Consider the following 144,179-nt stretch of genomic DNA (forward strand, 5'->3'; position numbering starts at 1 on the left):
CTTTTTTTTTTTATTTACATTTGTCATTTCTGGGCCTTTTTATAGTTTTGTTCATAGTTGGAGATCGTACGGTGACCAATAGTTGATAATTTCTACGCCATTTGTTTTTGTGTGAAGTGTGCTGTTTAATTGACAATCCTGGTATATACTTTCTTAAAAGTGATCTTCTGGTTTACCTTTTTTAAAATTGTTATTTGGATGGAGAGTTGTCTCATTGGCACTCACACCACATCTTCCTATATCTATTCTATAATTTCTGTATAGTTTTTTATACATTTTTACCCAGTTCAACTCATAGATAAAAATTTCTATAGATACTCGCATGTCTATCGTAAAAACTCGATATTTGCCCACAAGATAGATTTTTAGTCATTTTTTTTTAACGATATTCAAAAAGACTTAGTATTAATTTCACTGTAAATTATGTTAAAACAATTAATTGTCAATGAACAGATATACAATGTACTGTATATATATATGCTTGATGCACATGTGGTGAAGAAGCCGTTATGGTAAATTTTAATTGTGCAGTCCTTAGTGAGATTTATAGTTACCTTTACACGTGAACACAATATGTATACTCTTCGGTATCTTTATACATTCATCTAAAGTAGATAAAGAAGTGTTCCAAACGGATTCGCATCTTCGTTTTTTATTGCAGGATAATTTAACACTTTCTTCTATTTGCCTTCTGCAAGTATTATAAAGGTCTGGTGTTGAACAAACAAATGTCTCCTGTGTAATATTAACAGCTAGAACTAAAACTTGTCTGGTCGGAAGATTACATAAAACAGAAGACATATCAGAAGGGCACACGGTTTGATCAGGTCTGGAAACATTGACACGGTTTCCAACTGGAACTGTAAATAAAAAAGTTGTATTATTGGATTGCCAAATTAGTATAAGTGAGAGGTTTAGCTACATGTAGCTATAAAACCAGGTTTAATCAACAATTTTCAACATAAGAAAATGTATGTACGAAGTCACTACAGGATAATGAAAGTTGATATCCATTCGAGTGATTCGTTTAAGCTTTTGATTTTGCCTTTGCTTAGAGTCTGTCCGTTTTGGAATTTCCTGGGAGTTCGATATCTTTGTGACTTTACTATTTACAAACTTATTTTAAGAGATTATTTATAATGAAAAAAATACTTACTACAATTATATATCTGATAAAAGTCTTTTAATGAATATTATGTCTGAAAAGTGTGGCTTCTATTTGTAAATAACGATTAGTTTTTTCTACATTACCCAACTTGTTAAGCAACCGTTATTTGTTATACTATAAGTTGCTGTCTGATGTGGTATCGCATCTTTGGGATTGTTTTTATAAATTACGTTTGACTGTCCAATGTTGCATGTGTTAAAATCTTATACTTACGAACACAGTTATATTTAACATGCAACTTCCGAGTTCTTTCCAAATCAGCATATTTTGACGAGTTTATCATTTTGTCTGTTAACTGACACGAGTTTTGACCAATACAAGATAATATAGGTTCCTGGTTCAATGAATTGGTTTCTTCAGTAGTCTTTATCGGTACACCACAGCCATCGTCGTCTTCGTCAGAAAACTTAGTTATATTTATATCTTCTACTAATGTATCCCCCGGACATTGTAGTTTTACCGTTGAATTTTCGCATAACAGTTTTTCATATACGATTCCTGCAAAGACACAAAAACATCATCTTCTTTTGAAGGTTCTTAAATTTCTGCGAAATACAAAAGGTTAAATTTCATGCGAAATACAAAAGGTCATAGAAATTTAAAACCATCGTGAAAGAATTCATAAAAATGCCAGCTATGGTACTTCAGATACGCGTTTCATTTACACGAGTCTCATCAGTGACGCTCGAATCAAAATATGAAGTTGAAGATATGAAACACCGAAACTTCCAAAAAGTTTAGGTACAAACTTCTGATTATAATAAGTGAATATCATTTTTATCGAAGTGAGAACTATTTCTTTTTGTGGAAACTAAGTCTTTTTATAGTATTTGTTGTTGCTTTGGAGGAGGCTATTGTTGTAAGACTGAAACGTAAAAGAATGACTCTTTATTTAACGTCCAAAAGAGCACTTACAATGCCTTAAATGCATCTATTCAATTTCTCTCGCCGAGAATTGTTATATCATTAAAAGATAAGATTTTTTTTACTTTTTAATTTGTTAATCGGTTTCTGTATTAACACCATTCCAACGATTTCAGTTAAGAAATCGATGTATATAATAAGATGACCGATTAGGTTCTGTTGGTATAGGGGAAGTTCACGAACAATTAAGCCCTAATGACAAATAAGTGTTTGTGTGTTGATTTTTCTTTGTTAAAAAAAAACAATGTCGATATACCAAATTGTCGACTTCCTAACTAAAAGTCACTCACGTTGAGTTTCGGTTTAAGTTGAAATTTAACAAATTATTTTGTCAATGAAAATATGCACAACAAATTGCCTATTCAAAAGCAACTAAACCAAGTTTAACATAAGAGGCAAAATCAACTTTGCCTTTATAAATCTTACCGGCTTAACGCAGTCTATATCTTATAACAAAACTTCAAATCTACCGGGTACATAACAATGTTAACCATGAAGTAAAACCATGGTGCACAAAGTTCGTAAGGCGTCATGGGTATCGTAAAGTAGAACAGGTCTATTTAAACTAGCGGGTTAAATTGTATTCCGAAAAGGCTTGTGAATAAATAAGATTTTAAAAATTACCAGTGATAAAAGTTGTAGAATAAAGAAAAAAAATATCAAAAGAAAAATATATTTATTGCTAGTAAAACTGTCCATGTACAAAATGTATAATGAAACTTTATTTAAGGTGATAAGGAGTTTTGTAAGTGGAAATTTAAACTTTTAAACAACTGTTTAAGCCATATAGATTTACATAGGGACTTAGTACACAAACACACAAGTGAGAGGAGAGTGACATAACTGACCATTGGTCAATTTACTAAAATTCAAGATGGCATAGCAGAGTGATCCAAAAGATTTTTGATAAATGCACCTTCAATAAAGTAAAAAAAAAAAGAGATATGAAAAATGAAACAAAAAGGTATACTAATAAAACCGCCATTTTAATATTTCAATGCGGGAAGAAATATAGTGTTCAGTACCAAACATTTAAGTATGGGCATACAAATGGTTTTAAATCCTAATGTTAACTGGAGTATATGAATATGGTCATTATTTTTTCCCATTCCGACCGGCTATTAAACACTCAGTCTGGTCAAATAGGTGCGTCCGTTAGACTGAGCAGGATGGTATATGTATTTGCAGCTAAGTCCGATCAAAATGGGGATAATAAGTACATTGTCACATGTATCTAGATAATGCCACACTCTTCAAACGCCAAGACTTGCCACATGTAGAGAGAATACGTCACTCTCTAAACGTCAAGACTTGCCACATGTTGAGAGAATGCCACACTCTATAAATGTCAAGACTTGCCACAGGTAAAGAGAATGCCACACTCTCTAAACGTTAAGAACCTTAAAGTTTGCAGTATTTTTGTAGGGGTTCGTATGTGGCCTTAATTTTAAACCCATTTCTTTTCCGTTTGACAAAGAAGCGATCAAAAATACTCGAAAAATATTTAAACGGCAAACAGTTGCGGATCAAAAATTTTGTTAACCGGACCATATGACAACAAAGTTAGGAGTGGGACTTCTTTAATTGATATATATGCGTCATATAATTATTATGTAGATTCATTAGGCGGCTGGTCCCATTCCCCTTAATCCGATTTAGGTCAACGACAAAACATCTACAAATGCATTTGATTTTTTTATAAGTTTTAGTTACATATATTAGAAAGAACAGTGTACACGAAGTTAAGAGAGCGTCATTTTAATAGTAAGCTTTTAAAAGGGTTCGCATTATTATTTTTTATCCAGAAGGGAACTTATTATAAGTAATTAAAGTTACATGTAGGTAAATAATCAATTATGTACAATTCATATTATCATTTTGTCACATACATTTAAATATTTTTGAAGAAATCTAGTGAAGTATTTATTCTAAGTTGAGCAAGTAATTTGTGAAAATTAAAACAAACTATAACGCCGATGTTAAAAGAGCAATACATATAAGCATAACATATGTTTTCAATCTGAACATAATTAAATATAAATTATCTCATGAATGCATTCATCTCAATCATGCAAGAAAAGTGAAGTATTCTCACCTTCAGAATTATATCGACGGATAAATATTAATATCCCAACTATCAAAAGTATTACTCTACTACCATCCATTGTTGTTTCCGTAAAGGAAGTTGATTTATAAGTGTTAGGCCGGACGGTTCATAGTTCAAATAAGAGTAGATTATATCATTTTAAGTTTAAGATGACATTGTCACACTCTTTTTATATGAATACAAAACAAAAAGGATTGCTAAATACTATTTGATGGTTGGCGTAGGGAATACAATTATATGCAATACGTTTAAAATGAAATTCCTTTGAAAAAACTGAAGCACTAAAAATTAAAGAGACATTTCGATCACAGGCTCAAAAACTAAAAATTATCCAATCCTTTTCAAACTTTTAGAAAAAAATTCTAGTAGTATTTGAACGCACCCGCGACATTGCGTATACGTAACTTAAAATCTTTTTGTTTGAACCAGTCCTGATTTTCTTACTTCTGTGACAGAATTGCTCTCCTTAATTTGAAATCAGTCTGGAGAAAAAGCTCACTCACGCTTCGGTACAATACACATACAAAAACTGAATTCGATTTTTTACCATATCTATGGATACATATCAAATAAATTATAGGGGTATGCAGGTGGAAGAAAACAGACATGTTTTAATGGTGTGCTATGTTGTAACATTGATATAAAACAAGAATTCCAGTTATTGATGATAGAGAAGGTAACAGGAAAACTACATGTGACATTATATAAATAATACGTAGCATGAGTTCGAATCCCGACGAGGGAAGAACACAAAATTTGCGAAAGCAAATTTACAGATATAACATTGTTGGACTCCTGTTTAGACGAATTATATACATTGTATACAGAATGTACACAGCGTTGTATCACCCTCACTGCTGGTGATCCGAGGGATAAATCTGTTGTAGAAATGTCACTGGTTCAGACGTACTTATAAACTTGGCGGTATGAAATTTGTGATAACTGCATTGAGGGCAGTCAGCAAACCAAAAAAATCAAAAATGTCCTAACCTATCCATGCTGGTGTAATATTTCAAATTTGACAACGGTAGTGCAATTTGAACAGAAACTTCATATTTAAAAGCCTCCCAAACGAATAGCAGTTAAACAATGATTAGGAAAAAAAGTTTAAAATAATAAGGTAAAATAATTAATTGAACGTGGCTACGTACTTATACATCCATCCCAAAGGAACGGAGCCCTGTTATTTAAACTGGTATTTTTTTTTTAAATCTTCGAACTGTAAAGCCGGAGTTACTGGAAACAAGTGATGACAGGAAAATGAGTGACTTATTCTATTTTTTTTCAATTTATGCCCTCTGGGTAAATTGTCCTTAATTAACTTTCTTATCCAAAATCTTTCCCGATTTACTCTGTCGACCTTCGACCAACCCTCGTTGTGGTCTATGATTTTGATGGTAAGGTTCTTGAGATCAGCTCGGGCGTGCACAGGTGATCTCAAATGACGACTTTAAGGTAGGTCGGGCTTGCAAGTGTAGTCACTTCGATGACCATTCATGCGTTTGTTGAATGGCTGTTCTGTCACGCCACGTCGACATTGAAGGAGGTATTTAAAATAATAGACAATATAAAAAAGAAGATGTGGTATGATTGCCAATGAGACAACTATCCACAAAAGACCAAAATGACACAAACATTAACAACTATAGGTAACCGTACGGTCTTCAACAATGAGCAAAGCCCATACCGCATAGTCAGCACAATGTTCACTTATGACTGTCATAAGAGCATCATAGCTATGACTCTCTTAAGACAGCTTTGATTTACATCCTATGACATATCATATGCTAATCATAAGATGAATATCATAAAATATGTCCTAAAATATATCTTATGACATATCTTATGATACTTTCGAAAACCAGGCCCCATGTAATTTACAAAACATGGTTTCAATTGACAGTATTGATTCATCTCTATAAACTTACTCATTCTTTCCACAAGATTTAAAAGTAATTACTGTTTCTTTTTTAATAAATTGAAACTATTTTTCACAGTTATGTTTAAACCGTTTCCTATGGTAAATTTTCCTGGTGGTATGATTTAATTGTCTTCTTATGAAAGGATAATTCAAAATTGGTAGGGCGACAGATAGCAGATTGAAAATAACCTGACAACGCCATGGATAAATATGAAAAGGACAAACAGACGAATAATAGTAGAAAATACACAACATAGAAAACTAAAGATTAAGCAACACGAACCCCGAAACAAATTGGGGGAGGGGGGATTTCAGGTGCTCCAGAAGAGTAAGTATACATGTGTTTAAACGGTGACAGCTTTGATTTTAACAATGATACTACATCTTATCACTATATCATGTAAGTGTGTTTTTATTTTTGAATATTATATCACGCTTTAGTAATGAACTTAGTGGTATAGTTACAAAAGATATCTATGAAAATTAAATGAACCATAAAATTGCAACAGATTAAAATCAGTCGTTATTTTTGTATGGGATATATTTATAATTATTTGAAAATAATTTGCAATGTAAATGTGAATTGTATATATTCATTTTCAGTTTTTTGCAATATCATAATTATCCTCTGTTGTCGGACCAAAGGCATGGTCGTAAGTCTGATCGGTCATATTATTCTGTCTACTATGAGAAGCACTGTCATACACAGTATCTACAGCTCTACTATATATACCCTGCTGATGATCAGAGCAGTTATTTCCCCTTGAAACGTCATATTGGTTTTCATGAAATACATAATTGTCTTTTTCAGACTCGTTTATAGGTTTTGCCATTTCATAGTTATTTTGTTTAGAATCAAAATTGCTTAGTTCAAGATTTGATGAAATCCCAGAATTGCAGTTAGCGGACAGTGCTGTACTTTGATTCCCAAGGTTATCAGCAATGTCAGTGTTTTCGTGGTGACGAGCTATATGTTGTTTGTCATTTGGTTTTCTTCTGTAACAAAATAAAATGAAATGTATGATTTTTTTAACTAATCTTCCGACTTAATTTATTTCAACGCATTTGATGAATCCTTTTTTACACCACATGCTTTTTTGTGTTCATAAGAAGTAGTTTGATATCTTTAATAACATTGTGTGGTCTTGTTCTATTTTACATTGTACTTTTAAATGCCAACACTTAAATGTGTAAACCCTAATCTAACTTTCCTACCTTCATCTCTGTTTGTCCGATTTTCGAAGAAAAAAAATAATTTAAGTCAAAATTACTTAATTTGTTCCTGTACTAAATATGCTAGAATAATTTTTCCAATGGACGTTACGAAAACATAAATCCATGATAGATTCATTACTGGAAGTTCGTCCCATTATACATTGTTCAAACAGTAGGTTCTAATAAGTTCGTTTGAACTGTTACTTAACAGGACGTGTCCTTTTCTCGATTGTGAAAATTTAAAATTGAGAATGGAAATGGGGAATTTGAATTAATGTGAATTCCGGTTCCGATGGCGGTTGATACATACATAGCAGGAGAAGTTCATCCTGAGGTCAACCTGGTCTTGCGTTTTCTGTGGTGCAATGCATTTCCCCTACTAGTACATGTAGTTTAATCTAATTTGGCTTTGATAGGTTTTTTTTCTTAACAGTCTACGAGATTTTAACATCTGTGTACTACTGTCAGCTTTATTTGTGGATGAGGTTGTCAATACCTGAATATATTTCTTTTCTCTAATGCCATGCTGATTTGTAACGCTTACATTATTAGTATATAAAATATCTACCTTCTAACAAACCATTTAAATGCTACAACGACGCCAATAATGACAACTAGTCCCACTGTGACTCCGACAGCAACACCTACATAACAGGAAATTGAAAGAAAAAAATAATGTAATACTATATTATTTGAAATTAATACTTCTATCTCCTTATGTTTATCTACAGTATTTTTCGAGTGGCATGAAATCATGAACACAACATATATGGTAATATAATGATTTAATATACGATGACGTTTAAATTGTAACCAAATATACACTATAGCAATATTTACAACATTCCTTTCTATTCTAAGTTGTACAAAATGTTATTGGTAATATGGTATAGTTTGAAATAAACTAAACAGAAAAAAAATGTTCTTGCATACCTTCTACATCACTCTCAGTCTGCAATTGGGGTCCATTAGGAAATGCTAAAAAGACATATTAACAATCCATTAATTACTAACTGATATATATTTCTGATTTTCTTTCTTAATTCAATACAAGTCTTTGAAGATTAAAATTGTTAACCATGCATGGGAAATACATATTTAATAGAGTGTATATTTGTGTTTGAAAAAGTCAGGACTTCCCAAAGGATTTATGCCTTAAATGTAATAGCCTCTTTCAGAATACATGGATGTAAAATATACAATCGACATTTATCCAAAGGAACTTACTTTGACTAACATAAACAGCAGTAGCTGTCCTTTTCTAGATATAGACATTTCAATGCTAAAATTACTACAGAAGAGACGATTGTTATTTTCCCTTTTTAAGACGGCGATGTTCCTTTGGCCAGTTGACTTCTTTAGAAGTTATTGCCCTTTATAGTAAATTTTAACCATTTTTCATAAATTAATATTAGTTATCTTATCAAGATGCTTGATTTCTTGATTGAAAACGTATTTGTTACGTTCGGAGGACGTGTTTTTTAACAGACTGTCGGCCACCCAAAGGGAACAAACTGTGCCCCTCTACTTGTCAACTTGTTTCTTTATTATTATGAGGCTGACTTCATGCAGGAACTTCATAGGAAGAAAGATAAGAAGTTAGAAATATCCTTTAACTCTAATATCCGCTATAAAGATGACGTTCTTTCACTTAAACAATTCAAAATTTGGTGACTATGAGGAACGCATCTATCCCAACGAATTGGAGATAAAGGATACTACAGATACAGTTTTTATACGGGGTATTATATCTCCCAATTGATACGATATTCCCGTGCTTGCATTTCCTATCAGGATTTTCTTGATAGAGGGTTACTGCTCACAAGGAAGCTATTAAACCAAGTGTTCCAAATGGTGAAGTTGAAATCATCCCTTCGTAAATTTTACGGACGCCATCACGAGTTGGTTGACCGTTATGGAACAACCGTTTCACAAATGATATTTGATATGTTCCTTACATCGTAACTACAATCCCCTTCCCTTTCATGAATGTGACCTACCGAATTAGAATTTTTATCGGATTTGTAATCACATAAGCAACACGACGGGTGCCACATGTGGAGCAGGATATGCTTACCCTTCCGGAGCACCTGAGATCACCCCTAGTTTTTGGTGTGGTTCGTGTTGTTTATTTCTTTAGTTTTCTATGTTGTGTCATGTGTACTATTGTTTTTCTGTTTGTCTTTTTCATTTTTAGCCATGGCGTTGTCAGTGTGTTTTAGATTTATGAGTTTGACTGTCCCTTTGGTATCTTTCGTCACCCTTCTTTTACTAAAATCTTCCTCTCTGAAACTTATGGACCAATTAATCCAAACTTGGCCACAATCATCTTTTGGGTATCAAGTTTTAAAAATGTGTGGCGTGACCCGGTCAACCAACCAAGATTGCTGCCACGGCTAAAAATAGAACATAGGAGTAAAATGTAGTTTTTGGCTTATATCTCAAAAACCAAAGCATATAGAGCAAATCTGACATGGTGTAAACTTGTTTATCAGGTGAAGATCTATCTGCCTTGACTTTTTCAGATGGATCGGACAACCTGTTGTTAGGTTGCTGCCCCTTCATGGTTATTTTAAGGAAATTTTGCCGTTTTTTGTTATTATCCTGAATATTATTATAATATTATTATAGATAGAGATAAACTGTAAATAGCAATAATGTACAGCAAAGTAAAACCTAAGAATAAGTCAACATGACCAAAATGGTCAATTGACAGACATATTTTTTTGTTCTGATTTGTTCCGCGTTTTGAAAATAAAGCGATTTTTTCAAAGATTCTGAACTAGAATTTACATTAATTGTCTTTCACGATCCGTTACCAGAACTTTCGCGATCGTCTCTAAATACTTGACCGCCGTTGAATATTCTTTCACGATCATTTCTTTCGATAAACCGAATGACACCCGTGTTGGCGCTATCGTATAGTGTTTATTTTATCCCGTTCGTTATGCCTTGTGTGTAGTGATGTTATAGATTATAACGAACGTTATCAATTTTTCACTGGTATATTATTTAAAAAAAGTCATGGATTTCGTTACTACAAATTACTTAAAACTTTTACTAAATTGTTTCATAGATACAACGATTTGATTATTTGAATTTGTAGCAAACTTATTAACAACAGTATTCCACATCCTAAAGTTTACGGTAGTATTGTACTTAAAGCGCGTACATCACTGTGTGATCTGTGTAAACTCACCAAACCTTTGAATAAACTTATCAGTCCTGGTTATCTCACAAATGTTGTTATTAAATCGTAGAATATTGTTAACATTGGCACACATATTGATTTTTGTCATCAACGATGCAAACTAAAACATAACTTAATTTGTGTTTTTCTCTCTCTCAAATAATACACATCCGCGGTATTTTTTCTATATAGAGGTTAACTCTTAACTTTCATACAGCCTGTCGATACTTTAATTTTTGGCAATGCACAACTCATGTCTTCTCTGACTGTTCACTACGTTTAAATAATAAATCTTTTGGATTGAATTTAGTTGATTTTAGTCTCTGATGTGTGATAATTTTAGTATTTAATAATTATTTGATTTTGGATATTACCTTACTTTCAGTAACTTCGAGTACTCTGAAATCGTACTTTCAATTTCATTGTAATTGCACTTAAAATTGTAATGTGTTTTTTTTTGTTTTTTAATGTTTCTCTATTTTCAATTTATATATATATATATATATATCAGCTTTGATAAGCATTAAGAATGACTATAAATGTTCATTTGATATGTTTCTCGTACTCAGTCAGGGGCATTAATTAATCAAGTAACATTTGAAATTACCTTTTTAAGTAATGTTGAAAACGCAGCTATTCTAAATATTACTTATATTTTAAGTAATGTTTTTAATATATTTTTTTATAGGTGTCTAACTATACAGATTTTACTAGCTTAAACCAATTTTCGCAGTCATCTGGTTATTTTTCCCATGAAATATGACATCTAATCTTTCTGAAACACTAATTGCCTTTCTTGCGCACTTATCTTTGATATTGACGCTTTTGGGTCAAAGATTGGTCTCTTTGGACTATTAAAATATCATTTTCCTCAAAAATCTTGAAGGTAGACAGATATAAATAGGTAGAAACTTGTGAATTAATTTAGACTTGAAGTTTTTTTTAATTTGTAAACCAAAACAATTACATATGTTCCTTAGATAAGTGTTATTACTTATGCTTTCAAAGATGTATAAAATAACTTATTCAAGTAATATTTTTGTCATTATTTTTTCAGTAACCCTTAATCTCTATACTCCTCTTAAATCTAATAAAATCTTCATTTTATGATATAAAATGCTGTAAAAACTCATGAAAACTACATTTAGTCCATGCTTCTATTAAAATTTAAAATAACTCTATAGAGTTATTTGATAATTTAATAAAACAAAAAATACCCTATATAAGTAACATTTTTTTACTTGTTTAAGTAATGCCACTGACCGGTACTATGGACAACAAAATTATTTATTTCCTTTCTCTAACTTACACCAAAATTGTTTTCTTTTACCTGTGAACAATTTTCTATTCGGAGGCAAGGTTTTTTGTTCAACATTTCCATACTATTGCCTTTAATTATTCATCCCTTATTTTATCGATTTTGTATTACATTATGTCATAGATCAATATCATTCGTTCAGTGTATGTTCTTTTGTCCTAAGTCAAGAATCTGATGTTCAGTAGTTGTCGTTTTTTTATGTGGTTCATAAGTGTTTCTCGTTTCTCGTTTTTCATATAGATTAGACTATTGTTTTTCACGTTTAAATTGGTTTACAAGAGTCATTTTTGGGCCCTTTATAACGTACTGTTCGGTATGAGTCAAGGCTCCATATTTTCACTTATTATAGTTTTTCTTTAACAAATTGTGACTTTGATGGAGTGTTATCACATTGACACTCATACCACATCTTCTTATATATATGTCAATTAACTGCTTAAAGGTTGCACTTTGTATATATAGCTGTTTTTTAAACCACGCCTCTTTTTGGGAGATTAAGAATATTCATAGAAAATTAATTCTGTTTACGTACTGGTTCCCAGTTATGCTCTCTGTGTTCCATCTCATAAAGACATAACTTGGGAATGTTACCAGTATATATACATGTGCATATGGTTTACATTGAAAGCTGTGTTAACCATTCACTCGACGTAGGGGTAGTTAAGAGAATTTGTGGTAGTTTAAACTCTGAAAAGTTCAGGGCATATAAACGTTGAAAATATGCCACACAGCCCTATATATATATATATATTTTGACCTTTGAAAAAAAATTGAAATGCATATGAACTGTCAATTCTAGGATAAGACTTTTTTCAAAACGTTATAGTAAAAGTGGTACAGTTATAGCCGTAAAAGGAATTCCTATTGGAAATTGCATTGTCAATATTTACAGAAATGCAACCTAAAATTAAGTATTATATTTTCAGCAATGAATACTGGAACCCCGTAGACAAAATACAATTAACTAACGCATTACGTAAAATATGAAAAAAAATCGAAAAAAAAATGTACATTAATTAGGTCATGTAATCAAACAAGCACATACATTTACAAAAGAGGGACGAAAGATACCAAAGGGACAGTCAAACTCATAAATCTAAAACACACTGAAAACGCCATGGCTAAAAATTGAAAAAGACAAACAGAAAAAACAATAGTACACACGACACAACATAGAAAACTAAAGAATGAACAACACGAATCCCACCAAAAACTAGGGGTGATCTCAGGTGTTCCGGAAGGGTAAGCAGATCCTGCTCCACATGCGGCACCCGTCGTGTTGCTTATGTGGTTACAAATCCGATAAATAGTCTAATTCGGTAGGTCAAATTCATGAAAGGGAAGGGGATTGTTGTTACGACGTAAGGAACATATCCGATATCATTTGTGAAACGGTTGTTCCATAACGGTCAACCAACTCGTGATGGCGTCCGTAAAATTTACAACTGATAAGACATTTTATTCTAATAGTAACATGCGTAAGTGATGAAAACAATAAATCTAACGTGATAAATTGTACGATTCAGGTAGAACTTGTTTTATGATAGCAAAATTATATGCTAGTAATTACTTCATCATCTTCCGTTTAAGAATTTGCTATATTTACATAGTAGTGTTCATGTTCTGTAAGAGCATGGTTCTAGTATTTGGCTCTTAACTGTTTGGTTTCCTTCACATTTGAGTACAGCGTAAACAAAGCACATTAATCTGGAAACACGAGTGTTTTGAAGAATCCAATTTGGAATGTAGTGCGGAAACGATTTAATTGTTTAACGTTGTTTAGAAATGTTTTGTTTATATACTAGCAAAATCTGTTTGTAATAATATCTTAAAAAGTATATGCATTTTGTTTATATTGTAAATAAGTACAAAATCTGCTTATACACGGAAGGAAAACACAGATTCCTTTTATAAAGAATCTTAAAGAAAAATATCGAACAAAATATTTCAGAAGAAATTGGGTAGTAATATTAGAGCAGTATGATGCCAGTATCATATCATGTGAAATCATGCATGACACATTTTTTATGCAAAATTAATTTGTGCAAATAGTGATCAAAGGTACCGGTACACTAGTATTATAAATTTAATACGCCAGGCGCGCGTTTCGTCTACATAAAGACTCATCAGTGAACGTATGCAATTGATGAAAAGCCAATATTTTCTGTAATGGCGAAAGAAAATGTACTTGATAATTGATGTTAAGTAATATACAAATTACTAACATGATATAGACTTACCTTTGCAGGTAAATGATATATTAACAACTTTGGGTAATCTACTGCAGTCATCACAACCGTTAGAAAGTTGTTCACATATTTGTTTTCCATTGCAGGATGGATTTACCTTCATTTGCAAACATTCTGTGCAACATCTATTTAAGTTTTGTTTTTCGCAAATCGATGAATACTGCTTTAATTCTACATACTGAATTTTTATTCTTCTGTCATTGTTAGTACAATTGACGGACTTCATATTGAAAGGAGACAATGATATTATAGGCTTCCTAAAGTGGTTTTGAGTACTTATACCTGTACGAAAAAGAAAAGAAATGCATTTTTCAAGATTATAAATAAAGACAACAGTAGTATACCGATGTTCAAAACTCATAAATACATAGAAAAAAAACAAAAACAAATCCGGGTCACCAACCTAAACCGAGGGTAACGCATTAAATATAAGAGAATGACAACAGAACATTAAAATGTAACACACACAGAAACAAACTAAGTATTAGACAAAATCCGATGAGAATAACACATATAACATCAATACATGAATTTGGGATAGAAAAGTACCGTGATACGTCTTATAATAATGTGAATTCACACTCAAATATAAGAGGAAACAAACGACACAAAGGAAACACAACGTTTAAATGTAACACACATAGAAACGAACAATAATATAACAATGACCATATTCCTGACTTGGTACAGGACATTTTTTAAAGAAAAAATGGTGGGTTGAATCTGGTTATGTGGCATGCCTCCCTCTTTTATGGCCATGTTAAATGTAACATTAAAATCACAACATAACATTACAGGACTACATTACAAATAAATAGGAGAACACAATTGACAAAGAAACACACGAAAAGTAGCTAACAAACGGCACCAAGTTTAAAATTTAATACGCCAGAAGTGCGTTTTGTACGCACAAGACTTACTAGTGACGCCCAGATACAAAAGTTTGAAAGCCAAAACAAGAACAAAGTTGAACAGCATCAAGGACCAAAAGTTCAAAAAAGTTGTGCTAAAAACGGACAGGGTTTTCTGTTAGGTACCGGAAAATCCCTATTATTTAGAATAATTTATACTTTTGCAAACAGTAAATTTTAAAAAATTACTACATTGTATATATATAAAAGATATATATGATAAAACAGAAGTATTAACTAATTACAGAAAACAACCGGATACATTACATAAACCGACAAAATCCAACACAATCCAACAAAAAATAGACACACCCGAATAAGGCAAGGCCTCAACGCAAAGTGACGTCACATTTGAAACTGTAAAAAAGGACACAAAAATGACGTCACATTTGAATTAGTAAAAATATCAGTCAAAAATAAGATAGAATAAGGATTGAATTAATAGAATATTAGTACTAAATACTGATTGACCATTTAACAAAAATGAAAATTGCAATACTTATTTGTATCAAACAGAGGTAGCAATTAGAGAACTACATATATTCTATGTCCGGTTAACTCAGAATGAAACTGCAACCGTAATACATCGTACAAATTATATAAATCAGATGGAACGTGCATATCAAATATGTTTCTACCATTGATAACTTAAATCATTAAGATATCTTGATCGATTTAATACATATATAAAAAAGAAGACGTGGTATGATTGCCAAGTCAATATGTTATTATACAATATGTTTTATTACACAATTAAAAGGTATAAACCGATAAACATTTTCTTTCTTTTTTTAATGTATATCTTTACAACTATTTACGTTGGAATGTTAACTTGTCATGGGATTTACTCTTCAACATTTTTGTTTTTAATGATTCAGCTCCCTGTGCTGTTGAGGCATAAGTGACAGTCATCACTAGACCAAACACAGTCTTTTTGGTTGTTGTTTTTCGCCTGTGAAATATTCAAGCATAGGTTTAAAATTTTACTTACGGACACAGTCAAATGTTACAAATAGTTTCCATGTTGTGTCCAAAACTGATTGCGAAACATTAAACATTTCGTCCTTTAATACACATGAGTTGTTACCAATACAAGATTGGTAAGAAATTGAGTCCAGAATTAACACATTTCCTTTTTGAACGTTATCAGTGGTACTCCTTGCATCTTTTACACCATGAATTGTAATGTTAATATCGTCTATTGAGTTCCCGACAGAACAGTTGAGTTTTGTTTGACGATTTTCACATAACAAGTGTTCAAAGTATAACCCTTTAAATGAAACAAGATAATATATTTGAATTGTTTGCTTTGTTTTCACTACAAAAAAAGCAAGATGGTTATTTGTTATCCTATTAAGCTATATCCTAAAATTATGGTAGACTAAAACGTAGGACACAGTTAATATTTAGGTTCAAAGAAGTAAAGAAATTTAAATGCTTCATTTTTCAATTTTATGTTACTTATGCTGATTATGAAGATGATCTGAATATCTGAAAATCTATGCAATTTTAGTAAATTTTGTTTATGTTTATAAGCTGTCCAAAAAAAGAAAGAAGTAATTAAAAAATCATTGACGTTGGTTTTGTTGAAAAAAAATGAATTAATCTTCATTATATCTTTAACAAATGATGTCTACATATACTGACTTCAATTCAGGAATACAATAAACAAATAACTGTTACAAGTTTGCTTTGCTACATGGACATCTAAATGTAAGCATTCCGTACATAATACTTGATTTCAATCCCAATTAACAATGAATGTTGTAGTTTATACCTCCATTCGGATGTGTATTTGTAACATGCCTATTACCCGACGCGACCGTTTGAAAGGACCCGTGTTCGTCTTAAAAGCCTAGTATACAATGTCATGTTAAAGCATATATTGTCTGAGCCCTATTTAGGACAACGTCTTTTTCATAAATTATTTTTAAACTTCGTATTTGACTATGACATACTACATGTAACTGTTTTGCTTCGAGTGTAAGCGAAATGCACATCTAGCATACCAAATATATTAACCTAATATTTCTATGACAGCAACACTTGTCAAGCATGCCAAATCAAACAAGCCCTAGATGTTTGTTAATACGCGCCGCTATATATAAATTTACGTGTTTTTTTTTATTGACTAGAGAAGTGTTTAGTTTACTCTGAATCATACAATTTGCAAGTTTACACTGACCGGTTATGAACAAATAATATTTCCAATCTATTAAACTTTAGTTTGCTGTATCATTTATTTTCTCTATCACAATTAAAGGTTTTCCTTCAAGAATATGTCTGTCATATTTCTAAATATTCTTACATTTGCAAATTTATCTAATCAGAAAAGTAAAGAATCAAAGTCAACAAATGGCAGGTGTTACTATGCATTTTAGAAAAAAAATTAGGAGATTACCAAAAAGACAACTATTCACCAATGTGTAGGTGATGTGGATGTCAGCTATTATAGGCAAAGCGTAAGGCTTTAAATAACAAGTTTGCTTTGCATTGTTTTATCGGGGCCTTTTAAAGCTTATCATGCGATATGAGCTTTGCTCATTGTTGAAGGCCGTACGGTTACCTATAGTTGTTAATGGTTGTATCATTTTGGTCTTTTGTGGATAGTTTTCTCATTGGCAATCATACCACATCTTCTTTTTTATACAAATAAGAAAAACTTAAGACTAAGCAACACACACCCTACCAAAAAGCGTGGGTGATCTTAGGTGCTACGGAAGGGAACGCAGATCCTACGAAAACAAGTGAAATTTGCAAATTTTGTGTCAAGATGTCTTTAACATAGGTCACCTTTGTCATGTTTGTACATGAGAGATAAACTAAATATCTTTAAAAAAAAACATGACAAACAGGAAATTTTATTTTTGGCGAGACTTCTATATAAATTCATCTACGGGTTTCGTTTCGGGCCTAATCATCGACGAAATGGGAGGATAAAAAAATGTGACTTTGACAAATCAGACAAGTATATGCGGTCATATATGACAGAGACAGCACTAATTACAAAACTGAGTTCCGAAATCGTCTTAAAATGTCAAAAAGAAAGTGTCTCTTCACCACCATACTTTTTGATTCAAAAGCTTCTTGAATGATTTAAAATTGTTTTTCAATACTATGTAAACGCATATAATTCTCATATGAAAACCAAATTTTAGTTAATCTTAAACAATTAACTGAGAATTAATGTAAATTAAAAACAATTAATTTCTATTTATAAATAGCAATTTTCACGTGTGCAAATGCTTTAGAAAGTAGCCCATTTCAGCGTTGAGAGCAGGGCGAATTAAAATAATTCCACCAAGACGCTTTCAATCCATTAGAAACATGAAATAACAGAGAACCGTTTTAATGACTAAAGCTGATTAACTTAAAAATAGTCATTTAGACTCTAATTTCAACATATTATGTTTTGAGCTGATCGAAGTTTGAACTATGATCTGCAGAAAATATTATTCTACATTGTAGCTTGAGACTACGTAATATGTAGTTGTTAATTGTGTCGTTAGATTAGTTTTAGTTCGTGTATTGGATATTTGTATTGACATACTTCTATAAGACGATCTCGGTGAGAAATCTAATGAATGAGAACTAAAGAAAATTCCCTCCACTTACGACTGGGTCGAAAATTCAATATTAAAACTATGCCGGTGACGATATTAATAAAACGTTATTTCTAAAACCAAGTTTACATTTTAAAGGAACTATTCATTTAACTGTGTTATTAGAAACATATATGCAAAAACTTGAACTTTAATGGTCAGTATGGATCGCGATAGTTGGAATAGAAGCATGTCAAACTGAAATCTGAAATCTAAAAAACGCGTTTTTCTTAACCATATTTTGTCAAAATAATGTTATACAACATCTAAAGATCTTCATGTCATCAATTCTTTTTCAAAAGTCCGTAGCAGGGTATAATTATTTCCAAAACATAGTACATATTTTTCACATCTGCGTTTTTGACTACAACGGATGCTCTTGTCATCTGAACATTTGAAAAAGAAATGTTGTCTTTTCGTGAAAAAAACAACAATTCTGTGTGTGCAGGGTAGAACATTTCTTGAAATTATTAATTTAATTTCTATTTCACTTATATCTATTTTTATTATTTACGCAAACGTTTTCCCTGGATTTATAATTGACAGCATCCTTGATTGAAAAGATCTAGTTTTAAGTGTGTACAGGGTAGTTATATTGTGACACTATAATTCCCACTGATGTAAAATGAGATTAAAAATTTTAAATGGTTAGGTCAAGTATTTTAAACATAGAATTGTAATCGACCCACCCCCTCACCTAATTTTTTTTTTAACTTGAATCAATTATTCTCATGAATCGCAAATGTTTTCTTAAGAAACATCAAAACAGCCATTTAATATTTTGAAATGCTGTCCTCTGTTGTGATAGAATGGATAATTTAGATATTATTGAATTAATGGACACTTGATTTCAATAGAATCGTTTATTTAAAAGATCAATATGTCCCAGTCTTGTAATATTTTTTTTAAAGGTATTTAGTTTACTAGACCGTATAATTTTATCTATGCTGTCTCAAAATTGACAAGAAAAGAAATGTCTTCACTATTTAAACCAGGAAATGATAAGCTGCAATATTGAACCAATAGTTAAGGTAACTCTTTTGTGATTTTTTAATGTTCTTACAGATAATTGTCAAATCCTCTTTCCCTACACAGAAGATTGGATTCTATGACAACTCGTATTTGAATTTTTAAGGCTCTTTATTTCTCATTTGCATAGTAAATAACACAATTGATGTGTACGGAGAAGTAAAAAAAATATTGTCTGAGCATGATGTTAGTGATTTATTTTGATGTATTGAATATAACTCCTTTACCCGAAGATTTTTATCAGATGAATTACATATAAAAAAAATCAATTTCTTACCGTGTGATTTTTCTGCAAATGATAATAATACAAGAGACAATCTTAAAATGTTAAATGTAATATTCTTCATTTCAACAGCGTATATTGAACTCTTTCCTTTACAAGGAAGTGAATGGTTAGTTATTTACGACATATAATAATTATATCAGTAGTAAAGTTAGGACGATTATGAATAAATGTTAACTTCCCTCTCTTACTCCATCTCGGAAACTTTACTTGCTAAAACAAAGAGATTTTCCGATATTTTTCTTAGATAGAGATAAGTTTGTTATTATACATTTTACATTGGTGTCAAAAATAAAACTCGCAATTTCTGTTAATTATACCACTAAAGGACATTTCAAATAATTCTCAAATAATATTAAATATGTCAAAACTGTTATACCATTCTATACGATATGCATCAATATGAGTTTTTGCAAGCTTATAGTTTCCGAGAAAATCATAAGCTAATATTTCTATGTTTTCATGACATTGCATAAAAACGGTCTTATCTGTAATTCCTGTGCATAACATTTTGTATCGTTAAAAGTGCTAAATTTTTTTCTATGCTTAGGAATTTACACCTGTGGTCGATTCAACTTTATTTTAATAATTTATGAAATTGAGAATGGAAATGGGGAATGTGTCAAAGCGACAACAACCCAACCATAGAGCAGACAACAGCCGATGGCCACCAATTGGTCAATGTAGCGGGAATCTCCCGCACCCGGAGGCGTCCTTCAGCTGGCCTCTTAACAACTAGTTGACTTTGGTCTTCTTCCGACCGATAGTAAGCCTTTTCCAAAGTGTGGTGGCTGTGAAAGATGTGGAAGTAATCAGCCACGTCCATCAAAAGAACGTCACAAATGATATCGGATATGTTCCTTACGTCGTACCTACAATCCCCTTCCCTTTCATGAATGTGACCCACCGAATTAGACTATTTACCGGATTTGATATCACAGAAGCAACACAACGGGTGCCACATGTGGAGCAGGATCTGCTTACCCTTTCGGAGCACCTGATATCGACCCTAGTTTTTGGTGGGTTTTGTGTTGTTTATTCTTTGGTTTTCTATGTTGTGTCATGTGTACTATTGTTTGTCTTTTTTCATTTTTAGCCATGGCGTTGTCAGTTTGTTTTATATTTATGAGTTTGTCTGTCCCTTTGGTATCTTTCGTCCCTCTTTTACATTATCTGCCTTGTGTCAGGAAAGTACCACGCTCTGTGCATGTAAGGAACCGTTGCAACAACTATTAATTGGTTTATCTGCCTGCTTTTGCATATCAAAATTGCTGTCCATTTCTAATATGCCCTATTATTCCATATGCAGTTAAAAATACCCCCATCCTTTTTCTGGGCGATTTCTATGTTTTAGGATAGAGACACTGATTGGTTGATGCTATATGTTTAAAGCGGTGAACATTTCGGAGTGGTTACTTCAATAAATGTATTGACCATCTCATTTCCTAGAAAGATTAACTTTTTTATATATTTTATGAATCTATCTGTTAATGTAGAAATGAAAATTGGGAATGTGTCAAAAAGATAACAATCCGACCAAATGACAGAAACACAGATTCTTCTACACAGGGAGGAATCCCGAACCTGGATGTATACTAATACAGTGAAAATGGACGTAACACGTACCTCTAAAGCATATGTATGAACTTAAATTGAAAACGGAAACATACAAGAATAGTAAAGGCCAGAGGCTTCTGACTTTAGACAGTCGCAAACATATTCAGCGGAGTTTTTAAAGATTCTGAGATATCAATCCTCTCCTTTACCTCTAGCCAATATAGGTTAAAACACCAAAACGCACTGTAAAACTCAATTAAAAAAGTCCGAGTCCAATGTCATTTATAGGTTACAAAAGAAACGAGGCAAAATGAAATTGATACATAAATATTAACAGAAGACTGCCAGATCAACAGCTCAATTGAACATTTGAAAGATTACGTCTTCATAATATAAAAATCAAGCACAACCCCTCCTATAAGATGTTTAGTATCACACCATCATAAAACATATAAAAAGCACAGAAGCCGTATCATGTCAACAACTGGTTTTAGAATAAATGTGTTAATTTCCGATGCAAAGACTCTATGAGTGACTCAATATTAATACCAAAATGGCATCTTGAATGACATGAAAACAGAATGGTACCTATATCTGAATACATCTATTCAAACTTTGGTTAGCTTTTCAGAAGAATGCCGACATTTTTGTGCTTTGTACCTTATATTACCATAAAATATTATATGTGAAATACCTGAACGTATAAGATGTCTGCATGTTAAATTATGTTTTAGAGTGATGTCCGTATTACGATAATAAAAAGAAGTAAATATTTTGACTAGTTTGAGATATCTATCGAAGACCCTGGTGTAATTGTTTTTAGTAATATAGAGATTTATTTCCTTAAAATCAAATACGTTTTACAAATACGAAGGAATCGTTGTAGTAAGTTCCCTTCCCTTTCATAAATGTGACCCACCGAATTAGACTATTTACCGGATTTGTTATCTCATAAGCAACTCGACGGCTGCCACATATGGAGCAGGATCTGCTCACCCTCCGGAGCACCTAATATCACCCGTAGTTTTTAGTGGGGTTCGTGTTGTTTATTCTTAAGTTTTATATGTTGTGTCATGCGTGCTATTGTTTGTCTGTTTGTTCTTTTCATTTTTAGCCATGGCGTTTTCAGTTTATTGTCGATTTATGAGTTTGACTGTCCCTCTGGTATCTTTCGTTCCTCTTTGATATATGAAAACAACATACGATTGTGGCAAGGCATCATATAAAAATGGATCATTAACAATAAAATGTGCAATATCTGCTACGTCGTCTAATTGAGTTTGAAACAAGCAACAAACCAATGAAATAATTCCTCCATTATATCTTTCTAAATGGGTGTCATATTTTGAACAAATTCAAATTTTTATTGCTAATTGTTAAATTTTAGGAGCCAATTATACAGATGAACTTAAGTTTGTTTTTTAAATATTCAGTGTAAGAAACGTAGGGCGTAATCTGTTTTGCGATGTTTTCTGTCCTTGCTATTTATTTTTAATACATGTTATATGCGTACTTAATGGTTGCACAAACAATTTATCACTCGTGTGTTATTGAATTGTTTTGTTGAAGGCTGTACTTTAACCTAAAAATTTAAACAATTATATATTGTAACTAGGATGGGAAGTTGTTACATTTACCCTTATACCACACCTTATTTATATTGCATACCTTTTACCATGTATCATAATACTTAGTAGTTAAAAAATTGTCATGCGTGTTTAGTTCTAAGTGCCAAAATATAAATTAAGATTAACTTTTCCTTATTTTAACTGAAAAAAGCAAACCAAGTCAGCCAATTAATAGAATATACCTACCTGACTGCGTATGCAAACTGTTCTTGTCTTAAACAATCATAATTTTTAAAAAAATACTCCAAAAATCGTTGTCTTATGAAGTTTTACTCATGATTATTGTCATGTATAGTTTAACGAGTAAACTTTTTATTTTCAATTGTACGGGTGTTTTTTTATATGTTGTTTTCTCGTATACAGTGTATATTTTACATTGAGTCTAAAAAGCATTGTTTTGGTTTATATGTTATCCATATTTTGTGCAATTCCTAATAAATCACTATCAAAATTTGATATACTATTCACACCGACTGTTCCTTTGCTTTTTGTGTGTGAGTTTGTTTTTTTTTGTTTTTTTTTTTGGTTGTGTATGCAATGTTTTTGTGTCAAAGTAAATATCCCATATTCTTTGTTTTTTTCTATTATAGCATTCCAGTGTTCATTTCCTACTTTTTACGTTGTACTGTGTATTCTTTTGTTGTCTCAATGCATATTTCCCTTAATAAAGCTGCAGATAACAGAGCATTTGACACCATGCTTTATTACGTTTAATGTTTTCCAATATCTTTCATTAGTTTTCATTCTTTATTTGGGAATTAGATGTGTATAGTGTTGTGAAAGATGTCTCTATATGTGAATTGTCTATCATAACAATATAGAAGAACCATGATGTTCCTGTTGAACTTGTGTTTTCCTTCTCAGAGTTTACGTGTTTCTCTTGGTTTTAGTTTGTAATCTGGATTTTTTTTCGCTCAATTGATTGATGACATTTGAACACCGGTATACTACTGTTACCTTTTTTTAATGATCTTTTTTAATGAACTTCTTAAACCATGATTTTCACGCAAGGTCTAAATCACATATATAGTGAGTTATTGTGGGACAACGATTTTACTTAAAGATAATAAAAAGATGACACCTAATAAGGTTATACTACTAAATCATTTTCAAACATAGCTTATCAATAAGATTTGTAGATTGTTGATGTCTAATATTTTTGTAAACTATTTGTGTCATATATTTTAAGAGGTAATTATCTTTTCGCTTCTTTTTATATTTTGAAACAAATCTTAATTCTGTCTGTATGTCTTTTTTGTAATTCTGTCATTTTTCAATTGGATTTGCACATGGCGTCTTGCTGTATAAACCCGTCGATACTAGGTCAAATCTTACAACCAATGATATGATAGTGTATTGCGGTTTTACTTCAATATAACCTAATTTATATTTTCGAAGCCTAGGAATAACTGTGTGAAAATCCTCAAATACCATACATTGTATATATCAGTGTTTTGCAATATCATAATCATCCTCTGTTGTCGGACCAAAGGCATGGTCGTATGTCTCATCGCTCATATTATTCTGTCTGTTATGAGAAGCAATGTCGTACACAGTATCTACACCTCTACTATATATATGCCCTGCTGATAATCAGAGCCGTCATGTTTCCCTGAAACGTTATACTGGTCTTCATTAAATGCATAATTGTCTTTTTCCAATGTTGGTGTATTTTTATCATATTTAAAATCATCTATTGGTTTTGCCATTTCATAGTCATTGGCGTTTGAATGATGAACTGGAATATCTGTTCTGTTAGGTTCAAGAGCTGTAGAAAAATTGGCTGAATTATAGTATTGGTTGTCGGTGTCTTTGATACATCCGGTTTCTAAGATCGTGTCGCTTTTATTTGTTTCTTTTCGATCATTGATTCTCAATTCAAGATTTGTGGAATTCTCAGAAGTACAGTTAGCAGGAAGAGCTATGTTTTGATTTCCAACATAATCAGCGTTTTCGTAGTTGCTAGCTATATCATGTTTGTCATCTGTATTTTTTCTGCACAAATAGAAATATAGAAATTAATATATTTGATTTTCCGTCTGTATTAATTTTTTTCGCAACTAGCAAGTCGTTTTTACACAAGACGCGCTTTTTGGTACTTGATAATAAGTGTGATATCTCGATGACCATTTCTTTGATCACAAAGCTTGATCGAATTATTAATAACACCTGCTTTACCTCTTAGAATGTTTAACATATGTTTTACCTTTGATAATTGGAAAAACCTTTTCATCTCAGTCTTTCCAACGTTTAATCTTCGCAGAATATTATCTTGAGTTTTAACTTTATAATAATTATAATTTAATTTCGAATGTGAGGTGGCTTCTGATTGGCTGAAATTGTTTTGTTTATCAGCTAGCTCATAACAATTATTTCATGTGACCGTGCCGCCATTAACAATTTTTCATGATTTACCCAGGCTTTATATGGAATTTATAATTAGATTATAAGAAATTACTGTCTGTTCGAAATAACATAAAAAATGTGGTGCACTCTTTAAAATAAGCAGCTACGCGGGTTATATAGTGTGCACACCATTTGTAATGTTATTTCGTCATAGACAGAAAAAAACTACAGTAATTCCTTATATAGCACATACAACGATGAAGAATGTTTAGTATATTTGCTTGATTATCAAACAAACAATCTGGGAGGTAATACTCCTTTTATTTTTTGATTTGTGAATGTGTTGAATAGGATATAATAGTTTGCCACTCGACGTTATGCTACAAAAAAATCAATCTATTATATACTACCCACTGAAAAAAAGTACAAAATAAATCATGATAATCCATCAGTTTACAAGAAATAAGATTAAGACTAGACCAGATTTGAATAATGAAAAGCAGTGCATCAAAAAACAAATAAGCTTTCCCATAACGATCATCTTAACCAACTCTGCTCCATTTAGTTGTAAATGCTACAATGTGCTTGCCCATATGTTCTCCTCAAATATACCGTACATATTGTTAATGCTTAAAAATTTTACGTACATTGAAGATTAATAATATACAAGCATTAGCCTTTCAAAAAGGGCTAGTCGACTCTTAGCTGATGAAAATGGAAAGTGCTTTCGCTTTGTAGATTTATTCATTTACTAGAAAAGCCCCGTGCATCAATCAACAAATTTTACATGTTATGAACTAGTATATATCGTTTAAGGTGGTATGGGTGTCTTCCTCCATCTTGGATTGTAAAAAACAGAGAACCAAAGGTCCAGATTTTCTATCAAGTCAGCAACATTTGATGCAGGATTGCAGACCTTTAATGTGAATTTTCAATTAAAAGAACCAATTTATATAAGAATATAACTTATAAATATTAATATTATTGCAAATGTTGATATATTTTGGTTGTTTTTTTATTTATTTTTTAAATTGGCATTCTAAGGGGAGGTAACTATAAAACAGTGCATTTTCTGAAGGAATCTACATGAAATTTTTCTATTTTGTATTTTAGCCGGGAAAAACGTACGGTGACCCTATCTTTTCTTATGCTATTCTTAAAGCATTGTCTGAAAGCTATATTTTTCTGTAGTATTTAACAATTTCATCATTTTGTTTAGTTTCAAATCCCAAATGGTGTATTTTCCTGTATAATCCATACAAAATGTCTCATTTTGTCACGTCCTGTAGCTTGAGAAAATGCGCGGTGACCTATCATTTTTATTATATTTTTCAACATATATCAATAGATACTACGTTTTGGTAAAGTATGAACCAATTCTATCATTTTTATTTTAGACTCCCATACCACCTTAACGTTGTTGTTAAAGAAATTCCAGAAGATTCGACTATTTATAGATAAAAGTTACCTGTGTACCAATATCTTGAATATGCATGATTAATGACCAAACAAAATCAAATTGCTTAAAAAGAGGGCACAAATCCGATAATCTACGGGATTGAAGGACATTTACTCGGTTTGGATTGTCCTAACCAATCAATAAACTTTGATTATTCGCGTCTCATAATATCTTCCAATCTGGTAGCAAGAAAAATTCACGCACTAACTGTCCATCGTTCAATTCTTAATATCGACTCATAGGAGTCGATAATGACTTTACCTTCTTACAAAGACTAAATACAGCACCACGACTCCAACAATTACAATTAGTCCAACAATGACACCCACAGCAACACCTACATAATATGTAATAAAATGTTTATTATTAGATTTTCTTATTGTGATATAATATATTCTCTACAAAGTTATCTCTAGTTGCAAATGGCTTGCCTGTATAGGTGAAATATAGAAGGCAAGTCCAAACAGCTCCAATACGATTACGGTACAGATACATGGATATGAAAAATACAAAAGTACAAAACTTAAAGTCTTTTTGTTATTCTAAACTGATTAAACATATTCGTTTAACTCTGATTGTTAGTTGGTTTCTTTGGCAATATTAGTACACTTAGCTGTTCATTTATAAATTATAAAGATACAAATGCAAAGTAGCATATATTTGCTATTTCTGTAATACCGAATTCGCATGAAGCTCTTCACCTGTATCGGTTTTTATATATCACTGGCTCTCAAATATTTGGTTTTGAGTGTTCAAGGTGAAGGTAAATCCAGAAAACCGAATTGGGCGGATGAAAATTGCAAAGAATGATTTTCAGTTTTTTCCAAATCTCATTATATTTATTTTGACATAAATACTTACCTATGTTACCTTCTATACCACTTCCCTCTTGCAATGGCAGGACAGTAGACAATGCTGAAAAAAACATATTACAAGTCCGTAAATTAGTATTCAAAAATTAATAATGTACTCTTTTTTTTTCTACTTAAATATTGGTTCGATAAGAGTTTTGTCTCATATACGAATTCATGTCACGAAAGCATGAAATACCGATCTTTGGTTCTTTTTTCAGCGGTGTTTTGTGGGCTTCTTCGAAATTACGAATTAATCAAAACAAGTTTTTTTTATGTTATTTTTTTATTTTCCGTATTCTACTTTTAGAAGAACTTAAAGTGATTATAAAGTCTAGGGTTAAATTTTATGATTTTGAAATAATGTTTGAAGTTCTAAAATTAAAAAAATATATATTTCTTTCATTTTGGAATTTTAAAGATAATTTCGGAAGCTGGACAAACAAATTCTTACGCTTACACTATCGATAAAAAAAACTATTTCAAATTAAGTTTTTTTTCATTTTTAAGGAGCAATAACGCAATTGTATTTCTCCTTTTAGTCCTTGTTACTGTGTCATTTTTATACACATAAATATAGAAAAGCGCTTCGTACGCCATAAATTATTAAACGTGTTGTTTTCCATTTTTTACAAAAAAAAACTTTCAAAATGTTCCGCCTGAAAATTGTGGTTTCAGCTGGACTTTTGATGAATTTTTGAAGTAGTTTTGTCATAGAGTTTGTCTTTGCTTTCAAATTTTTGGCCTTTAGCGTTCTGGATGATAGTATATCCTAAAAATAACAGAAGACAGAAATACTTGCCAATTCTACCCTGTATACTGGTTTCATCTTGCAATGGAGTAGTAATTTCTGTGAAATAGATTAAAAGTTTTTGTGTTGTTATTCAAATTTGATATTTCTTTGATTTATTTCCAAATCAATATTGGTATCTGCCAATGATACAATGAAAGAATTAACAAAAATACCGAACGTCTGAGTAAATTTTGCTAGCAACCCAAACAGCTATAATAGGTGTATGTGACAGTAAAACTGCACTTTTTGACATATAGTTATTCAACTGTTTCGGTGTTTATACATCAGTTGCTTTCAAATATGTGGCGTCAGCGCTGCTCATAAATGTTAATCAAGTAAAGCGCGTGAACACATACGATTTATGTTTTGAAAAAAATCTATCACCGCCCCTTATTTGATATTGATCGAAATACTTGCCCATGTTACCATGTTCACTGGTTTCATCTTGCGATAGACGTTCAGTAGTAATTGCTGAAAAATAGATTAAAAGTTTTTGTGTTTTTATTCAAATTTAATATCCATTTGATTCATTTTACAAATCAATATAGGTATCTACATATTTTTATTTGATCTACGTCATTTAAGTTTGTTTTCTAGGTGTAACGATCGTAGCACTTTTATCGCTGCATTTCCTATTGTACGAATATTTGAAATTGATCAAAAGTTTCGGTACTCCCTCATTATTTTATGCTATCAAATGTTTTTTTAACACATGAAGGTAGTTGTTATAAAAAAAGAAGAATTGGTATGATTACAAATGAGACAACTCTCCACGAGAGATAGAATAAGTATACAGCTCTCTCATAAGCAAAAAAACCCAAACTGTGATTATATAAGGGCATAAACTACAGGCACGGGGACAAATTTACATGAATTCACACACCAGTAGTAACAAACACTGCAGTAAATATGAAAAAAAGAAGATTTGGTATTATTGCCAATTAGACAACTCTCCATAAGTGACAGAATTAGTATACAACTCTCTCACAAGCAAATAAACCTAAACTGTAAACATATTAGGGCATACACTACAGACACGGGGACACATTTTGCTGCTTCCACACAGCAAGAGTAACAAGCCATGTAGTAAATATAAAAAAAGAAGTTATGGTATGATTGCAACCGAAACTGTAAAAATATAAGTTCATACACTACAGGCACGGGAACACAATCTACTGAATCTACACAACAAGAGTAACAAAACCTGCAGTAAATATACCAAAAATAAGACGAGAGACAACTCTCTCCAAGTAGTTTTGCAATAGAAACAAATGTTTTGCATTATCAAATTAAAATTGACTTTCTATACATAACATAATATTATTTGGAATTAAACTTATAAACATCATTTATCTTTTAATTACCCACTGGGTCTATATCCCTGCTGATGGACTTATTGCCCAGGCCAGTAGCTGTTACAATTTTAAGGAATGAATTGCCTTAATGCAAAGATCTGATTTCTTCCTTAGTTTTAGCTACACCTTTTTTTTCTTTTTTGAGGTTATAGCTATTCGTGTTGTTAATAAGCTCTGGATTTTCAAATATTTTGGCCCTCAAGAATCACGGAAGAGACATTGATTGTCTAAATGTGCATCTAGTGCAGATAAAATGGTAACACTTATGTTATTATAAATGTATATTTGAAATGGTGAAAAATCATCAAAAGAAAGAATGAATAAAAATACAGAATGTGAAAGTGAAAAAGGACAGGTAAAATCAAACTGGAAAAATTAAACGTAAGACTATATCAACCAATTGAACAAATGTGAGACAACTGTAAAATTCCAGATTTGGTATACTGCATTTTCAGACAAGAAAGATTGGTTAAACTTAGTCTATGACTAGTTAAATCTAATTTATGTACGTTAGTAATTTACAGTTCAATTATATTTACAAAATTAGGCAAGCAACCAAACAGGTATGATAGGTTAATGTGGCAGTTTACATTTTATTATATACCATTTTGACGTTAAGATAAAAGATATAACTAAAATGTTAGATGCATTTATTAAACAGAAACCTTACACGTTATTTTTAATATAATTTTTGTTTTGTATTAGTTTTTATTTTTTTGTATTATTTTCCTTTGTTTTCACAGGCAATCAGACTGAGAGTTTTGATATTCAATTAAAAGGGGGAAATTAACAAAAACAAGGAAACAATGTAAAATATTATATAATGTCTCTTGAGTGATGCTAGAGGTTAAAATATGTGGAAAAAAAACTTATATTAAACATACATAGAATAAAGTGTTTATAAACTCAAAAGTAAACAAAAATAACACAAACAGAAATTTAACAGTATCTTACTTTAACATAAAATAGAGAATGGAAATGGGAAATATATAAAACCTCTGTATAAAACCCTGATAGTGATAAAAGTATTCCAACGTTATATATTTGTATGCACAGAAAGAACCATAAACTGTTCAAATGTGATAATAATCATAATACATATAATTCTAACTTACATAATCTTTTTTTCAAAACTTTAACGAGTACTATAAACAATAATGTTTCTTCAGTGATGTTCGAGGTTAAAAGATTTGAAACCCTAAAACTTTTTGAAGAATAGAAAAACTAGAATGCCGAACTGAACAAAAAGTGCAAAATTCAAATGTTAAGAAGAGAGGCTTTAACCAATGGAAACAATGATTTTACTAGGTTGCCAAACTGAATATGCGTATGAAAAGATATCTGGAAATATAAGAAAGAAAGAAAAATAGTGTGGGCAGTATTCTTTTAATTTACTTTCTATTCAGGTATGTTCATTGAAACAGCTGTACCAGTGAAGAAATCTGTTAACAGCACGTGCAATATTGTTTTTGAAAGCCAAACTATTTCTGCTATATAGATGTTCTATCAATAAGTAGTTCAAATGTTGGTGACTATATGATGAACGTTTCGATCCCATCGAACTAGAGATAAAGGATACAACAGATACAGTAAGGTCAGATACATATCTTAATTTACATCTATTAATTTACAATGAGGGTCTGTTATAAACAAACCCTTTACGTCAAAAAAGATAAACCTAGCTTCTCAATTAAACTTTCTAAGTTTACATAGCAACGTTCCATCATCCCCTGTTGACGGCGTATATGCATAACCGGGCGATAAGATATTCGGGGACTTGTTTTTTTATCATTTATTTGAAAAAGGGTTGCTGCTCTCAGAGAAACTATTAAACCGAGAGTTCCAAGTGGTGGAGTTGGAATTATGCCTCATGAATTTGTTGACCGTTACACGGAATATCTGTTTCCCAGATGATTATGGATATGTTCCAAATGCCCTAACCCGTATCCCGGTTCCATTTTCCTGAATGTTACAAACCTAAAAATACATTCTCTATTTTATTTTTTACAGAGTTTGTCTTTAGTGCCGTGTGGAGGTAGTAGAGTGCCTCCCCGTGCTTCAGGTTTATGCTCTTATAATATACTAGATTATGGAGTGTGTGTCCGAGCGAGAACTGCGCTAGTTCATTACTTTAGGAATATTTATCAAAAAGTAGTATTTCAATATTCAGCCCCATTCTACTATTTAGTCAGCCGTCAGTCCTACCATGATATACCCTATCTTTTTCGGGTAATTATTACTGATAGCGTGTGACATTTTTTTTTTTGAACAAATTTATAAATTTTACATAACTTAAATTATTATATGCTGATTCATATTCTGGACGCCAATCTTTGCTCCGTTATTATATAATTCACTAACAAAACAATTATGAAGCTTAGAAATGGAAAAATACTAAATACTAAACTTGTTCAAAGGGTATCTACACGTCTCAATCTTCAACATCGGTTATCTATAAATACTATCATCGCTAACATTTTTAACAATAAAAATCGTGGTTACCCTTCTATCGATAAGTGTCATGCCAAAAAATGACTTCCATGTCCCCGTCTTTCCACCAACAATACGGTAAGGTCCACGTTCAATGGTCGCACATTTTCTTTAAATTTTGAAACTGATATAACTTGAAAAACAAACAGTACAGCAATGTTTATTTACTCACATGAAACAAACCGGGGTGTGGTATTCAGTACGTAGGAGAAACTGGACGATATTTATCTAAACGCACTCAAGAACATCTGTATCGTTTTAAAAGACCCAATAAATTCAAAAGTATCATTTATCAACACCTTAAGAAGCACAACAATCCTTTTAAATGTTTAGCAGTTCAACCTTTAGAAGTAGTAAATAAGCAGCCTGGAGAATCGCATTCAAAGTTTGTACGATCACGGAAAATAATTGAATTAAATTGGATTAAAAAATTACAGACAGTTTACCCTCTCGGTCTAAATGATTATATCATGGGAATTGGTAATATATCTAGAACCAATTCCGTTAACATTTTGGATATAGTTTCTAAAACTGTTCGTAAAAACCGTTCTCACGGTCGTAGAACAAATCGCAAGCAAAGACAATTTTGGGCCAATCATACCATATTTCGGACCTAATTTCTATTTCAAAAAACAACGGCAGACATTATCTGTTAACAACCTCTGTTCGTTACCGGTTAATAAGTTAAATAAAATTTTGGAGGATTGCAACACAATTTCATATAGTAGTCCTAAGTATGAAATTGTTCAAATTATTATGGCATATTGTTATTCTAAATTATTTCCCAAAATTGATCGACCTGAAGATCATAAAAACATTTTATTAAAATTAAGTATGTCAATAAAGGCTTTGATTTTGTAAATATTGCCGGTACATTTAACGACCATTCTGTTAAAGAACAAATTCCTGGATATTTTGACAATACTGAGCTACCTTTTATTTGTATTATTTACAAGAAATCTACCCGGAAATTTGAGTTTAATTATAGTCAATTGTGTAAAGATGTTAATATCAGTGAAAATACACCTACTTCACGTAATTGCAGTAATTCCGAATATCTTTTAGACCCATTTCCCATGTTATAACAGGAGATCTTAACATCGTTCAAGACCGAGAGTTAAAATCATTCCTCAGTAAAGGACCTAAATATCGTCCCCGTCAATTATTAATTGGAATGAGTGTCGTAATATCATCCACAACTCATTCCATACTTACTGTATGAAATGGATAAAACGGGAAAAAGCTGACAAAAAATCTTTGGGCTATTTTTTAAATTCAGTAATGAAAATAGTTGATATACGTATTCAACATTTTAAAATACATTTTACTATTGACAATAACCACAATAAACCAAGTTCTCGTATCAAACATAAACTAAAAGAACTAGCGAAGGAATTTGTTTTTGTCCCGGCCGATAAAGCTGCTAATAATATCAGTATTGTTTGACGTAAATTTTACATTGAGGTTCTGAAAAAGGTAATCACTAATTCACCAACATTCCAACTGACTCCATTTTCAGAAAACGAAATCTGTAACAAACATAAAGTTTTAGCCACCGCTTTACAATCAGAGCCAAATATAATGAAAGTCCCAACTATGTATTGGCTTCCGAAGCTACACAAAACCCCTTACAAATATAGAATTATTTCGTCTTCAAGCCATTGTTCAACTACTAAATTGTCTATTCTTCTTACCAGCACACTTGGTACAATTAAAAACCTGATAATAAATTGTTCAAATAAGGCCTTCGAAAATAGTGGAATAAATTACTTTTGGAGTGTCAAGAACTCGTTGGAAGTACTTGATAAATTACAAGCTTATATTGGTGATTTTGAATCTGTTCAAAGTTTTGATTTTTCTACCCTGTGTACCACATTGCCGCACATTCTCATTAAGAAAAAATTCACACACCTAGTTTAATGGGCATTAAAAAAATCAGAATGTGAATATATATGTTCAAACTCTTTTAGGTCATTTTTTAGTAACAATAAACAAAAAAACTATGTTAATTGGACGAGCTTTGATACTATATATGCCCTTGAATTTTTACTAGATAACATTTTGGTTTGCTTTTGGGATTCCGTATATCGTCAGATTATCGGAATTCCAATGAGGACTAACTGTGCACCATTTATTGCGGACCTGTTTTTATATTGTTATTAGTTACAATTTATAACAAAAATAAGCAAAGACCCATCGAAACAACATCTGATAAACAAGTTTAATAATACTTTTAGATATTTGGATGATATTTCGGCTCTCAATAATGACGACTTTAATATGTATACTAAAGAAATTCATCTTGTTGAACATACTTTAAATAAAGCTAATGGTAACAATGACCACTGCCCTTTCCTCGATCTTGATATCTATATCACTAACGGAAAGCTTAATACTAAAATTTATGATAAAAGAGATGATTTTTCATTTCCTATCGTTAATTATTCATTTTAAGATCAAACTAACAAAACCTTTAAATAGACTTATTAAGAAGGGATATAATTACGATACTGTTGTCAAGTCATTAAAGATTGCATATTTTGGCGTTAATATTGAGTCACTGATAAGGTCTTTGCATCGGAATTAAACACATTGTTTCTAAAAACAGTTGTTGGCATGACACGGGTTATGTTCTTCTCATAGTTAACTGCTAGTAGTCTGTTGTTATTTATGTATTATTGTCATTTTGTTTATTTTCTTTAGTTATATCTTCTGACATCAGACTCAGACTTCTCTTGAACTGAATTTTAATGTACGTATTGTTATGCGTTTACTTTTCTACATTGATTAGAGGTATAGGGGGAGGGTTGAGATCTCACAAACTTGTTTAACCCCGCCGCATTTTTGCGCCTGTCCCAAGTCAGGAGCCTCTGGCCTTTGTTAGTATTGTTGTTTTAGTTTCTTGCGTACAATTTGGAAAATAGTATGGCGTTCATTATCACTAAACTAGTATATATTTGTGTAGGAGCCAGCTGAAGGACGCCACCGGGTGCGGGAATTTCCCGCTACATTGAGGACCTGTTGGTGACCTTCTGCTGTTGTTTTTTTCATTGGTCGGGTTGTTGTCTCTTTGACACATCCCCGTGTTTTTACTTTTAATGATGCTTTTGAAACTATGATGGATGCCATATTGAATCAGGATATGCTTATCTAACGGAGCACATGTGTTCAGTCCCTTTTTCTAGTTGGTGTTCGGGGGTAAGTTGTCTTTGTTCAGTTTGGTGTACTATTGTTTTTCTGTCTGTTGTATTCTTTTTTAGCCATGGTGTACATGTTTAGTTTATTTTGAACTTAATAGTATGAATGTCCTTTTTGGTATCTATCGCATATTTTTTACTCTCTATCTAGAAAAATAAACAATTTGTAACTCTTACAAATGAGTTTTAAGCGTTATCTTCATTCTTAAGAAATCATAAACTTATTCTAGTAAGAATTGGTAGCGTGTTAGAGAAAAGGTAAATCTTTGAAAGTTCCATTTTCGGAAAGCTTGAAATGGAAAACTATTAGAATTGCGTCGCTTCAGATTATCTTTGAATGAAATGCGTTATGTTTGAAAATAAATGAATGGAGGGTACCAATTGATTTTTGCTTTTAATGACCATGTCACTTTGTAACAGAAGCCCGTATTTAAGTGGCATCTAGCTGTTTAGCTAAGTTTGCACAAGGTGTCACGTAAGCTTATAGTACCACTTTGCGTCATTCTTTCATCTTCAAACTCCTAACATTCAAAAAAATACTGATAAACACTTGAAATAAGAACAAAAAAGCAAACACAATATAAATTTTAAAAAAATACGAAAGATAGTGAGTTGTACAAGTTATTATCTTTTCTCCACAAAATTTGTACAGGTGATTACTTGTACAATTATATTCATACAAGTAATAACCTGTATGATGTCATTATACAAGTTATTACTTATCTGGAAATTTTGTACAAGTAATAACCTGTACAAAATGATAAAATATACACGACATATAGACCATTCTATCAATTAAATAAAACCTTTATACATAATTACACAGAGAAAATAAGTTCACTTTTTATAAGTATACTGACTAATTGTGCACCACTTATTGCGGACCTGTTTTTGTATTGCATTGAGTTACAATTATGACAACAATCAGCAAAGACGCATCAAAACAACATCTCATAAACAAAGGAGTAGGTCCGGTAAGGCCCCTTTTTGGCCCAAAAATATAACAGTTTTACAAAATAGTTAAAATGTAAACTATTAGTTATTTATTGGACAATTGAATGCTTCTGCTGCATAAATATGGGCTGTTTTTGACAAAACAATGCACATTTATAGATTGTAGCACCATTAAGTCATGCTAAATTACTGAAATCTTCAAAATTCTATCATTTTAGTTAAATTTTAGACGGTTTCCGTGTAAAACGAAATTGGCCGCATTCGTGTTCATCCTTAATATTGCAATGTAAGTTGTATTTTATGATAATACATAACATATATAAAGGTTGTGGATGAACACAGGTGCGGCCACTTTCATTTTTGACAAAAACCATATGAAAAGTGACGTTTTTTGGCATATTTGAGAGATTTGTCATATTAGAGCTTCAATCGGATCGTTTTTAATGACTTGATAAGTTAAAATCTTTCACATTAACTAATTGAATCAAGTGAAATAGACCCTTAAGTGTTTAAAAAGTGGTCAAAATATTTCGTCAGATGAAACTGAAATTTGAGGCCAAAATGAGTCCTTACCGGACCTACTCCTTTAATAATACTTTTAGATATTTTGATGATATTTTGGCTCTCAATAATTACGACTTTAATATGTATACTAAAGAAATTCATCTTGTTGAACATTCTTTAAATAAAGCTAATGGTAACAATGACCACTGCCCTTTCCTCGATCTTGATATCTATATCACTAACGGAAAGCTTAATACTAAAATTTATGATAAAAGAGATGATTTTTCATTTCCTATCGTTAATTATTCATTTTAAGATGGTGACGTTCCCTTGTAACCATCTTACGGTGTTTATATATCTCAACTTGTACGATTCGCTCGTGTATGTAACAATTTTGTAGATTTTAACGAGAGAAATTTATGTATTTCTGAAAAAATATTTTACCAGGGTTTTCGATATCACAAACTAGTCAAAACATTTACTAAATTTTATCATCGGTATAAGGATATCATTCGTAAATATAGCTCATCATGCAAACTTCTTATATGTTCAGGTATTTCACATCCAATTTTTATGAATATTTTCTTTATAAAGCATAAAAAATGTCAGTATTCACCTCAGAAGCTAACAAAACCTTTAAATAGACTAATCAAGACAGGGTATAGTTACGATACTGTTGTTAGGTCATTATAGATAGCTTATTTTGGCGTTAATATTGATTCACTTATAGGGTCTTTGCATCGAAACTAAAAACATTTATTCAAAAACCAGTTATTGGCATGACACGGGTTATGTTCTTCTCATATATGGTATGATGGTATGATACTAAACCCCTAACGGGAAGGATTGTGCCTGATATTCATATGATGAAATCATAATCTTTCAATCAGTTTAATTGGAGTCTGGGGCTGACATGTCAGTTAGCTGCTAGTATTTTGTTGTTATTTTTTAATGTTAGTTTCTTGTGTACAATTGGAACTTAGTATGGAGTTCATTATCACTGAACTAGTATATATTTGTTAAGGGGCCAGCTAAAGGACGCCTACGGGTGCGGGAATTTCTCGCTACATTGAAGACCTGTTGGTGACCTTCTGCTGTTTTATTTTCTATGGTCGGGTTGTGGTCTCTTTGACACATTCCCCATTACCATTCTCAATTTTATAACTGTATAATATCGTTTTTATTAAACTGCATAATTATACAGTAGTCTATACATGGTTGCTGATATTTTAGTCTGTCAAATGTGTATTTAATCCAAAATAAATCATATGGATATTAATATCTTAATTGTTATATCGCCAAAGTACACCAATAAAGCTAATTGATAACTTCTTGAGAAGCCTTCTCCTTTTACATATCTGTGTACCTTTTCTTTCTGATTATTTTCACAGAATTTGAACGTGCCATTTCGGGGGAAATATATCCAAGATACTATTATTTTTTAGATTCGTTAACGATAGATTGTATGGAATGAATTTACAACAACTGGATTATCTTGACAGATTTTTGCCATTAGCATAATTTAGTCAGCACAGAGAATAGCGAACATTGTTTCCAGGAGAGGTTATCACTTGTAGACATACACATCATACTGAATTATATGAAATATTACAGAACAGTTCCGATTTAACTGAAAGGCAATTGTCTGGACAGTACGAAGTTTATCTCAGTCTTAAGTCTAAATATTTACTGTAATCTTGAATGTGACACATCTTGTTCATCTTGTTTATGCATGCATGACAATTTTAGAAAGTAAGCAAACATTGTGCCAATATAGTGTTGTTAACTTAATCTGATACAAAAATAATTAATTATCTATTAACGAATACGTACAGTATATATGAATGATAATTGGAATTGAGTTATACACAAGCTAACATATAAATACACACCTTTACAACTGAATGAGATATTTACAAACTTTGGTATTCGAATGCAATCATCCCATGTATTGACAGATTTGGTCCAAATTATTGGTTGACAAGTATTGTTGATATTGCAGGATTCTATTACGTTATGTTTTGTTAATTCTGTACACTGTTGATCTAAAATGTGGTTTTCGCAAAACGATGAATACATCATTACTTCAACTGACTGAATTTCTATTTTATTTTTTGTATTTCCACATGTTACTGACTCCATGTTATAGGGACAAACAGTTTTTTCGGTCTTACTATTGTTGATATTTTTACCTGTAATGGAACGAGATATGTAACTTGCGTCAATAACTAATTTGAGACGAACTGAACATTATTAAGGACATAGGATGGTTACTGACGATCTAGAGAGATAAGTTCGCTGAAGTAATATTGCACGACCTCAAAATGTGAATTACTGTGAAAGTACTGTTATTCGTGGGATACCAATTTTCGTGGTTTTCGTGGATGACTTTATCCACGAATTTAAGTGTCTAACGAAATTAAAACAACCACTGTCCAAATCCAGACAAGGAAACATCCCAATCCGTAGGTTTGACTACTCATATGATTTACAGTAGAGAATATATTGTATAACGCTAAAATTAAGAATACTTCAAAAGCCTTTCAAAGGCAATATATTCATACAAGACAACACAAGACAATAGCAGTCACATAACTACAAATGTACAACTGCATGCAGGATTATACCCATTTAATCTTTAATAACTAAACTGTACAACTTTTGATCTTTTAATTCTCATATAAAATATTATAATCATTGAAAGTCAGATTTCCGGTATTGATATGCTAGTAAGATAAAGTGTTTATTTTATATCCTTATGCTGGGCTTGATTTTGATAAGAATTATTTGAAAATTTAAGATACGTTTATAGCATTTGTTTATCCTACTGCTTTCTTTAGGTAGCATGTTTATGGCCTAATTAACACCTTTCTTTAATCTGTTAATCACTTAATCATGGATCAATTAGTGTAATCACTACGATTTACACAGGTCAATGTTTACTTTGCAATTTCCTTCAATCCAGAGAATTTGATACCTTCGTTTCTAAAGGCTTTAACTTTCCAATTATTTTTTTTTTTAGAAAACTTAAATCCAAGAATTTAAAAACCCACGAACATGTAAATATCGCTCAAACCCCGAAAATTGATACCCAAGAATTAAAAAAAAAAAAGACTTCACAGTATTGGAAAGAGGTGTATTTTGTCACAGACATCAAATAACAGGAAATGTAACAATTATAATGCACGAAATGCGTTTTACCACAATTTATGTGTTTTCCGTTGCAAAAAATATGTTAACACAAAACTTTATAAAAACGTTAAAGAGATAATATCACCACCCAAAAGGACATTAGTATTTCCAAAAATCATAATTATGAAGAAAGATTGTTTGCATGAAATTAATGTTGACGAAAAAACACAGATGATTACATTTTATAGATTTAGTATATGTGAGTCATATCTTTATCCTAATATAAAATCCATGGCATATTCAATACTACTTCATAGATTTCACAGAAATATGCCTTTTCATTTTTCTCACAAATGTGTGTACTTTTTTATCAGATCTAGTCTTATATTTACTATCTAGGCATAGACGTCTGAAATAAATGTTTTTTTCAATCCTTGTTGACAAGTGTATATTGAACCCACAACCTTCAATTTTTTTTATACTTTTCAGGATGTAGTTATACACTAATACATTTCAGATACATAAAATTAATGTTGATATTTTCGATCTTCAATGTTAAATGAAGTGTGCTTCCTTAAAGTACTTATAGTTAAAATTGAAAGTTTACTTACGAACACAGTGATAGTCAATATTCAGTTTCCACGTTTTGTCAGCTACTAAATGTGAAACGTTGAGCATTTTGTCCGTTAACACACACGAGTTGTGACCAATACAAGATGGGTAAGATGAGTTCATAGCTTCAGTTCCCATGTTACCGTCATTTGTAAGACTGCAAGAATTCCCAATGTCGTGAAAAAGTATATTGATATCCTCTATTGCGTTTCCACTAGGACAGGTCAAATCCACTGTAGAATTTTCACATAGTCGTTTTTCAAAGGTTAACCCTTCAATTTGAAAAAAAGTAGCTGTTCTATATTTAACAAAGACATGACAGAACTGGGTGATTTTTTTTATATGTGCTTTTTAATCATGATTTTTTTTTTCTTTGATGAAAAAGATACAAAATCCTTTTTACAATAGTAGGAACTGCTTAATTAAACCTTCTTCTCTGTTGTTATACTTATTTATTGATTAGAGAAATTATAATAGATATAGGAAGATGTGGTGTGAGTGCCAATGAGACAACTCTCCATCCAAATAACAATTTAAAAATTAAACCATTATAGGTTAAAGTACGGCCTTCAACACGGAGCCTTGGCTCACACCGAACAACAAGCTATAAAGGGCCCCAAAATTACTAGTGTAAAACCATTCAAACGGGAAAACCAACGGTCTAATCTATATAAACCAAACGAGAAACGAGAAACACGTATATATTACATAAACAAACGACAACTACTGTACATCAGATTCCTGACTTAGGACAGGTGCAAACATTTGCAGCGGGATTAAACGTTTTAATGGACCCAAACCTTCTCCCTTTTTCTGAAACAATAGCATAACATCACAACATAGAAAAACATACGATAAAATATCAATTGGCAGACTTAACTCAATCAAAAAACGTATGATAAGACTGTTTAAATTTAGAGTGTTTGTCAAAATATATGCATGTCACTTTCTATTGGTATAAAGCACTGAGCACATTCGCTTCCACAATTCTATTGGGAGAGAGTTGTAGAAAAATACCATTTATAACTGAGTAAACTAACTGCACGTTACGTTTACAGATTATAAACAATGTTTTTTAATCTGAGGGAATGTTATGTTTCAGCCTCAATTATTTGTTAGTTTTCTTTCAAGATTCGGGTTATGTGTTATCAAACTTAAACGATTAACAAACAACTTGACCGATTATAAAAACATGAAAATAGAGCATCTGTTTCTAACTTTTACTTTAAGAATAAAGTCCTTTCCTCCTCCGCCAAGTAAAAAAAAAGCAACAACAACAAACAATCCCTACAAATCTACTTTTTGATTCTGGAGTCCCTTTTATATCTAAATTTCTACGGATCGTTTACATTTCCTTTCATTTTGGGAAACGGTCGTGATGCGTTTTGTCTACAAAAGAGCTAAAGGTGCATAAGAGAATTATTTCAGACTAAAATAGTTTATTACTAATTGGTAACATTAAATTTCACAAAAACTTTTACTTTAAATAAACTTGAAGTTATCCAGTGTTGAGACCAATGCAAAAAAGAATTCTGCTACTAAAACGTTTATAATTGTGATTTTCCATTTTAACGTAGCAATATACCATCTCCACGTTAATACAATAAATCATGATTCTCTTGATAGTGGGTTGCTGCTAACAAATTTAAAGAAGCTGTTAATAATAAACGCATTATAGATACCAGGACTAAATTTTGTATATACGCCAGACGCGCGTTTCGTCTACAAAAGACTCATCAGTGACGCTCGAATCCAAAAAAGTTAAAAAGGCCAAATAAAATTCGAAGTTGAAGAACATTGAGGACCAAAATTCCTAAAAGTTTTGACAAATACAGCTTAAACCAGTTAATTCCATTTGATGAAGTTTAAATCAACCACTCGTTAATTTTATTGATGCCATCACGAGTTGGTTGACAGTTATGGAATATTAATTACACAGAACGATAATGACGATGTATATGCTCCAATTGACATAACAACAATCCAGTTTTCTTTCGTCAAATTTAATTGACTCAATACTACTTGTCACGGGGTTTGTACTATCATTGGCAACGCAACGGGTGTCACATATGGAACTAAATCTGATTAACTTTCCGGAGAACGTGAGATAAGACCTAATTTTTGGTGGCGTTTGTGTTTGTCGGTCTTCAGTTGTCTATGTTGCTAATAAGAAACTAAATACCTTAGAAATAAACAACTTGTCAAATAAAACAAAAACAAAAGAATTAAAATAGAGTTTTCATCCATGACACAAAATAAAAACATGCACAATAAAACAACAACTGCTGCTCTAGATCTTCATCTCAAAGTGACACTGAGGTCTTCAACAAGGAAAACTTTTCTTTAAGGAGGCTCGCGGATTTTCAATCAAAAAAATTAAACATTTATTTTTCAATTCAATTTTTATTAATTACCTTTAGTAGTTGTTATTTTATCATATGGAACAAAAATCATTCCAAAAAAACAATACGTGCTTTTTTTTAAATGTAGATATCATTGAAAAAGCTCCAAATTATCTCCCTTTGGTGCAAAAATGCCATTTTTGGCATTAAATTAAAATATCTTTTTTAACTCGTCGGTGACCTATATTTATTTTTTTGAATAAACTTTACATAAACTAAATGATTGTAAAATTTAAGCGATTTCTGTAATTTAGTTCTTTTTTTATTTCGATATTACCGCTATTTCTCCTATTAGTTCAACAGAAAAAAGGACATTAACAAAAATGTGTTCTTCTTTTAAAGGCAGATTGTGAGCGTAAATGAACGGTGACCCCATCTTTTTTATTTCATTTTTCTATTAAGTAGAATATAAAGTTCATGTATATAAGAAAAGAGCGAAATCCTATATTAAATAAAAACAAATATTTAGACTCGCGCGCAACTTTAATACAGAGTTTTATGTTTCCATATATCAATTTATCACAAAAATACTGTCGAATACTGTATATATATACACTATAAGGTCAATGGCAGAAAAAAACATGATTTGTTTTGTATGAGGCTGATAACATAGGGAAGAGCAAGGGTTTTAACAAGCACTTCCTCAGTTTTGTACCGAATACAAAAAAGTTCTTATTTTTCTTACACTGACCTACATTGTAATGTTGTTTTCATTTTGCAACTTTGATATTTATTTAAATTGTAAAATTTAATTTCAAACTTATTATCATCCCTTAATTAACTCTAATTGTAGAAAAAGGGATCCATGGTGAAAATTGACATTGCACCAAATATAGCTGCTTCGTTACTATATATAGGAAGTAAACACAACTATGCAGTATAAATATCTTCGAAAAGTTAATGTGTTCTGTTGCTTGTGTTATCACTTATGTTTGAAGTAATTTTAGCTCAATTCGTAAGTGTAAAAAAATTAAAATAAAATTCTTACCATGTGATTTCTTTGAAAATGATAATATCACAAAAAACAGTTTAACAAATCTGTATGTACTATCATCCATTTCAAAGTCGTTCGACACATTTCCTCTACCAGGAAGTTAGATATACTAGTGTTAAAGTTGACAAAATTGAAGATCAACAACTCATTAAATAAACATTTAAAAACGGATCAAATTTATTATATAGCGATTTAATGTACTTTTTTTTTTAAATCATTTGAACTTTGTTTGTAACCTTCCTCTAACAGGAAGTTAATGGTTATTTAATCATGACCTAACAATAATATTAGTATAAAAAAACACAATTGAATATCTATCAATTAGGAAATAAAAATTTATATATTGATCTGATTTCTCATATAGTGCTTTGATCATCCCATATCCACATTGTTCTTCTCATACTTCCTCTCGAATGTATATGTATACATGATTATGTTTTTATTTAAATACAATTAAAACTTTGTTAAAAAAAACTTAATAGAAATATCTGCTATTTGGTATATATACAGTGCTTAATGCTCGGAGTTTCTGTTAATCATCTACGATATAATTTCCAAACTTATAGGTAGCACGGTAGTATTTGTATTTCGGAGTTTAGGCTGCTCTTTTGTGTATCCTACTTTTAAGTCAATGTATCGGAACAGTGTGATTTGACAAAATATACAGTATCTACTGAACATACTTTCTCAAACTAAGGGATGAATTAGGTGTAAAAAAAATATGAAATAATTTTGCATACAGATGAAAATGATTTTTTGAGATTTTTTTTGATTTTTTTCATTCACTTCATGATAAAATATATAAAAGCACTAGTTGCCTTTGGTTTTTAAAAAATGGCACAAATAGTAATGGTCATGATACATATTCAAATCCAAAACAAAAGCACTTCACTTAACTGAGGACGTAAATTTTTTGGCAGTGGTAAAAATCCTAAAAAGACTATCATTATCCCAAATTGGCTAGGAAATACTAGGTGCCACCTATAATATTGTCACCATAGATGAATGTAATATTGATGAAGTGTTATTGGGAATTGAATTCTATTAAAAAAGCATAACGTATCAACGTCAACACCGAATTTATCTTAAAATATACTAACCACCACTACATTAAAATAAAAATATAGAAAAATGAAGTGTGAAATTCATTCGATTTGTAAAACCTTTGAAAAATGATTCAATACTAAATTGTGTTTAAGTGAAACAATAGTAACAATTCAGTTGATCAGTATATCTTAAACGATGCAGTATAAGTCATGAATTCAAGATATTTAAGACGAGTTAACTTTTCCTTTCAAAGTAGCAGTGCCTCAATATTGAGTTAATGTGATAATATTGAATTTGCATTTTCTATTATGGTTTCCTTAATAGAGGATTGATACTTACCAGAAAACTATTGAGCCAAGAGTACTAAGTGGTCAAGTTGAAATCATCCAATCAAAATATTTACAGATGCCGTCATGTGTTGGCGCTGACCGGATATATGCCGATTGTCGTAATCACTATAAAGTCCTCTTTTTCTGAAACGTGACCTACCTTTTAGACTCATTACAAGGTATGTTCTGACATGATTATAAGTTAAACGGTTTGCTACTGAACCCCTACGGATCCATAGAGGGTAAGTCAAATTCATAGGGGATGAGGCCGGAGGTCAGAAGTTAATTGTATAACGAATGAATCGCACGCTGGACTTTTTCTGCTGCGTTTTGTTGACATATACCACATGAAACACAACAACATCAATAGATGACTTCACCATTAACGCGTCATGAACCCCATATGAAATCTACTAACCAAATACGGTCTCAAAGGGGCCACCACGTGACGTCTTTAAACCAATCACAACGTGATAATAGATGCCACATGTGAAAAAAAAGTAAAATCACAAAAATACTTAGATCAGAAGAAAATCAAATCGGAAAGTCCATAATCACATTAGCAAAATCAAATAACAAAACTCATCAAAAACGAATGGAAAAGAACTGTCATATTCCTGACTGGGTACAGGCATTTTCAAATGTAGAAAATGGTGGATTTAACCTGGTTTTATAGCGCTAAAACTCTCACTTTGTTGACCATCTCATCATTTTCCGTTATGTTTACAATGAAGAAGACTTTGTTCACCCTTCCAGTTCACATTACAATTACCCTCTGCTTTTTGTGGAAATCATATTGCTCAGTATTTTTTTTTCAAGATTTTTTTTTTTTTTGTTCTTTTCTTGATCTTTTGTTTTTGCTTTCAAATTTTTTTTTTGATTTATGAGTTTGGATGTCCCTTTGGTATCTTTTGTCTGTCTTTTGTAATCAATTGGTTCTTAAGTGCTGAAATATTTTCGATGTATATCATATAAACTCTTAAAATATTTCTCTACTGATTTCATTTTATTCCGATTATGACTCCAAGTTTAACAATTTCAGAGAAAATCATTCAATCTCCTTAATATTTTGCTTAATACCTAACAGTCGCACTAGATTTTGGAAATCGAAAGTCTAAGTGAGACATAAGAACAGATTGTGGCTACGACAATCATAAGAAGGCAGCAAAATAAGAAATGATTAAATATAAGTCTACGAAAAGCAGACACAACCATTACTAACACGAAAGGTGAAGAAATGACAAACAACATCCGACAGAACATATCCGACGTTATACATGTTATATGTATCAGTAATGTATCAGAATAAAGGGTTAACATATTTATTTCATTCGAAGCTTTTAGTTTATAAGCCTCTTTGTAATCAGCAACACTTAAGGTAGATTCATGGTATACCGCCATCTTGGATTGTACAATTACAGTACAAAGTCGGTCTAGTTATTTGCCTAAATCTGCAAATGAGGAGACAGATTAGCAAGTCAATAGTTTTACTACTTGAAGACAACTTGTTAATTAATCGTATTATACAAAAAAAAATAACAAATATCATTTGTTTTGGTTTTAAAATCTTTTTTTTTCCAAATCAGCCATTTAAATGGAAATAACTCTTTAGTACAAAATTTATACTGGCTAATAGGGATGTTTTTTTTATTTTTACTTGTAGCAAGAAAACAAGTTCGGTGACACCATGTTTCCTTTTTATTTTCGTAGAACATATTATGAAACCTTTCTTGTCACAATTTTTTTCAAAATTCTAATAAAAAAACTTTATGCACACTAATGAGTTTTTTCATGAACAAACTAACCAAATTTTGGCAATTTTCAACGACTCATTGCTTGAAAAATGTCACGGTGACCCATACCTTTTATAAAAAATTTGAAAAGAGTATAGTAAAATCTTAATTTTGGCAAATTATAAAACAAAATCTGTCTCAAAAAGTAGATACTTGTGATCTACCTTGATAAAGGAAAGCAAAATAGATGTGCAAGCAAGTAATGTACAATATGGAAGTATACCGCATGCCGTCTCGGTTGCAAAATAATCAGATTCTGGATGTAACTGAAGTTTTGAAGTATATTTAAAACAACATTAGTATCATTTAAATAAAGTTCGATTGATTGAAAGAGTTCAACATACATAAAGTAATCAAATAATGATTTTTTTTATTTAGAGATCACAATCTGTATAGCGGAACGTAAGGGACATTGAAATGCAAGCTGTAACAAATAATGTTATGCTATATTATAAGCATATGTATATGTCGAAAGATATAAATACATTGTCGAATTCTGATCAATAACATAGAAATAACCAGGTGTGGTATGAGTGCCAATAAAACAACTTTCCATCATGTTGCTTTGAGAAGAACAATATACAGCTCTATTAAAAATGATGTCTTGTGGATTATCAGGACAAAACATTTTCCCAGAAACAACTAATTGGTCTTTCTCGAATGCAACAGTTTCTTTAAGGATTCATTTTCTTAATTATTCATATCACTTTCATTAATAGGGGTTGCCATTTCATATATATTGTAATTTACATGGTGCACAGAAAGGTCCGTTCCATTTGGTTCAAGAACTATAAAATAATCAGCAGAATTGGATAATGAACTCTTTGTAAGTTCTTTGATTCTAGTTCCAATGTTTGATTCTACTTGATTGACTGTTTGGTCTTCATTTTTGTGTTTAAATTTAATATTTTGGGTTACCGAACACGGAATAATGTATTCATTTTTCATGTCTTTGTTGTTTATGTCTGGTTGATCTCGACTAGATTGTTTCCTAAAATCTTGATTTAATTCGTCATAGCTTCTTGATTCTTTGTCTGTTGTCAACATCTCATAGTTGGAGTCAGCAAGACCTGTGGTGTTGTCATTGCCGATGTTATATTTGTTGTCATCTCGCTGATTAGTTATGTTCTGTTTGTCATCTGTCACTTTTCTACAGTTAAAAAAACCCACATAAATCATTACTCTATCGATTTCATTTACTCAGTATAATTGAGCACTAACATAACCAAATCGATCCTTTTCTTGAAATACTACTTAGTTTGATCTATTGTCTAATTTGTTTTCGTCATGATAAATAATCAAACAATTAATTTCAAACTCATTAATGTTTCCATAAAAATACATTGATGATTCATTAATTTAAAACAAGGATCACAAATTTGCAAGTAAAATTTACAAATAGTTATCAAAGGTACCAGGATTATAATTTAGTACGCCAGACGCGCGTTTCGTCTACATAAGACTCATCAGTGACGCTCAAGTGATGATTTCAACTTCACCATTTGTATCTCTTGGTTTAAAAATGAAATTCACAATTGAGAAGCTGAAATCATCTTTATTGTCGTACAGTTTTGTTTTCAATCGACCTTCATAGTCAATTTCTAGATATAAGTCATAATCAAATGGCAAAATAATAAGCTCAAACACATCAAACGGATGGATAACAACTGTCATGTTTATGAATTGGTACAGACATTTTTTATGTAGAAAATGGTGGTTTGAACCTGGTTTTAAAGCTAGCTAAACCTCTCACTTGTATGACAGTCGCATATTATTCCATTATATTGACAACGATGTGTGAAAAAAACAAACAAAAACAATAGGAAAAAATGTCACAAATAGGGGTAAATAGTCTAATTCGGTAGTTCACATTCGTGAAAAGGGAACGGGATTGTAATTACGACATAATGAACATATCCGATATCATCTGTGAAACGGATATTTTATAATGGTCAACCAACTCGTGATGGCGTCTGTAAAATTTACGAAGTGGTGATTTCAACTTCACCATTTGGAACTCTTGGTTTAATCATGAAATTCACAATTGGGAAGCTGAAATTATCTCTTTTGGCGTAAAGTTTGGTTTTCAACCAACCCTCATAGTCAATTTCGAGATATAAGTCATAATCAAATGGCAAAATCAAAAGCTCAAACACATCAAACGAATGGATAACAACTGTCATATTCCTGACTTGATACAGGCATTTTTTTATGTAGAAATTGGTGGATTGAACCTGGTTTTATAGCTAGCCAAACCTTTCACTTGTATGACAGTCGCATCAAATGATATTTGAATATAAAATGAAATAGTTGTTTTAAAATGTTTATAACTGTGATGTGACAGATGTAAACAGTAAAATACCAAATATCTAGAAAATTCAAAACAGAAAGCCCTTGTCAAATGGCAAAACCAAACACATCAAACATGTCAAACGAATGGATATTCCTTACTTGGTACATGCATTTTCCTATGTGGAAAATTGTGGATTGATTCTGGTTGTATAGCTAGCTATACCTATCATTTGTACGATAGAGTATATATTACAAATGCCTTTACCTTTTGAGAAACCATATATATACAACAATGACTCCAACAATTGTAATAAGTCCAACTGTAACACCTACTGCCACACCTGTATGAAATGCAAAGAATGTAAATAAAGTTCATTACATAAAAGCTTCTCGTTTTTTATATAGACTAGACCGTTGGTTTTCCCGTTTGAATGGTTTTACACTTGTAATTTTCGGGCCCTTTATAGTTTGTTGTTTGGTATGAGCCAAGGCTTCGTGTTGAAGACCGTATATTGACCTGTAATTGTTTACTTTTACAAATTGTTATTTGGATGGAGAGTTGTCTCATTGGCACTCAAACCACATCTTCCTATACCTATTCACCTTATGTTTATCCACAAAAATGCAAAAATTGGATGTTAAAATTGCAACGTTAAGTCGTAAAAATCACAGAAACCAATCCGCATCGTCAAAGATACATTAAAAATATTTACAAATCTATAAAAAAAAATAGCGACATTTTTTCTGAGATACATCCAGACAACGCAAAACACTCACGAATGTGATTTTCATTTTAAACGAAAAGTGTTCTTTTGCCATTCATCTTTCAAAATCTGGTAAAGGAACTTAAATTATACTTACTAACTAAATTTGTTTCATCTAATAAAGGAATATTTTTATAATTTATAAGTTCATCACTCGAATAAATGCGTTTCGCAGTATATAATGAGTACAACTACTGAAATACAAGTAAATCTTCTTCAAGTCATATTTATTATTTGCAATCTTGTAAAAAGATGGAGGTCTTAATAGTTAAGTTTTATTTGGATAATAGAGTGTGTGACAAGATATTCCGATGGATATTTCATTCAATGAAAAATAGACTTATATTTGCAACTGATTTGTTAAAACCCTACTCAGCAAATGAATAATTGGTTTGAAGAGGTGTAATACCACCAAATTATAGTACGTTACGCCCTATTGCATATGAAAAAAAGTCGAAAAATAATATTCCCTTGAATTTGACAGTTGTAGGAAATAAATCCTACGTTTCATAGCAATAAAAGAATTCTAGGTCGTAAACGTATATCTTGGGTGTTTCAAAGCACCTTATTTCTTTATTTGGTGATTCTAGAGAATATTTTTGGAAACTTGATGTTACATGGTTACCAAGGCTTGTACACAGGGTAAAAAGATATGATGGTTAACTTCTTGTGAGGGTTATTTTCTCATATGCATGAAATTGTATGTGAAATGTTGTCCATAGTAAAGGGCAGGATAAGACTTTACTCATGCGAAGTATTTCATTATTTGATAACTTAATAAAAACAATTCTGAACAATTTTTTGAAGACTGCTAATTAAGTGTATTTCCTATCATGATTTTCTTGATAGGGGATTGCTACTCATAAGGAAGTTATTAAACCAAGAGTTCCAAATGGTGAAGTTGAAATCGTCCCTTTGTAAATTTTACGGACGCCATCACCAGTTGGTTAACCGTTATGGAATAAACTTTTCACAGATAATAACTAACATGTTCCTTATGTCGTAAATACAATACCCTTTCATGCCCACTAATGTGACACACTGAATTACACTATTTACCGGATTTGTAATAGCATAAGCAACACGACGGGTGCATCATGTAGAGCAGTATCTGCTTTCCCTTACGGAGCACCTGATATCAACCCCAGTTTTTGGTTGGGTTCGTGTTGCTTAGTCTTAAGTTTTCTATGTTGTGTCTTCTGTACTGTTATTTGTCTGTTTGTCTTTTTATTTTTAGCCATGACGTAACCAATTAGTAAAATTACAAATATTCTGACATCTAAGGATATAATTCGAAAACATATCGGCCAACCAAATCATGAAAATGGCCGTTACATTTATGCTGTTTGCATTCCATTGATTCTGTTTTCATTTTGGTTATTTTTGTGAAAGGACCACATTTCTGCTTATGACGTTCACATTGTGTTAGCATGCACAAGATATGAAGCAGACATTCATGTGTCGGTTGTATTACTTGTATGAAGCTACTTACTGTGATTTATTAAATACAAGCACTGCATGGGATATATAAAATACAAGCATTCACTGAAGTTTTGTTAATTGAACAACAGGAAATCATCTGTAAGTTTTAATATGACTACAAAACTGTGAATCTGTATAAAAGAATGGTAGTACGAACTTAAGGCATATGTTGAGTGTTGAAGTATATCTATGATGAAAGACATTAAGGTAAATGCTAATTCATAAATTGATTTAAACTGACCTTTACCACAGCTAAATGATATGTTATAGAACTTTGGTATTCTGATACAATCATCCCATGTAAAAACAGATTGGTTCCAAATTTGTGGTTTACAATTTTGCTTTCCGTTGCATGATGTATTTACTTTCTGGTGAATCAATTCTATGCAACTGTTATTCAAAACTGGTTTTTCGCAAATTGATAAATACGGCATCATTTCAACCGACTTAATTTCAATTTTCCTGTTCATATTTCCACATGCTATTGACTCCATTTTAAAGGGACATACTGTTTTTGGATTCTTTAGATGGTGGTGATTATTACTTGTCACTGTAATAAAATAATCTGTAAACGTATATTTCTAGATTGTAAAACAGATTTAATTTCCCATACCAAATTCATTTTGGCTTCAAGACATACTTCTAATTCTTAACGAACGAAACACTTCAAAATTGTCGTGCGTTGTATATTTTCAATTGTGGTCAGTTGAGTTCTTCATGCAGCTTTATATAACTATTCATGTAGATTTATTGCTGCCCGAGGTTTTGGTGTGGTGGAATCAACCACCGTCATATCATTAATATTTTTTCAATTTAAATTTAACTTTTAGTAGTTCTGCTGTTGTCTGTATGCAGTTCATCAATTATAAGTGAAGTCTTTTTAATTATTACATTTTATTTATATTTTTCTGACATTTTTTATCGATTTTTATATCATTCCGACTTTTGCCGACAAATTTCCATAATGTAAATCGAATAATTTAGAAGGCTTTGAAAACAGATTTTAATAACTGAAAACAGTGTTATTTTTATTCAGATGTTTGCATCTTACTAGCGAGTAAAACAAGCTTATCAACAATTAACAGCTTTTCTAAAAAAAAAAGCAAGCCGTCTCTTAGGTGATGAAAATGAAAGATTATTGTAGAGAAAAATCATTCAAAATAGCCTTGCATAGAAATCAATCAATTTAACAAAACACGTTATTTAGCAGTATACCGTTTAATGTTTGGTGTCAAATAAGGTCCTTATAGTATGCATCCTTCAAAACATAACAAGCTGAACATATCATATTTTGTGACAGACCGTGCTTTTCAGATGCCAACAGTTTTTTCGTTTTTGAAATTTATAATAAGGTCTTTCTACTTTTCTGTGGAAAGACCTATTGTTTTTCTTCTGATTGTTATTTATTTTCTTCCACCTAATTTGGTTCTTGCGATAAATAATTGTTTCGCAATATGTCGCTTAGATATTTGGTATCTGATATCGAACAGTCTATGCACTTTTGAAATTTACCCTGCGTAACTGAATACTTTTCTTTGTAGGAGTTATCTCCCCAAACACTGTTTTCATTCTGTCCACTATTCCTTCGCAACCGTAAAAGATTACGACAAATTTATTTTATAAAATTGCTCGTTATATCCTTCGCGTGATTTGTTCTATACTGACCGAAGTAATATGAACGCTCCATATGAGAGTTATTTCCCCTTGTGCATTTGTTATAAGTGATATGCATTTCTATTTTGTAAACCATAAGTGATAGAGACCTAGGATCTTTTGATTTGAGTTTCTTGGTCCAAATTTTTTTTTAAATAGGTCAAGGTCATATTATAATTTTTGAATTTGGCTAATTTTCACTTATTTAAAAAAAAAACATATAAGATATCAACAAATTATTTTTTTCTAATTTGTTAGTTGCGACATGTCGTAACACGTAAATTTTGATTGCAAGGGTATGTTGAACGTAAAAGGGAGTTTTTCTCTCCTCTTGTATTTAAAAATATGCGTATGATGATATAATTCATGAACCAAACATAATTAAGACCTATGGTCTTTTGATTTGAGGTCCTTGGTTTAATACCTTGAAATTGAACTCAAGGTCATAGCTTAATTTGACATTTTAGATTTTGACCTTTGCTTTTACCTCATATGTATACATGATAAAGCTAGGAAACTTTTCACAAAAAAACAACCGGAAATGACCTTGTGTAAACAGGAAGTAGCTATATTTTGTACTTTATTAATATAAAAGTATATAGAACCAGATATTTTTTGGAATCAGTGTCAAGCAAATATTCAAATATTATCGGAAGTAACATTTTTCAAACCGGTAGTAACAAATTATCTCCCTTATTTTAAAAAATATTGTAAAGAAACCATATATTTTTGGAATCATCCTACAATAAGCTATTATTTGACGATTGAAATGACATTTTAAACATAATTTTAAAACTTTAAGACCTGTTGGTGACCTTCTGCTGTTGTCTTTTTCTATGGTCGGGTTGTTGTCTCTTTGACACATTCCCCATTTCCATTCTCAATTTTATCTTTGGCGGAAAGACCAAAAGGTTTTTAGTTTTCTCTTATTTCTCTTTCTTTTATATCGCATAGGTATATAGTAAAAGATGGTCAATAAACCTCAAAATAAGATGTTATTTGTTCTATGTATTCACAACTCTTCTATATATCATGGCTAGACTTGGGAGGATTAAAAACTTAAAATAATATAATGGCATGTCTATTTTAGAAGACCGAATGTTGAATTTTAGACTGAAGTAAATTGTTTTGTTTGTTGTTTAATTGGTGTGCTGTCCAAATTAATTACGTATACTTCATATCTTCTAATAATTCATAGAAATTCAGGACTGCCGAAATATGATAGTATACACAAGTCAGGAATCTGATGAACAGTAGTGGTCGTCTATTTATGTAGTTCTTACGTGTTTCTCGTTTCTTGTTTTTATATGGATTCTACTTTTGGCTTTCTCGTTTCAATGGTTTTACACTAGTTATTTTTGGGGCCCTTTATAGTTTGCTGTTCGGTTTGAGCCAAGGCTCCGTGGTGAAGGCCATACCTTGACCTATAATGGTTTACTTTAATAAATTGTTACTTGGATGGAGATTTGTCTCATGGGTACTCATACCACATCTCCATATATCTGTGTATAATTGTTTCATCATTTGGGAGCATTTTTTTTTGTTCTTCTATACCCCTTTTGATTTTTTTTGTGTCTTCTGTTCTGCATCGTCTATTATTTTTATAGGAAAAGCATGGAAGAGTTAGACAACGTTCAACCCAGCACAAACTCTGTTCTAAAGAATTCAGGGGTTTATGCGTTAGCGAATTAAAATTTTGTGTATCGATGTTTTTCAAATCTTTTTCGTATTTCCTGGTTTTTTGGTATATGGATAACGGTAGTAGATCATGGTAAACTGTATATTGCTAGAAAACAAAGAAATATTTTTGTCAACGTTGAAAATGTTATAAAATAGAATAGAAATATTACTACAGGATTTGATCCATTAAATAATGTTGAAATTATTGATTTGACATTTGATTTTTCTTTTTATGATTTCATGATTGCTTTTGGGATTTACCTCGCTTTGGACTTAAAGTTTACACGTGTATGATATGCATTTCAGAAATATCTTTTTATCTGCGAATAATATATATCTAACCAGCTGTTCTATATCTTGATTAAAGTGTTTTAATATATTGATGTAGCCCGCTTTGGAGGTTGAAAACAGTTTTCAAATTGAAGTACATCTATTTACTTACGAACACAATAAAATTGTATGAATAGTTTCCACGTTTTCTCCAAACCTGATTTGAAATATTTATCATTGTGTCTGTTAATACGCACGAGTTCTGGCCAATACAAGATGGATAAGACGCTGAGTCCAAGTCTATCATGGTTTCTGTAAAAAGAACGTCATCGGTTGTACTGCAAGCATCATGAACTTCGTGAATAGTAATGTTGATATCGTGTATTTTGTTACCAACTGTACAATTGAGTTCTGTTTGAGAATTCCCATTCCCCAATCTCTCACATGATAGGCCTTAACAAAAAACAATAACATATTTGATTTTTTTGGTATCTTATTCGCTACACAAAAAAGGTTGATCTGCTAGTTATCTCTTACGTTACATCCTGATAATGTTCCTTGACAACAACAAAACACTTCTAAAAACAGCTATTATGTAGGCTCATATATATTTGTTGGAATACAAACATACTTCATCCTGGTGCTATTTTGTGTAATTCATATTCAAATAAGTTTGAGAAAATAGTCAAACATATTAAATGAAGTATATTATAAAAACTTTTGTATGATACATTTAGCAAAGATAAAAATATAAACATGTGTTTCATTGATTATTTGGGAAAGACCGGTTTTTGAATATATTCAGGGAGGGCATTTTGGCTTTGGTTTTTTTTTTCTAAAGAGCATATTGATTTTTTTCTCATAAAGACATCTGCACTGTAAAAAAAATTGTGCAGAAGTCATCTTTGCTTCAAATAAAAATATACTTGGCAAATTAAATACGTATACCATGCATAAAAGACCAGGAATGACAATGAAAACTAATTGAAGACAACAACAAATATTTAAAGGTAAAGCCTCATTTGACACTCGTTTGCATATCCTGTTTCAATGTTTGTACTGGTAAGTTTAAACGTAATACTGGATGGACATAATCTAAGTGATTCTTACTGGTGCATTCACTAGCAGCACGATTTCAGTCTGAAACGGTCATTTTGGTCTGATCACATCTTGATTGACTGGATTTACCGCTAGAGGAAATCGTCAAGATATTTAAGATCGTTAAGTCGCCGATCAGATCGATAGCCTCATCAGTTAAATCAGTTCGTTAAGGCATGTCAAGACGGAAAAGACTGAATCGTCTAGCGGGCTGTTCAGACTCGTTAAGACAGTGTCAGACCAAAACAGACCATGGATACAAAACTACGTTAAGATGTTGTCAGACCGTGTTCAGTCGTGTTCCGATTTTGTTAATTTGGACAGAAAACGGGTAAAACTTTCCCAGTGATTATCAGGGGTTGCTCCCCTTTTAAAAATAAAATTAAAATTAAAAAGAAGACGGTTTATGTTAACTGAAAGTCTGCCATGTTTTAATTAAATAAAGAAAATAATCAATTCTAAAAAGTAAAAACACAAAAATACCGAACTCCGAGGAAAATTCAAAAGGAAAATCCAAAATCAAAAGGCAAAATCAAAAGTCCAAACACATCAAACGAATGGATAACAACTGTCATATTCCTGACTTGGTATTCCTATTTAATTTTTTAACATTTTCTATATTAAAACAAACATAAGTGGTTCAAAGTCATACTGCTGCGCAAACCGTGGCGAATTGAGTTTAAAATCAACAGATTGCCGAAATTATATTTATTCATTGAATATAAACATCAAAAACTTTATATTTAATTGTAAATAAATATTTATGCAATTACAGACTGGTGGCGTGGAGAAAATTGTGTCAACTTGACGTTACAGATAATTTGTATACCCTTGAAAATTACGGATGTCGGGATTAACACTTGAAAACGTAATCTAAATATGTTTAATTTACTAAATTGTTGATGTTTCTTTTCTTTAATATTGTAAATAATATGCATTATCATTTAACTTTTCATGTTTTCTATATAAATTTCATTTAAGTTATTGTAAACTTAAGACAGGGAAAAACTATAACAGTACTATGTATGTCTTTTGTCGTTTTCTGTTTATTGTCATAGCATTGTCCGTTCATTTTTGCCAGACTTGTGCGTTTGATTTTTATGAAGTCGCTATATTCAATACTTGTAAATCTCCGTTACATGTGGTTCTCTCTTATTTAAATACCTTTCTGTTAAATAAAAAAAAGTGTAAAAACTGTTATTGGAATCCAGCTGAAAAAAAGGGAAAACGAATAGTGACTATCTAACTTATTTTTCAAATATCGAATACACAAATAAATCTCTAACCATCAACGCTTGCGATTTATTTTTACTGACAGGTGTCTGCTGGCATTCGATTGGATATCAGTTTTATGTAGGCGTAACAATTCATCACATTTATCCAATCAGCTGTCTTGTGTGCGGTCTCATAAGGTCCACATAGTTTAGTTTTTATACATGTAATGGTAGCGATAAAAATGATTCGTGCAGAATATACATATACTATGAAACAAACAATATCCTGTCCAAAATTGACTTACGAGACACCATATTATACCAAATAACTATTTAAAAACTAAGACAGCATACATATAAAATATTATCATTCATAACAATTACTATTTAAAAGTGAAATATTTTACTATTAGTATCATCAGAGACATATATACACATGTATATATGTCTCTGGTATCATCTATCATGGTCCCAGCAATTTAAAAAAAAAATCATAAAAGGACGTTGTTGCAATGGTGTGTGTGACAGGGACTTAACGATGCGTCTAAAAACAACCTAGGCCGCCGTGGTGCACTAAGCTCTCAAAACTGCACTAAGACCATGATGGAACAATATAGCGAACTTTCTATACTTATGAAATGTCCATGTGTGGAAAAGAGATCTTACTATACACTGTACGGACATGTAGACTTATTCACTAGCTGTGATATACAGTAAATGATTTAGCAAGGATAGCAAGGATACAAAAATTACGATTTTAATAATGCTAAAAATTAAAAGGAAAATGTACGAAATTCGCCAAAAAAAAACGTATTTTGAAATCACGAAATATATATTATGTCAACCCTACAATAAAGAAGGAACGTCGTAACTTATAAACAGCATTGATTCTTGAATATGTGTATTAATAACAAATGTGTACCTTATTTTGATTTCTTGGTGTAAAGTGTTTTTATGTTCATCTGCATGTCTTTCATATCATCATTTAATTATGAAATTTGGTATTGTCACTTTTTGAATGCATTCTTCAGTCACCTTGTTTGCTATCAACTGTTTTGTCGAAAGTAGTTTACAAGAATTTGTTTTTAATGACTTTTTAAATAATCAGTTGTTGCCTGTAAATATTCATGAATTGCTGATGTGGTGTGATTATAGTAACTTTATAAGAAAAATACACGATATATGTGAATGCTATTTTCTAGTCAATTTATAAGCAAAAATAGAAAAATCAAAAACTAACCATGTGATGTGTCTGCTATTGACAGTCTTGCAGATACAAGATACAGTCTTAAAAAGTTGAATGTAATATCGTCCATTTAGACGGCGTTTACCAATGTTCACAAGGAAGTTACGATTTACCTATTCAGGTCATACAATAATGCTAGTAGTAAAATAAACAAATTATAAATCACCCAATAAGGAAATAAACGTTTAGATACTAAATAGTATAGAGATTAAATGTACCTTATATCATTCAATGCTACGACTATCACATATCCACATTGTCCTTTTCATACTTCCTTATGGCAGTACTACGGTTTTTTTAAACTTTGCGACAACTTAAAATACATATATCTTTGGTAAGATATAAAGTGCATAATCGACAGCGACAATAGATCCGGAATTCATTACCAATGGCATTGTTCCAACGCTCTAACATAAACACAACAGATATAATTTGATACTGATATATAATAATTTTGGAGAATTATGTTACATTGTAACCGGAGTAATCCTTGAAACTAAACACATAAACAAAATGCATTGAAATACAACAAGACGACACGAATTACAAAAATTGTATCTGGATTAGTTTTTACAAACACCGGATCGATGCTAATAGTGGTTCCCAGATAAAATATAAATGCTGATGCACTCAAATGGCAAGCGATGCATGCGCAACAAATTATACTCACTCTGTTGATGATTATTGCCTGACCTTGGAAAGAGTTTATGCAATTCCCACAGTATTTGAAATCCGCAAATGTATATAAAAGACGGACGAAAGATACCAAAGGGACAGTCAAATTCATAAATCTGAAACAAACTGACAACGCCATGGCTAAAAATGAAGAAGACAAACAGAAAAACAGTCCGGAGAATTTTGAGATAAAATACGAGAAGATAGCTGTCATATTATGCATTCAGATAAGTAAAAGAACATCGGGTTAAATAATAAAGAAGTTAAATTCCTAACACGTTCTATTGTAAACGTAACTTTATCCGAATTATCTGCCCTACATTTGAGTTGCATCCCCTTATGTGGAAAAAAATTAAATCAAACAAAAGTATTTTTGTTTTATTGTAAAATACAATCATAACTTTGATAAAACATGACATTTGCACATTTTATTAAAGATCTGAGTGATAACTTTCGGTTATTTGCCTATAGCGATTTATCATAATGGGTATCATAAAACGTTTCGTTTGAATGATATTTCGAACGTTATAAAACTTTGATTTAGAAAGTTACATAAAAAAAAAATTTTCTGGGTTTTTTTTTTTATCATTCTTAGGAACTCAAGATATTCTGTATCATCATGATCATAAGAAATTTGTTGAGTTTGAGTTCGATCAAGTAATGGGGTCGATATTGTTGACCTCGGAATAAAAAAATCTTTTAAATTATAGATCCGTGTTTTTTTCTTAAATGTCGGAATCCATTAATAGCATATCAAGCTTATAGTCATATTTATAACAAACAGTTACAGATTTAGTTGTGAAGAGAGTTAAAATTGAGCATTTTTGGCGGAAGTTATGTTCCTATAAAATTTTCTTAATGCTGTCAACTGCTCTTTGTTGTAATGCCTGATCAATTCATAAGATATTTAATATATAGTTGTCTATTACCCTGAATATTTATGCTGCTGTGTCTCTTCGTGTAAGCAGGTTTAAACTTCGAACATCGTTTACATGTTATACAGTTATATACAAGTTATTTTATACAAACATGAAAATAATAAAGTTAAATCGTTACCTTGTGATTTGTCAGAAAATAATAATATTACTAGAGAAAGTTGAACAAAATTAAATGTATCTCCCATCTCAATATCGTTTGTCATTTTCCTGTACAAGGAAGTCAATGATTACCTTTCCTCAATAATAAATCAATAGGCCATGACATAAATTTAAAACTAAGATTCATGTTTAAGTTAGTCATTCATGATTGTTTTAAAATGCAAATTTCGGGTTTTGTTGTTCACTTGCCTAATAACATTGCATAGTATGATTGGATAGCATTTGCATTGTTACTTTGTGTTTAACAAAAATACAATCATGGGTTGCCTTCCCAAGTTGTACTGATATAATTCGTTTTTTTCGCAGGAATACATTATTTTTGTCTTTCTGGATACTTCAATAACCACATGGACCTTAGCTGATCCCATCAGAATTGCTTAATAAAGTTATATTTGATAAAATAAATGTTACTGTGAAGAATAAGATCGACTGGGTATGGGACTGTTAGTCCAACAATTAGTTATTAATGTCACAGAACGTCTACGAAGTTATTACAAGGTAAAAAAAGGAACTGCTGAAATATAACAATGTTCTTCTTACAATCATTATTACAGCCGTAACGAATGTCGCAGAAAGGAGTTAGAAAAACAAGTCGAACTTTTTTTTCTAAATTGTCCGTCTTAGTAAACTAAGCTCAGAGCCAATTTCACCGTTAAGAATATGGTTTTTAACTAACAACCACAGTGTTGACAGGTTAGTGATTCAACTTTTTCGGAGAATGATTTTATTTTGAAGAACATATTACATGCATAAGAGATTGTACATTCATACAGCAAGCAGGGTAATAATAAAAAATATATATTGTTGAAATTCTGTCAATTAACGTTTGGAAGTGATATATCGATATCATGCTATATCAAATGTTTTCATGAAAAAAACATACGGAAATGTCTATAGATATAGGAAGATGTGGTGTGAGTGCCAATGAGACAACTCTCCATCCAAATTACAATTTAAAAAGTAAACCATTATAGGTTAAAGTACAGCCTTCAACACGGAGCCTTGGCTCACACCGAACAACAAGCTATAAAGGGCCTCAAAATTACTAGTGTAAAACTATTCAAACGGGAAAACCAACGGTCTAATCTATATAAACAAAACGAGAAACGAGAAACACGTATATATTACATAAACAAACGACAACTACTGTACATCAGATTCCTGACTTAGGACAGGTTCAAACATTTGCAGCGGGATTAAACGTTTTAATGGATCCAAACCTTCTCCCTTTTTCTGAAACAATAGCATACCATCACAACATATAAAAACATACGATAAAATATCAATTGGCAGACTTAACTCAATCAAAAAACGTATGAACGAATAAATTTGATCTGCGATATCTGAATACAAATGCACAGTTAATTAAATATTAGAGACAAACATTCATGACCAAAAAGCTAACAAACAAATTCAAACACAGGACATCACTGAGAAATATTTAACCAATCAATGTTCACTTTAGAAAAAAAACGTTTTTTTATAATCTTGAAGTTTATACAAATGTTGAAAATTGAAGATATTACAAGTAATCAAAGCTGGTGTACAGACAAGATCCATATAAATAAAAAATAACAAAAAAGAATTATAAACAGTATCAACAGGTCGAATTAACAAGAAAATACGATTTGAGAGAACTCGCAGTTACTGACAGCTAGTTAAAAGCCAAAACCAATTAATAGTAAAAAATCAAGCATCAGAGACTAAAATCGACTAAAACACATCACAGGGATTTAGTATTTTAACGTCATTAATAGTCAAAGAAGACATGACTTGTGCAATGCCAAAAATAAATGTATCGACAGGTAGTAGTATAGTGAAGAGCGACTTCTATAGAAATAAAAGTTAACGTGTCTGTGTCTCTATACATCTCGCCTCAAAGATAATGAAATTTAGTTATGTTTTAATTTGCTAATGACAAAATCAAAATTAGTGCCAATGTGAACTATATTCAGAGATATAATTACAATATTGGTACGATAACCCTTACTTATAAGTTTGTCTAAAGGTTCGACGAGTTTACAAGGATCACATAGTGATTTCCTCGCTTTAGGTACAATATTACCATAAAATTTAGGATGTGAAATACCATTAAAAATAAGCTTTCTACAGGTATAGCCAAATTTACTAATCAAATCTTTGTATCTATGAAAGATTTTAGTAAAAGTTTTAAGTAATTTATGGTATCGAAATCCCTGACACAACAATTTACCAGTGATGCATTGATTACGTTCGTTAAAATCTATGACATCAGAACACACACGGGCAAACCGAACGAGTTGCGATATATAAACACCGTATGATGGAGCAAAAGGCACATTGCCGTCTAAAAAACGAAAATTAACAATAGGAAATGAAAAGTCGTCTCTTTTGTCGTTAATTTTAGTGTGAAGTTTCCCGTTTGAAATTGAAATGTCTAAATCTAGAAAAGGACAACTGCTGCTGTTTATGTTAGATTTAGTTAAAGAAAGTTTGCTTGGATAAATTTCTGAAGTATATTTAGAGAACTCTGGATTATTCAACGAAAAAATATCATCCAGATAACGGTAGGTATTTTTGAATGTATCAACCAAATGTAACAATGATGGGTCTTTACTGAGTTTGGTCATAAACTGAGATTCATAGCAATATAGAAATAAATCTGCTATTAAAGGGGCACAGTTGGTGCCCATAGGAATACCTACTACCTGACGATACACTTTATCGCCGAAACGTACATAAATGTTATCAAGCAGAAAGTTTAAAGCTTCAATCATATCCTCACATTTCCAGTAAGTGTATCTAGCATACTTTCCTTTTTCGTTACAGAAAAGGCCTTAAACGAGTTACAGCAAATAAAATTACAATGAGATTTTTCGAAAGACCATTTTATTAAATACAAAAACTTTTTCTTTATAAGATTGTGTGGAAGTGTAGTGTACAGAGTAGAAAAAATCATAACTGTCAACAGAATTGTAAGGACCATTGAAAGCATGTATTTTATCTAAAACCTCTAAAGAATTTTTAACACTCCAAAAATAATTAATACCATTATTTTCATAAGCTTTATTACAAAAGTTATTAACCAGTTCTTTGATAGTAGTAAGGGAGGTGGTTAGAAGCACTGATAGATTAGTAGTAGAACACTTACTCGAAGCGGAGATGAAACGGAATTTAAATGTTTTTTTGTGTAATTTCGGTAACCAGTACATGGTAGGGACTTTCAAATGTTCGGAAGATGCTTTAAGCTTGGCAGTGGCAGTGGTATCCTTGTTAACGATTTGACTCTCTGTGGTGCGCACTGACCTGAATGTAGAGGAATTGATAATTTCGTTTTGAAGAACTTTCGTGTAGTATATGCGTCACACCACCACTACATTATTTGCTGCCTTGTCTGCCGGTACGAACACAAATCGCTCTGCGAGTACCTTAAGTTTGTTTTTTATTCTAGGATTGGGTATATCATGGTTCCTATTATTAATTTCAGAATTGTTTTCTAAATGAGATATTCGAATATCAACAGTATTCATAATTTTATTCAAATAACTGTCTAAAGATTTTTTATCGGATTTTTCACGTTTGCACCAATTTTTACAATAGTCAGACAGATCGTCTTTAATGACCTGACGACATGTTTTGTTATAAGAAACGCACGTCTGGCGTAAATACAAAATTTAATCCTAATATCTATGATGAGTTTATCTACGACGGTTTGAATTCGTTATCAGCAGATAATATTTATTTGATGTCTTTTAACTTCGTGATAATTTCCAAATCTATGATACATGTAAAATATTTGACATAAACTATTTCGGTGACACTTTTTCAAATGTCATTTCCACACTCCAGTGACGAATATATTCATCTATTTAAAAAGAAGGTGGGTTATGAAAAGTTGATCTTTGAATTAGTTATTTCGCAGTTTTAAAAGATTGAAATACGTGTTAATGTGTATGGTATGATGACTGATAAGATTCGTAATTTGAAAGATATTTTTCGCATATTTAATGTTAATGCATGCATTGCATTTATTCAATGTTTTGCTATATCATAATCATCTTCTGTTGTCGGACCAAAGGCATGGTCGTATGTTTCATCGCTCATATTATTCTGTCTGTTATGAGAAGTACTGTCATACACAGTATCTACAGCTCTACTATATATAACCTGCTGTTGAGCAGAGCCGTTATGTTTCCCTGAAACGTCATACTGGTCTTCATTAAATGCATAATTGTCTTTTTCAAATGTTGGTACATGTTTATCATATTTAGATTCATTTATTGGTTTAGCCATTTCGTAGTTATATGCATTTTCATCCTGTACAGGACAACCCGTGTCAGAAGCTTCAAGCACTGTAGAATAGATCGCTAAATTAGAATACGATCTTATTTGTCCGCTGATTCTGGTTTCGGAGTTTGATTCCTGGTCGTTGACCGTTTTGCCTTCATTCGTTCCTTTATTGTTATCGTTTCTTAATTCATTTGTTGACATTTCAGAATTGCAGTTTGCAGGCATTGCTACATTTTGATTTCCAATATAATCATCATTTTTATCGTTACGGTTAGCTATATTATGTTTGTCATCTGGTCTTGTTCTCCTAAAAAAAGAGAAATGTTTGTATCAAGACTGTTTTGATTTAAATGCAAGTTATGAGTCTTATGGACACGAGACGCGCGTTCTTTGGTATTTATTTATTAGATTAGTTTTATATTTAAAATGACATGTTCCTGTCGAACCTAGCTCGTTTTTTTACAATACAGTCCTTAAAAACTAAGAACAGAAAATTGTCAAGGGAAAAATGTCTCTCCCTTTATGCTTGTTATATCAGTCCGGCGAAATGTGATTCATAATTGTGTGATTTATTTCTTGCTCTGAAATTGATCAAAAAGTTTGCAATTTGCAGGTAAACAAACAAAAAGTAATTACCCAAAGTAAAGTTGCTGAAAGTAAGTGCCTTGTCGAATAGTTTCCAAATGATATTTCTCCAATTTGATTTGATCAAACTATATTTCATTTTTGAAAATGAAAACAACATTAAGGAGCGAGATAGTTAATGTTATAATAAACGTATGACTGTTTTTCTACTATAAATCCGCGGAAATTGGGTATGCTTACAACTTTTAAGTATATTAATGTTTACCTTCTAACAAACCACATGTACACTACTACGACTCCAACAACTATAATTAGTCCAACTGTAACACCGACAGCAACACCTACATAAACGGAATATATATATAGTACTCATACTCAACCAAATACAAGACCTATTGTCTTCTTATGTTGATTTTTGTGTGAATCATATTGCTTAACATAAGATTGACTTATAGTGTTCGTTTGTAAAATTTATGGCAGTCCTATTAGCTGTTAAACGCTTACTATGCAGATACTTTTAAATGAACAATTCAAGACATGCAAGAAAACATAGTTTATACTATATTTCATGGCTAACCAGAATGAGTTATTTTACAATTGACAATTTGGTACCGTTTTAAATAAACCAGATATAAAGAATTGTTTTTACATACCTTCTACGTTACTTTCAATCTGCAATGGGAGTACAGAAGGAACTTCTGTAAGATAATTTAAACGAAGTTAAACATAAGAAATTATTCCAATATTTGTAAGTATTTCTTTATTTTCAACTTCAATATTAGTATCATAGATTTTTATTTTCAGTTATGATCAAGAAACAAAACTTAAATACAAATGCGTTACATAGCAAATATTCAAAGCAATGCTGTTAACTTCTGTGTCATCTTATCTTATTGGCAATTCTATTCATAATATAGGGTTATTGCATGAACATTGGGAAATATTGTCCGAGTAGAATTTTATATTGAACGAGCTTGCGAGTCCAATATATGTTCTACGAAGGACAATATTCCCAAATATTCATGAAATAACGTAAACCTTTTATTGTATAGCAATATAATATTTGAAAGTAAAAATTGGTTTAAACTAAGATTTTGTCGTTGATGACGACATGAATTTTGAAGATTTATTGCACTAATAGTGAATTATTGGATTTTATTGAACGCTAACTTCTGGTTACTTTCTGTGGGAAATAATACAATAAAACATCTAATTTTTTTATATCATCAAAGGCCCGAGGCCAACTTTTTGTACTCCAGAAACGGAAATGTTATTTATAATTAACCACTTATTCTATTTAAATATAAATGTTAATTACCAACTAGTAATTCCATCACCTAGCATGCGATTTTTTCCTCAATAAAAACGTAACTATCAATTAAATAAAGGACGCAATTAGTAAAATTACAAATATTCTGACATCTAAGGATATAATTCGAAAACATATCGGCCAACCAAATCATGAGAATGGCCGTTACATTTATGCAGTTTGCATTCAATTGATTCTTTTTTCATTTTGGTTATTTTTGTGAAAGGACAACATCTCTGCTTATAATGTTTACATAGTGTTATTATGCACAAGAGATATAAAGCAGACATTCTTTTGCATTATTTATATAAAGCTGCTTAGGCCACACCAATTTGATTCTTTGTTCGACGGACCCGCCCGCACCTATTTTTTTCAAAACAGATTTTTTTTATTTTTATTATATTCCCGCTTCCCGCATCCGGAAATGAAATCATGTCCATTTCCCGCACCGTTTTTTTTGTAAATAATATATAAAGATCTCAACATTTTTTTTTTTTAAATCATAGTCTAGCCTTTATATAACGATTTAAAACCTACCAGCACCCCACAACACTGTAAATATCTGCGAGAATATTTGTTTCAGCATGAAACCAATTTATTCCAAGCGGGAGTGCTCCGATAGAAATACCAGTACAGAACAAAACATTGGTTTCTTTCCCCCTAACTTATATTCCCAATAAAAAAATGTTCGTTGTTAAAATAAAGTACAAAGAACTTCTGAAGGATTTGCCTTCAACTGCAATTATAAAGTATGGTGACGGTCATACCCGCTGCAGGTTTGTGCACCTGTCCTGGTTGATTCAGGGACCTGTCGTGCAGCAGTTATCGTTTGCTGATGTGGTTCATTGGTATTTTCCCGTTTGGAAATATAATTTAGATCGTTGGTTTTCCTGTTCGAATTGTGTACAATACTAAGTTGTAGTCCCTTATAGCATGCTGGTTGGTCTTGATCAAAGCCCTGTGTAAATGCCGTACTTTGACCTATGTTTTTTTTATTATCAGGTTGGGACCAACCCTCCCTCAGACAAGGCCTTGAAGGGGTCATTTTACCATGTTTACTGTTGTAGAAAAGAAAATAGAAATACTAAGGATTTGTACAGTTCTACTTTACAAAACCTTTGACAACTTAGAATTTTTTACTCAAAAAAAGGAGAAGTACATTATATTTTAAACAACTTTTCTGAAAGAGGGATGGGTCCACTTATTTTAAATAATATTAAACTGTTAAAGTAAATGTGTTAACATGGTTAAAGTCCAGGAATATAACAAAATTCTTGGACATGTTTTGACCATTTAATACCAAATATTATAGTTCTTTGGGAAAATATAAGCCCTTTTGAACTTAAACTGTTTTTACAAAAAAAGTATATTATAACTTATTTTTACCCTCATAAAAGGGATATTCATAACATTAAGGGGTTGTTCTGAACCTGATTATGACTTGGATGGAGAATTGTCTCATTGTCAGTCACACATACATAGATCAGATTTAATTATTCAATTATTTCTTTTTGAACAGGGAAAAAATACTTCATAAATTAAAGAAATGTCAAGGTGCAAGTGATAAATCAAGTTTTAATATAGTCAAAACCTACTATTTTATGTTTACAAAAAAAAATTATAATCGCTCGCCTCTACTTTTTAAGCTTCGCCTCAAAAATTTGCAAATTAAATATTTTTTTATTTCTCGCTCGCCCCAATTTTTGGAGTCCAAAAATCCGTAGAACAAGAAATTAAATTGGTGTGGCCTTACGGTTATATATTAAATACAAGCACTGAATGGGATATAAAACATATAAGCATTCACTAAAATTTGGTTAATTCTGCAACAGGAAATCATTTTTATGTCTGGAAGTGAAATTTTCCAAGATGATTTTGTTTTCTTTTCTTAAAAGTTTTGTATGAATGCTGCTTTATACGAGTCAAAACACAGTCGGATATAAGGGTTAATAATAAAAACCCATCAAAATACCGAATCTGATCTTTCTGTTATGGAGGGAAGATAGTAAAGTAAATCGATTGAAAATCTTTAAGTATTAATATGACTACAAAACTGTGAATCTGTATATAAGGATAGAAGTACGAACTTTATGCGGATATTGAGTGCCGCAGTATATCTATGATGAAAGAAATTAAGGTAAAATATAATTATTTAAATGATGTATACTGACCTTTAACACAGCTGAATGATATATTATAGAATTTTGGTATTCTGATACAATCATCCCATGTAAAAACAGATTGGTTCCAAATGCGTGGTTCACAATTTTGTTTTCCATTGCATGATGTGTTTACCTTCTGGTGAATCAATTCTATGCAACTATTATCCAAAACTGGTTTTTCGCAATCTGATGAATACGGCATCATTCCAACTGACTTAATTTCTATTTTTCTGTTTATATCTCCACATGCTATTGACTCCATTTTAAAAGGACAAACTTTTTTTGGATTCTTCGGATGATGGTGATTAGTACGTGTATCTATAATGAAATAATATATAAATACGTAAATTTTGTAAAACGGATTTAATTTCCCATATCAAATTCATTTTATGGCATCAAGGCTAACTTCTAATTCGTATGATATGAAATGAACAGAATAGTATAGAATTTTTGTGCGACCGAACACTGTAGAAAATTGTTTTTTTAGATATGATCTTTCTATATTCCTGTTGGTTAGTTTTAACTAGTTGTCAGTTGAGTTTTGCAGACAGTTTTACCTATTTAAGTAAATTTATTTTTGCTTGAGGTTTTATTGTGGAAGGATACCACACCCGTCAGATCATTCATATTTATTCAATATAAATTTAACCTATGGTAGTTCTGCTGTTGTTTTATTTAGCTCGTCAATTATGAGATAATTATTTTAAATATTACATTTATTTATACTTTTACTGGTGCTTTTTGTCGATTTTCTTAATCATTCACACTTCTGCCGACAAATAACCATAATGTTAATCGTATAATTTAGAAGACTTTGTAAACAGATTTAAAGATATGAAAATAATTTTTTTTATTCTGATATTTGCATCTTTCTAGCAAGTTAAAACAAGCTTATCACATAGTAATAGCTTTTCTAAAAAAAAACAGTTAGCCGTCTCTTAGTTGATGAAAGTGGAAATTGTAATCGCTTTGTAGAAAAAAATCATGCTGTAAACCTTGAATATATATCAATCAATTTTACAAAACACGTTATTTAGCAGTAAACCGTTTAATGTTGGTTGTCACATAATGCCCTTATGGTATGCATTCTTCAAAGCATAACAAATTTTGTGAGACTCCGTTCTTTTAACATGTTAACAATGCCAATAGTTTTTATCGTATTGAAAATTCATAATTTACTTTTATTTCTCTTTCTCTCATATAGCATTATGTATATAGGAAACAATGCTCAATAAGCCTCAAAACAACTTCTAGAAGTTCGTTCTTCATCCTCCGTATTGTATTAAGTGTTGTTAATTTTTTTTCTATTAAGATATTATTTTGTGCATGTATTCTCAACTCTTCTTTACATCATAGCTAGACTTGGGAGAATAAAACACTTAAAATACTGCAATGAAATGTCCATCTTAGAAGACCGTATGTTGCAGTTTAGAAGTAAATTGTTTTGTATGTTGTTTAATTGGGTTGCTGTTGTCTAAATTAATTACATATCCTTCATATCTCCTTAAAACTCAACCATAGAAATCAAGCACGGCCGAAATATGATAGTATACATGTATAATTTGTAAATAGTTATCAAAGAAACATCGTTTGAGAGTTTTTTTCTGTTTTTTATTCTTCTATTTCCCTTGCTTGTGTCTTCTGTTCTGCATCGTCTCTTATTTATATTGGACGCGCTAGGGAGAGTTAGACAACGTTCAAATCAACCGAATCTCTGTCCTAAATATCAATGGTTCATCCGTAAGCAGAATAAAACATTGCTAATCGATGCTTTTCAAATTTTTTCGTATATCCTGTTATACCAGTATACGTATAGCGATAGTGGATGATAGTTAACTGCATATTGCTAGAAAACATAGAAATAGTTTTGCCTACGTTTTAAACCGTTTAAAATGTATAACACATAGACTGGAAATTTGAATACTTGATTTCTCTTCTTATGATTTCATGACTGATTTTGGGGATTTGCCTCGCCTTGGACTTCAAGTTTACACATGTATTATATGCTTTGCAGAAATACACTTTTCTTCTGCGAATGATATATATCTAACCAGCTGTACTATATCTTGATTAAAGTGTTTTATAATATAGATGAAGTCGCTTTGGAGGTTAAAGCCAACTATTGAATTGATGTACATTTATATGTGTATTTACTTACGAACACAATAGTATTGTATAACTAGCTTCCACGTTTTCTCCAAACCTGAATTTGAAACATTGGTCATTTTGTCTGTTAATACACACGTGTTGTGGCCAATACAAAATGACGCTGAGTCCAATGCTATCATGGTTTTTGTAAGAACGTTATCTGTTGTACTGCAAGCATCATGCACTTCATGACTTGTAATATTGATATCGTTAATTGTGTTCCTAACTGTACAATTAAGTTCAGTTTGTGAATTTCCACTCCCCAATCTCTCACAGAATAGCCCTTCAATTAAACAATGCAAATCAACATATTTAAATGTGTTGCTTCTTATTAACTACACAAAACATACTCTGTCTGCCTATTGTAAAAATTGGTGCAAACGTGAAAAATATGATTAAAACTCTTTAAACAGTTATTTGAATACAATAATTATGAATGCTTTTAATATTCGAATATCTCCTTTAGAAAACTATTCTGAAATTAATAATAGGAACCATCATATTCCCATTTCTAGAATGAAAAAAAAAATCAAGGTACTCGCAGAGCGGTTTGTGTTCGTATCGGCAGACAAGGCAGCCAATGATGTTGTGGTGGTGTAACGCATATACTACACGGAAGTTCTTCAAAACGAAATTATTAATTCCTCTACATTCAGGTCAGTGCGCATCACAGAGAGCCAAATCATAACATGCATACCACTGCCACTACCCAGATTAAAGCATCGTCCGAACATTTGAAAGTCCCTACCATGTACTGGTTACCGAGATTACACCAAAAAAAAAGCATTTAAATACCGTTTCTTCATCTCCATTTCGAGTAAGTGTTCCACTACTAATATATCGTATAACTATTTAAACCACTTGGTCGATGCCACTGCTGGTGGACGTTTTGTCCCCGAGGGTATTACCAGCCCAGTAGTCACCACGTCGGTGTTGACATAAATATCAATGATGTGGTAATTTTTATAAATTTCCTGTTTACAAAACTTTGAATTTTTCGAAAAACTAAGGATTTTCTTATCCCAGGCATAGATTACCTTAGCCGTAACTTTTTTGGAATTTTGGATCCTCAATGCTCTTGAACTTTGTACTTGTTTAGCTTTACAAATATTTTGATATGACCGTCACTGATAAGTCTTATGTAGACGAAACGCGCGTCTGGCGTACTAAATTATAATCCTGATATCTTTGATAACTACTATCAGTGCTTCTAACTACCTCCCTTACTCAAAGAACTGGTTATTAGCTTTTGTAATAAAAGTTATGAGAATAATGGTACTAATTATTTTTGGATTGTTAAAAATACTGTAGAGGTTTTAGATAAAATACATGCTTTTGATGGTCCTTATAATTCTGTTGACAGTTATGATTTTCTTTTGTATTTGATAAAATGGTCTTTCGATAAATCTCATTGTAATTTTATTTGCTGTAACTCGTTTAAAGACCTTTTCTTTAACGAAAAAGGAAAGTATGCTAGATACACTAACTGGAAATGTGAGGATATAATTGGAGCTTTTCATTTTCTGTTAGATAACATTTATGTACGTTTCGGCGATAAATTGTATCGTCAGGTAGTAGGTATTCCTATGGACACTAACTGTGACCCGGCCCTTTTAAAGCAAATTTATTTCTAAATTGCTATGAGTTTATGACCAAACTCAGTAAAGACCCATCATTGTTATATTTGGTTGATACACATTCAAAAATACATACCGGTATCTGGATGATATTTTGTTGTTTAATAATCCAGACTTTTCTAAATATAGATATAGGAAGATGTGGTGTGAGTGCCAATGAGACAACTCTCCATCCAAATAACAATTTAAAAATTAAACCATTATAGGTTAAAGTACGGCCTTCAACACGGAGCCTTGGCTCACACCGAACAACAAGCTATAAAGGGCCCAAAAATTACTAGTGTAAAACCATTCAAACGGGAAAACCAACGGTTTAATCTATATAAACAAAACGAGAAACGAGAAACACGTATATATTACATAAACAAACGACAACTACTGTACATCAGATTCCTGACTTAGGACAGGTGCAAACATTTGCAGCGGGATTAAACGTTTTAATGGGCCCAAACCTTCTCCCTTTTTCTGAAACAATAGCATAACATCACAACATATAAAAACATACGATAAAATATCAATTGAAGATATTACAAATAATCAAAGCTGGTATACAGCCAAGATCCATATAAATAAAAAATGACAAAAAAGCATTATAAACAGTATCAACAGGTCGAATTAACAAGAAAATACGATTTGAGAGTACTCGCAGTTACTGACAGCTAGTTAAAAGCCAAAACCAATTAATAGTAAAAAATCATGCATCAGAGACTAAAATCGACTAAAACACATCACAGGGATTTAGTATTTTAACGTCATTAATAGTCAAAGAAGACATGACTTGTGCAATGCCAAAAATAAATGTATCGACAGTTAGTAGTATAGTGAAGAGCGACTTCTATAGAAATAAAAGTTAACGTGGCTGTGTCCCCTATACATCTCGCCTCAAAAGATAATGAAATTTAGTTATGTTTTAATTTGCTAATGACAAAATCAATATTAGTGCCAATGTGAACTATATTCAGAGATCTTATTACAATTATATTGGTACGATAACCCTTACTTATAAGTTTGTTTAAAGGTTCGATGAGTTTACAAGGATCACATATTGATTTCCTCGCTTTAAGTACAATATTACCATAAAATTTAGGATGAGAAATACCATCTTTAATAAGCTTTCTACAGGTATAGCCAAATTTACTAATCAAATCTTTGTATCTATGAAAGAATTTAGTAAAAGTTTTAAGTAATTTATGGTATCGAAATCCCTGACACAACAATTTACCAGTGATGCATTGATTACGTTCGTTAAAATCTATGACATCAGAACACACACGGGCAAACCGAGTTGCGATATATAAACACCGTATGATGGAGCCAAAGGCACATCGCCGTCTAAAAAAGGAAAATTAACAATAGGAAATGAAAAATCGTCTCTTTTGTCGTAAATTTTAGTGTGAAGTTTCCCGTTTGAAATTGAAATGTCTAAATCTAGAAAAGGACAACTGCTGCTGTTTATGTTAGATTTAGTTAAAGTAAGTTCGTTTGGGTAAATTTCTGAAGTATATTTAGAGAACTCTGGATTATTCAACGAAAAAATATCATCCAGATAACGGTAGGTATTTTTGAATGTATCAACCAAATGTAACAATGATGGGTCTTTACTGAGTTTGGTCATAAACTGAGATTCATAGCAATAAAGAAATAAATCTGCTATTAAAGGGGCACAGTTGGTGCCCATAGGAATACCTACTACCTGACGATACACTTTATCGCCGAAACGTACATAAATGTTATCAAGCAGAAAGTTTAAAGCTTCAATCATATCCTCACATGTCCAGTAAGTGTATCTAGCATACTTTCCTTTTTCGTTACAGAAAAAGGCCTTAAATGAGTTACAGCAAATAAAATTACAATGAGATTTTTCGAAAGACCATTTTATCAAATACAAAAACTTTTTCTTTATAAGATTGTGTGGAAGTGTAGTGTACAGAGTAGAAAAATCATAACTGTCAACAGAATTGTAAGGACCATTGAAAGCATGTATTTTATCTAAAACCTCTAAAGAATTTTTAACACTCCAAAAATAATTAATACCATTATTTTCATCAGCTTTATTACAAAAGTTAATAACCAGTTCTTTGATAGTAGTAAGGGAGGTGGTTAGAAGCACTGATAGATTAGTAGTAGAACACTTACTCGAAGCGGAGATGAAACGGAATTTAAATGGTTTTTTGTGTAATTTCGGTAACCAGTACATGGTAGGGACTTTCAAATGTTCGGAAGATGCTTTAAGCTGGGCAGTGGCAGTGGTATGCTTGTCAACGATTTGACTCTCTGTGGTGCGCACTGACCTGAATGTAGAGGAATTTATTATTTCGTTTTGAAGAACTTTCGTGTAGTATATGCGTCACACCACCACTACATTATTTGCTGCCTTGTCTGCCGGTACGAACACAAACCGCTCTGCGAGTACCTTGAGTTTGTTTTTTAACTCATAAAAGAACTCATAAGAAACGAGTGACCGGTAAAAAAATAATGTTCTTCCAATTCTTGAACCAATGCATACAAACATCATAAACTTAGTCTTCTGTGCACACATTTATCATTTTTTTCGTGTAAATTTCGTATAATCGTCAATTTTTTTCAATCAGTCAGTGTGTGAAAATATGGCAGGTAATTAAAGTTCGTGTTTTGAAGCCGAAGTTTAACGATTGTCACCTGTTTGTCAACAATCGACAAAAAAGCATGGAAAGTGAGCACGTGTTTAACATGTAAATTCAGATAAAAGTTTATTTTAAGGACATCCATGCGTATTGTGAGCACCGGATTTTTACGAGATTGGTCACACTGAGGTCACTTTGCATACGGAAAATATGTCGGGCGATTGTAACTAGATCTCTGAATATAGTTAACATTGGCACTATCGATTTTGTTATTAGCAAATTCAAACATAACTAAATTGTATCTTCTTTTGAGGCGGAGCATATAGAGACACAGACACGTTAATTTATATCTCTATAGAACATGTATAGAACATGTAGAAGTCGCTCCTCACTGTCCTACTACCTGTCGATACATTTAATTTTGGCATTGCACAAGTCATGTCCTCTCTGACTGTTAATGACGTCAAATACTAAATCCCTGGGATGTGTTTTAGTTGATTATAGTCTCTAATGCATTTTTTATCATTAATTGTTTTTGACTTTTAACTAGCTGTCAGTAACTGCGAGTACTCTCAAATCGTATTTTCTTGTTAATTCGACCTGTTGATACTGTTTATAATACTTTTTTTGTTATTTTATATTAATCTGGATCTTTTCTTTATACCAGCTTTGATTATTTGGAATATATATTTTCTAATTTTCACTTCTTCTTACTACATTTGTATAAACTTCAAGATTTACCTGGTATTATTGAAACGGTTTTTTTTCAAAAGGGATTATTTTTGAAGGGTTACATATTTCGCAGTGGTGTCTTGCCATGGCTTTGTTTGGACTTGTTTGTTTGATTTTTGGCCTTGAATGTTTGTTCCTCATATTTTATTAACTGTGCATTTGCATTTGCATTTGCAGTCACCTTGTTTGCTGTCAACTGTTTTGTCGAATGTCGTTTACATTAAGAGTTCATTTTTTATCACCTTTTAATTAAACAGTTGTTGTATTTGACTGTAAAATATTCATGAAATGCTGATGTGGTGTGATTATAGTAACTTTATTTATAAGGAAAAATACAGGAAATATATGTAAAAGTAATTTTCTAATCATATAAGCGAAAATAGAAAAATCAAAAACCTACCATGTGACTTGTCTGCTATAGACAATATTGCAGATACAAGATACATTCTCAAAAAGTTAAATGTAATATCGTCCATTTCGACGGAGTATAACAATGTTCACTTTCCTCTACAAGGAAGTTACGATTTACCTATTCAGGTCATACAAATAATATTAATAGTAAAATAAACAAATTATAAATCAACCAATACTGATTCGATCTCTCATATATATAGAGATTAAATGTACTTTAAATCATTCAACGCTACGACAATCACATATCCACATTGTCATTTTCCTACTTCCTCTGGGGAAAATACATTATGAAGGACACGCAGTTCGTACTACGTTTTTTAAACTTTGCGACAACTTAAAATACATGTATCTTTGGTAAGATATATATAGTGCATAATCGACAGCGACAATAGATCCGGAATGTATTACCAATGGCATGGTTCAAACGCTCTAATATAAATACAACAGATACAATTTAATACTGATATATAATTATTTTGGTGAATTATGTTACATTGTAAATAGTGTTCACTGGAGTAATCTTTGAAAGTAAACACATAAACAAAATGCATTAAAATACAACAAGACGCCACAAATTATATAAATTGTATCTGGATTAGTTTTTACAAACACCGGATCGATGCTAATAGTGGTTTAGAATTTAAACCAAAATAAATGGTTAAACAATTATCGCATAAATATGTAAAATCCTAGTAAGCATTTTTAGCATAAGTATTGTACAGGACCTAGGTATATTCTTTTCTTTCTTTTCATATATTAATCTGTACATTTAAATTTTTAATATGCTAAACCAAATTTAAAGATGCTTTTGATTCAAAACAGAGATAAAATATAAATGTTGATGCACTCAAATGGCAAGAGATGCATGCACAACAACTTGAAAGTATACTCACTCTATTCCCACAGTATTTGAAATCCGTAGATGTATATAAAGTTCGATTCATTAAAAGAGTGCATCGTAGTCATTACTGTTTTTTTTATTGTATAACCGAACGTAAAGGTTAATGCAGGTTGTAAAAAATAATGTTATGCTATATTATAAGCATATGTTCATATCGAAAGATATGTATATACATTTTCGTATGTCTGATCAATGACATGGAAATAACAAGGTGTGATATGAGTGCCACTTTCCAACAAAGTCAATTGTTGCTTGGCAAAGGACTGAATTCCACACATTGTACAGCTCTATTAAAAATTAGGTCCTGCTGAGTATCAGGGCAAACCATTTCCCCCGAAATATCTAATTGATCTTAATGAATACAATATGTTCATTACGGATTCGTTTTCTTAATTATCCATATCATTTTTTTTAACAGGGTTTGCCATTTCGATACATCGGAATGTTGATGCTGTACGAAATGGTACGTTCCATTTGGCTAAAGAACTTTAAAATAATCAGCAGAATTTGATAATGCAGTCATTGTTGGTTCTTCAATTCCAGTTTCAATGTTTGATTCTACGTGATTGACTGTTTGATCCTTAATTGCGTTGTTAGATTTATTGTTTTTGGTTACTGGACAAGGAATAATGTATTCATTTTCGATGTCTTTGCTGGTTGATCTCGACTAAATTGTTTCCTAAAATCTTTATTTAATACGTCATAGCTTCTTGATTCTTGGTCTGTTGTCAACATCTCATAGTTGGAGTTGGAAGCAATTATGCTGTTTTCATTGCCAATGCTATATTTGTTTTCATCTCGTTGATTAGTTGTGGTTTGTTTGTCATCTGACACTTTTCTACAGTAAAACAATACAAGGGATTCAAGTACTCTATCAATAAAATACAATGGACGATTCACTAGGTTAAAACTTGGATAATAAATTAGGAAGTACTGCATGGAAAATGTTTTTAGTAAAATATAAGGCATGGCAATACTAACTATCTCTACCCCTTTCTCAGCTATAATGTTATGTGAAGATAAAGGAATAATAATTAATGTTTATAATGGTAAGGGATTTAAAAAATATCTTTTACAAATGAAGTTACCTTCTAACAAACCATATATACACCACAATGACGCCGACAATTGTAAGAAGCCCAACTATATATAACACCTACTGCTAAACCTGAATAAAAAGAACGGTAAGTTAATAAAGATAATTATTAAATGTTAGATCCATAATATTGTTGTAGATTGATGTGAATTCTAATAAATATTTCAACGTTTAGTTGTATAAATCATAAAACCAATCCGCATCGTCAAAGTTATGTTGAAAAATAATTGAATGCATAAAAGAAGATTTTATCTAAATTATTTGAAACAGCCATCCAATTGCAAAATTCTCACACAAATGTTTTTAAACGAAATGTATTTTTTTTTTATTTATCTTTCAAAATCTGTTGATTGAACATTGCAGAATTATACTTACTTACTACATTTGTTTCATCTGGCAACAAAACATTAGGAGAAATTGCTGAAAGTTGAATTAAAGTATCGTAAGTTCATTTCTCAAATAAGTGCTATTTGTATTGTATTATATAATTAGAAGTAAAACTAGAGTTTCCAAGGAGCGTGTGTTATATTACCTGTTATTTTATTGCATTGATGCATGAAATAATTAATTCATTATATTTTTGCTTCAGTTTCATAGATTTAAGCCAACAACTGAGTTTCACCCCTATGTTCTATTTTAGCCATGTTAGACATGTTGGTTGGCAGGCTTCGACACATTTTTAAACTAGACACCTTAATGATGATTGTGACCAAGTTTGGTAAAATTTGTCTCAGTAGTTTCATACGAGAAGATTTTTATAACATATTACAAAATTTTACAAAAAACTTGTTAAATATTGAGTTTAAATGGCAACAATTATTAAAATGAATCAACTGATAATTCTAATGCAGCATCGTTTGTAACGTTCATTTTGATTTGATAACGTCACAAATTGCATGGCATCAATTTACAATTGATGCTATGAAAACTCTCGCGAAGGGCAGACGACGTTTGACATATTTTAAATATAGTAGTGTTCGTTGTTTTCTGTGAGTTTCATTAGAATGGATATAACAATTTTGTATTTGAAGCACCGACGGCATCAATTGGTGATGTGATGCCGTCAGAGCTTAACATACAATACTGTTATCACTTAATGGGTTGTTTGTTTCGACTGTAATTTCATCGCAAATAGATTCTAACATGATAAACATGTATACCCGCTGTCAGAATGGCTCGTAATGCCTTAGTTCCAGAGATATTAGCCAACAACTGAATTTTACCCCTATATAATATTTTTAGCCATGTTCGCCATTTTGTTTGTAAAGAGGTGTCATCGAACACGGAATTGGTATCTGGCAATCCGACAGGCGGATAGAGGTCGATTAAAAAATAGTGTTTGGCGTAAGTTCGCATGGTTAAAAATTAGAAAGATTTCAGACAGGTAGCAAGGACCCTTAGCGTACAAACGAGCCATAACATACCCTTATAGCATGCGATACAATGGGTAAAAGAACATTCTTTTTAACGGAACCAGCAAGCCATATCTAATGGTTTACTTCAACAAATTGTGACTTGGATGGAGACTTGTAACATTGGCACTCATACCACATATTCTTATATCTAGAGACTCTTTCAAAATTACTTCTAAGCATCAGGCATAGTTAATTTAAATAATCTATAATATAAAGCACTTTTTACATAAATAACACCCGCTAAGGCGGTAAGAAGTATAAAATATAGTTGGTCATAAAAGCAGACTGAAGTTCTATGGAACAATCTCATCGTGAGACACTTTCTTTGGAGTATAACTTACACCTTGAACAGGGGTGTGTGGGATATATATAATGCCCGGATTGAAAAATATGTGCAGAGACGAACTGTTTAACCACTTAATAACCACTTATCAATTAAATTTCATCGTACACCCTTATAGAGTAATCTTCATGTTGAAATTGGATACTTAAACTGTCATCTAAATAAATTCATTGTAGGTACCCAATTAAATACGACCAGCACAAATCAACAACGTCCATAGAGGAGATAAATAAAAAGAAATAATGAGAAAACATACACTTGATAAAACTTCAAACAAACCATGAGTTTTGTTATTAAATCATTCATTAGATAAAAGTGTTCATTACAAACATTACAATCTCAAACACATGTGTCTATACTTTCGCAAAACTCGGTAAAAAGCTTACTTGCCTGAATGTTCATTCGGACTGTCTCTTAACTGTTAATTTTTTTTAAAACGTCTCTTACCGCTTGACATGATTTTTATTGATCAGATGTTAGAAGAATGAGCGAAACACAACGCAATAATTTGCTTTGCTTTTAAAAGAGCTCCAATGCCTTATAGAGTACAGGAACTAAAAGAAGGCTATTCTCTAAGCAAAATTGACTAGTTCGAGTGAACCGATAGTAACCATAATTACTAAAACTTCATTAATAATATTCTTTTATAGAGCTGGAAATGAGTTTTACAGGCAACTCCAATCAACGTCACACAGTTCAATCAGATGTCTAACATCATTCAAAGTTGTGAGGATGAAGCGTAGAGAAACGAATAAATATGCATCAGTGTATATATATCTCTATATAAATAACACATAGCTGAGAGGGTGGTAGAGCAGATTGGTACCCCGAGAAAACATTGTCAACCGCGGCGAAGCCAAGGTTGACAATGCCTTTTCGAGGGGTTCCAATCTGCTCTATCACCCTCTCAGCTATGTGTTATTTAATTTATTATACTGAATGTCCTATCATTATTTGCTTTTACAGATTACTTTTTAAAAGTATTTTCTATGACGTCACGTTCATAACAACGTTACGGGCATTAGAAAAAAAAGTCAAGCAAGATGATTTATTTTATTTATTTTAACAGTCGATAATCTGAGCCAAAACGTAGAGCATAAGCATTGTATTTAATTCCTTGATGTAAATTCAATTCATTGTTCTTTGAATTATCGATTTCTGATTGGTCTAGACGAGAGGGTAACATTAAAAAAAAATGTCACCCGCTCAGCCATGTGATAGAGTAAATTGACACCCTCGTCTTAGCCAATAAAAAAATGGCATTTTAACGTGAAGTATAATAAATTAACATACTATATAGTAAAATATCTTTTCTATCGATCATCCCGGTGGGAAGTCGTTAAGAACACAGCATTATTTTATTTAGGGGGTTCACTTGATAGACGCAAATTTTTATTAGTCTTAACTTCAAGGTTAATCGAGCAAATTTATTTAATAAATTGATTTTTACTCTTTTTGTTTACTTTACACCGAGCTCATGAGGGTCTTATATTTGATCTTATTGCTGTCAACAATTGTTATTCTACGCATTTCACCTGTATCGGTGTGGACAATTCCATGTTTATATCACATGACATTTCCGCGGGAATTGCTTCTATTTGGACCGTATGAATGACATGAATGGATGTAAATTTGGATTAATGCATATGTATTGTGAATTATATTGTTATCTGTGTATATATTTTTGATGAATTGATGATCACATTTTCTACAACATAGTTAGATGTCAGGTTTGTACACATTTAGTGTCTACTCTAATCTTTATTCAAAACTGAAGCCAGTGAACTGGTGAAGGGATACATACATGCTGCATAATCTCATCACATTTCAGGGACATTTAAACCAACAAAAAACTGTTGAATATTATATCAGCTGACATATCTATTTTCATATCATCTAAAGTCAGTCATACCAACTGACAAAATCAGCGGAAAACGTGTATTCGTGTCTTTTACCTGCTATGGACGATTCTCTATAATAACATTGTATTTAAGCTGGTTGTTTACATTTGAGTTGTATGATAAACGTATGTTTCATAGGCGGAAACATATTTGAAACAAGAAATGTTTTCAAAAATTAAATGATTTTTATAAGGGTACACCATGGACACTATTTTCAATTATGATATAGCTTTTACTTACTTTTAAGATTTTACACTAAATTTTCAACATAAATGTGTGTTTACTTTTGCATTACATGCTGACAGGTTACATTGCTAAGGGAGAAACTATTGCAACTGCTGAAATCTTGAGAGAGATAACTCTTACCATACCAACTTTTTTGGTTACACCATTGAATATAAAAATGAGACTTTTCCTTTTGGTGATTTTTTTTAATAATAAACCAACATGCACCTCCAAAATCATTAAAAGAATGTTTGTTTGTATCAAAATGCAATAAAAAGGGATAAATTCTAATAACAAATGTATATTATCAACAGTCCTATTTCAGGTCTGAAAGGGTTTATAGTAAAAAAAAAACAGTTGATTTTTGCTATATCCAAGGGTTTAAGAAAACATTAAGGATGTTTTTATATAACATTTCATACTGTAAACTGTATATAGTGTATCACAAAACATTCATAGATGCATGATTTAGTCTTAGGTGCATGATTTTTTTTATTAGTTATAAGTGGCTTTGAACTAGCTGTCAGATAACTGTGAGTACTCTCAGATCATTCCTAGTGTCTTTTTGTTGTCGGGATGTACAAGTACCCGGCCACGTCCGCTGGTATTTTTGTCCATCTGATGAGTTAAGCCTTTTTCAACTAATTTTTATAGTTCGTTCATATGTTGTACTGTTATACCACTGTCTCGTATAAGGGGGAGGGTTGGGATCCCGCTAATATGTTTAACCCCGCCACATTATTTATGTATGTGATTGTCCCAAGTCAGGAGCCTGTAATTCAGTGGTAGTTTGTTTTTGTGTTACATATTTACTTTTCGTTATTTTTTCATTTAAGGTAGCACAATACAAAGATTTTATAACTCCAACTCCCAAGTTTTAAAATGCTGTATTTTTCTTAATAATGCTTGAAAATATACAAAAGTGGTAGTTTTGGATAGCTAACAGATTACTGTTTCAATTTAATGCAATGTTATATATGATGCAACAATTATGTAACCAATTATAATGTTAACTGTGTCTAAAATATTTTGACCAAAATTCCATTTTCAAATGAAATTAGCTTCTTCATAGGTATCCCTAGAGGGTTGATTTTAATATATGTTGTTCTTACGGCCATTATCTACAAAAGGGTGTCTCAGATTTCAGATAGAATGTATAGAACAAATTTTACATCTAATTTAACATTATCTTCTTTCATGTGGTAGGATGTTTACACTAGTTAGAGATTTATGAGAGAATGGAATACCATAGAGACAATCTGAGACACCCTTTTGAAGCCCATGGTGTGTTGATTAAGATTTCGTTAAAATTTTCTGTAAAGTTAAAGAGATGATAGAGCTAAATTCATTCAAGTGAACTTACCCAGATTTTGCCATTAATTACATAATAATTGATTACATAATGATTGCATAATTTGTTGATTTTTGCATTCATTTAAAAGATTACTCTTTTATCTATCTATATATACATCTTTTGTTATTTTCTATGCATTTATAAGAAAGTTACAGCATTTCAAAGGTTAGTGATTGGAAGTATAAAAATCTTTGTATTGTGCTACCTTAAATAAGGCCGTTTGTTTTCACGTTTTAATTGTTTTACATTGTCATTTCGGGGCCGTTTATAGCTGACTATGCGGTATGGGCTTTGCTCATTGTTGAAGGCCGTGCGGTAACCTATATTTTTTAATTTACTGTGTCATTTTGGTCTCTTGTGGACAGTTGTCTCATTTTCAATCATACCACATCTTCTTTTTTATATCTTACATATGCAAGTGTTAAGTTGATACATTTTGATATATATTCATGTCTTTTGACTTAAACATACCAAATAACATAGTTTTGCATCTTTTGTTTATAATGACCCATGTAAGAATATAGATTTTTGTAGCCCATGGATTAAAGTCATAAAACTTTGCTCAGAACTCGGAGCACAAAAATCATGCTCGAAACGTGACATGATTGGTTGATTTTGGAGTACGAGTACAAAAATCTGACTCGAAGGTTTTATGACTTCAAGGCCCGGTATTTAATGTTGCAGTTGTAGATACATCATGTACCAAAACAGGTTGCGGAACTAAATGGTTACATCAGTTTTTGGAGATATTCGACCCTGCTAATGATGAAATAAAATGCAAAGAAAGTCATACACCTTTCAAATTTGGTGTTGGTAAAACAGTACATTCGAATCAGTCTGTGACGTTACCTGCCACAAATGGGTCTTTAAAATGTTACATAGAAACAGAAGAAGTTGACTGCAAAATACCTCTATTATTGAGCAAAGGTTCTTTGAAAATAGTACAAACAGTTCTTGATCTCCATAATAATAAAGTGACAATGATCGGAAAACCAGTTGATCTTAATTTCACCTCAAATGGTCATTATTGCATAAACATCAAAGACATAAGAACTGGGCAGACCGATTATGTTGTGAGTGAGGAGGAAATCCTGAAGGTTGATTCTGGATTCTCTAAGAAAAGAAAGAGGGATATAATATCAAGACTGCATGCACAATTTGGTCATGCCTCATCTGAACAGTTGTTATCTCTATTGAACAGTGCAGGCTCAGTTTACCCAGATACAAAGGCAATAGTGAATGATGTTTGCTCAAAGTGCATTGTCTGTTTTAAGTACAACGTCCGAATCCAAAGCCAATAGTGGGATTTCCCATGCAAATGAATTAACCAACTACTATTTGCACATAATTGATTTGTTTAACCGTTTGAGTGAAGCAGCAGTTATCAGGAGAAAAGACTCACAGTTAGTAGTTGACAAATTTATGCAGATATAGGTTAGTGTATATGGTTTTCCTGAATTTAAAGTATACACTGACAATGGTGGGGAATTCAACTCTCAAATTTTTCGTAGATCGACATAATGCAACTCTAACTGAAACAGTTAACAAAATCAGAGAAAGCTCAAATCTATCTTGTGAAACTGCAATTAGCTGGGCTGTGAATGCCAAAAATAGTCTTGTAAATGTGTATGGGTATTGTCATTATCAAATTGTTTTTGGAAGAAATCCTAACATGCAATCAACACTATTCAATAAACCTACAGCTCTTGAAGGAGAAACAATGAGTAAAACAATGGGAAAACACATAGTTGGTCTTTACGATTTGTAGCATCAGAATCTTCCGATAAAATTAGACGTGCCCTTCGGAAGAAGGTTCGTCCTTCATGTGAGAAATTGAAAAATGAAGATAAAGTATACTTCTTAGAGACAATCACTGGATATATAGAATCTGGTACAGTTATTGGACAGGAAAATGTTTTTGTGATTATAAGATATGGAGGAACTTATGAAAGAGTACATGAATGTAGGATTTTAAAAGAAGTTGATGAACAAAAAGATAAGAGAAACAAACAACAGGAAAAGAGGGTAACATTAAAAGAATGTCTAAAAACAACTTTAACAAGAATAAGGCTGAGCATGAAGTCCTTTATTATAATAGTGATGAAGAGGAAGACTCGCATGTCAACAATGTCGAGTGACGATGAAGTAGCAGGACATGAATCTGAACTAGGAAATCAGGCAGATGACTATGTGATCCTGCGAATTAAAGGCATGAATCTTATGAGGAAAGTCGATCAGGAGGTGACCCTGAGCTTAAGGAGATAATGATAATCATGAAGATATTCCAGTGAGAGAACAGAATAAGGAGCAAGCAACTTCTGTAGTACACATTAGAAGTGTTGATTTAACGTGTAATAAAGCATTACTTTTAAGAAAGGAACAAAAAATTAACTTTAAAATGCTAGGTGATGATACTCCACGAGAAGGAGTTGTTCTGAGTAGAGCTAGTAAAGCATCGTTAAATAAAAAGAATTGGTACAATGTAGAATATATGAAACTTGAAGACCGTAGAGGTGACAAGTTGTCAATGGACGTAAGTACAGTTGATGAATTGCAAGCTGTAAAGTCTGGCACAGATCAGGATATAGTGGATGACGAAGAATCAAAAGAAGCATTCTTCAATGAGATTGACTTTTGTGATGCTCGTAAACCTGAACTTCAAAATTGGAAGGGACATTGTTTACCAAGAAGTTGAATGAAGACTATGATCAGTCATGTGTATCCACTAGATGGGTATATACTATAAAAGAGGCTGATAATGAAATACACAGGAAAGCAAGACTCGTTGCAAATTGTTTTCGGATGAAATACAGAAGAACTCTTCTACACGTGTCAAACAATCTCTAAGACTCTTTCTTTCAATCGAAATGCAAAAGAGTTGGTCCATCAATTCCTTAGATATACCATTAATACCATTAATTAACAGTAACTTCTGGAAATAAATTTACAGCTACACGTCTCAAGACAATTATCACATCCTTTAACATATTTTCAAACAGTGAAAGGGAGGTTTTCAAGTAGTCAAACATATATATAACAGTATTCCTTAAATTTTAATTTTAATTGGATTACCTCCCTTACACTGCTTTTAAGTTGTCTAATTTGTCCTTTAACCCAGAAAATCCTTGTTTCCCCCCTCCATTGCCCCTAATTACTTAATGATTTGATCCATTTCCCCTTATAGCCATCCCTTTGTAGTATTGAGAGTTATGAAATATTTTCAGAGACTGCGATTTATACACTTAAACAAAAGATATTGACTGAAAACTACAAAAATGCTTATTTGGGCCCTCACTTATTGAAACCCCCTTGGAGTAAGAATCCCAAAACTCAATTCCAGCCTTTCCTTTGTAGTAAGAAACCTTGTAGTATAATTTCAGAGAGATCCATATACTTAAACACAAGTTATTATCTGTAAACTAGAAAAATGCTTTTTTTGTACTTTGTTTGCCCCTTATTCTGACATCAAGCCTTCCCTTCACAAAATGGAACCTTGTGGTAGAATGTCGGCGAGATCCATACAGTTAAACATAAGTTATTGTCCCGAAACTACAAAAATGCTTGTTATTTTCCCCTTTTTGGCCCTTAATTCGTAGACTAATTTCCCCATAACCCTTAAAAAAATCCAAGCCTTCAACTTAATGGTATGAAAATTGTAGTACAATTTCAGAGTTATTAAAATACTTATACACAATTTCTTGTCCTGAAACTAGATACATGTATGTTTTGGTCCCCTTTGGGCCCCATATTCCTAAACCGATGGAACCATAACCCACAAAATCAATCCCAACCTTCCTTTTGTGGTTATAAACATTTTGTTAAAATTTTATCAATTTTTATTCACTGATACTAAGTTATTATTCGGAAACCATCCGTCTTCGGACGACGCTGACGTTGACGACGACGCCGACGACAAAGGGACTTAAACATGCTACAAAGACCACTTACTGGATTTTCAAATAAAAAATCAAAAATATTGTATGTTATAATTGTATGTATTGTAAATATAAAATAAATGTCTTCAACTTTTATTATTTAATACATATCACAAGTCCCACCGTACATTGCTGTTTTTCATGTAACAATAACGCTATGTAACAGTAGCCTCAAAAGTTATTGTTACATTCTTAATTAATCAGGTCCTTACCCAACCAATGATTCCGGCATTGAGTCTCCAATGTAACAATAATATTTTTATTTGTTACATGTCCATGTAATCGTAGCACGTGCCTTAGTTAAATGTTATAAGCAGTATTAATAAAACTGCTTTTTTTTCATTTTATAAACTTTACATCTACCTTTACGAAAGAGAAAGGATCAGATTGTTAACTATTTAGTTTAGTAGATTAGTTATTAGAATTTAGTCTTTATAGGCTTTAGTTCTATATGCATGTATCTTTGTATTTACAGAAACTTGGTGGGTTCAGATTAAAGTTGTACAAAGAACACTTCAGTTATTTATAGCGTTCCTGATGAAAGTAAATCCAGAAAAGCGCTTTGGACGCAAGTAATTATTGTTCCTCACGTCGTAACTACAATCCCCTTCCCTTTCATGAATTTGACCTACCGAATTAGACTATTTACCGGATTTGTAATCACATAAGCAACACGACGGGTGCCGCATGTGGAGCAGGATCTGCTTACCCTTCCGGAGCACCTGAGATCACCCCTAGTTTTTGGTGGGGTTCGTGTTGTTTATTCTTTAGTTTTCTATGTTGTGTCATGTGTACTATTGTTTTTCTGTTTGTCTTTTTCATTTTTAACCATGGCGTTTTCAGTTTGTTTTAGATTTATGAGTTTGACTGTCCCTTTGGTATCTTTCGTCCCTCTTTTAAACGTGTTGTTTTCAATTTTTTACACCACTGGATCACGACGTCTGCTGGTAGACTATCAATCACCAAGGGTATCATCAGCTCGGTAGTCAGTACCTAAGTCAGTACTTCAGTACTGACAAAATTTAACAAACTTTACTAAAATTGTCCGTTTATAAAATTTGAAATTATTGAGAAAAAAGATTTCAACTCCCTCAGGCAAAGTTGTCTCTAGATGGATTTGGCTATTTATTTCAGGTATTTTTGACATATGAGACAATATCTGAAAAAGTCTAGTTTTTGGCAATAAGAAAAAACAAAAAAAATATCTTTAGACCCGATATTTTAATAACACAAATCAAAGAACACACATTGGGAATCTAGGAACTTTTGTCTTTAATTCGAACAATTGTTTAATAAGGAAACAATGGCAATTTTAAAAATGGTACCAAAAAAATCCAGTTCTTTCCTGTTACCAAAGTGAATCAATTTTAAAAAGTTTCTAATGGGAATAAGGAATAAGTTTAAGACACTGTTTGTGGTTTACTAGTATATCCTGCAATAGTTTATCAATTGCCAATTATTTATTTTAGCATTTGTAATACAAAAGGTTTAGAAATATACTTAAATATAGTAAGATATGTTGGTAACATTAAAGAATATTGAGTAACAGGACAACGGTAACAGGAAGGATTTTTCTGCTTTATTTTAAAGTTCAAGAAAAATCCTTTATTTTAGATTGGTCACAATTGAAAGATAACAGCAAACAATGTCATTTATCCTTTGAAACTGTATTTGCAAGATGAAAAATCTGTTTAGGTAATGAAAAATCTAAAATAAATTCCTTTCTGTTACTATCTACTATACTAGAATTGCACAATGTTCTCTGCTGTTATCAAAAGCAAAAAACCTATTTTTTTATTCAATATACTGTATATTATTTTGAAATTTATTTGATATGGTGATCAGGGACTAAACTTGGGAATTTCAAGATAGGAGCCCAGACCAGATATTTCATAATTAGTTTCTTTATGTTCAACTGCCATTTAACTGAAAGTTTAGGGCCTAGCTCAAAATCTAGAAGCCAAGGGCGACTGGGCCCCCTTTAAGTTTTGTCCCCGGTGATGATAACTTATATTAAATGAAATGGTTGGCATAAAGTAGATTAACTTCTCGATTCGTCAGTGAAATTGTCTTGAACATCCTTCCTGTTACTGATGATGGTTATGCTGTTACTTTTTATCAGGTAACATGACAGAACGTAACAGAAAGGAATTACGCGATAGTTTTGGTCCTTTTTATCACATTAAATGTTAGTGTATTTCCTGTGACATATAACTTTTAAAAAGATGATATAAAAACACACTTAATGTTGTGGTGCACATTTAAAAATATTTTCAGAAAGTGTAAGAAAAGGCTATAACAGGATAGAACACCAATAAGTATTTTTCTATAAATTCTTACTTTGGATGGGCTTGATTTTCAAACCTGGTTGCTTTTCCAACTATTTCTTTGTACTAATGCATTCAGGAAATGATGCTCTTCACAATAAATAATGTTAAAATAACTCGTGGTTATGTAAACATTTCCACAGGTAAAAAAAACAGTGTTAACAGTAAGGAAATCACCCCTGGGGACATTTTTTTTTCTCTTAAAATTTGCAAAATTTTATTAAATGTTATACTTATAATATAAAAAGACAAATTAGGGGCAATTTTTTTTATATAATATATCATATATGTGAGAATCGAACGCCTGTTTAATTAATTTGGATAGTATTTGAATGATTTAATTTTCCAAAAAACACAGGGGACAACAGGATTTTAGGGGGGTTTGAACATTTAAATTACAATATTTTATTGAAAGAAATATAAGAATGAGTGTTTAATTGGCAGGGTTGGTGCATTATATAATTAAGTTTATACTGAAACTTAAATTTTTTTTAAAAGATGGTCGACTAAAAAAATAATTGCTGGTGAAATGCGGGATATGGAAACTATACTTTTCAGATATTGTCTCATATAACTCTTCAACGGTGTCTGTTCTTATACATCTTCGGATTTCAAATGTTTGGCTTTGAGCGTTCCTGATGTAGGTAAATCCAGAAAAGTGCTTTGGACGCAAGAAATTATTTAAAGGGTTGTTTTCAATTTTTTATAGCCTATAAACAGTTTGGGCAAACATGTTTACACAGTCACATACTGTCTGTGTCTGTCCAAACTTGGGAGCACACCACTCAGTGGATGTCCCTTGCAATATCATTTTTGGTTACTTATTATTTCCATAAATCAGACAGTAAGTTTTCTGGATTGAATTGCTTTACATTTTTCATGTTGAGGCATTTTATAGCTTGCTATAAAGACAGGACTTTTGTCATCTATTAAGGATGTATGGTAACATATAGCTAATTACTTTGACATCAATTTGACTCTGGTTGAAAGTTGACTAATTGCTAATTATACCACATCTTCTTATTTTTATATTAAGTAAAATAGTAAAATAACCAAAGAGCTGAAAGCTCTGAGGAAAAATGACGCCACTGTCTCTAATATTGGGATATATTTTATGCAAGTCTTGATTTTTACATTCCTTAATGATCCTTAATCAGTTTAACAATGCAACATTTCTCGAAAGCATATAATTGATATTTGTATGTGTGTTTGTGTGAAGTGAAGATGACAACTGGCTGGTTTTTTTTAAAGACAAATGAATAGGTCAAGACTACCTGAATTGTACAAATAAATACCGTAGAAAGGCTTGTACATGTATATGTCTCACTGGTACATAGTCCGAACCTTCTTCTCCCACAAAACTTTAGGGATATAATCTTTTTGTTACTGTTTAATAAAGGTCTAATGAAACTCAGGTAATTTCAAAGAATTCTAGTCAAACCAGCACCTGGTTAAATTGGTACCTGGTCAAATCTGCATCCGGTATAGTAAAATCGGCACCTGGTTTGATCGACACCAGATATAGTCAATAATGAATGAGTCACCCATGTTAAGTATATATTTTTGACAGTATTTTAAGCAAAAAGAGTAAAAATAAGATAGGTCTGGACCGTATACGTGTACTCGTACGGTCCGACCATACGCGTACGGTTGGACCGTATGAGTATATGCGTATGGTCCAGTACGAGCTAACTATACATATCATCATATGGGTTAAATTTAAATAAACATTGATCACAATTTATTTTTTTAGTTTTAAAAATTGTTATTATCACAACTAGATTGATTAAATTAACAAACGAACAATTAAAATTAAATAGTTTTTTAATTGTAGATCTGAATCCTATATATTTTGGGACTCTCGCCCAAGGTGACGCTTGCTTCCAAAAGTAACGTTATATATGTTATACATTTAAATGTTTGCAGTTTATGCATCTTCCTTTGCATTTGCATTTTTGGAAAGTTGCTAAATATTCGGAAGTTCTTTTCTCACATTGTGTTTACTTCTGATATCTTCAATTTCAGTGGTCTAATTCAATTAATGTTAACTATTACTGATCGACATGCTTTATACAAGAGATTAACAGATTCATGAACATTGTTTGTCCAGGTGTAGTTCATGAACTGTTCATCTAAAGTTCATGAAATTATTAAAAAGGATTTTCTTGAATTTTCATTTTTGTGTTATTAATATCATAAGTAAACTTCTCTTCCTGTCTGTAATTAAAATTGCTGTATCAGGACTTCCAACTAAAAATGCTAAATAACATCTTGATGAAGATGTTCTGCTTGAAATTCTTCACAGTTGAACAGATCTTTTAATCAACAAATGACCAGTTTCCCCCTGCAAAATCAAAAATCTCCACAAAGAATCAAATGTCCTTGATATTTGTTTTAAATATACACTAAAGATTAAACAGTTTCTAACAGGTATAATACAATGTAATAATTCAATTTAATAAATGTTGTTTTTATTAAAATATCATTAGAGTAAGATTGATAACATGAATATTACTTCAGCCTTTTCATGACATTTCAAATAATGTACCCCCCCCCCTTTTCCCCTTTTAATTTACCCACACACAATCATGAGAATGGCTGAAGCATGAATTATGTTTACCTTGAAATAAAATATATTGTACAAAATAATCAATTATTCCTGAATGGAAATCATTATAATACCAACACTGTAAAGTGTACAGGCTACTTTCTGGTGTTTATATTTTAATTATTATAATTAATCAATAATTATTATAATGTTCAACAAATAGTTACTCAGCAAAACAAAATAATCAAAATATATATAATTTACTTATCTGATAACAAATCTGCTTTATTTGACAGCTATATTACTTCACTGCTCATCAAACATCTTCATTTGTATTATAAGCGTCAAAAACACCATTTTGCTGACGTAATAATGACGTTTTTCTATTCCCAGTATGTATGTATGTATTTTCCGTATCTCCCTCCTTTAGTAGGAGCACCACCAGTCACTTGTAATCATTTGTCTGCATTGCAATCTTTTGTCAAATTCATTAAAGCGTTTAACAATAGTTAAACGTAATTCATTAATAATGATGACTATTGACACCGTTCTGCAATGTTTGGGAAAGAATGAATTGTCATTATAGTGTGTGATAACATTGTGTGAGGGAATTCGACGTTTGATGTACCACTGTTCACTCCAGTGCAATTTATGACGATACCACTGCATCAATCAGAATTATTTTTTTTGCGGTGTTTTAAAAAATGATTTTGCTTTGTTGTCGAGTTTTAGTTGAGAAACATTCAATGTTTTAAAAAGGCGAATTTTCTGTATAAAGTCAATGATTATGTTGACTTTTGAAGGCCAAACTTTCTACAGCCTTAAATACGATACTGAAAGATCCAAAAACTATACCAATACATAATGACATGTTTATGAAATTATAACAAATCTATTGGTTAACAAATTTGTATTCGTTATTCCAAAATAATGAACTTAAAATATCTTACATTTTCTCCCTACCCAGTTTACCCCTATACATTTTTATGATGTGGACTGGTCATTGTTATAAATCGTAGGCAATTTGATTGGATTAAATTGTTATTAGTTTACCTTCAAACTTGTTTATGCTTTTCATAAATGACTATTGATTAATTAAAACGTGCATGAATGTGTACGGTAACTCAAATGACCTCCAGACTGGACACTGGACGAGTCAATATTATGTTTTATCAATGAAAGTTAAGGTACGAAAGGTACGAACTGCCAATTATTCTATTTTCACAAAATTTTCGGAATATACAGTTGAAATGTTATTTTTTAAAAGCCTATTGTGAAGATTAAAGAGAAAGTTTACAAATAATACGTTTTGTTCCATTGAACAAGTCATTTTCGTAAGAGAAATGCCGAAATATATTTTACGCACGACTACGGCAGGTAAAATTATTATTTATCATAATAAAAAAAAGCATTTTTCAGTCTCATTGGAATATGTTCATTGCAATTAATCCCAAACTTAAAAGTAAGTTAATAAAGTCAAAATATATCCGATCTGCCTATTTCTGCACATCAAAAGACAATACGATCGTTTTAAAGTCAATTTCGTCTACCTCACACAATCTTGTTAGGCACTATAATCTGTGGTTTTTTTCTAAGTTCCTCTATGTGCCGTGTGATGGTTAAGAAAGTCACATGTTTGAACTTAGAGAAACAATCAGAAATTACATCTATAGAAGAAAGAAATTACATTTACCATTGTCATGATTATAAAAACGAAACATGAGAAACATCATCAGCTCAAAGTAAGTTACTAAACTTCAAAGTTAGTCTCAAATTTTGTATGACTCCCAAAATGTAACACTTTTCTAGCGTAGTATGAAAAAAGGAAAAAGGTGCTGAGCTAATTTCTGTTGTTAAATGAAAAGGAAATATTTTTTGAAGGACATAATTTTGCTTTATTAAAAACATCGTGTATCACATGTATTGAAGTGATATTAGGCTGTACCTGCAAAAGGGAACTAATCAAATCTGTATGATTTGTTTTTAAATTTGCCCCTGTCGTAGCGGAGGGGGCATTAAGTTTTACCCTTGTCCCTCTGTATAGATGTACATGTACGTCCCAAAATTGGTTTCAATTCTTTAAACTTTTGGGAAGTCGCAGCACAGCAAAAGTGACTTTATATATTTTTAATGCTTTTTGATATATAAACATGTATTTACACTTTTGCTATTCAACTGAATTTTGTCTCAAAATGATCTCAAGATCTGTAAATGAATAACCTGGAGGTCATGCTAAAAGCACTTTAATTGTGATGTCATGATACAATGTATGGATGTCAAATTTTATGAGAACTTGTAAAAATTGACAGTCAAATTTATGAATTTATTTATGAACTTTATGAATTCATTTATTCATTAAAAGTTCATAAAATGTTCAATTATGAACAATTTGTGAACATTATGAACTGACTTACAGTTCCCCAAAGTTCAGAAAATATTCATGAACTGCATTTTTTGAACTATTCATGAACTAAATTCATGAACAAACTTAATGAACTCATTATGAACAGTCATGCATTGTTCATAAACATTCATGAACAGTTCATGGTGGTCCTCAGTTCTTTGAATCTCTGTCAATAACACTCGATCACTAAAATTTGGATACTTCAATATACTTTTATCTGCCTGCAAAATTAATAAACTTTGCAATGTGATCTGTCTGTTTGTCTTCGAGAAGGTTTTGTATGAATCATATTCACTTGAGTATAAAAATAAGTCGCCTAGTAAGCATTTAACAATTAGTGCCCATAAGAACATCGTCTGTCTAATATATAAATTAACTTACAAAAAACTCAATAAATGAGTTGTTTATCAAACAGTTCATTGTTCTTCGCTGTAGTTTTCGTCGAAAATCAGTACAGCTTTTCTCAAAGACATTTTTCTTAGATTCAAAATTGATCGATGATTTTATTGTAGATCCTTAAAATATTTAGGAACCCACATCAATTTGGCACCACTGGTGAAATTAGCCTTATAACAATAATGTCAAATGCCATCTTTTAATGAAAATTGAGAAAAATATGGAATTCTAGAGGACATTTTTTGAGAACTGAAATTAAGTTAAACACTAAATATTAGCATCATTCAAACTCACCTTTTATACAAGTGAAAATGATATTATAACACTTTGGTATTCTGAAACATTCATCCCTTGCAAAGACCGATTGATTCCAAATCAGTGGTTCGCACTTTCTTTTTCCGTTGCAGGATGTATTTACTTTCTTGTCAATGAAGTCTATGCAACTGTAATTCAAATTGTGTTCGCGAAGCAAGAAATACGGCATCAATTCAACTGACTTAATTTCAATTTTTCTGTTTTGACCTCCACAACTAACTGAATCCAATTCAAATGGACAAACGTTTTGAGGATTCTTTGGATTGCGGTCCTTTTCACTTGCACCTGAAAAGAACAAGAATATTTTTGTGTAGACCATTAGTCAGATTCAAGTTGCAATCTCAAATATATTGTGTGACATCAAGAAAATACTTCGAACACAGATATTTACAGGTATATGAAATAATAAAAACATTTTATAAATTTTGAGCGTCTAAATAATATTTTGTTAAGTACAGTTTATTATTGCATATGATATAAAACAGGAATGTTAACAAAATCGACACTGTTTTCATTTATTTTATATTTTGAATATTGTTTTGGAAAATTAGGCTCACCATGCAGGAACAAACACATTGATATGTGAATTGAATATATCTTGAAAAGTGAAATGTTTTTTTATGAATGTCCCTCTATTATGTTCAAACACGTATCTTCCCAATATAATAAAAGTATTTACGTACGATAACAGTTATAATTTATCAAAAGTTTCCAAGTTTTGTCAGCACCTGCATTTGACATATTCATCTGTTTGTCCGTTAATACACACGAGTTTTGGCCAATACAAGATTTGTATGACGTTGAGTCCAGGACAACCTTGGTTTCTATATATGCGTCATCCATAAGACTACAAGCATCTTGTACGGCATGGAATGTAATGTTAATATCGTCTATTGAACTTCCAACTGTACAGTTGAGCTCGGTTTCAGAATTTCCACATAGTAATCTTTCAAAGGATAATCCTTCAAGTGAAAGAAAATCATATTTGTACTTTATGCTTTTAATTCTCTATACATTCGGTTGTAATTGTCTTGAGTTATTTTGAAATATTTATTTATAAAAAACGACTGAAAATCGTTAATATTTAGGTTTATAGATTCGTAGGGATTTACAAAATCTTTCTTCCTTCATTTCATATTAGAATTAAAGGCATCGATGAGAAACAACTCTTATTGATGCTTTATAATAAAATAATATGATTGAAACTCGTTTTGAGTAGAAAGTTAAAACACAAACAATGAATATACCTAACTCCACGCGCGGAAAATCAAAACGGAAAGTCGACTTAGCAAAATCAAATGAAAGGAAAATACATCAACCGAATAGACAACTGTCATATTCCTGACTTGGTACATACATTTTAAAATGTATAAAATATGGATTGAACATGGTTTTATAGCGCTTAACCTCTCATTTGTACGACAGGCGCATCAAGTGCAATTATATTTACAACGATGCGTGAAAATAATTGGTCCGAGTACACAGTTATTTCGTAGTGCATTTTTTTAGACAATAAATGAAAATTAAAAAAATCCCACCTGCGCTTTCTCAAAAATAATCATATTAAATTATCAAATTATATTAAAATTATAGAAAACTTCATCAGCTCTATCTTACAGCATGGTACTTGCTACCTGAGGCATAAAATATAGAGAAATAAATTTCGAAGGGTATAAAAAAAAAAAAAATAACACGCTGTCCACCCTAAGGACTGTATTCGTGGACAGCGAAAATTAAAGGACGATTACTGTGTACTCGGACTAAATATAATAGGCATGTTTCTAATGCCTGGCTACCAAAAATATTTGCAGTTGTTTCTTTAGTGCATTTGTAATAGAGAAAGGCTGTATACTATCTGAACGTTTCCATTTTAGAAAAAGAAATTAGCCAGGGAACTAAACTTCATGGCATTCTCTAATGAATTACCAATACTTCATTTTTTTTAATCTATTAAGATCCGTACCTTAAGGTGGTACCTAACACTTCAGGGAGATAACTCTGGAAAATCAGCTAAATGTTTTAATCACGTTGTTTTGTTATGGGAATATAAAGCTTTTCAATGATCAAAAGTAGTGTGTGTCAAACTGCTATATAACCAGTGTAATTTTTCTGATAAAACGGTTGGTTGAAATTTTTTGAAATTTTTGTATTTGTGTCAAATGGTCAAAGTAAATACTTTTTCAAAGTTTTAAGTAAATTAAACGAGCCAAATTAATTTTAGTGAAAGTGTTGGGTACCACCTTAATTGTACAATAAAGAATTTACCAATACAGTCCTGTCATGCTATAGGCATATTCAAATTATAGATTAGAATAGAACTGGGATTGTAATTCCAATCTGCCATCTAATTTTAGTTTCAATTATCTATAAATCTTAGAGTTTAAACACTCATTCGATGGTTTTAACAATCATTCGATGGTTTAAACACTCATTCGATGGTTTTAAATCGCACAATCATTCGCAAGAATTTTGAAATGTACATGAATTTATTGTGAATTACTTTAATAATTTGTTAAAATATTTTAGTTTGTGAGAGAAGAATTCAAACTGCAATTCAGTTAACAGTTTCAGCCATTGCTATTGTGATACCACAAAGGTTCCTGAATAAGTAAAAACAATTTGCACTTAATGTGTACAAAGAAATTTTTATGAAGAAATTTAGTAAATGTTTTGACTTGTTTGTGATATCAAAAACCCTGGTGTAATAATTTTTCAGTAATACATAAATTTCTCTCGTTAAAATCTAAAACATTGTTACATACACGAACAAATCGTACAAGTTAGGATATATAAACACCGTAAGATGGTGACCAGGGAACGTCATGAATTTGAATGTCCCTTTGGTATCTTTTGTCTATCTATCCGTTGTTATCGATTTGTTCTTAAGTGCTGAAATATTTTCGATGTATATCATACAAACTCTTGAAATATCTCTTTACTGATTTCATTAACATTCCAGTTATCATGGTTATAACTCTTAAGTTTAACAATTTCAGAGAAAATCATTCAATCTCCTTTATATTTTGCCTAACACATAACACTTAACAATTCGTTAAGTGTTATGTGTATACTTTTTAGACCTTTTGGATTATAGCTCTCCATCTTTTGTATAAACTTTGGATTTCAAATATTTTGGCTACGAGCATGACTGCAGAGACATATTTTGTCGAAATGCGCATCTGGTTAATCAAAATTAATACCGTTAATGTTTTTAACAATTGTACTTGATTTTGGAAATCGCAAAAAATAAAAACCACGAGTAGCCGTTACTGTTTACAAAACAATACACAGAAATTCGAAACTGAGCTAAACAAAAACCAAAAACAAATTGCTATTCTCAAGTCCTGCGGAAGGAAACGTATATGTGATATAAATGCCATAGATAAACGTTGATTTTTGAAAAAGAAACCATGAGCCCGGATTCATTTTCTTATTTATCCATATAATTTTCATTTACAAGGTTTGTCATTTCGTATAAATTGGAATAAAGATGGTGTACAGGATGGTCCGATCCGTTTGATTCCAGAACTATACAATAATTAGCAGAATTGGATAATGAAGTCTTTGCATGTTCTCTGATTCCAGTTCCAATGTTTGATTCTACTTGCTTCACCAATAATACTTAGCCTTAATATCAAATAGAAAAATAAATGTTTAAATGTCTTGATTCCGATCATGTAAACCAAAAGGTACAAAACCGCTACTATTTATTTATCGTAAAATTGCAAAATCAAAACAATGTAATGATTTTATTATGTGATTATCACACTACTAAATAGATTCAAGACAAAAATCCGTATGGGTGTTAAGATTAAAGTTTTAATGACATCTGTTTTAGTTCCTCATTCACATATCGATAATCTGACTGGCCATGATAATACAACTGGTGGCCTAATCATTGTCACTAACACTTCTCTGGTAAATGTGTTGTCCGAAATCCCGAAAATTATAACACAATCTAAAACTCATTCCCCTTGTCTTAGAACTAAAACAAATATCTTTACTAGACTTTACACAAGAATTCTGCATTTCATTAGTGTTTGCTAGGGGATTATATACCTCTCCCTATTGAACTTGAACTTCTTGTCGTGATGTCTTTAAATAGAGGTTGATGCTAATAAAAAAAAAATGTTAACACTAAAATTTCGAATTGGTGAATATACCATCCTCTTATCTTGCAAATGAACAGACGATCGTTATGAAATAACTACAGATGACGACGAATATGTTCCAATCGGCGTAACCACAATCGTGTCCGAATAAGATAATACTTGATTTTTACTAACATGAATATTACGACGTGCGCCACATCTGAAGCACGTTCTGCTTATCATCTAGGCGTACATAAGACCACCCCGGTTCGGATTGGATACGTGTTGCTTATTTTCAGTTTTAAATGTTGTGTTTTATGTACCATTGTTGTTTTTTTTTGTGCATTTATATACGATAATCGGATCATGTGCGAAAACAAATATCGTTCGTGAAAAGATAATCATACAAATGCCCAACCCATAATACATTGAAAACAAATCCACAGTTGCAATGGATTATTTTTCTAACAAAATTTCTACAGCTTTGGTCGTTTAATTTTAACACTAAGTTGAACTAATTACATTAAGTAACTAGTTCATCAATTTAGTTTTTTCTTAATACATGTAACATTTTAGGATTCACTCAAATGAAATTGTTACATGTAGCCGTTTGCAGCACATTAGTAAACTTTGCAGCACATGAGTTAAAGTTGTTGCTTGGTTTTCTGTGTTTTGTCTTCAGTTTTCTATTTTGTGATTTGTAGACTGTTGTTTTACTTTTTTCGTTTTGCCAGGATGTTGTCAGTTAGTTTGTCTTCGACAAATGAGTGTCAATATCGCTTTGCAACCAATAACACAAATGGAGCATGCATCCCCCCCCAAAAAAAACAGTCCTTTTCCTCGAGATATATGCTTTTATTTTTAACAGTTATGGCATTATTCATGTTATTCCTGGGGTATTTTCTCTAGTTTCTTACTTTATTTTCTTGCTTTTATAGATATAGGAAGATGTGGTGTGAGTGCCAATGAGACAACTCTCCATCCAAGTAACAATTTAAAAAAAGTAAACCATTATAGGTTAAAGTACGGCCTTCAACATTTAGTCAGTTTATTCATTAAAACTGATATATATTCTGTGACCTTTTCTTCCATTTGAATACTTGTAATCTAACATAGATTTTTTTAATATTTTTTTATCAAGGTAGAGTCTGAATTATAATGCATGGAATATTTGAACAATTTGCCAAAATGTAGTTTATATCATGCTTTTTAAAAAGAAAACTAACAAAAAGAATGTGTCACGTGACTACTTTTCACGCTACAGGTTGTGCACAATTGACAGATTTTTTAAAGATTATGCATGGAAAACTCAATTTTCTGCCATTAACGAAAACTACACCGGAGAATTTTGAGATAAAATATGAGAAGATAGCTGTAATATTATGCATTCAGATAAGTAAAAGAACATCGGGTTAAATAATAAAGAAGTTAAATTCTTAACACGTTCTATTGTGAACGTAACTTTATCCGAATTATAAGCCTTACATTTGAGTTACATCCCCTTATGTGGAAAAAAATTAAATCAAATAAAAGTATTCTTTTTTTGTTGTAAAATACAATCATAACTTTGATAAAACATGACATTTGCACATTTTATTAAAGATCTGACTGATAACTTTCTGTTATTTGCCTATAGCGATTTATCATAATGGGTATCATAAAACGTTTCGTTTGAATGATTTTTCGAACGTTATAAAACTTTGATTTAGAAAGTTACATAAAAATTATTTTTTCTGTTTTTTTTTATCATTCTTAGGAACTCAAGATATTCTGTATCATCATGATCATAAGAAATTGGTTGAGTTTGAGTTCGATCAAGTAATGGGGTCGATATTGTTGACCTCGGAATAAAAAAATCTTTTAAATTATAGATCCGTGTTTTTTTCTTAAATGTCGGAATCCATTAATAGCATATCAAGCTTATAGTCATATTTATAAAAAAAAACAGTTACAGATTTAGTTGAAGAGAGTTAAAATTGAGCGTTTTTGGCGGAAGTTATGTTCCTATAAAATTTTCTTAATGCTGTCAACTGCTCTTTGTTGTTATGCCTGATCAATTCATAAAATATTTAATATATAGTTGTCTATTACCCTGAATATTTATGCTGCTGTGTCTCTCCGTGTAAGTAGGTTTAAACTTCGAACATCGTTTACATGTTATACAGTTATATACAAGTTATGTAATACAAACATGAACATAGTAAAGTTAAATCATTACCTTGTGATTTGTCAGAAAATAATAATAATGTTAAAGAAAGTTGAACAAAATTAAATGTATCTCCCATCTCAATGTCGTCTGTCATTTTCCTGTACAAGGAAGTCAACGATTACCTTTTCTCAATCATAAATCAACAGCCATGACATAAATTTAAAACTATGATTCATGATTAAGTTAGTCATTCATGATTTGTTTTAAAATGCAAATTTCGGGTTTTTTTGTTCACTAGCCTAAAAGCATTGCATGGGGTAGCATTTGCATTGTTTAATGTATCCCGAAAAGTCTAGCACAACAATTCAACTGTAAGTTTTCGTTCGTTCCTTTGCTGTCTCCATAAGGTTCCAAACGACCCTGACTATCTCTTAACATATAAAGGCATCCACACACACACTTTCTTTTATTTATATGTTTTACACTTCTTTTTTACCTCAGCGTTAACCGTCTTCATTCATGTCTCTTGTGTAACACTTGATGAACACTTGACCTTTGATCTAAAAACTTGAAAGTGAATTGAGCTCTGGAATTTTATAAAGGTTAAGTATATGCAAAGTTAAGATAAAATATGTTAAACTATGTCGAGTCTAGAACATTAACAAGGATATCAAATAAATTCCAAATGTTACCTTGACCTTTGTCTTTGAAAATCAATAGGACTCTAGATTTTATAAGGACTAAGAATGAAACAAGTAAGGCCAAATTCCTGTCAACAAAGGTGTTAAGAATGGAAAGACGGACCGAGGGTATAGTTACAAGAATCCCTCGAACTTTGTTGGCTAGAAGATAGAACCCATTTGAATTGGAAATGCAGACATGTTATTTTACACGAAGGAACTGGGGCTCAAATGGTCTATTGAATTACTTTAAAGAAAGTCCATTATAGTGTATAAGATTGTAGCTACGGGAAACAATGTCAACTGAAGGAAAGTTTGTTCAATGTAGTTTTAACTACTTAAAATCAAATTATTAGAAAATTTTTACATTCTTTCCAAAGACTTATGATTATGGTATATAGCATCAAAAATCGTGGGCACCATTTTCCAGTCTCATAACAAATGAGTGTGTTCAATTGTTTCCTGTTGACTAATATTTATCTATTGATTTGCTGTGTTTACTACAAGTGTGTATATTCAAGTTAAATATAACGTCAATCACTGATTAAGAGGCTGCTGGTGTGTTACATGTACATACATAATATTACCATCGTGTAAAATAGGCAAGTCTGTCGGATAACTCTCACCAAATATTTAGCTATACCATACGTAGCAAAACGTGAATTTTTTGACGTATCGAATTCACCACGTAAATATACCAACAACGCAAATTTTTTTTTAATATTGAAGAAATGATCGGAATGTTAACCTCGATATCTATAATAGTATACTGAAGACTTTATGCGAAACATGTGAGGCTATATTGAAACGACTGCGTGGACCTCTCAGACATGATAATCTAAACAGTGAGATTATTTAAGATATACTAGGTCAATATAAAAATCTGCAGTAGTTCAAAAGACGTAGATGAATTCATCATAATCAAATATTATCTGTTTTTTTATTTCATTGAAGTTTGTGATTTATGCGATTTTCGCCAGTTGAAAAATGTAAAAATTATGTTTAACGTTGACAGTTGTGCTGGTGACCTTTTAAATATACTGCTGATACAATATAGATTAGGAATATGTGACGGTTAACAAATAGGTAACCATTTTCGAATATCATACCAGCAAGAACTATATGTATAATTTATAAATTACTTTTTGGAATAATATTAAAGAATAACATTGTTTCTTTGTGTTTAACAAAAATACAATCATGGTTGCCTTCCCAAATTTTACTGATATAGTTCGTTTTTCCCAAGGAATACACTATTTTCGTCTTTCTGAATATTTCAATAACCACATGAACCCTAGCAGATTCCATTACAGTTGCTAAATAAAGTTATATATGATAAAATAAATTTTACTGGGAAGCTAAGCGTTAGATCGACTGGGTATGGAACAATTAGTTATAAATGTCACAGAACGTCTTCGAAGTTATTTCGATATCATTTCAGATGTAAAAAAAAAGGAACTGCTGAAATATAACAATGTTCTTTTTATAATCATTATTACAACCGTAAGGGAGTTTATAAATCGAAGTATGGTCATGCAGTTTGTTTTATTTTACTTTTGACAAACGAGGAATGCTTTTACAGAAAAAAAATCTTTGTATTATGCATGGTTTAATCAGCCCTTTTTTATGGTACTAATTCTTAAAAAATATATATTCATTTATTTATTGTTGTTTTTGAACACCATTTTCAATACTCATCTAATAACGTTTTTCTTTGTAAACAACAAAAATGAAAAATACCGAATTCCGCAGAAAGGAGTTAAATTGTCCGTCTTAGTAAAGTAAGATCAGAGCCAATAAGACCGTTAAGAACAGGGTTTCAACTAACAACCACAGTTTTGACAGGTTAGTGATTAAAAAATTTCGGAGAATGATTTCATTTTGAAGAACATATAAGAGATTGTACATTCATACAGCAGGCAGGGTAATAATAAAAAGAAATATATATTGTTGAAATTCTGTCAATTAACGTTTGAAAGTGATATATCATGCTTTATCAAATGTTTTCATAAAAAAAAAAACATATGGAAATATCTTTTGTAGACGAAACACTCGTCTGGCGTAAATACAAAATTTAATCTGGTATCTATAATGAGTTCATCTACGACGGTTTAAATTCGTTATTAGTAGATTATATGTATTTGATGTCTTTCAATAACTTCGTGATAATTTCAAAATCCATGATACATGTAATATTTAACGTATACCATTTTAGTGACACTTTTTTCAAATGTCATTTTCACACTTCAGTGATGAAAATATTCATATATTTAAAAAAAAAGGTGGGTCTTGAATAGTGGATCTTAGAATAAGTTATTTCTCATTTTTAAAAGATTGAAATACGTGTTAATGTGAATGGTATCCTGACGGATAAGATTCGTAATTTGAAAGATATTTTTCGCATACTGAGTATTTAATGTTAATCATGCACTGCATATATTTAGTGTTTTGCTATATTATAATCATCCTCTGTTGTTTGACCAAAGGCATGGTCGTATGTCTCATCGGCCATATTATTCTGTCTACTATGAGTAGCACTGTCATACACAGTATCTACACCTCTACTATATATACCCTGCGGATAATCAGAGCCGTCATGTTGACCTGAAACGTCATACTGATCTTCATTAAATGCATAGTTGTCTTTTTCCAATGTTGGTGTATTTTTATCATATTTAGAATTATTTATTGGTTTAGCCATTTCGTAGTTATATGCATTTACAGGATTTACAGGACATCCCCCGTCAGAAGGTTCAAGAGCTGTAGAATAGATAGTTGAATTAGAATATGGTCTTAATATTTGTCCGCTGACTCTGGTTTCGGAGTTCGATTCTAGGTCGTTGTCTGTTTTGCCTTCATTCGTTTCTTTATGATTAATGTTTCTTAATTCAAAATTTGTTGACATTTCAGAATTCCGTTTGGCAGGCATTGCTGTATTCTGATTTCCAATATAATCATCATTTTTATCGTGACAGTTAGCTATTGTATGTTTGTCATCTCTGCTTTTTCTGCAATAAAAAAAGAAATGTTTGTATCAAGACTGATTTGATTTTAACATAATATATGAATCTTATGGACACGAGACACACGTTTTTTGGTATTATTGATTAGTTTGATATTTTGAATGATATTTTCCTCCCTCACTTATTTAGCTCATTTTGTATAATATAGTATTGAAATAACTAAAAACAAAATTTTATGAAGGTGGAAATTTCTGACTAAATATGATTCATAATTCTTTGTCCTGAAATTTATCCAATAATTAGTAATTTTCTGGTAAACAAACCAAACCTATTGACAAAAGAATACTTTCTGAAAGTGAGTACCATACTCATTGTCGAATAGTTTACAAGTTATATGTCTCCAATATGATTTGGTCAAATAAAGTAGAACAGCTATATCATTTTTTTGTTTATTTCATTTTTGATGAACAATTACAATTATCGAGATAATCAATGAAGTGAACATATGTATTACTGTTTTTCTTTTATCAATTCGAGGAGATATGAAATGCTTACAACTTTTAAGTGTATGAAAAGAAATACCTTCTAACAAACCACATATACACTACGACGACTCCAACAATTATAATTAGTCCAACTGTAACACCGACAGCAACACCTACATAATATGACATAAATATAAAGCACATCAACAAACACAAGAGAATTATAACGTCGATACATTTTGCGATCCAAATTGCTTAAATAAGGTTGGCTTATAGTGTGCGTTGGTAAAGTTGATGGCTAGTCTAAAAACAAGGGTAGTATACTGCTGTTCGAAACTCATAAATCGATAAAAAAGAATCCGGGTTACAAACTTAAACTGAGGAAAATGCATAAATATAAGAGGAGAATAACGATACGACATTAAATGACAACATGCACACAGAAACGAACTAAGTATTATACAAAATCCGATTACAATAACAAATATAACATCAATACTAAATACATGAATTTGGGATAGAAAAAATTCGTGACACGTCTTATAGTACTCAAATATAAGAAGAAACAAACGACACAGCAGAAACACAACGTAAAAATGGAACACACACAGAAACAAACTATAATACAACAATTGCCATATTCCTGACTTGTACAAGACATTATTTAAAGACAAAATGGTGAGTTAAACCTGGTTTTGTGGAATGCCCAACATCCCACTTTAATGGCAATGTTAAATACTAGTATAACATTAAAATGCCAACATAACATTATAGGACTACAACACAAATAAATAGGAGAACATATTGGACAAAGAAACACACAAATAATAGCTAACAAAAGGTACCAGGTTTAAAAATAAATACGTCAAAAGTGCGTTTTGTCCACACAACTAACTAGTGACGCCCAGATACAAAAGTTTGAAAGCCAATACAAGTACAAAGTTGGCCAGCACTGTGGACAAACAGTTTTAAAAAGTTGTGCCCAATACGGCTAAGGTGTCTGCTTGGGATAAGAACATCCTATTTATTTAAAATAATTTAAACTTTTGCAAACATAAAATTTTATACAATGACTATATAATAAATATACATGATAAAACTGAAGAATTAACTAATTTAAAAAAAAACGGATACATTACATAAACCAACATAATTCGACACAAAAAAAGGGACTGTGACACTTTTACAGTGTAGATACATTGAAATGAACTATATACAAGATAATATAATTTCTTTCTTATTTAAAGCTGCACAGAATATGTTTATATACAATTGATAATTTTGAAGATTTAAACCCGCCCACAAGAAAGCCTTGCCGATGCATACCTTCTATATTACTTTCAGCCTGCAATGGGAGTACAGTAGGAATTGCTGAAAAGACAGATTGAAAGTTAATAGTCTTTAATCAATAATTGGTTTTATTTCTGTATATACCACTTGAATACAGATGTGTCGAAGAAACAAAAAATCATTCTAAAAATCCAAACGTAAAACCAGAATATTTCAAATATTACAACAATACGAAAAAAAGAACTATGATTTACATTTTGTTAGATTTATCATTTTTTAAGATTATGTCTCATACTCGCTGTTGGAGATGACATGCTTCAATCATATATTTTCTGCGTTCGGGCATATTTTAAGTATGTCTCATACTCGCTGTTTGAGACGACGTGGTTCAGAATTTATATATCCCGCATATGGGCATTTGTAGCACTTTCTTATATATTTATGTCTATTTGTGCTGAGTTGTCTGTATACTTCGTGTGTGGTTTGAATTCTATATTTTCGATACACTTCCAATGCATGGAATTTGTCAGTATAGTGGGGTAACTCGTTGTTTGTCTACAGGACTTTTGTTTGGTTTTCATGTGTGTTAACTTTTTGGTCTTAATTATACTAAAGTTATTTTACTGCTATATGTAAAAGTTGCGATAAAAAGATCAGCTACTTCATTTATTTGATTTTAAATTCAGAATTTAAAGCAAATATATGTGTACAGGATGGTTTTGTTCTGGGGCACAGTTTTGATTCATTGAAGAAAAAAAACGACAGGGTTCAAAAATACAAACCATAACACTTTTATGAATACAATCCCTTTTAATATGTTTGTCATGGTTAGTAAAATTCATATAATAACACAATTACAAACATCCATTTCAATTGAATATTCTCGAAGTTGTCTATAAATATATCTTTTTTTTAAGAAATTTACCTTTAAAAATAGGAACGAAAAAAAATAAAGTCCCTTTTTGTGACGCTAAGTTCAATATTTTTATTATTTAACTTTTTGCTATACTTGCATCGCCTGCCATGAAAATTTCACAGTCGAGAATATATAACACAATCGGCAAAATTACAGATAACTTAAAGACGAAGGTTTAATACTATCGTTAGTGAGTTTTTGTGTGAGAAGTATTTCACTAAATGGAGTCCTCATAGTGTTAATATGCACGAGCGTAACGTATCAATTGAAATATGATAACTTGGAGTAACTGTAGAATGGAAAGATGACATTTAGAAAGAAAAATCACCAATTTTACCAAAGATTCTATTTTGAATCTTGGTCAATATCACTCGATTGTTAAAATTTGGATACTTGAATATACTTTTATCTGCCGGCAAAATTAATAAACTTTGCAATGTGATTTGTCTTTTTGTCTTCGAGAAGGTTTTGTTTGAATCATATTCACTTGAGTATAAAAATAATCGCCTAGTAAGCATTTAACAATTAGTGCCCATAAGAACATCGTCTGTCTAATATATAAATTAACTTACAAAAAAATCAACAAATGAGTTGTTTATCAAACAATTCATTATTCTTCGCTGTAGTTTTCGTCGAAAATCAGTACTGCTTTTATTCAGACATTTTTCTTAGATTAAAAATTGATCGATGATTTTATTGTAGATCCTTAAAGTATTTAGGAACCCAAATCTATTTGCACCACTGGTGAAATATACCTTATCACAATAATTTGAAACGCCATCTTTTAATGAAAATTGAGAAAAATATGGAATTCTAGAGGACATTTTTTGAGAACTGAAATTAAGTTAAACACTAAATATTAGCATCATTCAAACTCACCTTTTATACAAGTGAATACGATATTATAACACTTTGGTATTCTGAAACATTCATCCCTTGCACAGACCGATTGATTCCAAATCAGTGGTTCGCACTTTCTTTTTCCGTTGCAGGATGTATTTACTTTCTTGTCAATGAAGTCTATGCAACTGTAATTCAAATTGTGTTCGCAAAGCAAGAAATACGGCATCAATTCAACTGACTTAATTTCAATTTTTCTGTGTTCACCTCCACAACTAACTGAATCCAATTCAAATGGACAAACGTTTTGAGGATTCTTTGGATTGCGGTCCTTTTCACTTGCACCTGAAAAGAACAAGAATATTTTTGTGTAGACCATTAGTCAGATTCAAGTTGCAATCTCAAATATATTGTGTGACATCAAGAAAATACTTCGAACACAGATATTTACAGGTATATGAAATAATAAAAACATTTTATAAATTTTGAGCGTCTAAATAATATTTTGTTAAGTACAGTTTATTATTGCATATGATATAAAACAGGAATGTTAACAAAATCGACACTGTTTTCATTTATTTTATATTTTGAATATTGTTTTGGAAAATTAGGCTCACCATGCAGGAACAAACACATTGATATGTGAATTGAATATATCTTGAAAAGTGAAATGTTTTTTTATGAATTTCCCTCTATTATGTTCAAACACGTATCTTCACAATATAATAAAAGTATTTACGTACGATAACAGTTGTAATTTATCAAAAGTTTCCAAGTTTTGTCAGCAACTGAATTTGACATATTCATCTGTTTGTCCGTTAATACACACGAGTTTTGGCCAATACAAGATTCGTATGACGTTGAGTCCAGGACAACCTTGGTTTCTATATATGCGTCATCCATGAGACTACAAGCATCTTGTACGGCATGGAATGTAATGTTAATATCGTCTATTGAACTTCCAACTGTACAGTTGAGCTCGGTTTCAGAATTTCCACATAGTAATCTTTCAAAGGATAATCCTTCAAGTGAAATAAAATCATATTTGTACTTTATGCTTTTAATTCTCTATACATTCGGTTGTAATTGTCTTGTGTTATTTTGAAAATATTTGTTTATAAAAAACGACTGAAAATCGTTAATATTTAGGTTCATAGATTCGTAGGGATTCACAAAAATTCCTTCTTCCTTTCATTTCGTGTTAAAATTACTATCAAAAAGATTTGAGAAAATGATTTAGCATATTAGAATTAAAAGCATCGATAAGAAACCTCTCTTATTGTCGCTTTATAATAAAATTATCTGAGTGAAACTCGTTTTGAGTAGAAAGTAAAAACACAAACAATGAAACATACCGAGCTCCACGCACAGAAAATCAAAACGGAAAGTCGCTAATCAAAAAGCAAAATTAAATGAAAAAAATGTACAAAATATGGATTGAACCTGGTTTTATAGCGCTTAACCTGTCACCTGTACGACAGGTGCATCAAAAGCCATTATATTTACAACGATGCGTGAAAATAAATGGTCCGAATACACAGTTATTTCGCAGTGCATTTCTTTTAGACAATAAATGAAAATTAAAAAAAAAGCCCACCTGCGCTTTCTCAGTAATAGTTTTACAGTTTGTTGTACTACTTTTGGGACAAACAAATTATATTAAAATTATAGAAACCTTCATCAGCTCTAACTTACAGCATGGTACTTGTTACCTGAGGCATAAAACATGGAGAAATAAATTTGGAAAGGGGTATAAAAAAATTAGCAAATAACACACTGTCCACCCTAAGGACTATGTCAGTGGACAGCGAAAATCAAAGGACGATAACTGTGTACTCGGACTAAATATAGTAGGCATGTTTCTAATGCCTGACTACCAAAAATATTTGTAGTTGTTTCTGTAGTGCATTTGTATTAGAGAAAGGCTGTATACTATCTGAACGTTTCCATTTTAGATTAGCCAGTGAACTAAACGTCATGGCATTCTCTTATGAACTACCAATACTTCATATTTTTCTAATCTATTAAGATCCGTACCTTAATTGTACAAGTTAGGATTTACTAATACAGTCATGTCTTGTTATAGGCATATTCAAATTATAGATTAGAATAGAACTGGGATTGTTCTTCCTATCTGCCATCTAATTTTAGTTTCAATTATCTATAAATCTTAGAGTTTATACACTCATTCGATGGTTTGATAAACAACTAAATCGCACAATCATTCGCAAGAATTTTGAAATGTACATGTATTTATTGTGAATTACTTAAATAATTTGTTCAAATATTTTAGTTTGTGAGAGAAGAATTCAAACTGCAATTCAGTTAACTGTTTCAGCCATTGCTATTGTGATACCACAAAGGTTACTGAATAAGTAAAACCAATTTGCACTTAATGTGGACAAAGAAATTTTTTATGAAGAAATCAAGTAAATATTGTATACATTCTTGCAAGCATGGCAATATATCCTAAAAGGTATAACATCGAAATGAGTCAGCGTTTTGTGAATTACTTCTCGAAGATATATTATTGTCAATAGTAAACAAAGGTACCAGGATTATAAAATTATTGTTATCATTTATGGAAACTTGTACTTGTATCCATTCAATTCTACACAATTGATATTTATCATTCAATGCTACACGATTGATATTTATAGGACGGGATTTTGCATGAATCTAATATTTTCCCGCTTCATTCAAAAGAATTGTAGTTGAATAATCCGGTTATCAAACACATTTGTTTACAGAAAAACTATAAAGTGTGTATAACAGTAAAATGATATCTTTACAATTACCAAGAAATGAGCAGATGCAGTACTGAAATATTTTGATGAGTTAATTTTAAGGTGGCCTTTGGTGGCGCTGCTTGGAATTTTAGCAGGTTACAATAAATACATGTGCCATTCATACAAAAAAATGGATAACAATATAAACTATTGACGAATATAAGAAAGGAAAGGGCTAATAACTTGCACATTATATTAACATTTTGAACTGGTAGGTGATAACGTAATTCTGATTGAACATCATATAATGATTCTTGCAGATGCCTTGCATTTGCATATTTTGTTTCAACCCTTAAATATAGTTGTAACGTCGTAACCGATAAACTTCATCACTTCCTTTATATCTTTATTAAGTTCAATTTTTTGTTTTATTTGCTGATTGAAGTAATTGTGAGGCAAAAAGAACAAATATAAAAAAGAAGATGTGGTATGATTGCCAATAAGACAACTGTCCACAAGAGACCAAGATGACACAGACATTAACAACCGTAGGTCACCGTACGGCCATCATTCATGAGCAAAGCCCATACCGCAAAGTCAGCTATTAAAGGCCCCTATAAGACAATATAGAACAATTCAAACCAGAAAACTAACGGCATTATTTATGTAAAAAAATTAACAAAAACAAATATGTAACACAGAAACAAATGACAACCACTAATTTACAGGCTCCTTAATCAGGACACGCACATACATAAATAATGTGGCGAGGTTAAACATGTTAGCGGACAGTGTTATAACAGTACAACATAAGAACGAACTATAAAAATCGGTTGAAAAAGGCTCATCAGATGGACAAAAATACAAGTGGACGTGTCCGGGTACTTATACATCCCGACACAAAAAAAATTATATCTGAGAGTACTCGCAGTTATCTAACAACTAGTTCAAAGCCATTTACAACTAATAAAAAATCATGCATTTAAGACTAAACTAGCAATCCGTTCACATCCAATTGATTTAGTGTAAAGACATCATAAACAGCTAAAGAAAAAAATGACATTGTACAATGCCAAGTTACAGGTATCGATAGATTGTAGATTCATGAGTGTGTATATGTAAATAACATAAAAGTCACATTTAGTTAGCTTTTAATTTACCGATAACAAAATCAATATTTATACCAATAAAAGCAATATTCAATGATCTTATTACATAGTTGAACAGGTAACCTTTTAGAATAAGTTTATTTAAAGGAGCGACAAGTTTGCATGGATCATTTCTAAATTTCCGGGCTTGTTTAACCACATTTCCGTAAAAATGAGGATGTGCTATCCCGTTTGAAATAGGTTTTCTAGAGGTACAACCAAACTTCAAATCCATATATTTATATCTTTGGAAAAATTGAGTAAAGGTTTTAAATTAACAATAAGGAACGAAAAATCGTCTCATTTTGTCGGAAATTTTAGTGTGGAGTTTCCCGTTTAAAACCGAAATAATCTAAATCCAGGAAAGGACAGTTATTACCGAATAAATTTGATTTATTTAAAGTTTGTTCCTTGTGGTAAACTTCAGCAGTATATTAATAAAAATCTGGATAATTTAACGAACAAATATCAAAATAACGGGAGGTATTGTTGATATATCAATTAAATGCAATTTCGACGAGTCTTTACTGAGTTTAGTCATAAACTGTAACAGTACAAAAACAAGTTTATCGAAGGGGTGTAACAAGGGATACCTACAACCCTCTGATAAACATGGTTATCTAAACGTGCATATATATTATCAAGGAGAAAATTAACAGCTTCAATCATCTCATCACACATCCAGTTAGTATAACTAGCATATTTACCTTTCTCATTAGAGAAGAAGGCTTTAAATGAGTTCCAGCAAATATATAAGGTTGTGCCATTAGTAATCATACCACATCATCTTTTCTATATATCAATACTGTTCAATGCAGCCTTTGAAAATAAACAAATCTTTATATATACAAACTGTAGATTCGTTTTTTTAAAGTGATTATCATTTAAAGAACAAACTTCCGTCTATGACCCTATATATGTGTATGAAGATTTTCATTTGAATTCATAATTAATTTAAAAGAAACGCATAAATAAAATTCTTACCGTATGATGTGTTTGCAAATGATAATACTGCAAGAAACAGTCTAAAAAATACAAACGTAATATTTCCCATATTTCAACAGCGTAATATACCTTTTCCTTTACAAGGAAGTTACGGTTTACCTATTCAGGTCATAAAAATAATACTATAGTAGTAAAATAAACAAAATTATAAATCCACCAATCATGCAATAAACGTTGTAAAAAACTTGAAAGAGATATTATATATTTGGTAATATATATAGTGCATTCTCGACCTTTACAATAAACCCGTAATGTATTACTATTTTTTGGGGTCAACACCGGAGCAATCTTGGAAACTAAACACATAAACAAAATGCATTGAAATACAACAAGACACGACTTATTATAAATATTGTATATGGGTTTTTTTTTTACAAACAATGGGTCGATGCTAATAGTGGTTTAGACATTCTAAAATTAATGAATGCATGATCAAAGAATTATCGCGTTTACATGTATAATAATGGTAAGCATGGTTAGCATAAGTATTGTATCGGACCTAAGTATACGTAAACTGGGTTATTTTCTTTCTTTCCAGATACTAATATGTACTTCTTTATTTTTAATATGCTAAATTTTTGTAAACATGCTTTTTGATTTACCAAATGCATGTTCCCAGATAAAATACAAATGATGATGCACTCAAATGGCAAGCGATGCATGCACAACATGATCTACTCATTCTGTTGACGCTCATTACCTTGCGTCGTTTAGAGTTCATCCGATTCCTACAGTATGTGTGTGTTGCCTTAATTTTTTTCTTAATCTTTAAAATATTTGTGATATTTGAACATGGTCGTCATTATGTGTTGATTTCCGTTAAATAACATCAGTTTTACGATTCACATCGGATATTTTCGGAGCGTCGTAACAAATAACCATGTCCTGTTTTACCAAATGTGACCTACCAAATTAATTTTATAACGAATTGTATATTTACATGAGTAACACAAAATGTGCTACATGCGAATCCGGATTTGTTTATCCTTGCAATTATTTGACTGATACCATCCTGGTTTGAGGTGATGGTCAGGTTGCTCAGTCTTTTATTTTAAATATTGTGTATTTTTGTGAACTGTTGTGTGTCATTTTGGTCTATATCCCTTTTTGATTTTTACTTTGGCATTGACAGTTTATTCAACTTTTGAGTTCGAATGTCCATTTGTAATCTTTTGTCTCACTTTGTGATTCTTAAAGGAGGAGAAATACTCTACTAATTTAACACTTATTTAATACTAATCTATCATATGAACTCTTAAAAATGTTAAAATATCTCTTTAATAGTACTGATCTACTGATTAACATTCCTATTATGACTGTAAGTTTAACAATTTCAGATGAAATAATTCAATCTTTCATATTTTGTAGCACACTAAACAACCATACTTGATTTTGGAAATCTCAAAAATAAAAACCAGAAGTTGTTACAGCTTACAAACAATACACAGAAAATATATCATGAGCTAAACAAGAACCTCAAGCAACCTGGTATGCTACTGTTCTGTGGAAGAAAACGTATATCTTGTGCGATTGTGTGGCACCCGTAGTACATATTAGTTATTATCCGCATTCGTAATCAAAGTAGGACAGTATAACGGATTGTGTGGCTACGACAATTAAAAAAAGACATCACAAAAAGAAATGCAGACACACCCATGAATAAAACGGAATGTAAAGAAATGATACATGACTGTGTGCATTATGTATATACAACTCGTTTAAAACCAACCCAGCAATGTTAGATCTGTAAATTTTCTTACGTAAATATTTTGTTCTTCCCTCGCCGGGATTCGAACCCATGCTACTGAGGTATCGTGACACCAAATGTATATATACATACATTGATGTATGTCTGATTAATGACATAGAAAAAACAAGGTGTGATATAAGTTCCATCCAAGTCCCATGTTGCTTTGTGAAGAAGGGCAATCTTAATCATATAGAGTTCTCAATGATGTCCTGCTGATTATCAGGGAAACATTTCCCCCGAAACCTCTACTTAGTCTTTATTGAATGCACCATTTTCATTTCGGACTCATTTTCTTAATTATCCATTTCATTTTCATTATTATGGTTTGCCAGAATTTGTTTGTTCTTCGATTCCAGTTCCAATGTTTGATTCTACTTGATTGACTGTTTGGTCATCACTTGCGTGTTTAGATTTATTGTTTTGGGTTACTGGACACGAAATAATCTACCACCTAATGTGTTGTTTGTTTCGACTGTAATTTCATCGCATATAGATTCTAACATGATGAACATGTTAAACCACTGTCAGAATTGCTCGTAATGCCTTAGTTTCAGAGATATTAGCCAACAACTGAATTTTACCACTATATTATAGTTTTAGCCATGTTTACCATTTTGTTTGGCAATCGGGGTCATCGGACACTGTTTTAAAACTACATACCCCAACGATGATTGTAGCCAATTTTGGTTAAATTAACATTTATAGAAATGAAGGGAAATACCACCTGAAGTGGTCAATTGACAATTTTGGTCATGTTTGACTTATTTGTAGATCTTACTTTTGTAAACGATTTTGCTGCTTACACTTCATTTCTATTTATTAAAATATTCAAAATAATAAGTGATAGTAAGTGTTTACAGGCGATGCGATATTGAGTCACTAAATTTCCTATTGATTAAGAATAAGAAATGTACAATTGTTAGGTGAAGGTAATTTAACTTAGAATGCAAACAGTCTCCCAAAAATTAATTGAAACTATTTATGTCATAAACAGCATGATCATATTTCCAATGTCTTAAAATTGTTTTGTTCATTCACACAAACGGAAATACATAAAACTATACATTTTAAAGTTTTAAAGATATATCATTGTGTAAACATAATATAAGTGATTTATTCTGACATATTGAATATATCAACCCGAAAATATAAAAGAAACTGACAATGTCATCGCAAAAATAAACGAATGAATCTATAATACTAAAATAACGAGGTCCAATTTGTCAGCCGTCATCACGTAAAAACGATGAATCAAAGAATTCAACTTTATATATAACTAATATAGTACAATGCTGTTGATTAAAAATTACACCACTCCAGATACTTTTGTTTTCCACATAATTAATATTGCCAATATCTAAGAAGTTCCGGGTCGAATCGGATACCTATACCAATAGTAAATTCACCTGTTACCTGTCATACCTTATCTGTACGTTCCGCATCTGACAGGCGCACCAACGAACGCTGTATTTAGGATTTTACTATATACACGGGTCGTAATCACAGGGTTGACACTACTAAATTCAATCATTGTCACATTGTTCCCGATTGTAGTATGTTTATCAGTATGACTTTCTAAGATGACAATACAAATACTAAGCAATAAAAATCTGGACTTAAAATAAGGCGTATAGGTACAGTTATACATGTTATTCTCGTGGGATTTTTTCTGATGCTCGGTCCGTTTCTGTGTGTGTTACATTTTAGTGTTATGTCATTGATCTCCTCTTATATCTGATGCGTTTCCCTCGGTTTTGGTTTGTTACCCCGATTTTGGTTTTTTTCCATGGATTTATGAATTTTGAACAGCAGTATACTACTGTTGCCTTTATTTATAGTAATTAAGTTTATAACACATTAATGACTGATTTACCCCTATTTTTGACATTTTTACCTATTATATCAAAAGAGAAGATGCGGTATGATTGCCAATGAGACACGTCTTCACAAGATACAAAAATGACACAGAAATTAACAACTATAGGTCACCGTACGGCATTCAACAATTAGCAAAGCCCATACCGCATAGTCAGCTATAAAAGGCCCCAATAAGAGAATGTAAAACAATTCAAACGAGAAAACTAACGGCCTCATTTATGTAGAAAAAATGAACAAACAAAAAATATGTAATACATAAACAAACGACAACCACTGAATTATAGGTTTCTGACTGTGGACAGGCATATACGCACATAATGTGGCGGGGTTAAACATGTTAGCGGGATCCCAATCCTCCCCCTTACCTGGGACAGTGGTTTGACAGTACAACATAAGAACGAACTATAATCAAAGCGCTGTAAGCACTGTAGGCAGTTAACCAAAAACCAAGGCAAACATAATTATGAAAACTGTGGCAATGTTGCTTCAACTTTTTTTAAAGATTTAAAAGAACAAACATTAAACATTCATATATAATTGTACATTTATGTTCATTTAATGAATTAATCATTAAGGCAAATAATTCATATTTAATCAAGGTTTTCAATAGCAACGCACATGACCACGAATGGACATGAGTCTTTCATGAGTCAACAGTGGTACAAATTTTCCATGATTGCAGTTCTTCTAGTTGATCGTAATTGTTCGTACAACTGTATTAGTTGACTGATAGTAGTTCAAGATGACTTTAGTCAAGCTTGTAAAAGTATGAATGGCCTTGCTTCCCTGGAAAGAAAACTGAGTTTGTGTTGTACAGTATAAAAGTTATGAGACACAAATCAGACAAATGTTTACTACTACAGGGATCAATGGTGAGGTCTGACTGACCTGTCCATAGTAAATGTAAATGACTCCCACCTTCACCCCAAGTCCATGATGTCTAAGTTTGGAATAAAATGACAGGTGTTAGGGTCTAGCAAGGTGATATGCATATGTGACGCATATGAGATTGACCTTGTATGTCATTCAATCTTTTTTGAAATGACAAACAGTAATGAATATGGTTTAATCGTTGGTATCTCAATCTTTAACAAGTTCTCAAAACACACATAAGAGGGTGTTGGGTGGCCCTAGGGACTACCCCTATTTTTCATTTGATTTTTAATATTGTCCCATATATGAATATATGGTTTATGGGTGGGGATAATGGCCGTTATCAAGTTTTCAAACAGGAGGGGTGGGGGACCCCAGTGACTTCTCCTATATTTCATTCCATTTGTTATATTGTCCAAAACATGAATATATATGGTTGAGGTGTGGGGATCTCATCTGTTTCTAAGTTATCAAACAAGAGTGGGTAGGGTGACCCTAAGGACTCTCCCTATATTAGATTTGGTTCGTTCTCATACATGAATATATATGGTTTAATTTAAAGGTGGGGATCTCGACTGTTTTCCAATTTCTCAATCAGGTGACTGGAGGGACTACCCCTATATTTCATTTAATTTAGAGTTGGTGATCCCAACTGTTTCAAAGTTCTTCAACATGAGGGGTCGGGTGACAACAGGGACTTCCCCTATATTTCATTTGATTTGTTATATAGTCTTATACATGAGTATATATGGTTAAGGGGTGATGATCTCGAATGTTTCCAAGTTCTCAAACAGAAGGGTGTACAGTGACCATAGGGACCCCCTTATAATTCATTTGATTTGTAATATTGCCCCTTACATAAATCTTGATCTTGACCGTAACCAAGTTTTTGTCATTTTTGTCTCTTGTGGATAGTTGTCTCATTGGCAATCATACCACATCTTATTTTATATATGAAAGTCCTAACTTCCAGCTATTTAAACTGACCTATCAAAATTGAGAAGAAAAAAATACCCCTTGAAATTGCAGTAATATGTTCAACTTGAAAAGCATTTAACATGCATTACCAACATTTATCACTGAAAAAAAAATTATACTGTTACCAGGAACATATATATTGTTAGATAAACTGTTCCCAGCTGTCACAATGTATTGGATTTTCACATTAAAATTGGTGTTCAAAGTATTTTCTGCTTTTTCTTTCTTTTACATATGTCTTTTGGTTTTCAATTCTAGTGTTTATATTTATTTACCATGCATAGATGCATAGATGTATTTTGTCACCTTCTTCTTCTTTATGTAAATCCCTCCAGCGTTTGAGCACACAGCTGTGTTCCCTTAACGGATTAGTTTAATCACCTGTCTGGATTTTTTAGTAGCCAAATCCGGGATTACCCTTATCCGCTTCCGGAATCGGATCCGATATTGTAATCTCGTGGCAGCCATTATGGTTTCAATGTTGTTTTTGACAGAGAGTGAGAAACGATTTACACATTATTTATCGGCGATTTCATGTATAAAGCTAGCGGTTGAACAGATTGAACATCGCTGTCATGAATAGTAATGATGAAAATAAGTTTGAGATCGTTTATTAGGAAACTTTGGTAAAAATGTTTGCAAAGTTATTTTTTTATATTCTTTCAAGATCCGTCGGGCATGTCGTGCGTAGCTAGTAACCAAGTAGAAAGTCTGACTGCAAAAGTGGAAGGTTGCAGACCTCGGACCACCTCTAATTTGAACCCCTGCGTCTAAATTGAAAAGATACAAAAATTTCGTCTTCTTTCAAATTCAAAATTGCCGCCAAGAGCGTGATCAGTTGAACTTATATACGTAGTTAACTACGTATTGACGACAAACAATATTCCTACGACTTTTGCAATTTGGGAAATCTTAACTACTTGTCTTTATAGATTTTCGGCGATTAGATATTTCATACATTTGTTCTTTGACATCTTAGCCAAAAGCTCAGGGGATAATAAACTACATAAGGATTCCTAATGTGCTCTACTTCCTATGTGCGACTTCAAAACTTTTGGGAAAATCGACGATCATTTAAGGTTTTTCTGGTCAAATTTTTTATAATCCAGAATGAAAAGTATAAAAAAAACTGTCCAATAAGTTACAAATAATATAGTAGCCAGCTAGATGATAACAATGGCACGTATTTCAGCATTTATTGGGTAGCACACAAATCCAGGGTGCTCGCATAAGGCAGCTTAACTGCCTAAAAATCAGTTGAAAAAGGCTTGTCTGTTTGTTTTGTGCACGCATCGTTGCCAATACAACGGAATTCGATGCGATTGTCATACAAGTGAGAGGTTTGAATTAGTTACGAAATAAGTGCTCCATTCCCCTATTCTATGTGTTGTTACTGATGCATAATACACTGTTTTTATGATGAATATATTTCATTATTCAAAGTTGAGGAAATGTTTTCAAAAATTAAATGATTTTTATAAGGGTACACCATGGAAACTATTTTCAATTATGATATAGCTTTTACTTACTTTTAAGATTTGACACTAAATTTTCAACATAAATGTTTGTTTACTTTTGCATTACATGCTTACAGGTAACATTGCTAAGGGAGAAACTATTGCAACTGCTGAAATCTTGAGAAAGATAACTCTTACCATACCAATTTTTTTGGGGTTACACCATTGACTTCAAAAATGAGACTTTTCCTTTTGGTGATTTTTTTTATTATTAAACCAACATGCACCTCCAAAATCATTAAAAAATGTTTGTTTGTATCAAAAGGCAATAAAAAGTGAAAAATCCTAATAACAAATGTATATTACTAACAGTTCAATTTCAGGGTTTATAGTAAAAAATAACAGTTGATTTTTATATCCAAGGGTTTAAGAAAACATTACGGATGTTTTATATAACATTTCATACTGTAAACTGTATATAGTGTATCACAAAACATTCATAGATGCATGATTTAGTCTTAGATGCATGATTTTTTTAATTAGTTATCAGTGGACTTGAACTAGCTGTCAGATAACTGTGAGTACTCTCAGATCCTTCCTAGTGTCTTTTTGTTGTCGGGATGTACAAGTACCCGGCCACGTCCGCTGGTATTTTTGTCCATCTGATGAGTTAAGCCTTTTTCAACAGATTTTTATAGTTCGTTCATATGTTGTACTGTTATACCACTGTCTCATATTAGGGGGGGTTAAGATCCCGCTAACATGTTTAACCCCGCCACATTATTTATGTATGTGCTTGTCCCAAGTCAGGGGCCTGTAATTCAGTGGTTTTCGTTTGTTTTTGTGTTACATATTTGCCTTTCGTTAATTTTTTCATTTAAATAAGGCCGTTTGTTTTCTCGTTTGAATTTTTTTACATTGTCATTTCGGGGCCGTTTATAGCCGACTATGCGGTATGGGCTTTGCTCATTGTTGAAGGCCGTGCGGTAACCTATATTTGTGTCATTTTGGTCTCTTGTGGACAGTTGTCTCATTTTCAATCATACCACATCTTCTTTTTTATATCTTACATATGCAAGTGTTAAGTTGATACATTTTGATATATATTCATGTCTTTTGACTTAAACATACCAAATAACATAGTTTTGCATCTTTTGTTTATAATGACCCATGTAAGAATATAGATTTTTGTAGCCCATGGATTAAAGTCATAAAACTTTGCTCAGTACTCGGAGCACAAAAATCAAGCTCGAAACATGAAATCCAGCATTTTGATTGGTTGATTTTGGAGTACGAGTACAAAAAAACTGACTGGAAGGTTTTATGACTTCAAGGCCCGGCATTTAATGTTGCAGTTGTAGATACATCATGTACCAAAACAGGTTGCGGGACTAAATGGTTACATCAGTTTTTGGAGATATTCGACCCTGCTTATGATGAAATAAAATGCAGAGAAAGTCATACACCTTTCAAATTTGGTAATGGTTAAACAGTACATTTTTATCAGTCTGTGACGTTACCTGCCACAAATGGGTCTTTAAAATGTTACATAGAAACAGAAGAAGTTGACTGCGAATTACCTCTATTATTGAGCAACGGTTCTTTGAAAATAGTTCAAACAGTTATTGATTTCCATAATAATAAAGTGACAATTATCGGAAAACCAGTTGATCTTAATTTCACCTCAAATGGTCATTATTGCATAAACATCAAAGACAGAAGAACTGGGCAGACCGATTATGTTGTGAGTGAGGAGGAAATCCTGAAGGAAGATTCTGGATTCTCTAAGAAAAGAGGGATATTATATCAAGACTGCATGCACAATTTGGTCATGCCTCATCTGAAAAGTTGTTATCTCTATTGAACAGTGCAGGCCCAGTTTACCCAGATACAAAGGCAATAGTGAATGATGTTTGCTCAAAGTATATTGTCTGTTTTAAGTACAACGTCCGAAGCCAAAGCCAATAGTGGGATTTCCCATGCAAATGAATTTAACCAACTACTATTTGCACATAATTGATTTGTTTAACCGTTTGAGTGAATCAGCAATTATCAGGAGAAAAGACTCACAGTTAGTAGTTGACAAATTTATGCAGATATGGGTTAGTGTACATGGTGCTCCTGAATCATACACTGACAATGGTGGGGAATTCAACTGTCAAATTTTTCGCAGATCGACATAATGCAACTCTAACTGAAACAGTTAACAAAATCAGAGAAAGCTCAAATCTATCTTGTGAAACTGCAATTAGCTGGGCTGTGAATGTCAAAAATAGTCTTGTAAATGTGTATGGGTATAGTCATTATCAAATTGTGTTTGGTAGAAATCCTAACATGCCATCAACACTAGTCAATAAACCTACAGCTCTTGAAGGAGAAACAATGAGTAAAACTATGGGAAAACACATAGTTGGTCTTTACGATTTGTAGCATCAGAAGCCTCAGGGAAAATTAGACGTGCCCTTCGGAAGCAGGTTCGTCCTTCAGGTGAGAAATTCAACAATGGAGATAAAATATACTTCTCAGAGACAATCACTGGACAGAATCTGGTACAGTTATTGGACAGGACAATGTTTTTGTGATTATAAGATATAGAGGAACTTATGTAAGAGTACATGAATGTAGGATTTTAAGAGATGTTCATGAACAAAAAGATCAGAGAAACAAACAACTGGAAAAGAGGGTAACATTTAAAGAATGTCTAAAACATCCAAACTTTAACAAAAATAAGGCCGAGCATGAAGTCCTTTATTATGATAGTGATGAAAAGGAAGACTCCCACGTCAACAATCAGTTAGACAATGAACATGGTGAACGTGACGATGAAGTAGCAGGACATGAATCTGAACTAGGAAATCAGACAGGTGACTAGGTGATCCTGCGAATCAAGGGCATGAATCTTATGAGGAAAGTCGATCAGGAGGTGACCCTGAGCTTGATAAGATAATGATAATCATGAAGATATTCCAGTGAGAGAACAGAGTAAGGAGCAAGCAACTTCTGTAGTACACATTTAAAGTGTTGATTTAACGTGTAATAAAGCATTACTTTTAAAAAAGGAACAAAAAATGAACATTAAAATGCTAGGTGATGATACTCCACGAGAAGGAGTTGTTCTGAGTAGATCTAGTAAATAAACTCATCAAAGACACCAGGACTAAATTTAGTATTAGCGCCAGACGCGCGTTTCGTCTACAAAAGACTCATCAGTGACGCTCAAATCCAAAAAATTTAAAAGGGCCAAATAAAAAGAATTGGTACAATGTAGAACATGTAGAATATAGGAAACCTGAAGACCTTAGAGGTAACAAGTTGTCAATAGACCTAAGTACAGTTAATGAATTGCAAGTTGTAAAGTCTGACACAGATCAGGATACAGTGGATGACGGAGAATCAGAAGAAGCATTCTTCAATGCGATTGACTTGTGATGCTCGTAAAGCTGAACTTGAAAATTGGAAGAGACATTATGTTTATCAAGAAGTTGAAGACTATGGTCAGTTATGTGTATCCACTAGATTGGAATATATACTATAAAAGAAGCTGATAATAAAATACAAAAGAGAAGCAAGACTCCTTGCAAAAGGTTTTGAAGAAGATTATTTGGATGAAATACAGATAACTCTCCTACATGTGACAAACAATCTCTTATACTAATTTTTTCAATCGTAATGCATTAGAAATGGTCTAGCAAGTCAGACATTAAAACTGCCTTTCTGCAAGGAGAGAAAATGCAAAGAAAAATTCACCTTTGTCCACCTAAACAAGCTTATTATGCTATTGGAAAAATCTGGCTTTAAGAGAAATTGTGTGTATGGTCTTGCAGATGCTTCTTTGAAATGGTATGAAAAGGTTAAGAAAACCATAAATAAATGTGGAGGTACTGAATCTGAATTTGATCCAGCAGTATTTTACTGGTATAATTCAAATGGTCTGGCTGGTGTATTTTTGATGTTTTTTTGGTGGGCAGGAACCAATTTGTTTGCAACTGAGGTTATCTTAAAAATAAGAGATAAATTCAGTGTCGGAAAAGAAGCTTAAGAATCGTTCATATATTTAGGACTGGGTCCAAGTCATGCGGATGATAAAATTATACTGAGTCAGACAGATGATGTCGAAGTGTTAAAGACAGTCTAAATTGATAGAAAAGGGCCCAATGATTCTTAGCTTTCATCGGTTGAACAAACTGTTCTTAGATAAAAAGTTGGACAACTGTTGTGGCTTGCAAAACAAACTCGTCCTGATACTGCGTTTGACCACGCCTTAGCATCAAAGTTAAAAACAAGTACTATTGAAGACTTTAACAGTGTGAACAAGCTTTTAAGGAAAGTTAGAATCGATCCAGTTTCTCTTCGTTTTAAGGAACTTGGAGAAAATGTAGAACTTTTTTTATATACTGATGCTTCTTTTGGTAATCTTCCTGATGGGGGAAGTCAAGGAGAATTTGTGCATATGGTACTGGGAGAAATTGGGAAAATCAATCCAGTTACATGGCAATCCAAGAAAATTAGAAGGGTTGTTAGAAGTACACTAGCTAGCAAAGCTTTAGCTTTAGCCGATGGAGTTGATTGAGCTACATCACTAGCTAATTTGTATAATGAACGAACTAGTTTTCAATAAATGTACTTCAGAAGAAGGTATTACAGTTAGATATGTAATTGAAAACAAAGACCTTTTTTAGGCTGTTCATTCAAAGAAAAATGTATCTAAAAAGAGACTGAGACTAGAAATAAGTTGCATGAAGAAGATGATCCAAAAAGGAGAGCTAACCATTCATTTCATTGAAACAAATGAGCAGATAGCTAATGTATGGACCAAGCTAGTGCAAGTGCACAGAACCTTTTATATTGTTTTGAAACTTGACCGGTTATGACCCTTTTCATTAAGTAGCTTCACATTGATTATGTGACGCTTATGCGTATCTGGTGCAGGAAAATTGGTACAGTTAATGTTATGAAAAATAAGTGATTTATATATTCGACAACTGTAGTTGAAAAAACAGGAACAGAGATTAGTTATAATGTGATTAGCAAACTTTATTTTTCATTTCATAAACTTTACATCTACTTAAGAAAGAGAAAGGATCAGATTGTTAACTATTTAGTTTTAATAGTAGTTTAGTTATAATAGTTTTGCCTTTATAGGCTTTAGTTCTATTTTTATGTATCTTTGTATTTACAAAAACTTGGTGGGTTAAGATTAAAGCTGTATAAAGAACACTTCAGTCATTTATAGCGTTCCTGATGAAGGTAAATCCAGTAAAGGGCTTCAGATGCAAGTGATTATCAAACGTGTTGTTTTCAATTTTTTATAGCCTATTAACAGTTTGGGCAAACATGTTTACACATGTGTCTGTCCCAAGTTGGGAGCACGCAACTCAGTGGAAGTTGTTTGCAATATCATTTTGGATACTTGTTATTTCCTTAAATCAAACAGTTAGTTTTCTGGATTTAATTGTTTTAAACTTTTCATGTTGAGGCATGTTAAAGCTTACTATAAAGACAGGGCTTTTGTCATCTCTTAAGGATGTATGGTAACATATAGCTAATAACTTTTACATCAATTTGACTCTGGTTGAAAGTTGACTAATTGATAATCATACCACATCTCCTTATTTTTATATTTTAAAAGTGAAATAGTAAAATAAAAATTAAAGTTTTCTCTGAGGGCATCTCTATTAATTTAAATGTTTGTTTTCAATAACAAAGCAATTGTTATAATCAAGTGTTAACCTTGCTAGTACAGATAATAAACCAGAAAAACAAACAATGATACTTCTCATAATAAATTTTGATTCTAAAAATATACAATTATTGTGTTTGTACATACATCTGACCACAGGTCTGGTTTAAATTATATTGTTTTTAATGTACAATTTGTTACAAGTACAACCCTGTAGCAACATATATTAAGATAAAAATTCTGCATCTTCTGCAGCATTTACGATGAAACTTCAAGTTTAAATAACTTTCATGCTTAATATATATAACCTGATTAACAAATTATTATCACACTCATGAAACCAACATGTATTTATAACAGAGCATGATTTTTTCAATAAAATACTGTAAATTCAGAAATTATCGCGTGCATCTATTATAATTGCGATTTTGTCATTCTAAATTAGAGTGAATTTTAAATTTTTGGTAAATTGAGAAAAAAACTAGTTTTAATTCATATGAAAATTTCAAAATGCAAGTTTACATTAATGAGATTTAACCCTGTCCCATTTTTAGCGATAATAAAAACATTGCAATAATCTTTAAATTTACAGTATAGAAATAGATAATAATGCTAAAGCCTAACCTAACAATCAAACTACATCTTTAATAATGTATAAAATTGAGAATGGAAATGGGAATGTGTCAAAGAGACAACAACCCGACCATAGAAAAAAACAACAGCAGAAGGTCACCAACAGGTCTTCAATGTAGCAAGAAATTCCCACACCCGGAGGCGTCCTTCAGCTGGCCCCTAAACAAATATATACTAGTTCAGTGATAATTATAATATAATATGTTTACTAAGGACATTTAAAATACAAAATAAGAAACTTCCCTTTTTACCATTTATTTGTTAAATATTCTTGTTGAAGGCATTGACCTCTAATAATTTACTTTTATAAATTTTTATTTGGATGGAGAGTTGTCTTATTTTCACTCATACCACATCTTCCTATATCTATTGGGTGAAGAATGGTATTTTAGGATATTAAGAAAAATCTTGATAAACTTTTATTACTAAAATCACTCTTTTTACTAATGGGTATACAAAACTGTTACATGTAGTGATTTTATTATTTTGAAAATGAGAATTTAATTCTTTCTTTTCTACTGATAAAATACATTCTCATAGCTAAAAAAATATATATACAACCATAAGAATAATTATTTTTTTTGTTATATTAAACTTAACATTTTTGTATGCTGAAATATTTATTTGATGTCTTTGAAGAAGATGTTACTAAGTTGTAAATCTTTTGTTTGATCCATTTATAAATTTCAACAATAAAATATGTTTAAACTACAGATACATTATCAATGTGATATAATGTTTAAAACAGTTTTCTTGAGGAAATTCAGTTGTGATGTAACCATGACAACAAGCTGAAACTCATTAATGGAAGGAAGTGTAAATTTAGAAATAGTTGCGATGTTTTATTTTAATTTTGCGAAAAATGCAACAGGGTCATAATCACTATAATGAAAACTCACATTTAAAAAAAAAAAATTAAAGAATTAAACTGGATTTTTTTCAATATTGCAAAAATTAAAATTGCATTTAGTCTGAAATGGCAAATACGCCATTGTAAATGCACACAATAATTTCAGTATTTAAAGTAGATGGATAATTATAATGACTGCAGAAAAACTTCAGTTTACTGACACTTTCTGTTAGTATGGAACACAGAATACATAAAAGTTGACACTTTCTGTTAGTATGGAACACAGAATACATAAATGTTCTACCATCATTAGCAAATTAAATTATAAATAGATGGAAGATTGTCTAGTAGTTAAAAAAAACTATCAACTGTGTAAATTGATAAATATATGTCATGACCATATGTTTCAATATATATTATTGCAGTGCCACCCTCCCAATATCATTAATAAACTCTAATAATTTGAAAGTGAACACCCTTTCATAACTCACTATAAATTAAAAAAAAATGCTCCCAACAAAAAACATTTTTTAAAGTTATCAGACTGCATAAAAACCCTGAATTGCACAATCACTTGTCTCTGAAATTTTTTTTTTCAGAGACAATTGCCTTCTGTAAATTGGTATAAAACTTAAAAAAATATACAAAAAATGGTGTAACTTTCCATTTAATAGCATTTGTTAATGTACAACAATTATGCTTCTTTGTAATTCTAAATCATCAATGAAAATACAAGTTTTAAGAATGCATTGTAAAAAAAATAATAACAGTGTGTTAGTTATCCAACCTTAGATTATCAAGTCATGTAAATGACAAACCATTCATATTTGATTATTAGGCAATTGTAAGATTAAATTAGCATGTTAAGTCTAGTTATTTGCATTCTGAACATTCTTAGAATACATTTAACATTTGATTCTTTCAATAGAATCTAGCACTTAACCATATGTTAATATCCTGATTGGGGCAGTGATAATATAATATCATAAGTCTTGCTGAGGGAGCAGTCGTTTACAAGGTGACTAGATATTATTGCAAAAACAGATGTCTCCTGGAATGAAATATAATCACATGATCACATGGGCAACCCTCCTCCACTGCTTGTCATTGGTGAACCAATCGGTGAGGTCCTTGTTGGGGAATTTGGTCTTGAACTATCTCTACCATGTAAATTGTCTACAATTGGTTTTATTTCACTCCATACTTTTCCAATCTACAAATATTTATTAAATGAAACAATGCGTTTTAAGAGCAAGTTCTGCTGATGAAATACTTTTGACTATTATTAAATTTTCTGAAAAACTTTCTGCAGACTGACAAATTTTTTTAAACAATCATTTTCATCCTTGAATTACTAGCTGTACCTCAACAGGTAAAAATCTTATATGCATTATAATGAAATTGTGGTTTTCATTTCTGTTTGAAATCTGTAAGTGTTTTCTTTTTTCAATAGAAATATAGGAAATCTTGAGACAAACAAAACTGTATACTTCTTTTATTTTTCGATGAGACTGCTAGGCGTTCCTTGCTATCTTATCCCATTAGGGTCAATAAATCTTATTATTTTTTGTTTGTATGTAAATGCACCTACTTTCAATATTCATCTAAGAGTTATCTATCTTACCTCAGAATGTGATTTAGCTTGTATAACAGCCATTTCACCAAGTACATCGTATAATATTTCTAAATTTGCATGAATTAGTTGTGTTTCCATTTGCAAACAATGTAAACTAAAGTAATTTCTATTTTCCATATTGGCTATCTGACTTTCTTGCTGAAATAAATATTTATATATAATTAATTTCATATTAAATCTAAATAGTTTTTCTTCAAGAAACATATTTATTCCATTGAAGCAAAAGTATACTTTTAGCTCATCAATATTGACAAATAAAACTATGACCTTTTCATATAAAGATACTCCTTTTATTAAGTTTTAAGATAACAGGAATTTGAAAATACAATGGATACTACAGTATGTGACTTAAATTTCATACATGGCCATTATGTGGTAAAATATTTATAGATATTCTGTACACAAGAGTCTTATAACTTATGAACTTAAAGAAAGTAAAGCATGTCCACATGCAGCCAGATTTCAAATTTCATGAATCTCTCATTTGTAATTAGCAAGAAAAATGCAGTAAAATTTCCATAAATGACCGATATGTGTAAGAATATCTATTTAAGTATTTAATTAGCTATAAGAAAAGATTGTAAAATGAGATTTTGCTTTTACTTATCTTGTGCATTTGAGGAGATATTAATATTTGAGCCATCTGTGGATTAAATTTTATAACTCCTACCTACACCATCAGAAAGCATGCTACTGCAAGACTAGCAGAGCTATGAAATACTAAATAGAATGTTATTCTTGACAAAAACATTGTTTCCAAGTTAAAATAATTTTTGCACACTTACTTCTAAAATTTTCTGTTCTAATTGCTCTACTGTCCCTGCCTGAAATGAGATCAAAATCCAATATTAAATTACTTTTAAAAACATGCTATAAATGTCTGATACATTTGTATTAAAAACCAAATAAGTATCCTTTTCATGTATTTAATGAAATTATTATCAACTGATTTTCTTTGATATCTATTTGTATATACCGTATCATGAGCCAGTTACTTTAGCAGATGTAAAATTTTCACAATTTTTATTGAATAAAGTATACGAAATATTTTGGCGTTTATCATTTTGAAGAATTTAAATCCTTTGTCAATACCTTTGCATGTAAACTTTTAATTTGGTAGAAATTATATTGACGATTTTGTTCTATCTGCGAAAATAAGCAAAAACTTACACCCATCGAAAAATAACCTGCTATACGATAAGTTTTGTCATTGTAATAAAACTGGAAATATTAATGGAATGCTTTACATTTAAAGGCAAATTTGGGTTACTTTTTGCATTTTCAGAACAATTATTTTGGAAACAGGTATCACAAAATTTTATTGAGAAAATTGCCTAACCTAACTGCTCTTCAACTTCAAATTTAATTGGACTTTTTTAAAAATTTGATTTGAGTGTCATTGATGAGTCTTTTGTCTTTGAAACCTCCATCTGAGGGACAAAATTTAAATCCTGGTATCTATGACAAGGTTTATGAACTTACCTCAGGGGCTGTGTTAACAGTTGCTGACATTCTTTTCTTTTTATAACTTCCCATTTTTGCTATTGCTCTTTGGTGGTCATTTAAAACTCCTTTTTCATGTCTGTCATTAAGATCCTGAAATAAAGATTAGACTAAAAAAAGAGGTAGGAAAGATACCAGAGGGACAGTAAAACTCATAAATCGAAAATAAACTGACAACGCCATGGCTAAAAATAAAAAGGACAAACAGACAAACAATTGTACACATGACACAACATAGAAAACTAAAGAATAAACAACACAAAACCCACCAAAAACTAAAGTATATTACTGACTTACATAAAATATTTACCAACAAGTATATTCCCTATTATAATACTTCATATCAAAATGCCAGATTTGGATTGGTAAATACAAGGGAGATAATTTACTATATCCCATGGCAAATGCAATATTACCCTTCACAGAGAAGCATGATCAAATGTGCGCTTTATTGAATATTGTGGTTGTTATGTACAAGGCGTCATAGTTTATGACTTTGATTTTGAATTGAAAATCTGATAAATAGTAATAACGGAATATTCAGTATAATAAATTAAATAGCACATATCTGAGAGGGTGATAGTATACACCTATTGACTGGTTGTGAGGGTAATAGCAAGTTTGTTGTCCCTGAGATACCAACTATTGTTCGAGGCAAAGCAGAGAGCAATAGTTGGTATGTGAAGGGACAACAAACTTGCTATTACCCGTACAACCAGTCATTAGTTGTTTTATTATACTGAACAAAACAGCAATTAAGTGTTTTTATATATCAAATAACTAATTTTTTAAAAGTGTAAATATCATCTGAAAGAAAAGAAAAATGTCACATAACTTTTATACATGCAAATGATGAACTTTACTTTTTTTTTAAATTAGTTTTGTATTTATAAATATTTCATTAATTTCAATCAAGACTAAACTTTCCGTGCTTATAATAAATTCTAGCTAAATTACGACAAACGCAAATTTAATTCACTTTTAATATATACAGAGAGCGAACCAATATTATGAATAAGGGACTATATTTTAGATCTTTTAAAAACATTTCATTGAAGATTTTCTTTAAAGGTGAGTTTGACGTTGCAAATTATACGTAACCAAGCAGAGTAGTCAATGACATCATTATCATCCAATGAAAAATAAGAATGAAAAAGTACGGGAAAGATGACTATGGAACTATTAACCGGGGCAATAGTCTTTGTAACTATTGACTGGCAAATGGTTCTGTGGAATGAAATAGCACAACTGTCTCATTACTTTTTATATAGAAAAAACATACTGAGGTATAATAAATCAGATTGTTACAACCTGAAAAGACATTGTGAACCTTGTTTTTTCAGCTATGTGTTATTTATATAATAGCAAAAGCATATAAAGAATCTATCAAAAAAAATTTTTTTTAAATATAGATCAACTGTTTAGGAAATTTTTCAGGAATCAACAAACTTATGTTTGAGAGCAACTTAATTTTTGTGACTTTCGTGAGTAGAAAAATAACAATAATATAAATTGTCCCCAAATGTATACAATAGGATCATATCTAATAAGAAATTATCAAAAAAGTTATGTTCAGGAAATCTAGAAAATAAATCATTAATTAAGAAACTGGCAAAAAAGGTTAAACATGAAAATACAAGTATCTATAAGTTGGTTTACAGTTTAGGATTATAACTCACTTTATAAGCTAGTAGTAAATCTTGAAATAAACATAATTTCTCTACAACTTCACTATCTGTATCTCCTGCCTGTTTTTAAATAATAAAAACACATATTAACTAATTAACTGTGCAAAGTAAATAAAGTTTGCATTTTTATCAATTAGTATTTTTTTCAAATCATAGTGATATACTGTTCAAATTTGAAGACCAAATTTTGATAATTTTCACTTACAATTCACATGTAATAATGTTGATGTAAATGAGTCACAAGAACTGACTACATCTTTAATGCAGATTGACCCACTTCAACCCAATATACTATGTATAAAAATAAAAAAGTAAAATTGGTATATACCGGGAATGTACATTTCTACTCTTACAAATATTTACAAATAAACAAAATTAATGACAGATTTATCATTTCAATTTAAGATAAAAGAATATTGTTCCTAGATAAAATCATAACTGGTGATTTCTTAGTTGAAAGCATGTTATGATTATAATGCCAATCTCTGTAAAAACTAACCTCTTGTGCAGCTTTGTCCCCTAATGCTGCATACTCCACAGACAGATGTTTAAAGCCTTTTTTGAGGTGATGCCATGTTTCACTTCTACCTGTGGCCCAGGCAGAGACACTTGTGGCATCATTGCTAAAGGAACTGAAATAGAGGTACATGTATAGCTCAAAAATAAAGATATCTTTTTATCATGTATTATATTTATGTATAGTTGAAAAGTATGGTATTCTGTTTTTCAAGCAATTTCGATAACACTAGGAGCTGTACATGCAGATTAAACCCCAATTCATTTTTGATGAAAAAACTAATGCTCAAAGGGTATGAACATTTAATTAATTGCAAAAGAAAAAAATGCTTGGCAGATATGGAAACTAACCATCATAAAATACAATACCAAATATCTTATCATTCTCAGTAATGAAGCTGAGAAATAAGTGACAAAAATCAATGCACAGAGTATCATGAACATTCAGGTAAATCAAGAAACACTGGTGTCAACGTGCTGATTGTAATGCAGGGAAATTTTAAAAGGCTGTATCTCTATAATAAATAATTTACTTATTTATAATCACACAATTCATATATAAACATGATATACACATGATTTATCATATAATTATACCTTAATTCCTGACCAAACTGTAACATATCACAGGCATAACCAGTGGCCCTCATTACCAACTTCTCAGATATATCCTTCATCTTAGTGACACCATTGTATAACATTCTCATATGCTCTTTACTATTCTGTATCTGTTGTTGGGTGTCCATGGGAACTAACTCCTGAAAATCATATCATCACCATTTAAAAATTTGAAAATGTGTCGCAGATGATGCATATAATGTAAAAAAGGGATGTAACTCCAGGTGAAAGTGACACTACCCAAATTAATTTGACTGATAAACAAACATGTTTGCATCTTGTCATCTCAATATCAGTACAATACAATACTATTTATCTCCAATACTGCACAAACATCTTTTGTTATATATGTAAATAAGGATACAAAAGTAAAGACTATTGAAGGAAAACTTAAAAGCAGAATTATTCATAATTATTTATCTCTCTCGCAAAATAGAAGTTTAACATTAAGTTCAACAAGAATAATCATCATATTTTTCCATACAAAAAAGTTAGAAGACAGACATATATACCTTTGCTTTACTGGCTAAATTACTTGTCATAAACTCATCTGGGATTCCTCTGAATACCTCCTTTATTTTGTTGGTCATATCCTACAGAACAAATATCAAACTAAATATTGAACTCAAGCTATAACTATGGTTTTAACAAAGTTCAGCACTGTATATCTAATATTCTTTCAGATTTTTTAAGGTAAAAAAGGGCAAATTGTTAACTTACTTCAATCTGTAAAATAAATTATGATGAAAAAAAAACATGAAAAAATAACCACTGAACCTCCTGCCACTACAAATATAGTAAAAATACTGAATGATGTGAAAAATGTACCAATAGTTGTCTCATTTCAAACATACCATATATCTTTATTTTTATATTATACATTAGTTATATGGACCATAATTTGCTATTGGGCTCCGTTTCCTATAACTATAGAAAAGTGATAAAATGTGAATTACTGTATGAAAAGTTGTAACTACATCTAAAGATGCCATTATTTTTATCAACATACAAGTGTATGCTACTCTTCCCTAGAAAAAAAATTGAAATATACGAATTTCAAAGATTCTACAACCGTATTTTTGTGTCGTTTCTCGCATTACTTTTTGCTTCCGAAGAGCATAACGCTGACTGATTTATAGATAATCGTCACCGGCAAATTTCGTAACTTTTGCTTTCAAATAACAAAGAACATTGACCAATAAGAATAGTGAGAAGAAAATGCCGAGAACTATAAGTATTTATGTAGCAGATGTAAGAACAGTGGCGTGACTTTTGTGTCTGATTTCGTAACGAAAATTTTAGATGATGTAATCTGCTTTGTTGTAATAGAATTCTTAAAAACAATATGCAAATATGAACTCTCGCAAGATGTTCAAACAGGTAAATCAGAGATGATTTACATTCTTGTTTTGATCTTCGTAATAATTAAGTAAGAAAATGACGTTATCGTTATGCGTTACATTTCACACGAAACAGAAGTCCAGTTATTTATTAAAATTGTTTTTGTCCTTAAGTTCTAATCATTTCCGGTCATACGTGAAACATGTGACTAACATGTGATAACGCCATTACGGCCGGATGTACGAAATACTAGGTCTAAACATTGTTTTTGTTTCCAACGGGATGTTAGCAAACATAATCTGTAGACTTGTTTCGTCTTGTTTAAAAGAGGAAAATACAATTGTCAAAGAGATTGCGCCGGTGGTCTGTTATTTTTCCTATGTGCATAATGTTACAAACGATCCTGTGTGAAAATAAATGCCCAATGACTTGACAAAATCAATTTCATATTTGACAGACGTTAGAACACACTTCGTTTCCCGATAATGACATGAAGAGTCCTTGGAAAAATCAATCGAAATTACATCTCTTATCATTGTACCAATGCTCGTTGGATTGATTTAACTTCAGCAGTAAATATTACTGGATATTTTAGGTGAATAAATATAATTTAATAAAAAATACATGTTAATATACCGTTACACTTGGAATGTTCAAAGTTGGCATCTTTGTCACAGTTTTTAATTAATATTTTTTATTCATGTTCTGCAAACACTTATGAGAAACGCAATAAACTTGTCAAAGGAGAAGTAAACTTTTACCATGCATGACTTGAAAGGAAGTACTTTATTGATTTTAGCCCACTAAAGTAGGTTAAAATGTGGAAACCATGTAGATGGTGTACAGGTCACAAGTATCACATTGTGCCTTTTTTAAAGATTTTAATTCTAAGTTAAAAGTTTTTTTCTTTACTGGATTTAAAGAATGTTACATTGCCAATGATTTGGAATAAATTGTATATAACTGGAATATCAAAACCAAATATAAATACATTTTTTTTGCTTAAACATCAAGATACAACGATTATGGTATCATGTATCAATGAAGAAAATATGGAAAATTCTGAATAAATTGTACTAATTGTTTTCAAAACAAGCACATATTTAGGAGTTTTATAATACTGTTACATTTAAGATGGATTTTAAGAAAAAGTATACTGTTCAGATTATTTTAAGCAGATTTTGCAATGAAATTAAACTAACAAAATGCTTTCGGTTTCTTATGGTTTCCTGTCAGGTTTAAAAAAAACTTTAATATAACATTGAAAATAGATTTTAAATATTAACATGAAGCAAGTAACACTAGTAATGGTGTTTATTTATGCCTTTTGAATTATATTGTGCAAAATAAAGAAAATAAAGATTGGTTTCCTGTTTGGTTTCATGTCACGTAAACGGTGAATCAAAATGTATTAATTTTTTCTCGAAAAACTCAATTGTTCCATTCATACTATTCTAACACCAACACAACCCACAAAATAAAAGTTAAAATTTTAGAACTTATAAACTAGAGGCTCTAAAGAGCCTGTGTCGCTCACCTTGGTCTATGTGCATATTAAACAAAAGACACAAATGGATTCATGACAAAATTGTATTTGGGTGATGGTGATGTGCTCTTACTTTACTGAACGATTTTGCTTCTTACAATTATATCTATCATGAACTTTGCCCATTAGTAACAGAGAACTATATTTGGTAAAAATTTACATAAATTTACCAAATTAATGAAAATTGTTAAAAATTGACTATAAAGGGCAATAACTCCTTAAGGGGTCAATTGACCATTTAGGTCATGTTGACTTATTTGTAGATCTTACTTTGCTGAACATTATTGCTGTTTACAGTTTATCGCTATCTATAATAGTATTCAAGATAACCAAAAACGGCAAAATTTCTTTAAAAATTACCAATTGGAGGGCAGCAACCCAACAACCAGTTGTCCAATTCATCTGAAAAATTCAGGGCAGATAGATATTGACTTGATTAACAATTTAACTTCTTGTCAGATTTGCTCTAGATGCTTTGGTTTCATAGTTATAAGCAAAAAAACTGCATTTTACCCCTTTGTTCTATTTTTAGCCGTGGCGGCCATCTTGGTTGATTGGCCAGGTCATCGGACACATTTTTCAAACTAGATACCACAAAGATGATTGTGGCCTAGTAGTTTCAGTGGAGATTTTGTAAAAGATTACTTAGATTTATGAAAAATGGTTAAAGATTGACTATAAAGGGCAATAACTCCTAAAGGGGTCAACTGACCATTTTGGTCATGTTGACTTATTTGTAGATCTTACTTTGCTGAACATTATTGCTGTTTACAATTTATCTCTATCTATAATAATATTCAAGATAATAACCAAAAACAGCAAAATTTCCTCAAAATTACCAATTCAGGGGCAGCAACCCAACAACCGATTGACCGATTCATCTGAAAATTTCAGGGCAGATAGTTCTTGACCTGATAAACATTTTTATCCCATGTCAGATTTCCTCAAAATGCTTTGGTTTTTGAGTTATAAGCCAAAAACTGCATTTTACCCCATGTTCTATTTTTAGGGGTGGCGGCCATCTTGGTTGGTTGACCAGGTCACGCCACACATTTTATAAACTAGATACCCCAAAGATGATTGTGGCCAAGTTTGGATTAATTTGGCCAAGTAGTTTCAGAGGAGAAGATTTTTGTAAAAGATTACTTTAATTTACGAAAAATGGTTAAAAATTGACTATAAAGGGCAATAACTCCTAAACGGGTCAACTGACCATTTTGGTCATGTTGACTTATTTGTAGATCTTACTTTGCTGAACATTATTGCTGTTTACAGTTTATCTCTAACTATAATAATATTCAAGATAATAACCAAAAACAGCAAAATTTCCTCAAAATTACCAATTCAGGGGCAGCAACCCAACAACCGATTGACGGATTCATCTGAAAATTTTGGGGCAGATAGATCTTGACCTGATAAACATTTTTATCCCATGTCTGATTTCCTCAAAATGCTTTGGTTTTTGAGTTATAAGCCAAAAACTGCATTTTACCCCTTTGTTCTATTTTTAGCCGTGGCGGCCATCTTGGTTGGTTGACCAGGTCACGCCACACATTTTTTAAACTAGATACCCCAAAGATGATTGTGGCCAAGTTTGGATTAATTTGGCCGAGTAGTTTCAGAGGAGAAGATTTTTGTAAAAGATTACTTTAATTAACGAAAAATGGTTAAAAATTGACTATAAAGGGCAATAACTCCTAAACGGGTCAACTGACCATTTTGGTCATGTTGACTTATTTGTAGATCTTACTTTGCTGAACATTATTGCTGTTTACAGTTTATCTCTAACTATAATAATATTCAAGATAATAACCAAAAACAGCAAAATTTCTTCAAAATTACCAATTCAGGGGCAGCAACCCAACAACCGATTGACCGATTCATCTGAAAATTTCAGGGCAGATAGATCTTGACCTGATAAACATTTTTACCCCATGTCAGATTTCCTCTAAATGCTTTGGTTTTTGAGTTATAAGCCAAAAACTGCATTTTACCCCTATGTTCTATTTTTAGCGGTGGCGGCCATCTTGGTTGGTTGACCGGGTCAAGCCACACATTTTTTAAACTAGATACCCCAATGATGATTGTGGCCAAGTTTGGTTTGATTTGGCCCAGTAGTTTCAGAGGAGAAGATTTTTGTAAAAGTTAACGACGACGGACGACGACGACAGACGACGACGACGGACGACGGACGACGGACGTCAAGTGATGAGAAAAGCTCACTTGGCCCTTCGGGCCAGGTGAGCTAAAAAGGATACAAAAAGAAACCAAAGGCAGAATACCAAATTATGGTCCATATATCATGTTGTTGACACTTTTAAAAAAAAATATTCTGAGAATGGGCTAAGAAGTTGGTATACATAATCATGATAATAATATATTTTGTAAGTTATGGAAACAAATATTAATGTATACTTTTATCTCTTATTATTTTGATTCACAAATAACAATTATTTCAAAAAAACTTACTGATCCACTGAAAGTCAAGAAGAATTTGACTAGTTTGTCATCATACATTTTAGGATGTCTGGCTACTAAGTTACAAAATCTTCTTAGTGACTTTCGTCTCTGTTCTATAAATTCTCTATTTGCTGCAATTGTAAGAAATGGTAAAATAATTCAGTACATTTTATAGTTATACATAATACAATTTTAAATTGAAATGGGAAATGTGTCAAAGAGATAACAACCCAAACAAAAACAGAAATCTGGATTTTTAATCTATTTGTCATTAAGGACTGTAATAAATATATTAAAACAACCGATTGGTTGATTAGCGGTTAATGCCACTTTCAACACTAATACACTATTTCTTGGCGATCAATTTTTATTGGTAGGGGAAAGCAGAGTGTCTGGAGAGAACCAACGACCTTTGGTAGGAAAACTGACATTTCTAGTCAATTAAGATAATAAGTGTATCTGCCCCATGCAGGATTCAATCTCAGTGATGAATGACTAGTGATACAGTACTGTAGTTCATATAGACCACACAGCCATCAAGGTCAATATAAAATAAATAACAGTAAACAAAGCTTATAATGGGGTTTAAATTTTTGATTTTTTTTAAAAGTCATTCACTAGGAAAACTAGCTTTTTATATGGCATGGCTTTTTCTTATATTGATGGCCATACCTAAATGTATAATTGATTAAATTTATCTTAGTCCATTGAACTCTGATCATGCTGATTGATACATGTCTTGTTGGTAATCATACCTCATTTCATTGTTTTTAATATAGACAAAATGTGTATCTCTCATAAATTTACACTCCAGTTCAATTTAACTGCTAGCTTCATTATTAGCATGATGACACAAAGTATTTAAATAAGTTTTAAAAGTATGACCCATTTTAAAAGGACATTAAATTAGATAGATATTTTGAGGAACAAAAGAGGACCATGATTAAATACAGATAAAACTTTACTTTAAAATTATCATTGTGTAGTGTACATACCCCAAAATGGATATAATTATCACCCTTAAACTGATAACCTACATTTAGAAAAAGATCATGTCTTGTAATCAGGTCAAAAAAAGGAGATCAAGAACAAATGTTTAATTTTAATTTTGCTCAAATTACGAATTTTAAGATGACTTTACGGTTGATTCTTGATCATTAATATTTTTTGAGAGATAACAATTTTCGTGGGTTTCTTGGGTGAAGATGTACTATAAATCTAAATGTTCAATGAAGAACAAATTTTCTAAAATGTAATTCATGATTATGAACCTGAAAACATATTGTTCTCCATAATAGTCATGCTATTAGTAAGAGCTTCATCATTTTTCGTATGGAAATTTACAAAATCTATTTTAAATTGACAAATCATTGTTTAAATTTTATTCAGAATACTGCAGTTATGCATCATGTGCATAGAGTAGAGACCAAAGCAATGGAAAACAATTATTATTTCTCAGTTTAATAAATGATGTGGCATGCTCCAAAAATTTTGCAAAATTTTGAATAATGTATGCCTTTTATATCATGACTTATAATAAATCTTTTAAATTTCAAGACTTAAGCTACTTGTATAGCTTAGGTATGTCAGTTATCATGTTCATAATATTACTTAGTCAATAAGTAGATTATTTATAAGACAAAATTGTATTATAAACTCCATCAAATTATGACTCCCTTATTGATTTATCCATACACATGATAGATATAATATCTATGCCATATGTCAAGCTCCTTGTTCACTGTTAAAAATAACTGTAAAACACAGAAAATATATTGTAAGGGTCTTGGTCTAGAAAACTAAATTATCAAGTATCAAGTATCATTTTTCTTGAAGTATAATTATAGTTTTTTTTCATATATTGTGATCAGGCATAGATTAACTTAGCCGTATTTGGCAAAACTTTTTGGAATTTTGGATCCTCAATGCTCTTCAACTTTGTACTTGTTTGGCTTTATAAATATTTTGATATGAGTGTCACTGATGAGTCTAATGTAGACGAAACACGTGTCTGGCGTACTAAATTATAATCCTGGTACTTTTGATAATTATTAACATGTTTAATCAAAATTTGGACACAAGATGGTATGAATTTTTTTTCTTCAAAACCACATAAAATAGCATAGTTTTTGACAGAATACTGAATGACTGGTGATAGTGAACATTGTTAATTTATGTTCGTTATTTTTTCTTTGCCAAGTAAGTGTATAAATAATGAGATATAAACTTAAAAGTAAAGCCAAAACAGCCCTCATCTAACCCTAACCTAAATTTCTTGAAAAAGTCTGAAAACTAACCAAAACTTATATGTAATTTCATTCATAATACAAAACTATATATCTATATAATTATAGTTTATCATTGGTCATTTCAACAAGATTGGTTTTCTCAAAAGTAGACAGACTGACAATTGTCAATAAAAACAAAATTTTGCAACGGAATGCCAGTCATGATGTAATGAGATTGTACTTAGTCACTTCAAAACAAATGCCTTACATGAAGTTCTAAGGTAGCTATCAAAATTATTAATTGAACAGGACCCCATTTATTTACTATGATTTTCAATGCGTTTCAATGGGGCAATTAATTGGGTCCCTGTTCCAACTCCTGCACCTAGAGTAGTGTCTAAGCTGATTATACAATTATTCAGTTAGATTTTGACCTACCTCCCATCATTTTCTTTGGAGGTAGTCTCGGTACTAATCTATATGGAAATCTCAACATTAACATTTCTTGGAATGCAAAGAAGTCATTGTAACGACGTAGGACGGTTGTTTTGTAGTTCTGAAATATATCAAACCATTTATATTATGAAATTCATAAACATCAAAAAACAAAAACCCATTTTTTCAGGTAATTATTTACAAAGGCACTAACTTTTGTCAGGCCTTTTTTACTGAAATTGCATGCATTTACAAATGATATTTTCAGTTTCAGTCAGAAAATGTAATATTTCAGTTCAATCAAACTCCTGAGTAAGGATCACATGATCAGATGACTTTGTTTTTTTTATTTTTTTCCCAAAAAGCAATGCTCATGCAAATCTTGAATTTACTTCTACATTTACTCAACTCAGAAAATAATACAAAAAAGTTTGAATTTTTCTTTTCACCACTTTCTATTAACCATTTGTGCGGAACTTCAAGAGCAATTGTGTTTTTTTCTTAATTGTTTTGTTGGTCCCTCTATTATAGTTTTACTCCATGTACTCTAATATATTATTATCTTATATGTATGATTTACCCGACTAGTAACTTCGTATTCTACATGTTTTAATATGATTCCCTTCTTTTCAGGCATCAGCTCCACTTTGATGGCATCTAAATCACACAATTCTCTATAGTTGTAACCTAAAATGTTTGGATTTTTCTCTCTTCGTAATTTGACACTAGTTGTTCTCAAATCTCCTAAATCACCCAAAGATGGCTTTGGTAACTCTGATAAGAAAATTAAAACATGATAATTTTTTAATTACAAAAATATTTTAGTTACAAATTTTTCAAGCATCTTTTTCCTCTTTGAATCATCTTAATAGCACTGGGCAGCTTGTGGGTTCGGTCACCAGACCGGTTAATGAATGCTTTGAAAATTAGTGTTTAGTGATTTTCTACCTACTTGTACATGTATGTAGAATGTTCCATTATAGGAGTAACTCAGAGAAAGAATAACTATAAATTTAATATTTCAATTAATTTAGTGTTACAGTAAAGAACAAACACCATATCTCAGCCAAGAGATCTTAATCATGTTAATAAAAGCAATTTGGTCAATTATAATTTTACAATTTTTATCAACTAGAATTGTTTTCATTCAAACATCCAACTTCATGGACATGATTGACATGATTGAATTCAAAATATAATTCTAATATGACAACTTTAAGGACAATTCAGACTCACTCAGAAAAGAGAGGGGCAAACTTGTTTTTGAAAATGATAAGCATAATAATAGGCAATAGTATATAAAAGTCTAGATTTTAGTCAAAGTCCTCTCTTATTTTAATTTAAATTTGGTAGAGTATGGAGAGAGAGGCATATTTTGTTTTAAATTTTGTATATAGGTCAACAGCTGTTTTTTAAAAGTTATATACATATACATGTATGTCATATCATGACTTGTTACAATCACACCACCAGAGACAATTACAGACGACTTCCATCCTAATAATAAAGTACCACTTGTGTCAACTTAAACCATTTACAGCATCCAACTACACAGGTACAAGTAGCTCAAGTCATTTCAAGTAGGTATTCGTACATACCACTTGTAACAAAAATGAGAAATTTATATACAGTGAAACTTGAATAAACCAAATCCTGCATAAACCGAAAAACTATATAAACTAAGCATGTTCTTAAGCACTGTCATATCAAATTGTATGTGTTGTGATCCCGATAAAACCAAACATCGGCCATTACCAAATAATTTTTTTAGTCCAAAAGCGTTTCGGTTTAAACAGGTTTCACTGTACATATATGTATTAAAGAATAAATGGATAAACATTATTTTCTTTTCCAGGCTAGAAGTCTCCTTAATCATGTTTATAGATAGAGGGAAGGAAACATACAAATTTTTTTAGATGTTAAAAATTGACAATCGTAATTCGTAAATTGACTAGAATCAAAT

The 144,179-nt window shown here is 31.4% G+C and overlaps 5 protein-coding genes and 1 long non-coding RNA gene across 6 annotated transcripts in view; all 6 read right to left on the minus strand.

Moving 5' to 3' along the window:
- Positions 1 to 16,128: 16,128 nt before the first annotated feature.
- Positions 16,129 to 20,036, minus strand: LOC134726821 (uncharacterized). The gene is made up of 2 exons (XR_010108649.1): positions 19,912 to 20,036; positions 16,129 to 16,273 (listed from the first exon to the last, which is right to left on the minus strand). It is a non-coding gene; the product is annotated as an uncharacterized LOC134726821 (long non-coding RNA).
- Positions 20,037 to 24,241: 4,205 nt separating this feature from the next.
- Positions 24,242 to 44,316, minus strand: LOC134726822 (uncharacterized). Its single transcript, XM_063591230.1, has 7 exons — positions 44,186 to 44,316; positions 40,795 to 41,067; positions 38,944 to 39,243; positions 28,969 to 29,022; positions 27,769 to 27,822; positions 27,169 to 27,244; positions 24,242 to 25,097 (listed from the first exon to the last, which is right to left on the minus strand). Exons 1-7 carry the CDS (start codon positions 44,253 to 44,255, stop codon positions 24,662 to 24,664), a joined length of 1,263 nt encoding a protein of 420 aa, XP_063447300.1. The 5' UTR covers positions 44,256 to 44,316; the 3' UTR covers positions 24,242 to 24,661.
- Positions 44,317 to 47,126: 2,810 nt separating this feature from the next.
- Positions 47,127 to 50,553, minus strand: LOC134726823 (uncharacterized). The gene is made up of 3 exons (XM_063591231.1): positions 50,514 to 50,553; positions 49,918 to 49,993; positions 47,127 to 48,510 (listed from the first exon to the last, which is right to left on the minus strand). The coding sequence occupies exon 3, from the start codon at positions 48,405 to 48,407 to the stop codon at positions 48,051 to 48,053; it is 357 nt and encodes a 118-aa protein (XP_063447301.1). The 5' UTR covers positions 48,408 to 48,510; positions 49,918 to 49,993; positions 50,514 to 50,553; the 3' UTR covers positions 47,127 to 48,050.
- A 14,289-nt stretch (positions 50,554 to 64,842) lies between these two features.
- On the minus strand, positions 64,843 to 76,805 carry LOC134726148 (uncharacterized). The gene is made up of 6 exons (XM_063590547.1): positions 76,677 to 76,805; positions 71,315 to 71,587; positions 69,166 to 69,474; positions 66,339 to 66,383; positions 65,951 to 66,026; positions 64,843 to 65,407 (listed from the first exon to the last, which is right to left on the minus strand). The coding sequence occupies exons 1-6, from the start codon at positions 76,750 to 76,752 to the stop codon at positions 64,843 to 64,845; spliced, it is 1,344 nt and encodes a 447-aa protein (XP_063446617.1). The 5' UTR covers positions 76,753 to 76,805.
- Positions 76,806 to 104,237: 27,432 nt separating this feature from the next.
- LOC134724631 (uncharacterized) lies at positions 104,238 to 109,591 on the minus strand. Its single transcript, XM_063587772.1, has 4 exons — positions 109,304 to 109,591; positions 107,545 to 107,589; positions 106,316 to 106,391; positions 104,238 to 105,778 (listed from the first exon to the last, which is right to left on the minus strand). The coding sequence occupies exons 1-4, from the start codon at positions 109,491 to 109,493 to the stop codon at positions 105,211 to 105,213; spliced, it is 879 nt and encodes a 292-aa protein (XP_063443842.1). The 5' UTR covers positions 109,494 to 109,591; the 3' UTR covers positions 104,238 to 105,210.
- A 17,261-nt stretch (positions 109,592 to 126,852) lies between these two features.
- LOC134724630 (sorting nexin-8-like) overlaps positions 126,853 to 144,179 on the minus strand; it is a 22,486-nt gene continuing 5,159 nt past the window's right edge. Inside the window, exons 4-14 of the mRNA XM_063587771.1 lie at positions 142,797 to 142,990; positions 142,220 to 142,337; positions 139,563 to 139,684; positions 134,719 to 134,799; positions 134,186 to 134,346; positions 133,572 to 133,704; positions 133,064 to 133,132; positions 131,364 to 131,477; positions 130,667 to 130,705; positions 129,870 to 130,019; positions 126,853 to 129,458 (exon numbers count right to left, since the gene is read on the minus strand). Coding sequence (XP_063443841.1) covers positions 129,321 to 129,458; positions 129,870 to 130,019; positions 130,667 to 130,705; positions 131,364 to 131,477; positions 133,064 to 133,132; positions 133,572 to 133,704; positions 134,186 to 134,346; positions 134,719 to 134,799; positions 139,563 to 139,684; positions 142,220 to 142,337; positions 142,797 to 142,990 — 1,319 coding nt within the window. The 3' untranslated portion in view covers positions 126,853 to 129,320. The remainder of the gene's footprint in view (positions 129,459 to 129,869; positions 130,020 to 130,666; positions 130,706 to 131,363; positions 131,478 to 133,063; positions 133,133 to 133,571; positions 133,705 to 134,185; positions 134,347 to 134,718; positions 134,800 to 139,562; positions 139,685 to 142,219; positions 142,338 to 142,796; positions 142,991 to 144,179) is intronic.

This window comes from Mytilus trossulus, chromosome 7, assembly GCF_036588685.1.
Source record: "Mytilus trossulus isolate FHL-02 chromosome 7, PNRI_Mtr1.1.1.hap1, whole genome shotgun sequence".
Lineage (NCBI taxonomy): Eukaryota > Metazoa > Mollusca > Bivalvia > Mytilida > Mytilidae > Mytilus > Mytilus trossulus.

Coding starts and splice junctions, on each gene's coding strand:
- LOC134726822 (XM_063591230.1), bottom strand. CDS start 44,255: ATGGATGATAGTACATACAGATTTGTTAAACTGTTTTTTGTGATATTA. Junction 41,068..44,185: donor ATTTTCAAAGAAATCACATG/GTAAGAATTTTA, acceptor TTCAAATTGAAG/GGTTAACCTTTGAAAAACGA. Junction 25,098..27,168: donor TATTTAGTCTTTGTAAGAAG/GTAAAGTCATTA, acceptor CTATTTGTGCAG/AAAAAATACAGATGACAAAC.
- LOC134726823 (XM_063591231.1), bottom strand. CDS start 48,407: ATGTTGACAACAGACAAAGAATCAAGAAGCTATGACGAATTAAATCAA.
- LOC134726148 (XM_063590547.1), bottom strand. CDS start 76,752: ATGGACGATATTACATTTAACTTTTTGAGAATGTATCTTGTATCTGCA. Junction 71,588..76,676: donor TATAGCAGACAAGTCACATG/GTAGGTTTTTGA, acceptor GTTTAATTGAAG/GGCTATTCTGTGAGAGATTG. Junction 65,408..65,950: donor TACATGTGGTTTGTTAGAAG/GTAAACATTAAT, acceptor CTCTTTTTTTAG/GAGAACAAGACCAGATGACA.
- LOC134724631 (XM_063587772.1), bottom strand. CDS start 109,493: ATGCCGTATTTCTTGCTTTGCGAACACAATTTGAATTACAGTTGCATA. Junction 106,392..107,544: donor GGCTGAAAGTAATATAGAAG/GTATGCATCGGC, acceptor CATATTATGTAG/GTGTTGCTGTCGGTGTTACA. Junction 105,779..106,315: donor TATATGTGGTTTGTTAGAAG/GTATTTCTTTTC, acceptor TTTTTATTGCAG/AAAAAGCAGAGATGACAAAC.